The sequence below is a fragment of the Mytilus californianus genome, unplaced genomic scaffold (assembly GCF_021869535.1).
Source record: "Mytilus californianus isolate M0D057914Y unplaced genomic scaffold, xbMytCali1.0.p SCAF_7, whole genome shotgun sequence".
Taxonomy (NCBI): Eukaryota; Metazoa; Mollusca; class Bivalvia; order Mytilida; family Mytilidae; genus Mytilus; species Mytilus californianus.
Genome location: NW_026262723.1, coordinates 79996207 through 80140385, shown reverse-complemented (window position 1 = coordinate 80140385; position 144179 = coordinate 79996207). Strand labels below are relative to the sequence as shown.

At 33.9% G+C, this 144179-nt stretch overlaps 2 protein-coding genes across 2 annotated transcripts; both read right to left on the bottom strand.

Annotated features, from left to right (window-relative positions):
- Positions 1 to 50181: 50181 nt before the first annotated feature.
- LOC127708779 (diencephalon/mesencephalon homeobox protein 1-like) lies at positions 50182 to 55157 on the bottom strand. The gene is made up of 5 exons (XM_052213898.1): positions 55036 to 55157; positions 53291 to 53469; positions 52601 to 52814; positions 51086 to 51157; positions 50182 to 50610 (listed from the first exon to the last, which is right to left on the bottom strand). Exons 1-5 carry the CDS (start codon positions 55145 to 55147, stop codon positions 50309 to 50311), a joined length of 879 nt encoding a protein of 292 aa, XP_052069858.1. The 5' UTR covers positions 55148 to 55157; the 3' UTR covers positions 50182 to 50308.
- A 35566-nt stretch (positions 55158 to 90723) lies between these two features.
- On the bottom strand, positions 90724 to 138553 carry LOC127708774 (glutamyl aminopeptidase-like). Its single transcript, XM_052213892.1, has 19 exons — positions 137668 to 138553; positions 127706 to 127847; positions 127118 to 127255; positions 125399 to 125519; positions 124378 to 124532; positions 108606 to 108719; positions 107688 to 107822; positions 106486 to 106551; positions 105537 to 105602; positions 104799 to 104974; positions 103248 to 103324; positions 101545 to 101681; positions 100314 to 100517; positions 98112 to 98185; positions 97828 to 97932; positions 97000 to 97170; positions 96048 to 96188; positions 94013 to 94094; positions 90724 to 91084 (listed from the first exon to the last, which is right to left on the bottom strand). Exons 1-19 carry the CDS (start codon positions 138297 to 138299, stop codon positions 90929 to 90931), a joined length of 2892 nt encoding a protein of 963 aa, XP_052069852.1. The 5' UTR covers positions 138300 to 138553; the 3' UTR covers positions 90724 to 90928.
- Positions 138554 to 144179: the final 5626 nt, after the last annotated feature.

Below are 144179 nucleotides of genomic sequence, written 5' to 3'. Positions count from 1 at the left end.
ACAATCTTTGAGCCCATTGTACTCTTGTCAGGAATATGCTGCATTTTAGGTTTTCTACCTCCGAATACGAATGGATGCCATGGCATGTACTCATTATAATCTTGTTGAGTTGTAAAATACAAGTTCTAACGTATATCATATTTATTTACATATATACAAATGCAGATGTCTTAATAATCATTATATTCTATTCATGGAAATATTGTTTAATTTTCGGGACAGTTTATGTCACTCAGTATAGTAGGGGATAACTGCCGCTACATTTACTTTTCTTTAAAATGCTTCATCTTATCCAAAATTTATCTATATTAACCTGCTTGGCTATCCTGTAGTTAAATGTTCTGGTTATAATTAACTTCATTAAAATACGGCAAATTTGCACTAAGTTTGTTAAACTTACTAGTAAGCAGTAAGACTTGAGCTAACAAGTTATCCCCATTTCACTGAGCAGAGCATTATTTATACTTTTTCGCGATTCCTGAGTGCCAAAGAGAACCCTGTCAGGAAAATGTCGGACAAAATAGGAACCAGACAGGAACAACGGTACATAAAGAAATTAAATATAAAATAGATATTAAAATGTCTGTCCATTAATTATCAAGTAGAAGGAACAAAGACTTAACTGTTGTCTTTTTAAACTTTATAGATAGAAGCTTGAAACATTTATAATTAGACTTGTTTCCAAATTCTAGCAGACGACACAAGTTCTTATTTTACATTCCAGCGGTAAACTGGTTACAAATATAGTTCCTATTGACTATTCTTTTCCAGGTATAAACATTGAAGCTTTATAAAATTATTAAAATAATGACTTAATTTCTTACTCTTGAACACTACTGTATCTATGATGAGTTTATTTACATATTTAAAATATGCAATTGCACGAAAAAAATATTTCCTACTGCGGTCACATTATCAGTAAAATGGCTCTTCATAGAGGAACGAGAAACATGGTTTTGAGCAATAGAAATATCTAGAAATATTTCCTTACTTAAACGCTTTCATGATTCATAATGGGTTGAAACATAATTTCAAGTATATGAATATTTGTGCTAGACACCTAACGATCTATGAAAAGTATGTTATCAAGTAAAACGATTTTGGTAAACAAGTGGAAGGGGGCACTTGCCAAACAAAATAGAAAAAGTTAAAAGATACAAATGCAACAATATGAGCAGTTCAAGTTAATGGTCATAAAGCCAACAATATTTTTTGTTGCGGGTTTTCCAAATTAAAGTTTATATCCATATGTGGGTGTTTTCTTTCTTCAGTTGAAATGGTAAATTCCAGTTATTACATAATCCCCCCCCCCCCCTTAAAACCAGAAATATCCCAAAATTTAAGATATATTTAGTCAGTGTTTGGCACATTATATAGAGACTGAAAAATATATAAGGATTCCACAATAAATGAAATGTTCTATCTATTGTCATGATAATTAATGGTCAGTTGTTGATGCACAGGTGAAATGTAGCCTGTCTGTGGTTGTGTTTTGTAGATCCTTTTTTTGATATAGTTAGTAAACCATGACTTGCAGTTCGGGCTGGGCCTTATTTATTACGGTTCTCAAAAGTTCATAGTTGTAATAAAGGCATGTTCTTACTGGATTCCCTTTGATCTTCTGTTCCTTTGTTCCTAGAAGGGCCATGAAGTTGTATTCGTCCAATAAATCCACCCGGATCAACTGCGAAAATATTCAAGTGTAGTGGTACTCCAACTGGGAAGCAGCAAATTCCCAGGCCAACAGCTTGCGGTCAAGAGTAAGTGTTTCCCGATCCCTAAGTGGCAACTACAAATATGTTGCACGAGTTGGGATTTTTGATGGATGTAGATTTCCAGTTCTCTCTGGCAGTTGGTATAGCTGGCATAACACGCAAGGTTGGGATTTCCCTGGACTTCTGTTGACTAGGGATTTCCTCTGCGATTGTCAGATGTACAGTAGCTGTTGTAGGAGGTAGGCTGACAGGCAGTTTGGCGGTTTCTTTGTTGTGGACAGTTAGTGTTGAATATTTTCTGGTTGATGAAGGCTTATATTTCTATATCTCAAATCTACACTTTTTCGTAATATTGACAATATCTAATTTCACCTCTAAGAAACCTGTTTTATCTGTTACATTTTCAGAAATCATGGATCCTCAGAAAAATGCAACAACAATTTCCTACATCGCTAATATGTGCAAGAATAAAAGAATAAACATGATATTTAAGCAGTTGTTTAGTGATGAATCTGAAAACGTAGTTCGTGAGAAAAAATAGACACAAAAATTTCCTACGTGGCCATTATATGTAAGAATATATAAGTGTTCTGTAAACAAAAAGTTAAAACAGTGAATTTTAGCAAATACAGAAAATATCTTAATTATAACGACATCTGTTATCTTTTTAGGGAGCTACCATTTGATTTTTATGGGGGGCTAGGATGAAATTTGAAAAAAAGGCAGGACAGGAGTTTTGAGTAAAAAATAGGCAGGATGAGCAACTTGGCAAAAAAAAAAAAAAAAGGCAGGATGACAATTTATGTAAAAAAAGTCAGAATAAACTAATAAAAAAAAATGCAGGACCGAATAGAGTGAAAAATAAAAAGGCAGGACAGAGATTACACCTAAAAAAAAATGCAGGACAAAATTTTTCATCCTAGCCCCACATAAAAAACAAATGGTAGCTCCCTTAGCATTTAATGCTGAAGGAATGTTTGAATCGAGATCACAAAGAGATATAAGGCTGTTGTTACATCAAGAAGCCAAAATATCCCATTTAAAGCATGAACCTGATAAGTAGTACCCTTTCTAAAAAAAAATTATAGCCCGGCAGATAACGTCAATATTCAGAAAAATCGTTCAGTTTGTTATACAAGCATCAAAATATGCATGGGTACTCCCCTAAGGATACATACTAAACAAAAATTTGTAAATCATCTTTTTTCTTTAAAAATGGCCGCCAATTCTGATTTAAACAAAATCTTATAGATATAAAAGTAGTCTTTGTAGTTCCATTTTCATGGTGTTTATGTCAAATAGTACATTTGCTTTAAACATAAGCCAAATACTATATAATATTTAAACATTTTAGACAGTTTTTACGGATAGACACATTTACTCTTCATTTTTGTTGTAAATATGTGAATTTTCAGTCATATTCTAAATAACTTTTATATTTGTCACAAACTTACTGTTCACAATTCCTAAGGCAATAAAATTTGAAATTGTATAAAGTTCAAGATTTATATCTGTAAATTTTGTCAGGAAAACGTCATCAACATAACCAGCGTTTAGTTTAAGGTCGCAAGAGGATACAACAATAAGAGCAGTCTAATGAAATTATGAAGATATATATTATAAGGATTTCAAGTGTGACCCCATTAAAATCCAAATCTCAAACAGATTGGAACAAATGTTGCCTTTGTCAGACAGACAAAAAAGGTAAAAATCTTATATCACCACCAACTCCTAATTCATGCAGCAAAGAAAATGATGGCTACTACATGATCGCAACAAACTTTTGCAAAAGCACTCTTGGAAAGCACTCTTTCCAGCCATCAACCAACTTCCGATTATTTTAAATCCCATCAGATTAGATGAAGGTGATTGAAGACACATTGAGACGGAACAATGCCAAATATCACCAGAACTAGGTTATGGTTCTATAATACCAAGCTAGACAGGGCAAGGAAGAGGTCAGCTATAAGTAGGATCTCTCCAGACGATAGACTACAGGACGTTGAAATCTTATCAATAAAGGTCTATAAATATGTCAAACTGGACTATCACAGAAGAGCTTCTCTCGTAGAGAGAAGCGACAGGAATGCAACGCATTTTCCAACTTTTTTGAATCGGGACATTTTTGATCGGAATAAACGCTATCCGTCAATTAATAAACATAGTTTTACCTCAATTAACCACTAAACTTACTTTGCAGGTCACTAATTATTCATTTACAGCTTCTTTTTACGTCCTGACAGACCTGCAGATTGTCTATCAAACCATTTCCGGAAGCCCTATTGATGAATAAATCATGAATAAATTTGCATACCATCGGTTTCTTTCCTACATACGTCAATCAGGACAAGCACCTGTCAAAATGTGCGATAGATGAGAATTTTCGTTCGTCAAAGCTATGCAAGGGCATAAATTGCTTATTACAGGCATGTGTGGAACAGGGAAGACAAGTATTGTGAAGTATGAGTATATTTCATCACCTATGATCTTAAATTAGTTAAATGTGAGTGATAAAACATGATGCAAAAAATAATGAAAATTAGCGCAAGTTACTTTTTGGTCGTATGCCCGGTTTGCCTCGTAGCCAATGAGGAATAAAGATTGTAATTTGTTCTCAAGATGACATAGGCTCAAGTAGAAGAGTGAAAATATTATTTTTGAAGTATGATTCTATTTTATTCACGTATGAATTAGAATTATTAATAAAACTTGATGAAAAAAAATTGGCAAATGTTTCTTTCTGGTCGTATGCCCGGGACGGATGCCTGTTATGGCCTCATGGTCCTCTCATTTATAATAAAGATTGTGATTTGAATTAAGGCACTGACCATTCATCTTTTGAGGGAAAAGGTGGGTGAGTTTTTATCGGAAAAAAAGTTTGATTCTGAATTTCTTAGAAAAAATTTAATTTGTTTCAGAAGGGAAGTGAAAAAATAGCTTGTTTCCACTGACCATTAGAAGTCAAAAATATTTTACATTATGTTTCAGAAAAAAAAACATTCTTTTTTCTGCATGCTATAAAACAATAGTTTGCTTCTTAAAAAGTTAAAATTTGGTTCTGAGAAAAAAAACCATGCCCCCCTCAAAAGATGAATGGTTGGTGCCTTAACTTGATATAGTAATCACTTGCAATTCCATCCCCAAAATAATTCTAACACTGTTTTTCAAAATAACTGTCGGATAGAAATTTGTCTTTGATATTGTGTTGAGCACCGAGCTAGGCCAGCTTTCATTGACTTTATCTTTTATTACCCCTTTGCCTTGGTCAGCAGAGTATAGCATGTGGTTGTCCATCTCAAATTGTAAAGGCCCATTACTTGAACACTGTTAACCATACAGAGCTGATATTTCATTTTTGATAGCATCCTAAAAAATAATAAAGTTCATTCAAGAATTTGTCACCATGACCCAACTTTTCATGGGACTCCAGATCTAGGACCCTCATCAGTTATACACGACTACATTGAAAATTCAAGGCATCACAATACTAAAATCATGTACCAGGCTACTAAGTTGCATGGGAAAGTACAGACTGAAATATTGATGGGCTTACATGATCATACAGTCGCAGGCATTTGTTGGGTTCCTCCCTTTTTTTTAATTTTATTTTATGTCTATATTTGTAGTGGCTTTTAGTATTGACAGTAAAAAAAAGGGGTTGTATCAGAGTTGGTAAATTCACTCAAATCTGGGGCGACATGCAAAATAATGACAGATAAATGGTCTAAACATTGAAAATTGAGCAATTAATAATTTCATGACACAAAAAATTTAAAAGGGAGTCTCATAGGAAGTTGAAATCTCAATAAATGTCTGTAAATACCTAAACTACTATCACAGTAGAGTTTCTCTTGTAAATATAATATTCACAGACATTTATTGATACGATTTCAACGTCCAGTGCCCTACCCCTCATCCGCCTGTGCTTACATGTACAGTCTTATAAGTAGAGAAACTTAAATTTCAATCCTGGTATCTATGATGAGTTTATTTAAACAGGTCTTCCTTTATATATGCAATTTAAATGTGCTTGCAGTTTTGAGAGAAAACTGGACGGGCTTATCTTTTTGGTATACAGGGTACAAGAAAATTTGAAATGAGCTCAATCTTGCAGAAAATCTCAATAGTGATGATTTAACAGAGAAATAAAAAAAAAATGGGTAGAGAAATGTAGACAGAACATATTAGGAATGTAAAAATTGAAAAATGCTTCTAATGATGATAGCAACTGGCATAACTTGTCGCACTTAAATACAAAAAATTCTTATTGAATGAAATAAAATATGAGGTCCCCTGATTTGAAATATTAAATGTCAAATTTTCACCTTACACAATTGTATTTTCTAGTTTTTCAGCCTTTTCAATTCTATGGCTGTCAGAACTTTTTTTAAATAGTATACATAATACATTTTGTACACATTTGAAATTATGAATTCTCTAGTAATGTATAACAAGTTTTGTTGGATTTTAATGAAATGACCAAGGTGATTCATGATCTGTAGCTGCATTTATTGCGATTATCTATAGACTAAGGCTAAATACGAAAGTATGTGTGTTTAGGGTTTGCCTACCTTCCCCATATTTTTCTGAAAGTAATTTTTATAGCAATATTTGCATTGATAAAGGGGCATAACTCAAGAACGGTAAAAGTGACACCACCGAAATTCGAACTTGATATGTGTTTTGTGATAATATGCATTGTGTAAAAGTTTCATACTATCTTGTTGAGGCAAACTAAAGTTAGAAAATGGAAACCAATTTCGGAACGTTCGTACGCACAGACAGACAAGGGTAAAACTTAATGCCCCCTTCATCTAGTGGCTGGTGAATAACAATAAAATCCTACCTACAAGTGTATCTACCCTAAATTTTTATTACATTGAAACTCGAAACACACAGGTCTATTATTTGGTATAATTGAAGTTATGATCTTGCATGAAAATTTTATATTTTCTTCAAAATTGCATGTTTACCGTAAGTGTTACTAATAAAACTTCTTAAAACTGTAGATTGACTTTTCTACAAATGTCGCACCACAAAAGTATGTTTTTTTTTTTTATTCTTTGGATACAAGCTTCAGATGGATTATAAATAAATGTTAGGTTAAGGTAAGGAACTACATGTATAAGTTGTTATGAGTGTAAATTACATTTGTATTCTATCCTCAAAAGATGTACAAGGTAATTTGATGGCATTTTGTGACTGTTCGAGCTCCTTGTTCATGGCATGTCATAAACATTGATTGAAGAATTTAAATGGGGAAGTCAAAGAGACAATAACATACTGTTTCAATACTATACATTTGGGATTCATTTATCAATTTTTTTTTATAATCATAGGAAGAGACTTAATGAATATGTTATGCTGGTAGAACGCCTTATTTAACCCAAACTTTTGTTATTGCTTAAGAGAGTGGAGGGGGTCAATCAATTCTGTTTTTATTATTTTTTTCTATTCCTCATAAATTGTGCTCATTATTCTCTACTCTTAAGATTTAGCACCCCATTATTCTGCATATTTTTTTTAACAATTTCTCTTTTCATACTATTAAATTTGTAGACTGAAATTTTGCAGCCGATTTGTCTCCAAACCAACGGTGGTCTAAAGTACATGTATTACATGATAATAAATAGTTAGTGTATATACTTTATAGCTTCATATAGTGATTGAATCTGTAACCTGATCCAGAGCCTCGTTTATTTTAATCATTATTTTTTTGTGTTGTGTTTTTTTTTAATGTGCAATGATCTTTTTGTCTGAAACATTAATTTGCCTGCCATTATAAAATCTATATGTTTATCAATGTTCAACTTTTGTTTATACCAGTGGTATCTGATTTTATTTTAAGTGGCATGAAGCAGTCAATAGTTAATCAATCAATTGCTTAACTCACTCTTGTCATTATTTATATTTGTGTAATTAAAAAAAGTTGTACAATTATAAATCTATTTACCTGTTCATAGGATTGGCTTCTTGAAATCTGTACAAGTCATTTATATCTTTTTGATATGCCCCAGATATCCTTTGAACGTTTCAACAAATTTCGCACGGTCTTTCATTGTCACAGTATTCCTTTCAATGTCACAATAACAATCTTTTTGCTGACTTAAGCAAGCTATTTCATTTTGGACCTATATAGATGTCACAGAGTTACTGTGATGAAAAAACGGGACATTATGCTGAAATGTTTCAACCAATTTCTCGCAGTCCTTCATTGTACCAGAATTCCTTTCAATGTTGAAACAAAACTAAAAATTTAATAAGGTTATTGACTATTGTGACATTAAAGTCGAATTCCTCTCTTCATAGCAACATTGGACTTATTTCTCGTTGGGTTCAAAGGACATTGTGTTGTTTCTGTGAAAAATGAGGCTGTTTTTTTTCCAGAATTCGACTTATTGGAGACACTGCATTGCCCTTGGATTATAGCTGTATATGCAGGCCAATACTGTGCTAAACTGGGTTTGTGTTGGCACTATTCCTAATTCCTCTTTTTTCGCCAAACAAATTTTCCACTAAATCTGAATTCATATGTCCAGGATTAATGCTATTGCCATTCTTAAGCATAATTTTACAAAGATATATAAACCCCATTACTGAGGAATTAATGTCTTCTCTGGTTATTAAATTTTTGGAGTTGACCATCATGACAGATTTATTTACAGTCTCTTTCCACGAGTTAAAAATGTTAAAAATGTTCATTAGTTTTTCAAACTTTAAATTATCGATGGATGAAACTGTTTGAAATTGGGTACAGAATATTTCTACCAACTAGGAGATATGTTCCAGTAGCTCGACAGTTGATGCCAAAATTTCAGGCCTGGGTAAAGTTGCCTGATAAGATTTCATGAGATAAAGCATGTCATTGTTTAATATATGAACTGCCAATTGATTGCGCATTTTAGATGCAGGTGTCAGAATTATGTGTTCATCTGAAAGCTTATGATGTATTGCGAAGCAAATTTGAAAATTATATTTGAATGCTTCCATCCAGTGCTCCAATATTATTGGTTTATCATTTATAATGAGATATCTTCCAGCTTTTGTTTTGTGATCCTGCCTGCTAGATTCTGTATTATTTCTAATTTCTAACATGCAGTATATCCTGAATACCACACATTTTGTGACTTTTGAAAAAAACATGCAACACAAAATTATTTTCCCTAGGATTACTTTTGTTAAATAACATATTTGTGAAAGTGCGATTGGCTGAAGCTCCATTGACATAATCAATAGTAAAATCAAGCTCATCCATTAAATCAACACGTTTCGTGGATGTGCTGTTGCTGGATACGATCCAAAATATGGAATAGGCCATCTGAAGCCAGTTAGTCCATGAAAAACAAACTGGAGAGCATAAGTGGCAAGCTCCACAGTTTTTCCTTTACAAATTATATCAATTCTATTGTTAGTGGTGTCCATATCAACAAATCCAACAATATTCCACGAATCAACAGATTTTGTAATAATTAGGTCATCCTGAATAGACATTTCGTCCATTAGAATTCCTCCATGTCTTCCAAATTTAGAAATGTTTTGTTTTTCCATTTCTATCATGAAACCAGGAGTTTGTTTTACAGAATTTTTATAATACTGCAGTAACCGTTTTGATGGCAATTCGAGAAATCCAGATTTTGTAAGGTCATTATATGCTTGTGGAGACCTTATAAAAAGAGTAAGACACAAACTAATTATTTTAGGGTCCCACCTTCTCTGATGAATATCTATACCTTTCTTGCAGTTATTCAGCTCTTCATGTGCTCCCCCTTTTTTGTTTGCAGTAGAAATTCTAAATGAGGATAGCATTGGGCAGGTAACAGCTTTAAGGTATTGATGAAAACATGTATTACCATATTACTGCATTAATCTGCTTAGACATAATGAAGTCTTCTTTCTAGCACTGTTTTAAGTTTTCAGAACAGTGAAATTTGAATCTCGCATGTAAACCTTTTACACAGAAGAGTATAAAAAGAGTAAGACGCAAACTAATTATTTTAGGGTCCCACCTTCTCTGATGAATATCGATACCTTTCTTGCAGTTATACAGCTGGGATTTTAATAGAATTACAAAGTTTTCTGGGACATCCATTTTTAAAACTAAATTAAAAATTTCTTCGAGATCATTATGATCCTTTTCTGAAAGTTGGAATGAATTTTTCAATGTTTCATCAGGAAAAGTAATAGCTTGTTTTTCATTATTTTGAATGGTTACGGTTGTATTTTCAGGCAAAGGTTTCAAAGATTCTGGTTCAATACAATTTGTAAGCTGGTCTTTCCTGGACATTTTTTTTCTTTACGTTTAGTTGGGATTGATTTTCATCTTCATGAACCTGTTTCATGCTTTTAATTCTTGATTTGTGTTTTATAATATGAATCATCACATGTGTGACTTGTTATACTTTTGGCCGTCCAGTTTAACAAAATTTTACAGGATTTCGATTTCAATGTTTCATAACTATTTCCAGGGTCATTCAACTAACAACAAGTTTCCTTAAAAAATGCCTTTGAAGTGATTTCAGCCTGATTTTTTATCCCACTACAAAGTGTAAGGGAACATATAACATTAAGCATACCATCCACATGTTCCTGGTTTATCTGCAGTGGAAATCCAGTTTGTAAGTTGATATAATTCAGTGTCAGCCAAGTGTCATCTTTGCAAAAGGTAACATCACAAAAAAATTGTTGTTCACCATCAACAACAGTTGGTAAAGGACATCTTATTTGATATACATTTTCTTCCGCAAAAGCTGAACAGTGAGCTGGAATAACTGCAGGACTATTACTATGAGGCCTCACTTTGAGATGTTTGCATACAATTTTGTAATACCTATTATCAAATTTATAAGTAGAACTGACACCAAAAATTATTGGTATCAGCTTACCTATTATATCTTTACTTGGAGGTGCTTGTTTCTTCAAGGAATAGAATGCTAAGCAAGCTTCATATACATCCATCAATATTGTGTCACATTCATCCTCTTCATTTACACAATTTACTGCCAACCTGCAATATGAAAAAATCAATATGAGTGCTCATTTTAATATCTAGCAATATAACAGTGACCACCCCCCCCCCCCCCCAGCCCATACTGTTCTAAAGTTGGGTTTGTGTTGGCACCATTCCTTATTCCTCTTTGTTGGCCAAACAAATTTTCCACTAAATCTGAATTCATACATCCAGAATTAATGCTACTGCCATTCTTAAGCATAATTTCACAAAGAGATATAAATCCCATTACTGAGGAATTAATGCCTTCTCTGGTTTCTCTGGTTATTAAATTTTTGGAGTTGACCATCATAACAGATTTATTTACAGTCTCTTCCCACGAGTTAAAAGAAGTTAAGAATGTTCATTATTTTTTTTTTATAAACTTTGGATTATCGATGGATGAAACTGTTTGATTTTGGGTACAGAATATTTCTACCAACTAGGAGGTATGTTCCAGGAGCTCGACAGTTGATGCAAAAATTTCAGGCCTGGGTAAAGTTGCCTGATAAGATTTCACTAGATAAAGTATGTCTTTGTTTAATACATGAACTGCCAATTGATTGTGCGTTTTAGATGCAGGTGTCAGAATTGTGTGTTAATCTGAAAGCTTATGATGTATTGCGAAGCAAATTTAAATGCTTCCATCCAGTGCTCCAATATTATTGGTTTATCATTTATAATAAGATATCTTCCAGCTTTTGTTTTGTGTTCCTGCCTACTGGATCCTATATTATTTCTAATTTTTTTAATGACATGCACTATATCCTGATTAGCACACATTTTGTGACTTTTGAAAAAAACATCATGCAACACAAAATTATTTTCCCTAGGATTACTTTTGTTAAATAACATATTTGTTAAAGTGCGATTGGCTGAAGCTCCATTGACATAATCAATAATAAAGTCATGCTCATCCATCAAATCAACACATTTCCAAAATGTTGTGAAAAGTTGATGTTCTGTTGCTGGATACGATCCAAAATATGGAATAGGCCATCTGAAGCCAGTTAGTCTATGAAAAACAAACTGGAGAACATGAGTGGCAAGCTCCACAGTTTTTTTTCCTTTACAAACTATATCAATTCTATTGTTGGTGGTGTCCATATCAACAAATCCAACAATATTCCACGAATCACCAGATTTTGTAATAATTAGGTCATCCTGAATAGACATTTCGTCCATTAGAATTCCTCCATGTTTTCCGAATTCAGAAATGTTTTCTTTTTTCATTTCTTTCATGAAACCAGGAGTTTGTTTTACAGAATTTTTATAATACTGCAGTAACCGTTTTGATGGCAATTCAAGAAATCATGATTTTTTAAAGGTCATTATATGCTTGGGGAGACCTTATAAAAAGAGTCAGACACAAACTAATTATTTTAGGGTCCTACCTTCTCTGATGAATATCTATACCTTTCATGCAGTTATTCAGCTCTTCATGTGCCCCACCTTTTTTGTTTTTGTGTAGAAATTCTAAATGAGGATAGCATTGGGCAGGTAACAGCTTTAAGGTATTGATGAACACATGTATTACCATATTACTGCATTAATCTGCTTAGACATAATGAAGTCTTCTTTCTAGCACTGTTTTAAGTTTTCAGAACAGTGAAATTTGAATTTCCCGCATGTAAACTTTTTACACAGAAGAGTTATTTCCCTTGACCACCAGATAATTTAAATTAAAAAAGGACCGGATTTTTTTAAAAGTTTGACAATACTTTAGGATTAATTACTAGCAAGTACTTAATAAATTTGTATAATATATTTCGACTGTTTGTTTAATTTAATGCATTTATTCAGTGCGGACTGGCATCCATTGGGACTTTTGGGTATGGTCTGATAGAAAATCTGCAGGTCTGTCAGGACGTAAAAAGAAGCTGTAAAATTAAGGTAAATTAGTGACCTGCAAAGTTGGTTTAGTGGTTAATTGAAGTAAAACTATGTTTATTAATTCACGGATAGCGTTTATTCTGATCATGAAGGTCATGATTCAAAAAAGTTGGAAAATGCGTTGCCTTCCTGTCGCTTCTCTCTACGACAGAAGCTCTGCTGTGATAGTCGAGTTTGACATATTTATAGACCTTAATGATAAGATTTCAACGTCCTGTGGATAGACAAACCAAGGTTATAAGAACCAGTATTGAATGTCGAGTGTTTTTTTATACGATGAGGTGCCCCCAATCGCCTGCCCCCGCCCGGCAGCTGCCGATAAGGAGGTCAGTCAAAATATGAAGTATAGAGAAAGTGCACAAAGTAACATAATTATGAAAGACCCCCCCCCTTCTCTCCCAAAAAAAAAATCATTGGTGCCAAACTGTTTGGAATCGGTCAAGCAGTTCAAAAGTTATGACAACTTATATTTCCAAAAATTTGCCGTTTTTCTTGCAAAGGCAAAAATATCATATTTTGGGCTATTTTTGAGGCCAAATATTTCTTAAAGGTAAGGAACAGCTAACAATCTATCTGCATTATTGCAAAAAGACTCTGTTATAATTTGATGTAAGCCACTCAGGTCCTTAGTATCATCAATATTAAGAAAACTAAAATCTCTCAAAACTTTGTAAAAAAAACTTTGGACTTATTTTTTGTTTTGGTTATGTAAATGTAGGTGTCAAGGGCATTTTTGAAAAAAAAACATGTCTAAACATTCAATACTGGTTTATATCTTTAAAATGGAAAGCAGGCTGAGGTCTGATTTTTTGCAGTTATGTAAAGACCTAAACACTCAATAGAAATACATTAACAGATGTAATGCCAAAATACCCTTTTTTTTTTTTAGCCGACTCAAAATCATGCGGGCAGGCCCCCCTTTTTTAGGTACTTTTTTCGTCAAAAAATTACATTTATGGTCCGAAAAAGTTAAAAAAAAAATCCCTAATTTTTGCCGCTACTTGTTTTGTAATGGTATGAAGTTGTTTGACATGTGAAACATGCTCTTTAAGCTAAAAAAAATAATTTTGAATAAGAAAATCAGCATTTTGGGATCAATTTAGAGCAATTTTTAGTCCCAAAAAACCGCTGAAATTTTCTAAATAAATCTTAAATTTTTAATTTGACAGCAGTTTTTCACAGAGTTAGTCACTGTTACTGTGACTACATGTAAAATCACCCTTTTGTCATATATAAATAGAATTTAATACATTAGAAATTAAAAAAAATAGTTACAAATAAGAAATGTTTTTTTTCAAAAATTGGCACAGTTATGCAAAAAATTGAACCGAAAACTGAACAGACCGTTGGTTTTTCCGTTTGAATGGTTTTACACTAATTTTTTGGGGCCCTTTATAGCTTGCTGTTCGGTGTGAGCCAATGCTCCGTGTTGAAGGCCGTACCTTGACCTATAATGGTTTACTTTTATAAATTGTAACTTGGATGGAGAGTTGTCTCATTGGCACTCATACCACATCTTCCTATATCTACTTACACATGTGTGATATCATATTATAGTTAAAATCCTAGCTTTTAAATGAACAACATAATTTCATTCTATTTGGCTGATTGATGTTTAACCTAAATGAAATTTGGTTCGGCCTATACCTGCATGAAACAAAATCTGTAATTTTAAAAAACCCAAATTTTGAACGAGAAAATAAAATAAAAATCCATTTAAACTCTCAGGGTTGAGTCATTGCTTAGTCAGACACTGCTATTGTGATGTTTTCTTTTGAAAAGTGTATTTTTACACTAAAATATTCTCATTATTGTTAAAAATTAGTAAACATATTACGAAAAAAACTGTTTTTCCAATAAAAAATGGATATGTTGAGTATAAAAACCAAGGGCAATGCAGTCCTTAAGTCTAATATTTCATTGGTATTTGCTGTTTCTTTACCAGCATTTACCATATCTACAATAGAGAATATTTACATGAGACAAATTAAATTTTTTTTATTTGTTCAATAAACTTGGAGTACCTGCAGTTTCTTACAATTCACATATCTGGTTTACATGCAATCTGAAAAAAGGGACTACTTTATTTGAGATTGGCTGCTCACAAAGCGGTTTTCTGGATTAACCGTTATCAGGAACGCTTGATGATAAAATAAGCATGGCAAAAAAAAAAAAAAAATTCAAAAAGAAAAAGTTTGGTTCAAGACTTAACAATCTTTATCTGATTATTTAAAGATCATGTTTTATAGTTTCCATTTTTTTGTTTTTTCAATATAGTTCAATTTACATAATTTTTCTGCGTTCGTATAACTTTACTGCAACCCGTCTACAAATAAATGATAATTAGTACCTGAAAAATAAAAAAAAAGCCCCTGGATAAAGATCTACAAAAGAAGAAAAATGGGTTAAGAACCTAACAGAAAACAACTAAAATTAGTGCTGAGGTAAAAGAAAAGAAAACAACAATTAATTTTGCTGAACAAAAAAAAAAGAGTTTCCTACAATAAAATCCTCACATCTCCCTTCTGGTAATCCTCTAAAATAGGCTCCTCGAAAACATTGCAAAATTTTACATGCGGAAAATTTAAAAGATTGTCCTCATCGTCATCATCAACATCCTCATAAGTCGTATACAACACTGTATCTGCATCATGCCCTGTGACAGTCCCTGTGTACGAAAACTCCTCCCCATCAGTCTCTCGACAAAATACATGGTCCATCCGTGTACCTACAATAAAAGCTGGATCCAGGGGCTCAATCCTCAACTCGCCACTCTCCATGTCGTCTAGCAAGGGGAAGCTGTACGTCTCCGTCTCACCATCATAAACCAAAGTGTACATATACTTACTACGCCTTACCTTTAGCCCTGTAGCTATACCACAGTACCATTTGCTGGATCCATCAGAGTCATCTATCAAGCGCTGAATTCTCTTACCAATAAGATCTTCGGGATCGTCAGGTTCTGGTGTGTTTAAAACGGCCCTACTACTACGTGTAACACCTTGTATCTTCTGTATTTTCTTTGGAGCCTCTGTACGTCTCTGCTTTTTCTTCTTCTGCAAGTTTCTGAAACTTCTCTTCCTGTAGAGAAAAACTAGACATGGGGTAAGTCTGACCACTTACTTGTTGCACCGTGTGCCTTTCCTCTCTCTCATCTTCTGTTTGGTGCAGCACACATTTCAGATTGGCTGTCAGTTTCTCTGCACTAAGGTACTTACCGCCTGCCATCAGATTAAGGATCTTATCTGTGTTAGGAGTACCCAATACATACCGCATAGACAGATAAAAGAAGATGTGGTATGAGTGTCAATGAGACAACTCTCCATCCAAGTCACAATTTGTAATAGTAAACCATTATAGGTCAAAGTACGGCCTTTAACTTCTTACAGTCTGTAAGGCTTTAGCTTTCTGTACACTGTGTACGGAAATTACCTGTCTGTCAATCTCACCTGGTGTCTTCCACAAACCTCCTACTTTCCGTAGCTTCTTTGTAAGTTCCTCTTTCTTTGCCCATTCACGCTGTTCATTTGCCTCTTTCTACTCTCTCGTCATGGCGAGTGCTTCCTGGCGTTGCTGGCGAATGTCTGCTAACCTATCTACATACCTCTGGCGTTGTTCCCTGGAGTTTTCTCTGTCCTTGCGGAGAACCTTTAGTTAATCAAAACAAACCTACACTGTAAGTAGCAGGTTTTAAAACTAAAAAAAATGAAGTATTTTATTTAAATAAACTCGTATACATGTGTGTGCTAGTAATAACTTATTTTTGTGGAGATAGTGTTGCTCATTTTTACACTGTATTTAATTCATATGTTTTCTGTATTATACTGTATTTCAGATTCTGTTTTCTGTGCTTTGTCAAAATTTCTTGTATTATGCAGTTTAGAAGTTGCTTTAACTGTGATTAGAGAACCCTTGATTTTACTTCAATTAACTGCTTTAATTGGTGGTATAATAGCATTTACTTTTAGCATTGTATAAATTAATTTGTTTAAAAAAAACATTTTCTGGCAAAACAGTGCAGAAGAAATTCATTTGGTTGAGCTGTAGAATTTTGTAATATTAAATTTAAATCATACACATACCTGTTCACTATGTGCTTCATCCAAACTTCCTAACCAGTTCGCTGTATGGTTCTGTGTCCACATGGTGATCTACTCCATGGCGTTGGTGGTGACTCTCTGAATCACTCTTATTAGGCTGTCCAACTGGGAGAAGATCCTTTCTGGTCCAACATTCGTCCTAGGAACTGACGCCAACTCCTCCAGAAGCTCTGGTGACCAACTTGTGGCATAGATGTGAACTGTCAACTGTCTGCTACAAACAACCTTGAAAGATGAAAACAAAAGCTCTAAAATATGTTGTGTAAGGTTGTCTAACTGTGGGGAAGGACTTACCAATCTAACAAATACTTGATCCTTCAGGACTCTCCTTTCATCAGGGTTGACGCATCGGTGGACTATCTCTTGAAGTCGTCGTACAGCTGCTGGTACACTGGTGTCAACTCACTCACATGTCCATTCTCCTCCATGAATCTCTACATTGGCCCTGTAACCATTTTAGATACTATACCCAGTGCTTTGGATCCGGCTTTATTTGATAAAATACAGAGATCAGTGTTAACTGCTGTAAAGAGTATTATCTGTTTTATGGTCCTCTGCAAAAGAAAGAAGATCATTAAGCAGATAATAAACTCCTGCAGCATTATGGATAAAATATTAAATCTATTATCTTTGAAGGAAGCTAGCGGCACTTCCTTTGCCTGTCCCCGAGTCTAAAAAGTCCCGGAACTGTACTGGTTTACCTGCTTTTTCACATCTAAGTTCCAGCACTGCCTTACATACTGTTTGTACCAATCGCAATGTACTTGATTCACCTCACCTGGCATAATTTATCCTCCTGGTAAGGTATGGGCTCCAATCTCACCAGAGTGAACAACACTCTCCCACAAAGCAAGTCTTGTTCGCCTGCTCGGACAGACCTACTAAAAATGAATACCACAAAAGAAGTAATTAATAGTAACATACTGCTCTCTCTGTACTACAGTAAGGGTGCCACAGTTCTCCACGACGTGTGGTAAGGCTTTCTCTCTCCATTCTGACAATAAGGTAAGGTAACGAACTTCTTGTTGACACTGGCCTGGTCGCTTACCGTGTTCTTATCTTTACTGCTACCTGTCTTACCTGGTCGTTGTCATCACCTGTCATCTCAGTAATGATGCCCTGTAGTAACTTCTGATACGCCTCTGCAACTCCACATACCATATCACGCATCCCCATACACATGGTTTTACCTGATAGGTAACAACTTCTCGCTGGTTCAAAAAGGCTTCCATCTGCTCCTGACACTCCAAATACTGACCTTTTCAAAATGCTACCTCCTCTTTCAACTCATCAATTCGTCTGGAAAAACCAATATTATCAGGTCTCTGATTCTCAATACCTTTATAATACCTTACCTGTTCCTTAAGGTTCTCCTTTTCCCGCTGCAGTTCTGTGATGGTGTTAGACATCTCCTGAACTTTCTCCTCTGCCCCTCGACCTACCTACTGTTGCTGTTGTATTTCTTCTGCAATAAAAGTAATCAAAGTATATTCATCTATTTAAATAGATTATACTGCAATTGTTCTATTTGAGCATTCAAAATTTCATCTAGTGTAATAAACAGTCAATGAAAGTATATAACTTTGTAAATTTTATTGTTACATCACAAATATTACATAGTTTTGAAGTTGCCAGATCATGTTGCCATCTCCAGGTCAGAATTGTTTGTTTTTATACGCCCGTCAAATTTTTGACGGGACGTATTATGTTATACAAATGTCCGGCGTCCGTCCGTCTGTCTGTCTGTCTGTCCGGCGTAAACATGTCGCACCGTAACTTGAGAATGACTTATCCAAATTTCATGAAACTTAATATAGTTGTTTCTTATGATGGTCAAACGATCTGTATACTTTTTGGTGAAAATAAGATTAAAACTTTTTGAGTTACGGGACTTAGTAACTAAAACAGGTGTGTGTTTTTTTTCACATGTCGCGCTGTATCTCAAAAACAATTTATGATTATTGCTTAAAACTTTACACACTTCTTAGTTATATTAATCTTAAGATCTGTATACTTTTTGGTGATGATTCAAAATTTTATTTTAGAGATATTGAGTATTTTGTTAAAAAAGGGGGAGGGGTTTTTCACATGTCGCGCCGTATCTCAAAAACAGTTTATGATTATTGCTTAAAACTTTACACACTTCTTAGTTATATTAACCTTAAGATCTGTATACTTTTTGGTGATGATTCAAAATTTTATTTTTGAGTTATTGAGTATTTTGTTAAAAAAGGGGGAGGGGTTTTTCACATGTCGCGCCGTATCTCTAAAACGATTTATGATTATTGCTTAAAATTTTACACACTTAGTTATATTAATCTAAAGATCTGTATACTTTTTGGTTTTGATTCAAAATTTTATTTTAGAGATATTGAGTTTTTTGTAAAAAAAAAGGGGGGTTTTCGCATGTAACGCCGTATGTCAGAAATTATTTATGCTTATTGCATAAAAATTCACACACAAGACGACGGGCGTATCATGCGCTCATGGCGCAGCTGTTTATTTGTCTTTTATCATTCATTTTTACTTTTTATCATAGATTTCTTTTGGTTGTCAAACTTATTTAATCATGTGACAAAACATTTTGTGTCATTCTGAATAAGTCTTATTACATCAGCACAAAGTAAATACAATACCATTTTTACTGATGATTCCAAACATATAAGAAAAATATGTGTATTTTAATTATTGCAAATTCAGATGAGTTGACTAATTTGCCATAATAAAAGAACATTATTTATAGTAATGTTTTATGGTACATTTACATACCCGTCTTTGATCTTGCTTTTTCAGCCATTTCCTTGTAGTGGTCCTTCAGTCGCCTTGCTGGCTTCAGTTGTCAGCTCTTCTCATCAAGACGGGAATTTATCTCCACTGGTGCTGGATGGAAGTTGCTTCATCTCTGCTCGCTTACCTTTTTTTCTCTTCCTCCAACTGCTGGTTTCTGGTCACTAATATCTTATGTTCTTCCTGCATAGAGGAAAAAGCATTAGTCAAAGATTTAACCAATCCTCTTAACTGTAAAGGAATACTTACTTCCCCTACCTTCAGATTGAGGGACTTCAATCTGTAAACCAAGGCATCACTACTACCAGGCATGTCGAACACCTCTCTCTTCAGCATCTCTATCTGGCTAGTCTGCTTGGCTATCTTCAACTTTTTTCATCCTGTGCACTTCTCTCTTTAACCTAACATGCATGGTATTCTTCTCAGTGTCGGTCATCTTGGTTACCTCAAACAAAGGAAATATTATCTCATGAAATCTGTCTACTTTATTACTACTACTATACCTAGAGACATCTGTCCTGAAAAAAAGCTTCCTTGAGGCACCAACCATTGTTAATAAGTCAGCCTCTGGCAGTCCATTCCGTCTGCACTGTGGCAAGTACTCCAACCCAATCCTTGTTCCTGGCGTCTGAATAGAGGGGCATACATACCTGTGTACTTGAAGTTGGACCTAGTCTATCCAGTTGAGTTCTCAGGAAATGATAGATCGGAAAGCAGACCTACCAACCTACTCGCCCAGGGCTGTATCTTACCAACATCCGTCTGAACCATACTTGCCATACTTACTGTGGACTGAGTACCACTCACCACTCCATCCCCAGATGGTCCTACCTCAAACTCAGCCCCAAAACGTCTCCTTGCATTGTCAGCTATGCTTATCATGCCCTCTGAAATAAATATACAATAAGCATTAATGTAATAGCCATTGTGATTTTCCGAGACAACACAAATTAAGTACTGCTCTTTTATACTTCATGGTGTTGTCGGCTCTTGATTATTAAAAAGGTTGATATTAATCCTTATATTCATTTGATTTGAATAAATGTACTATTTATACACTATTTATTTTGTTCTATATATTTTGTATTTTAACTGAAACTGTACAAAACTTATACATTTACTTACCATGTATTAAAACAATCTTCAGAACTCAATAAAATCAAACTAAAATTAACAAATTTAAGCAAGCTCTAGTCAGTCTATTGTATAATTTACTTTATTCTGAAATAAATCATAGAAAACAATTCTGAAAATAAAATGCAAGTATGTTTCATATAAATATATACATACTACAGAAAGATAGATAAGGATTTACTGATTATTATCTTTTTAAACAGAAAGACAATAAAACAGACAGACAGTTAGACACTGAGGCAGATAGACAGACCGAGGACAAACAGCCGGACGAACGGACAGATGGACGCCCTAGCTGTCACAGACAAACAAACAGATGGATAGACAGACAGGGTGATTCCTATATACATCACAAAACTTTTTTTGTATAATAGACTAATAAATTCAATCAAATTTCCAATTATCTGAATTTTTAATACTCAAATTGTTAAATTTATAAGTAAACACAGCATTTGTAATCCTGTTCAAACATAAATGTATCAGTTAATAGGCATAAATTACATAATAGAGTAAAAGTGACATATTAAACTCAAAATTCAAGGAATAAAATCAAAAGTTTGAATATAAATATATATATAAGCTGTAAATATATACTAAAATTCTTAAATGATTGAAACAAAGTTAAAAACCCACAAAAAATAAGATAAATTAAACTGAAATGAATATTGGATAACAATAAATGCATATATTAAGTCAGAATTTTAACAGAAAAGAGTACATAAAATATTTGACAAGCCTTCAAATATTTTTAGTCGAAAATGTGTTACACATTTTAAACAGTGAGCATATTTAAAGAAGAAAACTATAGTTTATTATGACTGAGACACAAGTTTTGAAAATAATATATTTGGAACAATATTATCATATAATTCAAACAACATATTGTAGAAAAATGGAAAATATAAATGTAATGTGTGCAAATTCTCCTCAACTATCATATAAATTTTTGACAGTAAGCATCTTTGAAGATGAAAACTTTTGTTCATTATGCCTTATCCACAACTTCAGAAAAAAATATATATAATTGGTACAATATTATCCTGTGGTTTAAACAACATATTTCTGTCTTAAAATAAAAAAAATAATTTCGTAGCTGATGCCATGGCGGATAAGTAATTTCCGGTAAGCAAGAACGATAACCGTTCGCACATACATTTTTGTGAAAACCACGCCCAGGTCATACAAATATCCAATTGATTCCGCAAGCCGCTATTGTTTTCCATGTGAAACCATGGATACAGGTGGAAGGAGAGAGAGAGAGCTAATGTTTTTGAATTCGATTGTCAGTGGTGTTCAGGAAGGCGGAAACGATTTTTTTTTCGCATCTCTTTCAAAGATTTTTTATTTCTACATTGAAAATCGACCCCTAAGTATGGCTGATCGGATCTTAAAACTTGAAGATATTTCCAAAATTTTAAGCCATCAATGAAGAAATCGGATGAGTAATAGCTTGCGGAATGATATTCAAAAATTTTCTACATAAGAAAATGCCTGTACCAAGTCAGGAATATGACAGTTGTTGTCCATTCGTTTGATGTGCTTTTGATTTTGCCATTTGATTAGGGACTTTCCGTTTTGAATTTTCCTCGGAGTTCAGTATTTTTGTGATTTAACTTTCAGTTTTACCTTTGACACATAGTTTTTTCTGGCGGCCATTTTTTTCAAAATATCTCCACTTCAAACTTTTTTTTTATCGTACCAAATCACTCCAATACCCATAAAACTCATATATTTAGATAGATAAATGTCTTAACTTTTATTATATATCACTCTTTTGACCATACAATATATATATTTTTCACCTTTTTCTAAGCAGTTGAAGTTGGGTGAAATCAGATTTTTTTGGCCGTTGCAAGGAAATCATTAACGTTACGATAACCACACTGGCGACCTCTTGAGGAATACCAAACATCTGAATTGCGACAATACAGCTCGTTAAAAGGTTAAATGAATGTGCCCGAAACCTTAATGATGGAAAGAGTTTGACTGTATTTAGTGGAGGAGATGTTGTTTGTTGCACAAGAGCTGAAATATCACTATTCTTGTCTGACAGCTCTGTACAACAACCTATTCATAATTGAAAATCAGAATGACAGCGAATTGTCTGGAGAAAAGGAAGTATATCCACTTGTGTTTTCAGAGCTACATATTGGAGACAATCCTGCTATATTCCGTCTTGCAGATCTAGCCAGTCTCTACAAACAACGACTTGGAACAATTAAGAATAAAAACACCGTATGTCTACTCCACTACATTAAAGGAAAAATTGCTCGCAGAAATTCCTTTACTTGAAGCTCATAAGAAGGGAAGGGATATTCTTCTAGCTTTCTAAAAGGATATTGGTGCGGCCTTGTCACAAGCAACCAACTTTTCAGAAGCAATTTATCCATGCCAAAGCTGCCGAGATCTTGCGTGGACACATGATTGACAATAAGTCATGATTTACGGGAACATTTCATGAAAGAGTAATTCCCTCCACACTTCTTTAATTTGTGTGCATGATTGAGCATGGCACTGATATAAAGTCACAATTACGCTTTGGTGCATCCAAGACCGATCTAACAATGGCTCAACTATTTTCAATATAATTGCTATGCTAAGTACAGAGAAAGAGCAGCAACTCACATGCATTCAAAAGACTGAAACCCCATTTGCTTTGCTTTTGGGATGTCTGTTTCTGCCAAAACTAGAATAAGACTCCTTGTAGAAATGCTGCATGAACATGGCATTAGCATTCCATATGATTGGGTGCTTGGAGTGTCTGCACAACTGGGAGATGCAGCAGGTAGTAAATACATGGAGGAAGGAGTAGTTTGTCCCACATTCATGAGAAAAAGGTTGTCTACCACAGCTGATATGGACAACATAGCTTACATTCCTACTGCAACAACTTCTTTCCATAGAACAAGCATTTCGCTCTTCCAACATCCATCAGCTGACAATGCAGGTGAAAAGCGCGGGTCAATTCACATTAACGACAGCAAGGTAACGATAGTTCATGAACTTCCTGATTTTTTCACCAATATCTTCACTGCTTTCTACACGAAAAAGAATACAACTCCACACAAAGCCAATTTACTATTGGACTTGAACACAAATGAATGCAAAATTGATTTGACAGTTCAGCATGAATGGCTTGAGAAAGTTAGCCGAATAGAGGCATCTGATGAAGACGACAATATTACATGGTCGGCGCACCATGCCTCAAAGAGAAGAGGTCCAGTATTTGATGTGAGTATAACATCGCTGTTACCTCTCCTCCGTGACCAAGCCTATTCAGTGGCCACAATACAGCATGTCATGGATAGATTTAAGGCACGGTTGCATATCTGACTCCAGTTCAGACTACTGTTATTGCTGCTGATCAGCCAATCTACGCATTAGCAAAGCAAATACAGTGGCGTTGGCTCGAAAAGTATGGCGAAGACACATTTGTCATTACATGTATATTTAGGGGTCTGCATATTGAAATGGCAGTTCTTTTTTGCCAACAACAGTGTGAACTATGCACGATGGCTTCCCATTAAACTCGAGACATGATGTTACTTGATCATATACATCCTCAGCTGGCTGCAGAATTCTATAACGGAAAATTTGTTGTTCACAAATCTTATCGTGAATTTTCTGCGTTGGCTGTTGAGCAAGCGAAAGCTGTTATCAAAGGTGATGGTGGTGCCATTGGTGTAAAAGAAGACTCATCTGCACTACGACATTGGATGGTAGCCGGCCCTGAAGTCAGTCACTTGGAAGCCAAGAATGCCAATGAAAGTACCAGACGTCACGAACAGACAGAACACACACAAAAAACTTTCCTCTATAAAGTACAGAAAAGCTGTATACTGTAATGCAAAATATGGACAATCCATTTATGGAAGAGACCGATAAACATTTTACACTAGATACAAAAAGTGTTGCCCATTCTAGTGCCGGTTGCTTCTCATTTTGATAATGGTAAAACTTGCTTCAATGAATTCATGAAAGGGCTGGATACAGAGGTGTGTTCATTTTGTCAGCCAATCAAGAAGGACAAGGCAGATCATCAAAGAATCAGTCTTTTCCCGCTGCACTTGGTGGTGTGAATTGGTAAATTTTTTTCAGCATGAGAATCAGTCTTTTCCCGCTGCACTTGGTGGTGTGACCTGGTGGAATTTTTTTAGCATGAGAATCAGTCTTTTCCCGCTGCACTTGGTGATGTGACCTAGTGGAATTTGTTCAGCATGAGAATCAGTCTTTTCCCACAGCACTTGGTGATAATGGTAATCATCACAGCTGTCAGAAATCGCAGCTTGCGACAATACTGGAGACCCACTTTACTACCCCTGATACTGAGCCAGAAGCTGGTGTTATCATTTTTGACGGATCGGCTTTAATCAATGTATTGCCTCCAAGGATATCGAAGACGTTTGAGGAATATGAAGCACTAGAGGTAGTCCCAAAAGTACAAACATAAAAAAGAAGATGTAGTATGATTGCCAATGAGACAACTCTCCACAATAGACCGATTGACACAGAAATTAACAACTATAGGTCACCGTACGGCCTTCAACAATGAGCAAAGCCCGTACCGCATAGTCAACTATAAAAGGCCCCAAATTGACAAATGTAAAATAATTCAAACAAGAAAACTAACGGCCTAATTTATGTACAAAATAATGAACGAAAAACAAGTATGAAAAGCAGCAACAAACGACAACCACTAAATTACAGGTTCCTGACTTGGGACATGCACATACAGAATGTGGCGGGGTTAAACTAGTTAGATGGCGCCAAACCCTTCCCCTAACCTGTGACAGTGGTGCAACAACAAAAACACAAGAACGGCTATACAAACAACTAAACGAAAAACAAATATGACAAACAGCCTCAAACAACAACCTCCACTCAAATACAGGCTCCTGACTTGGGACATGCACCTATAGAATGTAGCGGGGTTATACTAGTTTGAAGGCGCCAACCCTCCCCCTAACCCGGGACAGTCGTGTAACAGTACAACATAAGAAACAATTATAAAAATCAGTTGAAAAGGCTTAACTCATCAGATGGATACAAAACGGGTACTTGTACATCCCAACATCAAAAAGACACTTAGCACAGATCTGAGAGTACTCGCAGTTACTGACAGCTAGTTCAAAGCCAATAACAACTAATAAAAAAAATCATCCATCTACGACTAAATTATCAATCAATACACATCCAACATCCAATGGATTTAGTGTAAAGACGCCATAAACAGTCAGAGAAAAACATGACATTGTGCAATGCCAAGATACAGGTATCGACAGATTGTAGAGCCATGAATGTGCATAAGTATATAACAATAATATTTAGTTTGATTTTAATTTACTGATAACAAAATCAATATTAACACCAATAAAAACAATATTCAAAGATCGAATTACAGTGTTGAATTGGTAACCTTTTCAAATAAGTTTATTTAAAGGATCGATAAGTTTACCGGGATCGTTTCTAAATTTCCGGGCTCGGAAAACAATATCTCCGTAAAAATGAGGATGTGCTATCCCATTTGAAATATGTTTTCTACAGGTACAACCAAACTTCAAAACCAAATCTTTATATCTATGGAAGACTTTGGGTAAAGGTTTTAAGTAATTTGTGGTAACTAAATCCATGACTTAATAATTTACCAGGAGTACATAAATTACGTTCATTAAAATCCAAAATGTCACAACAGAACGAGTTGTGATATACAAACACCGTAAGCTGGTGCCAAAGGAACATCACCATCCAAAAAAAGGCAAATTAACAATAGGGAACAAAAAAATCGTCCTTTTTTGTCGTAAATTTTAGTGAAGAGTTTCCCGTGTAAAACTGAAATAATTAAATCTAGGAAAAATCAGTTATTACCGTTTATATTTGGTTTCAGGGTTTATATAAGTCAGCTATTCCGTGTGATGCGTTTTCAGATTCATTACTCAACAACTTCCTGTTTACCGAACACTTACATATTTTTACACTAGTAAAATTATCCATTTGCACATATTTTTACACTAGTAAAATTATCCATTTGCGGCGGGGGTATCATCAGTGAGCAGAAGCTCGCAGTTTAAAGTAAGTTACTTTGGGTAAATTTCGGCAGTATATTAAGAAAATTCTTGATTATTTAACGAAAAAATATCATCAAGATAACGGTAAGTGTTGTTGAATTTATCAATTAAATGCAATTTAGACGGGTCTTTACTGAATTTGGTCATAAACTGTGATTCATAACAGTACAAGAACAAGTCTGCTATTAAAGGGGCGCAATTGGTGCCTATAGGAATACCTACAACCTGTCGAAAAACTTTATTGTCGAAACGTACATAAATATTATCAAGGAGAAAATTAACAGCTTCAATCATCACATCACACCTCCAGTAAGTATATCTAGCATATTTACTTTACTCATTAGAGAAGAAGGCTTTAAATGAGTTGCAGCAAATATATTTGCATTCAGACTTACCAAACGACAATTTGATTAAATAGGAAAACTTTTGTTTGATAAGATTGTGTGCAAGTGTTGTGTAGAGAGTTGAAAAGTCAAAACTGTCAACAGAATGAAAAGGACCATCAAAAGCACGTAATTTATCTACAACATCCAAAGAATTTTTTACACTCCTAAAATAGTTAATTCCACTATTTTCATATATTTTATTACAATAGTTAATGATAAGTTCTTTGATAGTAGTTAAGGAACTAGTTAAAAGCACTGAAAGATTAGTCGTAGAACACTTACTAGAGGCCGAGATGAAACGATATCTTATTGGTTTTTGTGTAGTTTAGGTACCCAATACATAGAAGGGACCTTCAAATGTTCAGAAGAGGCCTTAAGCTGTGATGTGGTTATGATGTGGTTATGATATTTTTGTTTACTTTGTTTCAAATATAGAAATTCTTGGCATGAGTAAAGTTTTATCCTGTCCAGTACTGTAGAAAAAAATTTCACATAACATTTCATTGCATATAAGAAAATAACCATCACTGGAAGTTAACCAATCAAATTTTCCCCCTTTTTTAACCTGTGTACAAGCTTTAGTAACCATGTAACCTCAAGTTTCCAAAATATTCTATAGAAACCCCAAATAAAAAAACAATGGTGCTTTGAAATACTCAAGATATATGTTTATGACCCAGAAATGTTTTACTGCAATGAAATGTAGGATCATTACCTACAACTGTCAAATTCAAGAGAATATTTTTTTTCGACCTATTTTCGTATGCAACCGGATGTGACGTACTATGATTTGGGTGTATTACACCTGTAGATGAATTTATAATTTCATTCTTAAGAACGTCCGTGTAGTATTTACGGCATACAACCCCCACATTGTTGGCTGCTTTGTCGGCCGGTACAAACACAGACCGCTTTGAAAGTTCTTGAAGTTTGTTTCTTATTCTAGAAATGGGCGTATTATGTACTCTTTTATTTATTTCTGAATTATTTTCAAAATGTGATATTCGAATATCAACAACATTCATGCATTTATTTAAACAAGATTCAAGAGATTTTTTATCAGATTTTTCCTTTTTCCACCAATTTTTATAACACGAGAAAGAGCGTCTTTTGTGACCTGACGAAACCGGTTTCAAAAGCTGTAGGTTTAAACACTTTAAAAAAGCAACAGAAAGATTTCGACAAGACATATAGAGGACTTTTGCATCGGAAATAAACACATTTATTCTAAAACCAGTTGTTGGCATGATACGGGTTCTTCTCATATATTTTATGATGGTATGATACTAAACCCCTTACGGGAGGGATTGTACTTGATTTTCATATGATGAAGACATAATCTTTCAATCAGTTTAATGGAGGTCTGGAGCTGGCATGTCAGTAACTGCTAGTAGTCCTTTGTTCATTTATGTATCATTGTCATTTTGTTTCTTTTGTTAACATCGGACCCAGAACTTCTTTTAAACTGAGTTTTACTGTGCGTATTGTTATAAATTGTTTTACTTGTAGCACTGTAAGTCCAGTTTAGATTTAATTTACTTGCAAATCAGCACCACTTTCTGACATTAAAGTTATAATATGAAAATTCGTAAACAATTTAATTTTTTTTCTTTCTCTAGATTAAATTGGTTCATTCATTTATTCTTTTTAATTTTTAATCTATGTTAGTTTTCGATATCATAAACTAGTCAAAACATTTACTAAATTTTATCATCGGTATAAGGACATCATTCGTAAATATAACTCAACATGCAGACATCTTATACGTTTGGGTATTTCACGTCCAATCTTTTATGGTAATATTCTTTACAAAGCACAAAAATGTCAGTATTCACCTCAAAAGCTAACAAAACCTTTAAACAGACTTATTAAGAAGGGATATAGTTACGATACTGTTGTCAGGTCATTAAAGATTGCATATTTTGGCTTTAATATTGATTCACTTATAGGGTCTTTGCATCGGAATTACACATATTTATTCTAAAACCAGTGGTTGGCATGACACGGGTTATGTTCTTCTCATATATTTTATGATGGTATATAACTAAACCCCTAACAGGAGGGATTGTGCCTGATATTCATATGATGAAGACATAATCTTTCAATCCGTTTAATTGAGGTCTGGAGCTGGCATGTCAGTAACTGCTAGTAGTCTGTTGTTATTTATGTATTATTGTCATTTTGTTTATTTTCTTTTGTTTCCTATTCTGACATCTGACTCGGACTTCTCTTAAACTGAGTTTTACTGTGCGTACTGTTGTACGTTTGTTTTTTCTACATTGGCTAGAGGTATAGGGGGAGGGTTGAGATCTCACAAAACATGTTTAACCCCGCCACATTTTTGCGCCTGTCCCAAGTCAGGAGCCTGTGGCCTTTGTTAGTCTTGTACGTTTTTTTTAATTTTAGTTCATTTATATGTTTTGGAGTTTAGTGTGACGTCCATTTTCACTGAACTAGTACACAATTTTATTTAGGGGCCAGCTGAGGACCACCTCCGGGGTGCGGGATTTTCTCGCTGCGTTGAAGACCCATTAGTGGCCTTCGGCTGTTGTCTGCTCTTTGGTCGGGTTGTTGTCTCTTTGACATATTCCCCATTTCCATTCTCAATTTTATTAAAGAGACAATATCTGACGAATCTTCTAACGTTTATTTTTCATATGCCTAGTTAAATTTGATTTATACACGAATCTGGCATTGCAAATAGCACATGCAAATGAGATTCCTTTGTGCATTGCCTTTATGTGTTTCTGCAAGCCCTGTGCATACTGGTAAACATTGCTACACTCTGAGCATTTAAGTCCGCATTGTACTTAAACTGTTTTTCTTGAAATAAGAGTTATTCATACATGTTTCAGGTTAGGGTGAAGGGTGGCGCCTGTTAAGTTTAAACCCGCTGCGTTTGTTTGCACCTGTCCTAAGTCAGGAGCCTGTTGTTCAGTGGTTGTCGTTTGTTGATGTGGATTCTCGTTTTTATATAGATTAGACCGTTGGTTTTCCTGTTTGAATTGTTTTACAGTAACTATTCATTTTGGGGTCCTTTATAGCTTGCTGTTCGGTGTGAGCCAAGGCTACGTGTTGAAGGCAGTAATTTGATCTATAATTGTTCACTTTTTACACATTGTGACTTGGATGGAGAGTTGTCTCATTGGCACTCATACCACATCTCCTTATTTCAATGTATTGATTTTTGAAAAATTCTCACGGAAAATGGCTTAAAATCGAAATATGTATTGTGTAACAATCGATAAAAAAATATATGTTTAGTGTTTTTATTACAAAAGTAAATGGTTATACAGTGTATACATATGCTGAACTTGGCATCGATGTTTGTCATCTAATATAGTCTAAATTCGAATTAGACCTGCATTTAGTTGTAATAAACAACTTATCAAAAAATTTGAAATTAATCAATTGAAGCTTACAATAGTTACCACTGGACATACATACGGATAAACAGCCGTACAGGGATAAAATTTAAAAACCCTCCGATGACGTATGACAGGGGCAAACATGTAAACTTTGCAATATAAAAAATCATGTCCATTGCCTGTTTATGATATTCTCGATGTAACGTATACCTACCTCATATTTAGATTGGGCGTATTTCATAGCTGTACGAAATTGGAGGCCTGGCCTAGATTTATACACTTCCCCACACGTTTCACATTGGGTAAGATCCTAAATATTGTATTACAAGATTGACGGAAATGCCATAACACTTTGGGATCAGTTGTAACAATGTACCGTTTCAGTATAAAAACTCACAAATCAAGGAGGCACTATGCAATCCCTTTTTAACGCGAGCTTCATATGAATAACAGTAAATATATATGAATATATAAAATGTTCATAATTATGATTTATAGTATAGCATATAACATAAATTATGTCAAAAAGTTCAAATCGATGTTAAAGGGGCGTATATTAAACTGTATGAATCCCGAATTACAAAAGTATGGGGCCTTCTTTAGCTTGCTTTATGGTATGAAAAGTCTGATTTTTTTAACCTTTCAACTCATCCTTGTATGGTGTGCTCTGTGTGACGATTCCATTTTTGTTCCTCCACAAGACCATCACATGGTATATAATCTTTCGAAACGCTTTGGGTGCATGACATATCTTGATCTCCATTTTATCTCTTTGTTTAATGCATCTTTAATATTTACCGGAATGTATGTACGAACCATCTACTGGTGAAATCAGTTTTATTATGATGTCTTCCCCTAGCCTAGGCACCTCTGTGTGACGATTCCTTTTTTTTGTTCTTCCACAGGACAATCCATGGTATTTTACCTATCGGTAAATGTTGACATGGATGACATACCAACTGTTATGTCGGACAACTGTAATAAACTCGGACAATATTGTACGTAGTTTCAGATAATTCATTCCATCTAACACATAGGATTGTTGAGTTCTTTCCTAGACCATAGACTTCTTGATAAATATATATGTATAAAGGTTCATCTTAATCTTTTAACAAAAATGATTATGTTTGCACAACAAAAGTAAAGACTGGACCTAGATAAATAAATATCCATGAAACTACATGTAAGAACCTACGAAAATAAATAGTGAAGACTTCTTATGTACCTATTAGTAAAATTGATACTTCCATCACCAGGGGATTGAATAACAGCAGATAAATGTTAACAAGGAAAATAGAACACGAATTGTTTCCCATGTACCTGTAAGTAAAAATAATACTGCCATCACCAGGGGATAACATAACAGCATGTAAATGTTAATATGGTTAATAGTACATGAGTTGTCTCCCATTTTAATCGAACCTACCTACAATAAATGTATTCACCTTGAAATAAAGACTTCTTATGTACCTGATAGTAAAAATAAAACTTCCATCACCAGGGGATTAAATAACAGCAGGTAAATGCTAATAAAGAAGAAAGAAGAATTGACTCACATTGGCATCGTACATTCCTACTGTAGCAGAATGAAGCATTAACTCCTATTTTCATATTTTTTAACAATTATTTCGTCATATGCTAAATCATTACTCGACTTTGGTATTGATAATTTGATTATTCATCTGATAAATAAGTTTTTATTACAACTTACTGTTGACTTGGATGACATCATCTGTTGTGTAGACTTATATCAGCTTCTCCAGATGCAACACCCAAACCCGACTCACATTCACATGAACCATCTACTGGTGGAATCAGTTTTATCATGTTGTCTTCCCCTGACTTGGCCACATCTGTGTGACGATTCCTTTTTTGTTCTTCCACAGGACAATCAAATGGTATTTTAACTTTTGAAACGCTCTGCGTGACATATCTTGATCTCCATTTCATCTCTTTCTTTAATATAAAAATAAGAAGATGTGGTATGATTGCTAAAGAGACCATATGACACAGAAATTAACAACTATAGGTCACCGTTCGGCCTTCAACAATGAGCAAAGTCCATACCGCATAGTCGGCTATAAAAGGCCCCGAAATGACAAATGTAAAACTAATCAAACGAGAAAACTAACGGCCAGATTTATGTAGAAATTAATGAACGAAAAACAAATATGATATACAGCAACAAACGACAACCACACAAATCCTTACTTGGGACAGGCATATACAGAATGTGGCGGGTTTAAACATGTTAGCAGGCGCCTAACCCTCCCCCTAACGTGTAGACGTGGCAGGGTACTAATACATCCCCACATCAAAAAGACACTAAGTACAGATCTGAGAGTTCTCACAGTTACTGACAGCTAGTTCAAAGTCAATAACGACTAATAAAAAAAAATCATGCATCTAAGACTAAAATATCAAGTACACATCAAACTTCCAATGAATTTAGTGTCAAGACGTCATAAAAAGTCAGAGAAAAACATGACCTTATGCAATACCAAGATACAGGTATCGACAGATTGTAGACATGCATGTGCATATATGTAAAACTATATAAAAATAATGTTTAGTTTGATTTTAATTTACTGATTACAAAATTAATATTAATACCAATAAAAACAATATTCAAGATCTAATTACAGTGTTGAATTGGTAACCCTTCATAATAAATTTATTTAAAGGATCGATAAGTTTACCCGGATCGTTTCTAAATTTCCGGGATCGGTAAACAACATCTTCGTAAAAATTAGGATGTGCTATCCCGTTTGAAATATGTTTTCTACAGGTACAACCAAACTTCAAAACAAAATCTTTATATCTATGGAAGAATTTAGTAAAGGTTTTAAGTAATTTGTGGTAACGAAATCCATGACTTAAAAGTTTACCAGTAATACGTAGATTACGTTAATTAAAATCCAAAATGTCACAGCAGACACGGGCATAGATAGTTGTGATATATAAACACCGTAAGATGGTGCCAAAGGAACATCAAAGGAAGGAAAATTAACAATAGGGAACGAAAAATCGTCCCTCTTGTCGTAAATTTTAGTGTAGAGTTTCCTGTGTAAAACTGAAATATCTAAATATAGGAAAGGACACTTATCATTTATATTTGATTTATTTAGAGAACGTTCCTTTTGGGTAAATTTCGGCAGTATATCTAGAAAATTATTGATTATTCAAGGAAAAATATCATCAAGATAACTTTAAGTGTTGTTGAATTTATCAATTAAATGCAATTTAGACGGGTCTTTACTGAGTTTGTTCATAAATTGTGATTCATACCAGTACAAGAACAAGTCTGCTATTAAAGGGGTGCAATTGGTGCCCATATGATTACCTACAACCTGTCGATAAACTTTACTGCTAAAACGTACATAAATATCATCAAGGAGGAAATTAACAGCTTCAATCATCTCATCACACCTCCAGTAAGTATATCTAGCATATTTACTTTTCTCATTAGAGAAGAAGGCTTTAAATGAGTTGCAGCAAATATATTTGCATTCAGACTTACCAAATGACCAGTTAATTAAATAGGAAAACTTTTTTTCCATAAGATTGTGTGGAAGTGTAGTGTAAAGAGTTGAAAAGTCAAAACTGTCAACAGAATCAAAAGCACGTAATTTAACTAAAACATCCAAAGAATTCTTTACACTCCAAAAATAGTTAATTCCACTATGTATACCCCACGCAACAGGAGGAGGGTCCGTCTGTCCGTCAGTCCTGTTCTTGTCATCGCAACTCCTCTGAAACCGCACAACAGAATTTCATGAAACTTTGTAGATAAAAGGATATACTACATTGTATGTAGATGTGCATATCGACAGGAAATTACGATTCAATTTTTTTCTAGGAGTTATGCCCCTTTAACTTAGACTTTTGGCCAAAATATACTACTGCAATAGTTTGTCATCGCAACTCCTCTGAAACCACACAACAGAATTTCATGAAACTTTGTAGATATTAAGGACATATTATGCAGATGTGCCTATCGACAGGAAATTACGATGGAATTTTTTTTCTAAAAGTTATGTCCCTTTGAACTTAGAATTTTGGCCTAATAATACTACTGCAACAGTTTGTCATCGCAACTTCTCTGAAACCACACAACAGAATTTCATGAAACTTTGTATATAGTAAGGACATACTATGTAGATGTGCATATCGACAGGAAATTACTATTGAATTTTTTTCTAGGAGTTATGCCCCTTTGAACTTAGAATTTTGGCCTAAATATACTACTGCAACAGTTTGTAATAGCAACTCCTCTGAAACCACACAACAGAATTTCATGAAACTTTGTAGTTAATGATCAGTTGACTTTTGTAGAGTTATGAGTCTTTGAACTTATGAATCTGGTGAGATTATGTTTGTCCAGTGACAATGGGGGGCGTGGGGTATGTGAGCGTGCTCACAAAGGTTCTTTAATTTCATATATTTTATTACAAAAGTTAATGATATGTTCTTTGATGGTAGTGAAGGAACTAGTTAAAAGCACTGAAAGATTAGTTGTAGAACACTTACTAGAGGCGGAGATTAAACGATAATTTACGGTTTATTGTGTAGTTTAGGTAACCAATACATAGTAGGGACCTTCAAATGTTCAGAAGAGGCCTTAAGCTGTGATGTGGTTATGATATGTTTGTTTACTATATGACTCTCTGTGGAGCATACGGACTTGAATGTAGAAGAATTTAATTTCTCATTCTTAAGAACGTCCGTGTAGTATTTACGGCATACCACCACCACATTGTTGGTTGCTTTGTCGGCCGGTACAAACACAAACCGCTTTGAAAGTACTTGAAGTTTGTTTCTTATTCTAGAAATAGGCGTATTATGTACTCTTTTATTTATTTCTGTATTTTTTTTCAAAATGTGATATTCGAATATCCACAACATTCATACATTGAATCAAATAAGAATCAAGAGATTTGTTTATTAGATTTTTCCCGTTTACACCAATTTTGACAATACGACGAAAGAGCGTCTTTTGTGACCTGACGACAATGTTTCCAACCTAATTTAGATGGAAGACGAAATTTTGGTCCTTTCTTCAAAAAGTTTTTAACCTCTTGGTCTTGAACGATATTGAGGTCCCCCGTAATAACATGACCATAGGGGTCATATCTAAAATTCGACGAATCACAATCTCAAGTTAGAGGAGTAGTATTTTCTATATTGAAGTCTGATGTAACTGACGTATAATTAAAAACTAAACTTCTGCTTGGTTTTTTGTATGCATACGAAATAATAGGTGGTTCTGTGTTATCAAAATAGGGAGGTATAAAGTTTTAAATGGTAGAGTCATTAAATATACTCGATAAGTTGATGAAATCGATACCTCTGTTAAAATATTTTATTTTCAGAAAATGCCGTTTATGATCTCCAGGTTCATGGATACGCAGGAACAGCCTATGGTGACAAAAAGCTGTATTTATACGCGAATATTAATACAATGGGCTGAAGAACGAGATTGTGTCACACTCCTTGAAAATATCATGTAATTTACTAATTGGTATTTGACCCAGTTTACATAATAATTGATGCCTACCATTGTTTTTAAATATAGATAGATCATCAAGTGTATAATTTATACGATGTTTAATTCGTTGATTTCGATTAATACGTTTGCCATGAGACCTATTATTACATTGTCTTTTATCAACAATATTCATGATATCAATAGAAGAAGTTTTAGATATGTTTCCTTGTCCCAGTATAGTGTCATTTAGACCCAGGGGATATGCTGTCTGCAGTCGGTTAATCCAAGACAGTTCGATAATTTTACGGGAATCTTCAAATTGTTTATGCGATTGCCCTTGTTGTTTCTGGATCGTTTCGAGTGGTTGAAATCTTATAAATTTAATATTGTGATTGTGTTTACCTAAATGTTGGTAAATTATACTTTTGAATTTCTTAGGTTTTCGGAAGCGGTATAGATATTCCCGTATTGGTCTAAAAAAATCCCGTCATGTTTGTCCTACATATTGTATACCACACTTTGGCTTTGTTTAAGTAAACAGATAAATGAGGCTTTGAGTTTTTCATGTAATGTCACAGGAAAAGGAAAGCGAAAAAGCACTCCCGTTCACTGTTGACCTAACAGCATTATTAGAAGATAATCTAGAGCAAGTTAGTCATTTTCTTGCATTGCACGGGAATATTTGTGGATATCCACGTGCATTTTTATTAAATGATCTGGCTGCAGCACCATTGCCACAGTTGTAAAAAGTGCTTAATTTAGAAGGGGAATTTCGATTGACGGCGGTTGAATTTATATTTGGAATGAGGTTTTTTGGAGCACGTGAATACCTTTGAAGTAGTGGTATATTTTCTTGCCATTTCGTAAAATCATGATTTATTAAGGGTAATGAGAAAATTAAATGAGGCCGAAAGTCATAACCTTGAATAAGGATTACAAAAACGGAATGTATAAACAATTTATAAAGCAGTCGAAGAATTCTTATAAAAACTATATAGAACAGGCCGACAGAATGACGTTAGTAAAACAAAACAGACACATAACAAACACTGGCCCGAGAAAAGAGTTATATCATGTTGTTCTCTGATTTTTACCGGAATGTCTGATGATTCTTCTTTATTTAAAATACCTTTGATGTGCTTATAGTTTACCCGTAAATGTAGACATTAATGACATTCCAATTGTTATATCTGACCACTGTAATCAACACTGACAATATTGTACGTAGTTTCAGATAATTCATTACATCTAACGCATAGGATTGTTGAGTTCTTTTCTAGATCATAGACCTCTTGATAAATATATATGTATAAAGGTTCATCTTAACCTTTAAACAAAAATGATTCAGTTTACACAACAAAATTAAAAGCTGGACCGAGGTAACTAAATATCCATGAAAATAAGAACCGACAAAAATAAATGACGAAGACTTCTGATGTACCTATAAGTAAAATTAATACTTCCATCACCAGGGGATTAAATAACAGCAGAAAAATGTTAATAGGAAAAATAGTACACGAGTTGTTTTCCATGTACCTGTTAGTAAAAATAATTTTGCCATCACCAAGGGATGGATTTAATAACAGCATGTAAATGTTAATATTGTTAAGAGTACATAAGTTGTCTCCCATTGTAAGCGAACCTACCTACAATAAATGTATTTTCCTTGAGAAAAAGACTTCTTATGTACCTGATAGTAAAAATAAAACTTCAATCACCAGGGGATTAAATTACAGCAGATAAATGATAATAAAGAAAAAAAGAAGAGTTGTCTCACATTGGAATCAAACAATCCTACTGTAGCAGAATGGAGCGTTAACTCCCATTTTCATATTTGTTAATAAATATTTTGTCTAATGCTGATCATCACTCGACCTTGGTATTTATAATTTGATTAGAAAAGACATTTATTCATTTTCAGACATGTTTTTCATATTTATCAAACATAAACATTTTTTTGGTATTCTACATTCATTTGTGAAGAATGAAAGTAAACTCCTTTGTCTTATTCATCTGATAAATAAGTTTTTTTTACAACTCACTGTTGGATGACATCATTTGTGGTGTAGACTTATATCAGCTTCTTCAGATGCATTATCCAAACCTTACTAACAGTCACACGAATCATCTACTAATGGAATCAGTTTTATCATGCTGTCTTCCCCTGACTCAGGCACCTCTGTGTGACGATTCCTTTTTTTGTTCTTCCACAGGTATTTTACCTTCTGAAACGCTTTGCGTGACATATCTTGATGTCCATCTCATCTGTTTCTTTAATGCCTCTTATATTTACCGGAATGTCCGAGGATTCTTCTTGATTTCAAATACATTTGATGTGCTTATAGTTTACCGGTAAATGTGGACATGAATGACATACCAATTGTTATGTCGGACCACTGTAATCAATACGGACAATATTGAATAACGACAGATAATGTAAATATGGTAAAAAGTACACGAGTTGTCTCTCATTGTAATCGAACCAACCTACAATAAATGTATTCTCCTTCAGATGTACCTGTAAGTAAAAATAATATTTCCATCACAAGGGGATTAAATAGCAGCAGGTAAATGTTTATAAGGAAAAATTAACACGATTTGTCTCCAATTGGAATCGCATAAACCTCCAGTAGCAGAATGGGGCGTTAGCTCCCCTTTTTAAACTCAAAATTTCATATTTGTTATTAATAAATATTTCGTCTAATGCTAAATCATTTCAAACTAGTCACATTTATTCGACTTTGGTATTTATAATTTGATTAGAAAAGACATTCGTTATATTCAGACTTATTTTGAAAAGTTGAAAAAATTTTATGACCAAAATTAAGAACCTTTGAAATCGAAACATATAATAGTTTTGCTTACCTTGTCTAGTTATCTGCGGACTGGCTACGTGTTCACAAAGGAAAGCCGAGTTTTTAACATTAAGATTAGTGCACCTACCATTTATTGCTCCATTTTGATTAAATTGGAAGTTGGTTTTACAAAATTGAAGTTGTATTTGGGTAATGAATTATATGTTTTGTTTACAGTGTTTTTGTTTCATTGACTTTATATCATAGCGTTATTACGTTTGACAAATAACGTTCTTCATACAGACCAGTTTCAAAAAATCTCAAATTGAAGTGATTTCTCATATACATCAGAACCCAGTTGTTTAATAGTGTCGTTAAATTTTACTGTTGTTAATTTATTACTCGTCCTGAATATGCATTAAATATTTGCAACTGAGCCTAAAGCAAACAGCAATCAATCGGTGTCTTCCTCCATCTTGGTATTGTAATAGCAGATAACAATCGGTCTATATCTTTAATGAAATGTGCAAATTTCGAGAGTAGTATGTAATTCATGTGTAAGACTTTTCATGTCACTATAGAAAATTATGGGTTTTATCATATTTATGGCTGTATTTTACAAAAAACAGAATGTTTTTGTTTGATTCATTTTTTTTTTTCAAATTTACCACATAAGGGGAGATAACTCAGATAAAGTAACTTTTGTAATAGAATGTGTTGTGAATTTACCTATTTTATTATGTAGCAAGAAAACGAGTCCGGTGACCCGATTATTTCTTTTTCTTATCTGAAAGCATATTATTAGAGCTATCTTCTCATATTTCATCTTATGCTGTAATATTCTTTTTATTACACAAAATTGTGTTTTCCATGCATAATCTATACAAAATCTGACAATTTTGCACAACCTGTAGCGTGAAAAAAAGCGCGGTGACCCATACTTTTTATTATATTTTTGAAAAAAAGCCTGATATAAACTACATTTTGACAAAGTATTAAAAAATTCTATGGATATCAATTAAGACCCCTATCTACCTTAAAGGATCATGGTGTTTCTTTCTTACCAGACGGGAAATGTTGTCTGTTCCATTTAATTATTTATACTCACAAGGGATAGAAGACACAAGTTCAAATACCACGTTTACCGATTCTATGAATTAGATTTACAAATACGATCTGCACATATGTCGGACTATAAGGGTGTCGCACTATTGGGTTGTACGACTTATGGGGTGTCGAACCAATAGGGTTCAGGAGTAGCGGGTCGTCCTCAATCTAATTACGAAATAAGCGCTCAGTGTAAAATATCGACAAATTTAATACCTACCCATGTCAAAATGAGCATAGAGCATGACATGAAGGAATTATTTTGATTCTAAAAGGACAAAAAACGATATTTTTATTGGTCAAAGCGTACAAAAATACCTTACAAATGTTTGGCTGTACCCGTTTCCTCCCCATGAAGTATGTACATTACATTTTCATATTTAATAAGTTTAAAAACTAATTGCAGGGTAAGTATATGTTGTTTGAATAACAATATACAATAAATTTTATGTAAGCTGCTAAAATATATATTTTTATTAGGATACAAATGAAAATAACAAGAATTTAAACAGTAAGTTTGTGCACATGTGTCAAATATATTTTGTGCTAATTAGAACACGGTTTACAAATCGAAATAAGGACGTCATATTAGAATCCGATTTTATTAAAACAATCTTGAAAGTAATAAAAATTAACAACTGAACGACAATTGTATAATTCAAAAATTTCACGCATTTACAACAGAGGCCGCGGATATTTATGGAACTAACACATCCAGCTGCGGTGGTTACCACTGCGCTATTTGAACTATACCTTTCATTGAGCCGATTTGGTGCCAAAGTTTTTAATTTTCTTATTTATAATCATTCCTGAGTGGTTTTTCTCCTCCCTTGACCAAGCAGTGTTGTGGTCAGTGATGGTAGTAGTCGGTCAGTCGTTTAAAGTCTGCCATAGTGTCGTCAGGGGATCCCAAACGTCAACTAACATGAAGGTCTGGTTTACATTTATACTGAGTCTTTACGATGGCCGTTAATATTTTTGTGAAATGGCTGTCTGTTAAGACTCACCAATCATACTGGTATACTGTTTACCAATAAACGTTTTAAATATATACTTAAACATGTGAAAGAGAAAAGTAAAATAACAAAAATACCGAACCCCAAGGAAAGTTCAAATCGGAAAGTCCCTTATCAAATGGCAAAATCAAAAGCACAAACACACCAAACGAATAGAAAACAACTGCTATATTCTTGAATTGGTACAGGCATTTTCTTATGTAGAAAATGCTTGATTAAACCTATTGCTTACTAAATGTGAAATTGCATTTAGTTCATGTATATTCAGAATGAGACCAATTTAACAAAAGTATAATAGTTTGGTCGGGATGAAGTGCGAGAAATTTCAGCTGCCACTAAATGTAAGGGTCTGTTGGAAAAAAGCTGAAATTTTGCTCAACAACAAGCCACCGAAGGACCTCTCGGGGAGTTGTTACAAGTGGTCTTTTACGTCCTTTATAGACTGGCACTCGCCCAAAACAAGACGTCGGTTTAAGACCCAAATCCGACCGGACATGGCTGCGTATTTATACATCCAGAACAGCCAAATGGTAATCGAGTTTTAGCAAAGTGTTTAGTGGCGGAAAGCTCAATAGTCTAGGCGACCATATTTCTATACCCCAGTCCATCATTGGGCAAAAAGTAAATTAACAAAAATACCGAGCTGCAAGGAAAATTCAAAATGGAAAGTCCCTTATCAAATGGCAAACTCAAAAGCTCAAACGAATGGAAAACTGTCATGTTTTTGACTTGGTACAGGCATTTCGTTATCGATGTGGAAAATATTTACATTTATACAGCCCCCGCCAAAAACTGGTGGCAAATAGAATTATGATCCAAGAAGATGTTCGTGCCAAAAACATAGAATTGACTGTTCTGTTAGTTGTGGCGAGTGTCTTGATATTAATTGTTCAAATTTGAGCATTGTTACACAAAGTGATTTGGAAGAAATTTAGATTCTATGTTGTTGTGGGAACAAGATATGACGTTGAACAACAAAATAAGAGATATATAAATAGGTTGAAGGACTATTCATGTCACTTTTTATAAGTACAATAGTATAATATCAATAACATAAGTGTAGTGGTAATGAGTTTTCTAATTTTAGTGATATGACTATAGTGTTAAACGGGTAAATATTCGTTGCTTATGTTTTAAAATCCAAGTTTTAAGCGGTTTTTATTTTAGATTGTCTCATAAACATGTATTTGATATCGTTTTTCTCTTCAACATCTGTTTTATAAATATAAATTTGATATAATAACTGACTATTTAACTTTTGGACTCAATTCTAATTTTCAAGATTTTTGGATGAAAATTTTATTTTGACCCATATTATGTGTTTTGTCATGGATATCTATTTAAATAACTTTTATTGACATACTAATGCAAAATACCTTTTATTGACATACTAATGCATTCAAAAGCACAAAAACATTTCAGAGGCAGGCAATGCAATTTACAGTACACATTGTAGTATTTATTTTATTGATAAATACATAATTAAAGCTTATTGTCAGAAAACCATAACATTTTCATTGATGTATTACGTATGTACAGACGGACACAGGTCAACCTTAGTGCCTCTTTCGTCGGCGACGGCGGCCTAAAAAGCAAGAACAATAAACAAAATTTACTTATATTACATAAAGAAAGAAATATAACGGAAAGTCAGAGAAATATATATTGTATTCTAATATTGTCTTTGTCTTTATTTCTTCAGCACGTTACCTTCAATTGTAAAAAAAAACCCAATTATCATGATTATATAGGACACATTTAAAAATAGTAAAACAATTAGCAAAGAATATAAATAAACTTGCATGAACAAGTTATAGATTGACAAACTAATTTTGAAAATAACATCAATTTTGATTAGACTTGCATTTTAATTTATATTGCAATACACAAATATTTAGTGTGAATTCACCTCATATGTTCATCAGCCTAGGGAATATTTTGAATATTCATCCTATTCGTTTTCAATAAAATTGATTAGCACATTGAAAAATCATATTTGAGATAAATTACAAGGAAAGATCATAATATTTTGTCCAGTTTTTTTAAATGAAAGGATAAACATGGTAGACACACTTCCGTAGCTGCTCTTTACACAATGAGGTGAGGAAATGGTCGTAATATTTTAGAGATAATAATATATGGTACGAAATATTATAATCATTGCTTATAAATTGATCCACATATGCTTTCTCAAAACTTGTTATACTAAAAAAATTTCCCATTATCTCCTCAAAACTTGAGATCACATAAAAATGTTGTTTATTGAGTTATAATTTAAAATTGTTCGTCCAATCAAAGCTCAGTTACATCCAAATTAATTCATTACCACATGATTGCGTTTTAAAAAAAATTATGAACCAAAAACATATGATCATTCTTAAATGTTGTGGACTGAATCTTTAAAAATATTCAAAGAGATAGATGAAAACAACACAGTATTGTTCACAAGTTATCAATGTTGCTTGGTCAGGAATAGAATAGTTTTCAATACTGAAATTAAATGAATACTTCGCAATACTGTAAATAACATTGATATTAAACAACAAAAATGAATTTTCTGCTTCCATATAGCCATTGTAATGTTTCGTAGAAACGTAAAGGACATTTGGCAATGTACAAATTATTAGCTTTATTACAATAGATATAAGAAGATGTGGTATGAGTGCCAATGAGACAACTCTCCATCCAAGTCAAAATTTATTAAAGTAAACCATTATAGGTCAAAGTACGGTCTTCAACACGGAGCCTTGGCTCACACCGAACAGCAAGCTATAAAAGGCACCAAAAATTACTAGTGTAAAACCATTCAAACGGGAATGTTTGAATTAACAGAAATTTATTTTCATTAGGATATAAGCCCTTGATACTTTTTGATCCCATGTCTTCAATTCCTCGTTTCGGGACATCATCTAAAATGTAATTCAAACATCATGATAGGATCACATGTAAGCAATATATTACATAAATGTGAAGATTTTTGCTGTTTATAGATTCTCTTTATTTATTATAATATTCAAGAATGAAGATAATAACCCAAAACTCGGAACTTCTTGAAAAATTGACATTTAATGTGCAATTACCCCACAATGGGTTGTCTGAAAATGTCCAGGCAGATATATCTTGACCTGTTTGTCATTTTAATATTCTTGTCTGTCAAGACAAGAATAAAAATCACAAACTTTATACTAGATTCCTAAGTATCATTCAGCCAAAAATTAGTTGAAATTGGTCTTTTTATTTTCAGGGGAGAATATTTTAATAAAAGTTTATGATTATTAAGGAAAAATTGTCTTTCAAGGACACTCCTTAAGGGGTCAATTGACTATTTTGGTCATGTTGAATTATTTGTAGATCTTACTTTGCTGAAAACTTTTGCTGTTTACAGTTTCTCTTTATTCATAAATGTAGTCATGTTCATAATAACCAAAAACTGAAATTTCATAAAAATTTGCAATGCAGTAAGAGTCACAACTCAATGGGTTGTTCGCTTGGTCTGAAAATTTCAGTACAGATATATCTTGACCTGTTGATCACTTCAACCCTGTCTATAACTGCTATTTATTGATATACAGACCAAAAAAAACTGCATTTTACCCATATATGATTTATGTTTAGCCATGTTTGTTGATTGTCGGGAATACAATTCACAACCTTTATAATATATACCCTAGAGAAAAGCTACCTTCAGTTTGGTTGACAGTGGTTCATAACTTAGAAACAACTTTAACAGATCAAACCTGAGTGAATTCTGTAAATATCCTAAATATTTCTAGGTACTTAATTCTCATGTGAAAACTTCCCATACCTATACAAGATAAGAAGGTCCTCTGGTATTGACAAATCTGTATCACAGGCTAGCAAACGAAGATGCTGTGAAACTGGTTTCTCACATTTCATAATGTGAATGCATCCTTCTCAGATGATCAATAATATTGGGGGCTCCCACAAATCGAACTATTGTTGCATGAATATTATATTAGTAGGACAACGTTATCTATTTTAGAATGTATACCATTATAATCATAAGTGACAATTTTGACACTCTCAACTAAATCTGCTTTTTGGTACTTCTTTTTTTGCAGATGTCTTATTGGGGAAAAAGGTAAAATATCAAAAATACCAAATTCCATGGAAAATTCAAAACGGAAAGTTCCTTATCAAATGGCAAAATCAAAAGATCAAACGAATCGAAAACAACTGTCATATTCCTTACTTGGTACAGGCATTTCCTTATGTAGAAAATGGTAGAGCAAACCTGGTTTTATAGCTAGCTTAACCTCTCACTTTTATGACAGTCATATAGCATTCCACTATATTGACAACAATGTGTGAACAAAACAAACAGACATAATAGGTAAAAATGTCAAAAATTGGGGTACAGCAGTCAACATTGTGTTATAATCTTAATCACTATAAAACAAATAACTATTTAAACAAATAAAAACAAAATGGAATATAGACACTCTATATACAAAGTACATAAGCAAAAATGAAAGACAAGAATACAAAAATGACCATATCACAATAACACAATGGCGGGATGTATAAATACCTAGCCACACCAAAAGTATATACCAAAAATGGACTAAACAGTAAAAGTTAATATATACAAAGACAAATAAACACTATAACACGTGATTTAGATGATACACAACGTCAGTTACTATAACCTATACTTTAAGACCATCATGTATTATTTGTGAAGTTGCTACGGAATATTTGTCAACAAGGTCTTGGTATCTTCCGATGATTTTTTTTTTGAAAAAGTACGAGACGTTCTTTGACATAACCCTGGTTCATCAACTTTCTGCTCAAACACTGGTGATGTTTTATAAAATCTGAGTAGCAGCTGCAAGCTCTTGAATACCGAATGAGTTGGGTAAATGTATATCCTAATGCAGGTGAAGCTAGTATATTGCTGCCAAGGTGGGGGAAATTTATAATTTCAAAATTAAAATCTCTCGTTTGTCATAGATTCTGGTACTGAAATGACCACTGAAGTCAAATTCGAGGTATAGTCTAAAATGAGGCAGAGGAAGCCGTGTCTGTGGTTTCTTTAATTTTAGTTCTGGAGGATATATTAATGGAACCCAATCAGAAAAGTTTGGATTGTTAATGGAAAGATACCTCTGATGAAAAAGCTTCTTAAAGGGTTTCCATGTAGTTGTGATGTCACTACGGGTCTTCCATGAAGAAAGTAAAAAAAAAACCAAACAAACAAACACTGAACCCTTTAAACATTCACTGTCATTTAATTATATTGAAAAGCAATTATATATTTATTCATTTAATAAAAAATGTGTTTTACCACAAACCGTTAAATTGTAACGGCAAATTGTTTTCCTGAAAAAAAACATTACTTTTATGAATTTCAAAGAAAATTAAGCTAATATCATTGAATGTGTTAAAAGAAATCCTTTGAAATTCATGTATTTTGCATCACTTGTCTTAACTTTAACCGTTCAAAATACAGTCTAGTAAAATCAAATCAACAGCAAAAGCTATTAAACATCAATAATTCAATACATAATCATCCCTTCTAGCAAATAAATATTAAAATTTCAAGTGTTATTTTTACAGATATAAGTCTCAGAAAACACATCTTGTAAGTATTTCTCGTAACTGATACAACTTTAAAATATTGACAGAATCCCTATTTTCATACACCAGACATTGTAATGAGTTTTCTTTAATTTGTAACATATACTTTTAATATTTAATGTATCATTATATAATGACGGAATCATTTTTTTTTTCAAGTTTAAAAGAGAGGTGAAAGATACCAGAGGGACATTCAAACTCATAAGTCGAAAATTTGTGCAACTTTATGAAATTTGAAAATTAAAATTTCAAAGATTTTCGGATTTCTCATTTGCTAAGAATAGAAATACCTGTTTCTAAAAACAGCACAAACAGATATAAATCAAAACACTTTCATAGAGATTGCCAAGTCATTGGAGCTTCCAACAAACAACATACTAAACCATATCTAAATAGTTGCTTCTGGACCATCTTTTTGAAATTTTCCATGGTTTTCTCTGAGATCAGCTCTTAAATGTACAAAAGAAAAGCAAGTAAAGGATAAACAATTATAATACAGTCATGTGTTTATGTATTTTATAAACACCAATACTGTAGTTCCCAATTTACACTAAATTTCAGAAACCTTCTGTAAAAGTTTCCGAGCATTTTCGGTAAATAAATAATGTAGTTTCTTATTTCCTAACCAGACTTTCTTTAGCTGTCGTAGATTCCTTTCCTCCGTTCCCGAAAAATGATCTTCGTACAAAACACAGCAGTTGTCCTGCAAGAAGCAGGACCTATATACCCTCCGGAGAACCTGATGTCGCCCAAGTTTTTACGGGGTTAAGTGTTTCTCTTTTGTGTTTAGTTTTTAGTGTGAAGTGTTTATTGTTTGTGCGTCTTTCTTGTCCCTTGGCTTGTCTTTGTGCGGTGATTTTCCTTCTTGAATAATGCTTCGATGGACTATTCTTCCTTCCTAACCTGTGTTTTCCTTTTATTATATTAAGCGTTTTTCATGATGTTTTCAAAATTACAAGTCTGACCTTGACCCTGGTATATATTAATGATTTATTAAAGGTTTATATCACCAAGGCCTAGATCGGGTTCGATAATCAGTATCTAAGAACTATTTTTGCAGAAATTTTAAATAGAAATTTTCTTGAAAACGTCAAGATAGCAATATCACGCTGAAAGTATTTTAGAGTTATTACCCTTAAGCAAATATATTTGTTTGTAGTTGTACTTTTGATATCGACTGAAACAGGGCGTATTCTAATACGACCGAAAGCGTTGCCTAGTTAAGAATTTATTACACCTACTTGATGAAAGAATGTATTCTTTTAAAAAAAAATCCATCTACTGATTGGTGTTGTAATTTTGAGTAGTATTTTACTATGAAATAATTTTTTATTTGCAACATTTCTACTTTTATATAAATAAATACTTTACATAAGGCAGCGAAAAAACGCGTTAAACGAAAATTTCAAGTGACAGTAATATTAATTTAAATGATCACGATTAAAATTAATAAGTTAGTTTAACTTTTTTTACTTGAATAATTATTATTTTCAATGTGCACGAACAGCCACACTTGTATTGCAAAAAATAAACAATTGCATTTAACTTGCAGTCTAAGTACGATATGAGTGTTTAATATACCTTAATCTTTTGACTTGTTTGCTTTTCAAATGTTTCAAAAAAGTCACATGCTTTCAAAATTGAGACACTCGTGAACCTCGCGCCATATTAAGTCCTTGGTAATCAGGGATTTTTAGATAATGGCTGACAATGCTTGAAGAAATTTGATTTAAAGAGGCTAACTTTGTTACGTAAATGGTATAATATCGATACTTTTCAGTCAAAAATTGAGAGTTACTGACATGTTTTTGTTTCCATAATTTAAATAATACTTACAGTTATGTTTATTATAGGACATATTACATTTTAGATATATCATTTAAAACTTTATTTGGCAAAACGATGAACGATTATAATCCATACCGAACAAATATACTTACATACTAGTAATGTAAAGGCTTAAATGGGAGCTTAATAAAATACATGTACCAGTTATTCTTACTTAGAAAAGCATAGTAACGGTCTTATATTATATCTATATTCTAACCAATTAAAAAGGGGTACTTTAATATATATACAATAGTAAATAAAGAAAAATATAAAACTTAAAAGTCAGTGGGCCGATAATTATATGTTAACGCAATCTAAAAAAAATCATATATCACTTTTTTTCTCTTTTAGTACAACATATACTCCGTACTCTAACGGATATGAATAAAAGAAGATGTGGGGCATACGTCATTGTTATAGCAACCCAATGACAACACTTAACCAAAAGATATCTAGATGGCAAGTTCCTAAAATACAACTGTTTAACTTACGATAACGACAAGTTGTGAAAATTGTTTGGAGTTTCCACCTGGAAACAAAAGGGAAAGACCAATGAAGCTTAGAAATTCTTTGACCTTTCATTTTCAGACACAACGTAAAGACGTTACATGTTACCATGTATAGAAAAGAAATATAAATGAATAAGTCTATTTCAGAATATATTTTAGGGGAAATGTACACTGATATCTAGAAAACGGCACAGGAAAAAACTCTCAAACACAAACTACCGGTATTTATTATTTGGGATTATGTTATCTTATAGTTAGACGATGAGTGTTATTTACCCTTTCAAATTTGCATTTTAAAAACGTTGATGTTTTGTTTTTGTCAATTTATTTTTAGCATTATATATTTTGATTCAGAGACCAAGTTTAAAGCGGGATATAAAAAGCGGAATGATGCGTGGACAAATTTAGCTGTTCTGTTCAGTCACTTAATGTGTTTAACTGTCCTAAATGTTTTATGCATTTTGTTGTTGGAATTTCTTTTGTCTCGGGCGTACCTGATAAAAGTATTGGGAAAACGAATGTTATTTGCACTCGAATTGCTATCATACGATATAATTGTAATATGAATTAGAATTAAGCAAACAACAACTTTCTTTTGCTACTGCTTATAATAAATAGTTAAGGAATTTTGAAACTTGAACATTTTAGATAAGATATTTACGTAAAAGAAAGGCGAAGGATACCAAATGGTCATTTAAACTCATAAATAAAAAAAAATAACAACGCCATGGCTAAAAAAGAAAAAGACAAACAACAGTACACAAAACAACATAGAAAACCAAAGACTGAGCAACACGAACCCCACTAAAAACTGGGGGTGATCTCAGGTGCTCCAGAAGGGTAGGCAGATCCTGCTCCACTCGTGTTGCTCATGTAAGTATAAACCCGGTGATATGTCTAATTCGGTAGGTCACATTCAGGGGAAAGGGGACGAAAATGTAGTTACGACAATTAGAACATATCCGTCGTCATCTGTGAAACAGATATTCCATAACGGTCAACCAATTCGTGATAGCGTTCGTACAATTTACGTAGGGATTATTTTAAAACTTATTATGCAAGGCTTATAATTTTGTACGCCAGGCTCGCGATTTGTCTACACTGATGCTTGAATCAGAAACATTGGAAGGCCAAATCAATTATGAAATTGAAGCATTGAGATCCAAAAATTCCGCCCCAAAACGTTTTTCCAAATACAGGTAGGGTAATCCATTCTTCGGGTAGAAAATCCTTGGTGTTTCGAATAATTCAAACAGTTTGTTAACAGTTAATTTAATAAAAAGGAACGAACCAGTACTTTTTGTAGTGTTGATTTAAGTGATGATTTCACAATTTAACTTCAAGTATAAATGTTAAAGATAAATAAGACAACATATTTTTAAAATGTATATGTTCTATTATGTTTAAAGACAAGAATAAGTTCATGCTGAATTTAATATTACAAGAAGAGTAAATTTGATCTACTATCTATATTTTAACTGGATAAAAAAATCCATTAGTCGAGACTCTGTATAAATGTGTGGACTTGTTAAATTCTGTCTGAAATTCTAAAGTCTCCAGCCATTTCTCTGGTATGTGTGTTTGCATGCGAGGTTCTAAAACTATCTGTCTGTGATAAAGGCATATATGACGACGTCGCTAAATGAGGTCCTAGATGATATGGATAATGTGGAGTCATCATTGGTGCTAGGGGAAACGCTGAACTGTATGTGACCGAGCGTTGTAGTTCTAGTTGTTTGTGATACAGTGTGTTATTAAGAAGATGATTGTTCCAGTTAAACACAGAAAAGGGAGGTAACTGAAGCTGACCATTATTTTCTTCCACTTTTTCTGTAAAAATAAAAATAAGTTCATAGTGTTGATATACTCAAGTGCACATATCCTAAGGGGGTTCGTTAATTTCATTAATTTTGTGCATATCATATCTGCAAATCAAAACATTTTTATGTATTTTTTTAGTTTTAACTATTAGAAAAGTGACTCATAGTGATTGTATAGTACAAAAAAAAGATGTATCTATTGAATTACATTATAATATTAACGTCCAAAATATGCACTTTTTAAGTTGCTAAAGAGCGTCAAGCGTAATTTATATCAATCAATTCGTATCGTTTAATAATTAGAGCAGGAAACTTCAAAAAGTCGTGGTGTTTTTTTTTTTTTATAATCAATTCGTTGTTTATTAACTTTACAAGTGATTAACCTGCAAGTGAACAAATATTCAACAAAGAAATTTTTCACAGAAAATGGGTTTCTTCAGTCGTACAGATATCACTTCGATGACAATTTTTTTATTGCTTATTACCTCTATCCCGTTCTAATTCCATATCACATTCTTTGCTTGTATCATCTTGTTTCAATGCTTCAAGATTAATACCTAAAATAAAAAAGAATTATGTCTTTTTCACATTGAGAAAATGTGTTCTTGTCGTCAGTTCATCTACGATGTTTACATTCTCAGATACATTTTTCATAAAAAACCAATGAAAGCAAATCAAGAATTCCAGTTACGGTTGTTCACTTTTTTTTCTGCGATTAATATTCCTACAAATTCATGGGCTTCGGGCTTTAAATATGTGAAAATATCCATGATAAGCACTGACTTTAAGCGGGGTAATTTTTCAAGTTTCAATACTGCGGCTTCATTTACCAATGGATTTCAGTCTGTTAGAAATTATGTCGATGTCATTAATCTGTTATCTTTATAACAATCTATTTTTTTTTCCTTGCCTAAATAAGTCTCTCAAAATAGCCATAGAAACATGCATTGTTTTAAATCAAAATATGACGTGAATATATATTATCAAGTCATGTAATTATTATAATTGAATAATTACATTGCATTTTTGGTTCACAAGAATCCGAACTTTTGATTGGCTGAATGCAATCGCGAGGCATTCCAATATCAATTGTATTTCTGAATAAAACTGCATCATTCATAACAGCACATGTTTCTCATTACATTTCACGACAATGTATAGAAATACAAACGAAAAATAAGCTTTAAGTCGTAATTTAAGCTTCTTTTTTTAATTTTATCGGGCTGTAAAAGCGTTGACCGAAGCTCTTTTAGTATGAAGCGCGGAAGCTTTTAATACTAGAATTGCGCGCACGATCAACGCTTTTACAACCCTACAAAATTACACCACGGTGTCGTTAAATGAAATTTGATATCCTGCATTTATCATGCTTTCAATACCATATAGTGAAATCGCTGAAAGACCCCCCTTCTAAATTATTGAAAACTGTCATTCTGCATTGACTATAATATATTGGTGTAAATTAGATACATCCATTCGGCCTAACGCCCTCAAGATGTATCTAATACATAAAGAAGCTTTTAATTCTTAAATGAGAGTATGAATAGTTGAAAGAGTATAAGTATAAGAAATAATAATTCTAAAACATTGAAAAGTGATGGAAACGTGTTGGAAAAAACGACCGAGATGAGATAATTTGTGACAGTAACGTAAACGTATCTTAGGATCCTATACGATACTCCTACACATATATTTGATAAAGTGAATGGATGCAGAACATGTTCTCATTCTTACCATTACTACGGAAAATTTCCGTTTTATTACTCTTTCAAGAATATTCAAGATATTCTAATTAAACATAGGAAGCTACACAACATCTATTTTGTTTTTGTTAAATTAAATTATGCTTATTTTGAATGCAAAATTCTAACACTAGTCAAATTACTAAACAACTCGCCAGAATGGACGTTTTTCCAACAGTTTACTGGTTACATGTTTTTACAAGGTTCTTTCCGGTGTTGATTGTTTGATTTATTTTCGTAATTAGGAAACATATTTACCTTCCCCTTTTTCCTCTGGTGTTTGAGATTCTGTTTTTGGTGAATCAGAACTAAGAAAATCTTCCTCTACAACATCAATAATTTGCTCATCTGTAGGTCTATCATCGTTCAAATTGTCATTTTTGGCTTTCTCTTTATCATTTTCACTAGGGTTGTCAGAACTACGACCTTTCTGTTTCTTCCTATATTTAGCTCTTCGATTTTTAAACCATACCTATGAGATATTAAGACTATTTACTATTTTATTGAAATCGGATTACCTGAATTATATTTCTTTGAAAAGTTACAATATGTTATAAACAACAAGTTCACAACAGTATTCAACTCCATTCAGTAATTGTAAAATTACTCGATTTTTATACAAATGGCCAAAAACTACCATGATCATGTAGAATACTATTTATACTTGTTTGATAGTAATTCGTCCTTAACAGAGGTTTTCTAACATTTTGATTAACAACCAGACGAAATTTAAATAGAAAAAGACATGTAGAAATGTTACACATACAATAACGGTAAACTCTGTACAGTAACTTTGTTTGTTTTAGCAAAATGAATATTTTAAAAGAGTTGTCAGATTAAAATATTTTTTATTCATGCACTTACCTGAATTCTAGTTTCCGGTAAATTTGTCATCATAGAACTTTCCTGAATTCTAGCTTCCGTTCAATTTGTCATCATAGAACTTACCTGAATTCTAGCTTCCGGTAAATTTGTCATCATAGCCAGTCTTTCTCTCATAACAACGTCTGGATAGTGTGTTTTAGAAAACGTCTTTTCCAAAGTTGCTAACTGATGGTTGGTAAAAGCTGTTCGGCTTCGTCTTTGTTTTCTATGCTGACCAAATCTAGCCTCAAATAATAGGTCAGCTGCAAAAATTAATTTTTATAATTCATAACAAATGTAATTGACACTTTTTTACGGGTGATCATATAATAGTCGCTGCACATATTAATTATTATGATGCATAATAAATGTAATTGCCACATTGCTATTCATGTGATATAGCATTCCTTAAGTTGACGAAAAAATACACGGGTGATGTAGTAGATTCTCTAACTCTAATCTTTATTGACTAGGATTGCCAGTTTTCCTGCCGAAGGTCGGTGGTTCTCTCCGGCTTCTTCCGCTATTAAAAACTTGCCGCCATCATATAGCCAATAGTGCTGAAAGGGCATTTATCACCAACAAATCAATCAATAAATCATAGATTTTCAAAAAGTAAGGGAGTATTAAAAAAGCAATCAAAATCACAAATGACAGGATATCGTGGTAAAAAAGATGATGAAAAGACAATAAGAATAAATTAAAACACTACACATTAACACTAAATATTGTACAACATTGAATCAAGAGATAATGAAAACTCGGCCTTAACGCATGTGCCCCATGATGATAAGAAGTTTCTGCTTGACTTGACATTTGTAACTTTATTTGAAGTTCAGAAATATTATTCAACTGTTTAATTTGTTTAAATATGACAGAATTAAAAAGTTCTTTAAGTAGATCATGGAAGTAATATTACTTCCATGAGTAGATGCACATTTGAATACAATGAATTTTAAATCGATAAAATGTGATTTTCATTTTAATGATATAAAATACTAGTAATCATAGGGTAAACTAATTCATTTTGGTGTTTTATCATTGAGAGTGGAAATATTTGTGTGAAAATATCGAAATATTGTTTTCTTGAAGGTAGCGTGTACTTCATGTGTAATGTGTTATCCTCATTTTTCATTTATCGGAAATAAATGATTTCCGAGTGTCCCTTAAATCACCCGATTTAGATTAATGTATAAACTTCAATTTCCAACCAGTAAAGGTACTATCATGACTAAAAACCAAAAACATATAAAAAAATATTTGAAACTAGGTTGGAAAAAAAATAACAATATACAAACAAAATGTTCTTAAATGAAAATAAGGGCATGCAATTCGTATTTATGGTATTGCTTTCTATTTTTCCATTAAGGAACCAGTGATTATAACAACAGTTATAGTACATCAGTGAACATATTAAAGTTAATAATGCAATATATCGAACCTAAATAAAACAGGGTTGGGAAAAAAAACTAATCAGCATAGCTCAACAAATTTCTACAATAGAAAATAGAGTTGGTCGAAGGCTTACACAATGGGTCCATGAAAACTGTAAACCAAGCTACATTACTTGACTTAGTTTTTTTTAACTCCTTTTAGCATTTAGTAATTTCATATACGAATTTGAAATTTGAAAATAAAAAAGATAATCCAATTTAAATTGTCCTCAATTTTTGCAGTCATTTTTAATATTTGTACTGCAGTACACTCCTAATCTTATGCTGTTAATGTGAAATCATAAATGTGTAATTTGAAAGATCTACTAACAAGCAATCATTTTAACATTATTTCAACATATATTTTGATATAAAAATAAAAACATTGTACTTTACCCGCTAATCTTTCTGCTATAGACATGGTAGGAAATGAGTGAGGATACTGTGGAGAAAGGTTTGGTATTGGAGCAGGGAAGAACGGGTGTGGTGGATAAGTTCCATGTGGCATCCTGATAAATGTAGAGGCATGCTGTGTCAAGTCTCCGAATCGTTGCATATTCTAAAATAATAGAAGAAGCACATGTTTATTTGTTTTATAATTTGTTTCAATATAACCAACATTCCTGATATTAGCCGCATTACGTATTGTACACTCCCTGGTCATATACACATGATTTATAACGTAAAATATCTAGATATATATGAAGAAAACACACTTCATTCTCGAACTCTCCTACTATTTAGAAGCCGGTGAAAATTAAGTGTATACATTTATAAGAGTGCTTTAAGCGCATCAAACGTAAATATATAATATAATTCCAACGATTATTTTTGACATTTAAATTTAAGCACGTAATGACAGCCCGCTTTTTCCCCCAGAAAGAGGAAATAATAAAGGAAGAAGCAAAATGGTAAAGTTTAGTGAAAGTATTTTAAAACACACAAAATCAATATACCTTCTAGAGGTGTTCAACATCAATAAAATACAAGCGCACGCATGATTTAATTGTTACATAATAATAATAATAATAATAGTACTTACAACTTTAGAACTTGCAAGGTGCGAGATTAATTTCTTCCAATAATTTTAAGCTATTTTAGTATTCATCCTCTGCCTATGCAGATATACTTAAAATATATTTTTTTAAATATAATAAATTATTAATTTGCACATCTAACAGTAAATAGGGCTTTGAACGGCAGCGTGTGAGGTTTAAAACAATTATATGTTGATATTTGACGAGAATACTTCTTAAATAAACAAAATTATGCGACCAAAAAGACATAATTGGTACTAATCAAATATTACTTTGTTTGTAGTAATCAAGCTTTAAGTGAAATAAGTGGCAAATAACAGGATTCTATCTTCTCAAGTTACTGTTTAATTCCCTAGATATGCTCATCCCGTGTTTTAGATCTAAAGATGGTGGCACTTAACCATATTTAAGAGTGTTTCCCAACTTAATCTGTTTAAAGAAGGTGTAAATATCTATATTGTGATAGGATTAATTTTCTGTTGTCTGTTTGCTCTGCTATTGTACCAAGTGAGGGTATAGGGTTCCTTAATAGTATTTACTCCGATCAAATAAAATAGTACTTTACCGATAATAGGCTTCTAGACCGATGTCAGGTGATTAATTATCAAATCTTTTGATGTAATTTAATAGTTAAAAACCACAAGTATGTGGTACCGAATTAAAACTAAAAACCAAAAAAGAAGACGTCATTTAAACACAAGATTTCAAATACTTCATAGAATGAAAATTAAACAGTAGTCCACATGTACATACACATACGAGCGAATAGAATATTTCTTATGCGCTTTTTTATAAATGAAAAAAAACCCAAATAAACGGAAAAACTTAAATGAGACATCAATCCAATAACAGTCGATTTGTGAAAAGTTTAAATTCTTTAAATAAGTTAGGGTTTATACATCAATAAGTTACCAACCAGAAACAAAACAAAAACACATCAAGAGTCAACATAAAATTATGTTCATTTTATGTCTTCGATTTAGTTTTTAATTCATAACCTAATTCGTCAAGGATTTAAAATTCGGTGTGGTTTTAAACAGGGCCTCCTAGTTCACTAAGGCCAATTGTTGTTAAAACATTTCATATTGTTTTTTTTATTGGATTCCGTAACTTGGTTTTTGGATTGCTGTCTCCTTTACGACAAACCATACCTTCTTACCTCATACAAAAGAGCACGTGGTATATAGTGCTGTAAGATATGGTTATAAAATTTACCATAATAAGGTATACGTAATAAACCTCCAATGAAGACAACTTTCAACGATTGAAAAATCACGGCAAAGGACAATGTCGAAATGCCAGTTAAATTATATAAAACATTTTTTAGAATTCCTAAAAAGCTGGTGTATCCAACACCTAGCGTAGAGCCTCGGGATCGGGGTATTACTTTTCTTAAAATACTCCACAACAGGAAAGTATATTTTTAGTTTCTAATCATATTTGCACCGGCTAAGTTCTCAATGTTATTCAATATGGAGTCTATATGCATACATTATATAAATAGATATAAGAAGATGTGGTCTGAGTGCCAATGAGACAACTCTCCATCCAAGTCACAATTTGTAAAAGTAAACCATTATAGGTCAAAGTACGGCCTTCAACACGGAGCCTTGGCTCACACCGAACAGCAAGCTATAAAGGGCCCCAAAAATAAAAAAAATGTTTCTAAAACCATTCAAACAGGAAAACCAACGGTCTTATCTATATAAAAAAAAACGATAAACTAGAAACACTTATGAACCACATCAACAAACGACAACCACTGAACATCAGGTTCCTAACTTAGGACAGGTGCAAACAAATGCAGCGGGTTTAAACGTTTTGATAGGCGCCAACCTTCACCATACATGAACCAATAGTGTAACATCTCAACATAGAAAGACACACTATAAAATATCAATTGAAATGGCTTAACTCAATCAAAAGACATATTAACAAAAACAAGTGAACATACACTGAACGAATAAATTGTGATCATAAAGTATATCAAACCAAGAACCGCTATAATGGTTGCACAGAAATTTCTTCATTAGATTACCACATTTTAAGATATACAGATGCAGATCAAGGATATTAACATAAAAAGGGGGGGTGATATTAACAAGGCAATGTTTGAAGTGATGGGACTTGTCTATGCATAAATTATATATGCAGGTCCACAAGGAGGTTAGAGCCCGCCCAAAATTTCTGCCTCTGATACATGTTTATTATCTTTTTCAAATCAGACACTTTAATGATTCAGCGAAGTAACCTAGGATAATTATGTTCAATTGTGTTTTAAGAAAAACAATTTTGTGTACCATAATTTTAAATTGTTAACTAATCCACCACGGTTACCATACAATGCATTCTTCTCTACTTACATATGAATTTGCATACAGTAATATCATACCAGGGCAAAAAAACTGTAACAGTTATAAACGAAATGAAAATATACAAATGAAAAATAATTCCATTTGAAGTTTGATATCAATCACTAAATATAAAGGGGTTCTTGTAAGAATGGTGTGTTTATTACCCCTGTAAATGAGTTTATCTAGCACAATGACATCTCTTAAATTTGTTTGCTTTGTTAATGCCATTTCTTTAAATGTTATGCTTAAAATATTCTATTTTATTCTAGTTTCTAATTAAAGTCCCGCAAGTTGAATCATTTTTCGGTATCGAACCAGCTTTAAGATTTTTACTTATTATCATTTGCTTTGATATATTCAACAGGATGATAAACTATTTATATCATTAACGATAGCGGATGAATATGGAGATATTATCAATTGCTTCCGGTTATTATCGCACGTCTGATCGAAACATCACCATATGACCGGCACATGTAATATCAGCGACAAAGTACATGCAAAATTACCCTCCCATTTTGTAATAAACTTTATGATATTGACATGAATAATGGCAGGGTATTGCCAATAGTTCATGATGTGCAAAACCTTTTAATATTTTGGATTAGAGGGTCATATAGGTATACGGTGTAGATGTCTACAGCTAAAAAATCAGACAATACAAACTAAGGATCTGCATATCCTGATATATATATACATTTTTCAAATTAGTTTCGTTTGATTAAAAACTGACTGCCATGCCTATTTGTCACTTTATTTATTGATCTAAAGATGTATTTGGGTTTTTTTCGGGGGTGGGGTAAGAAAGTTACAGGGTACTAGTAATGATGTTTGGGTGAAAAATAATACAAGACACAGGTACATGAACATTTTCTATTATTAAGAACTTATGTTGACCTTAATATGTCATTTGTTTAGATTATTGTTGGGTTGCTATCCCACATCTCCATTACTACATACATTGAATATTTTTATATATGTTTTAGATGCAAACACCCCAGTGATCTTTCAGTATATGTTAAATACTTTGGAATACGATTTCTTTTTTCAATTTTCAAATTCAATAGTACATGAATGTATAAAAACAGCATGTCGAATGAGTTTTAAAACAAGTGTATGGTGATAAAGCCTAAGAATTATATATACTAGATAAAAAAACTAAAGGACCACTTCCATTTCGAATAATGCTTTAAAATGTCCATCAATGGCCTGGGAGTAAAAATATTCAGCTAGATTCATGACTTATGGCTTGAGGTTTGCCAATATCATGCCAATAACATACGAGTATATTTTATTAATTTTAAATTCAAAGTTTTAAAGAAATCACCATTTTTCTCCAAAAATCTCAATTCTGGCATTTTTGTTTACAGAAGTTAACCATCCACACAAGGAACATGGAAAGATTATATAGCAAAGTTATATAAATAATGATTGTTTTGGTCATAAAGGGAATAAAATCAACTCAAACTCAAAAATAATAAAAATAAAACGTTTTATAATTTAGACGCGTTTCTTCTTCATATGACTCATCAGCGGCGCTCGGATCTAAACAGTTGGAATGCAATATTAAATGAAAAGCTGAGGTGCGGTATAAACCGAAATTAAGCGGCGCTCGAAAATTGTTTGAAAACCAAATCCAATACATGGTTGAGGAGCATTACAAACTGAAAATTACAAAAAGATGTTCCAAATATGGCCTTAGCAATCCATGCCAAAGGGTAGATAAAAACTTAGTTATCGAATGATTCGTCATTATAAACAGTAAACAGAAAATGAACATATCAATGATATTTCAAGAAACAAGTTTGAAATTGTTATTGCGATTAAGCGTGCCTCATCAATAACAAACATTTAATAAGAAAAGACTATGTGGTAAAAAAAAACAATCTTAACAAAGCACATTTTTATCATGGTCTCAATTCATATCAGTTGTCTATAATCAGACAAAAAGAAAAGATGTTTTCCTTGGCACTCCAGTGACTGCTATGGAGATACTCCAACACGAACTTTATAACTATAATTAAATCTGTTGACATTAACGTTTTTATAGCGTGTACATAACAGTTTCGACAAAAGCGTAACATCCGAAAGTTTTCAGTTAAAAGTTAACACTGTTAGCATTAGTTGAATATATATTGCAGAGAAGAGAAGATATATACATATTGCGATTTACGTGTCTTCGCCCATACAAACTTTCCTAATGAAAACCACTAAAGATACATATGTAGAGCAAACATATGGTATTGGTAAAAAAGTATTCATTCATTAATATAGACACAGTTTAAGTATCAAACGGTATCCATACTGAGTAGAAATACTTTCTTTTTTAAACAAATTTAAAACTTACCTATATATATAGTTAAAATATGAGGTGTAAAAAAATGTCGACCAACGGCAGCTTTTTTCCTTTTTTCTTGATATATCACATTTCAAAAGTAGACCAATATATGTTAAGTTCTTTTTATTTCATTGGTTCCTTTTAGCCTTCGCCTCAAAAAAAGAATGTTTGTGAAAATTGTTAAATAACTGTACATGTTTAACCATCAAATACAATTCAAAGTTATATGTTAGTAGATGAATTTGTAATTCGTCTTTTTTTTTACATTTGATTTTTTTTTCTGAAATTATTAATGTTAAGGTTTGTGGTGTTCAGACTCATAAAAGCAATTAAATTTAATTTAAAACAACACAAATGTTGTTTTTTTAAAATGACGTGGACAAAATATTTTTGAGAGTAATGTTGTTAATGTGAATTATTCTATCAATAAATAGATTGAAAAATTCTCAAATAAGTAATTCAAAGGTTGTATTACAAAATATTTATTTTCTCTTCAAATTATCCCTGCTGAATGAAATTCTGTTTCCTTTACCACGAAATTTGCAAAGGAAATGTTAAAATTCCCTTTAAGCAGAAAACCTTTTGAAACTTATTTGACAACTCTAAATCTTATTTGAAGCATATTTATGAAAAAAGTGTGATGTTAAATAAGGTGCCGTTAACATAACACAAAAGTGTACTTGAAACAGTCATTTACTCTTAAAAAGGTGTATAAAAAATGGACATGGAAGTAAAAATTGAATTTTGGATAAATGTATATTATTGTCTATACAATATTCATCCCATTATTAGAAAAGATAAATGGCGGCTTTGAACTGCTGGTCTTGAACATTTAAAAATACCAAGAGCGAGAGACCTTGTACATGCATGATAGGCTACCTCGCCTTAAAATACTGTACTTGTCTGAACCATGATATTTGCACCAACAAGCAAAAGAACTATTTCTAAATTAAAAGTACCACAGACCTAGTTTAAATTTAAGAACATTCTGGGATCGTAAATATGAAAAACATCGGATGTGGAATATCCAGTAATTCGGCTGCATTGTTTCAAATTAAAAGATAATTCATTTATATAACTAAATACTTTCAACTTTTTAAATTGTTTTAAACAGTTTTTTTCGGGGGAAAGGGTCCGAAATAAGAACAGATTATGGTCTTTGAATTATTTCGTAAAAAATATTAAAAACCATAAGTGGGTAAGAAATAAGTCTAATGGAAATTTTGAAGATATAATGTACTTTTTTAATGCATGAATTACTATCTATTGCATAAGTATCAAGTTTAAACGTTTTAATTCAAAGGGAATAATCAACAAAACAAATATGAAAATAATTTAATTACTAGTAGAAAAAATGTTTATAAGATTCATTACCTGTTTCCTAAGGTCTTGTAATCTCCCAGACTGATCAGACAGTGATTAGTAGAGTACTTTATAATGGAGACAGTATTTGGTTTAAAGAGGGAGGAATCAAATCGGATCAAAATCATAAGTAGCCACTGGTAGCGTGCGACGTCAACGAAATTGATCACATTGTAGCAACATTTTAATATTCAAAACTCGTTATGTTATGAGATATCGATAAAGAGACGAGTGGTGTATTTTGGAATTTCTACCAAAACCTAATTCGGTCCATAAGTGACAAGTAGTGGATTTATTGCTGTGACAAGTTTATACTTCACCCATTAACTACTTGAGTTGTAATATGAATATTAATATGGCTAAATATTTACCTAAATGATTGAAGATTACACAAACTAGCCAAACTTTCACCTTTTTCCGACCCGGCCGTAAACAGTTAACTGTCTCTGCTGTGTTATGCCTCAATTTCGTTTGTGATTCTACGCTTCATTCAGGAGTAAATTATTTAATGAATATATTTACGCACAAACATATAGCTATTCGCATCAAACAGTAAATAATGGGAGGAAAATAAAATAAAGACGGCTACATAACTGTTGCTTTTTAAAATATTTTGTTGACTGGCAGCTACTTATTCAAAACGTAAGCAGATAGCCTGAAAACAAATATGTTTGAGAACACTCTTAATCCAATATATCCATTTTATAGTGGAAATAATATTCATCTCTTTTTTTTTTTATAGTTTCATATAAATATACAAAAACAAATTCTGAAAGGAACACATACGACCAAAAATTAATGGAAATGACAAGTTTTGTAATAGTCCAGTCTACTGTCATTCCTCAATTTTAATAGTTTGTGCGTTAGAAACTAAAAAGGATCTTTCAATATACGCATCGTACTTCTAAAATATTTTTAATCAAAGCGCGAATCAAACAGTTTCGATACTAAAACTTTTCTGTAAAAATATTATATAAGCATTTTGTCTTCACTTTTTTCTGTTCTGTACCTAGACCCTTTCTAACAGCTCTACGGCTTGGCTGTGTAGGATGTATAATTACACAGTCACGTCATGAGGTCATGATTTACTGAATAGAGAATAATGGGCATCAGAATAAAGGTCAAACAAAATAAAGAAAAGAGAACAATGGGTTGCTAAATATAAAGAATAGAGAAAAATGGCCAAAACTATAAAGAATAGAGAAAAATGGCCGAAACTATAAAGAATAGAGAAAAATGGCCGAAACTATAAAGAATAGAGAAAAATGGCCAAAACTATAAAGAATAGAGAAAAATGGCCGAAACTATAAAGAATAGAGAAAAATGGCCGAAACTATAAAGAATAGAGAAAAATGGCCAAAACTATAAAGAGTAGAGAAAAATGGCCAAAACTATAAAGAGTACAGAAAAATGACCTAAAAATTTAAAGAATAAAGAAATGAACGACCCCCATCCAGACCCTCCGTCGTGATTGGACACGTTATACATGTACCTGAAGCACATGTTGAGAGAACCCACGTAATTTATTTTTGTAATCACTCGACCCAAATATAGACTTACTTAGATACATTTGGCTATTCTTTTTAGGTCCATTTATCTCCACGCTTATCAAGTACTAATATATACGTGGCTTCTAAGATATTAGGTTTAAGAACTTCTGATGAAGGTAAATAAAAAAAGCGCTTCTGACACACAAAATTTAAGTATAATTATCATTTAATTTCTGTTCATGCATAACAAAATATAAATTGAAACGAGAGCCGCTAGGGGACGACTATTTGATTTTTGGGAGTAAGGGGGTGGGTCTTTTCATTTTGAAAATGAACATTCCTGCCTGGTAAGAACTGAAAATAAATAATCTTGAACAAGACACAATGAAAATGAATATCATGCAACTGAAAATGCAGGAAATGTTTTGTGTACGAAAGTAAAATAAATTTGCCGGGGAAAAAAATAATCGTGCGGAGCAACAGATGAACATTGATATTCAATCCGCCAACCCCTTTTAATATCCAATGCTCGTTTACTTAATAAATAAATGAAAATGATGTTATAATCTAGACACTTCAGTTGAGATGTGACTATGAAAATGTTGAATGAAATTTCTGATATTGTTCCTATTTTATTTCAATGAGTAATGGAAAAAAAAAAAATCATTTTCTCTTCTGAAGAATATGACATTTTGAAAATTATTGTTGATGGCATAAGCGAGATGTATAATTACAGAAGCAATATTAGCAATTAAGTATGAACTGTTGATTTTACATGTTTACCTCTACCAAATATACGATTGAATAAAATATAGGTAATTAGCATTTCTTCTTACTGTAATAACGTGTATGCTAATTTGAGGGGAGGTTAATATATATATATGTTGTCTAACATACAACATCCCAGCAGCATACTTCGTTACTGACATGATATATAACAATCCTTTCTAAAATCGTCCGTTTATAAATTTTGAAATTATAAAGAAACCAAGGTTTCAACTCCCTCATGCTAAGTTGACCTCAGATGGATTTGTCTATTTTTTTTAGGTTCTTTTTGGTCATATAGCTCTTCAACTGTTCTTATACATCCTTGGCTTTCAAATATTCGGCTTTGAGCGTTCCTGATGAAGGTAAATCCAGAAAAGCGCGTCGAACGCTTGAAATTTATAACGTGTTGTTTTCATTTTATATAAAAAAGAAAGAAAAAAAGGACTAAGAATATAGTTTTTTAAATATTTTTTTGTTAATGTTACATATTTGTATTGTTTATTTGTGTTATTTTATATTTTAGTAGCAATCCGTTTCTTGGGATTTTATATTAATTAATATCTTATATCTTATATTGTTACGCCCCTATGGTTTGACAGGTTATATCAATATTATTGTGATTTTAACTTGTGTAAATTATATAGTTGTGTTCATATTATCACTGCGGTCTCCGTTCCACACCTGATACATGCAGATGTTCGTTGTTGAGTTCTGTTCCGTATTTTACAGAAGGAATTTCTTAACTAGACCTTTTATTATTTAATCACTATGTTTAAATACGAATTGACTTTATTTATGAGTGTTATTGTTCAGCTTTGTATTTGCGTACGTTTACTTTTAATGTGACGCGCCAAATGTAACATTAAGTGATCCTGTTGTTAATGAATAACTTGTGTATTACGTCACCAGTAAACATCTCTTTTGAATAAATTGCGGAACGCATATTCTAACTCAGTTGGAAAGTAAGTCCTTGGAAACGCCCGTTGTCGTCAAGCTCTATCTGCAACAATAGCAGGGGGATTAATTAGGTGGCGCTACAGTCGTCGGTGACGTCAAAAAGTCCGCCAAATCAATCGGCTAATAAATCGACGTTTAACCCTCTTGCTGCCATTTCTTTTTCAAGTTTGCATTTCGTACGCCAGAAAATATGACAGCTCAACGTCACAGACGTCGAATGTCCAACAATGACGTCATTCAACATATGACGTCACGCCAAAATGACCGTTACATTTGGCACCTATTGAATAACAATATAACACTGTATAAACTTCTTTTGTATTTTATTTGAAAAAGATACAGCAATGAGGAGAAGCTTGCATAAATTAAAACATGGACATATGTGTCCCTCCGGCACAGTCGGTATGGGCACATGTGTCTCCCCAGCAGCAAGAGAGTTAAAGTATTTTTTTCAACTTGTCATGCTTTTATTATAATTGATTTTTAATTTTTGTAGGTTTTGTGAGCAATATAGTTTCAATACGACATAGAAACATTGTCCAAAATAACTTTTATTTGCTATTTCTTTTTCCTGTCCGTTCTAAAAATTATCAGCTCTCTTTTTTGTTCGCCAAAAACATCGAATTTAAATAACTTGACGTTTGCGTATCCAAATACGGAAAAGAACGGTAAGAATCTTATATGAAACCGGGTAACCTATTTCAAATTTCTACACAATTATGAAGCCATCATTTTTTACTCTAATACAACAATTTTAGTGACCACCAGTCATGTCAATTTGTAGCTGTTTTTGGCTGCGTTTCTGGTTTAAAACAGTGAATGTTCAACTTCTTTTCATTGTGTTTCCAAAGTACTCTAAAATACTGATTTTAATAGAGATATGAATGAAATTGTGATTAAAAGTTGTTGTTTTCACAATTCCATACGATACCTCCATTTCAAAGTAAATAAAACCTTTCTTGATCCCCTACACAAATTGACGGTGACATTGTTTTCTTTTTTCAACATTCGTCATATAACGTTGACAAAAGAGGGACGAAAGATACCAGAGGGACATTCAAAGTCATAGATCGAAAACAAACTGACAACGCCATGGCCAAAAATAAAAAGACAAACAGACAAATAATAGTACAGATGACACAACATAGAAAACTAAAGACTAAGCAACACGAACCCCACCAAAAACTGGGGGTGATCTCAGGTGCTCTGGAAGGGTAGGCAGATCCTGCTCCACATGTGGCACCCGTCGTGTTGCTTATGTTATGACAAATCCGGTAAATAGTCTAATTCGGTAGGTCACATTCGTGAAAAGGAAATGGTATTGTAGTTACGACATAAAGAACATACTAGTATCCGATATCATCTGTGAAACGGTTATTCCATAACGGTCAACCAACTCGTGATGGCGCCCGTAAAATTTACGAAGGGATGATTTCAACTTCACCATTTGGAACTCTTGGTTTAATAGCTTCCTTGTGAGTAGCAATCCTCTATCAAGGAAATCATGATAGGAAATACAAGCCCGGGAATATCGTATCAATTGGGAGATATATACTCCGTATGCAGGCGCTGCTGGAATGTTGCTACATAGAAATGGAAAGTTCACAATTGTCGTAAAGTTTTGTTTTCAACCGACCCTCATTGTCAATTTCTAGATGTAAGTCAAGATATGAGGCAGACTTAACTGTATCTGTAGTATCCTTTATCTCTAGTTCGATGGGATAGATTCGTTCAACATAGTCACCAAATTTTGTATTATTTAGTGAGAGAACATCATCTATATAGCGGAACGTAAAGTTAAAGGATATTGGTAACTTCTTATCTTTTTTCCTAAGAAGTTCCTGTATGAAGTCAGCCTCATAATAATAAAGAAACAAGTCGGCAAGAAGAGGGGCACAATTGGTTCCCATTGGAATTCCGACAGTCTGTTGATAAACACGTCCTCCAAACGTAACAAATATGTTGTCAATAAAGAAATCAAGCATCTTGATAATGTCAGTTTCAGAGAATTTTTTGTTTGAATCAGAGTGATTCTTTACAAAGTAGGATTTATCCCTCCCCAAGACAAGATAGTTGTATCTACGTTCGCCATTCTTTTTAATGAAACAAAGTAATACCAACTCTTTCAATTTGTCTTTTAGTTTGGAATATGTTTGACAAATTATGTGTCAGGGTCATGTGCATAGTGAGAATTTACACATTGAAAAGGTAAATCAAAGATCATCTTTTGAAACTGTACGTCTTAGAATATTTCATTCATACTGGAAGCAAATCTGACAAATTAATGATGGACAAAAACACAAAAATAGCAATAGAAAATACCTTGTAATGAAAATTTCTGGAGGAAAAAACATGAAAGAGGAAATGAAGGTCAGTTTATTATATTTAAGTTAAAAGTTGAAAACCTTGCATTTTTGGTTATCTCTTTACTAAATAAGCCACAGTAATAAGTGAAAAAAATAGCTTTTAAAGTCAAACAAGAAAATTAATTCATAGTTATTTATTCAAATGGCAAACTAATCTTGTCAAATTTATCAATCCATTGATAATTAAGTAAAAGGCACAAGAATTGTCCCACCAACTTTCATCTGTGATATAGATATCCAATTATTAAGGTAAAATATACAATACTTTGTTTATGAATATGTATACCAGCTGATACTGCAATCTGAAGAGTAGAAGCCCCATTTTTTTTTAAAGTTTACTTTCATAATCTATAAAATACTCTGAGAAATTTGGCAAGGGCTACTAGCTGTGGTAGCTAATCTAATAATTGAATTTTACAATAATAATGATTTTAAAGTCAAAATTATGTCACTTTTAATTTTTATTAAGTATTACTTTTTATAGAATTTCTGTCAATATTTTTGGTAATCTTATCCTTATTCTTTATGATATTTTCTAGGCAGTACTGTACTGTTCAACTAAGAAACATAGGCTTGAGTTAAAAAGGCTTTTTTACTTTGGAGAAACTTAATTATGACTCTTGGTCCCACTTTATTAAAATATAAAATATAAATGATCAGTACTATTTTTTTTCAGAAAGATTATTCAAATTGAATACAGTATGTTTTATTGCATTAAACATTGTTAGAAGTATTTAAAAAAAAATCCATTAGGAGTGATCCCATATCCCATTATAAAAATTACAAAGTAAATTTCATCAGCCAGAGCTAATTTATATATCAGAGAGGTTTCTAGATCTAATTTTTACCAATTTTTTGTCTTTTAATTTTTACCTGTAATCCTTCTCTGAAAAGTAGGGAAGTATCTCTTCTTAATATTATAATAACATAGTTGTTAATCGACTTTCTTTTATTTTCTTCTTGATTTTTATAAAATAAACTCCTTTTTATTCATTTTGGTGGGTTTTTATTTTTGACTGGTGATATCAAGGGGAGATAACCACTTGCACAAATCGGCAAAAAAACAACCGCTTCGTATAGAACATAACTTGACGTTTGCGTATCCAAAACTGATTTGCCTAAATATTCATATCGAGTGTTTGTCTTAATGAGATGCTTTATTGAATTTAAATTCAGCCCATCATTTTTAGTTTCCTCGAGAATATTTAGATTTTTCGATCATGAGCCTTGACAATTTTCACACAAACTTCAAGTTTGAAGATAAAATAAAGAATAAAGGACTTTGAGTTGATGTGTAAGTTTTGACGAGTTAAAACAATGTAAATTCAAGATTATTTTGATCAATAAGTTTTTACCATGACAGTGGTATTTTAGTGAGTAAAAGTGAGGTTTGTCTCATCCGTAGTTTTACTGAATTTTCACGGTCACGTGAATCTATTGTTGCTGATAGACTTGGGGTCAAACCGTGACCTGCTTTCCAACTCAACTTGGAGATTCTCTGCAAGATCCTCCAGCGGTTAGCAGAATATCTCAAATTATGTTTGCTGCACCAAGTAAGAGTGCTTGGTTAGTATATTTAAATTAATAGACTTGATACTTAACCAAGTCCACTTATCAAAATGCTGACGTACTTTTTGCTCGGTTTTTTACCTCCATGCAGAATGTTCGCTGTTTTTAAATATTAGAAAACAAATAATATTGCACCAAGCAAAAGATTGTAAACGCTGTATAATGACGCAAAAACATATAAGTTTTGGACAGAAATTTGTAAATGTCTATTCCAAGACTTTATAAAAAATATTTTCATTCATTAATCGGAGGCTACCCTAAAACTCCGTCGTCTGCCGTAGTGCACCAAGCTGCGTAATCGGTGTATTTATTTTGACTAGCACCAAGCAGATTTGCTCGGTGCTGCACCAAGTGAAATTACTTGATGAAAAAGTATTTAAATTCAAGCGAAAACTAATACTATGTATTTATTATAGTTTTTTATTTAAACTTATTAAAATATGAGGTCAACTAACCTGCACCAAACAGGGTCCCAAATTATTCTCTTTGCACCAACTAGATTTTCCTGCACAGAGTGTTGGAAGAAATTACCATTAAGCCTATAGAGACAAATGCATCAATATTTATTATAATATATATATCTCTTTTCATGTGTTTGATGAACCACTGTATGTGTTGTACATGTATTGCATATTAGATAATTACTGAATCAGACAATATTACAATTTATGAACCTCCAAAATGATTTTTATTATAACTTCCCATACCGGAGGCCCACATAAGTAACAACACTTCTCCTGCCTCGAAAACCCCGGAACGTTACACTGGTGTCAGAAGTGGGATTCAAAACTATTAATTAAAAAAATTATCTGGTATAAGTTTGAAAAATAAAAATCATTTTAAAATGGATGATTCTTTGCAGTCCGATATACTTCAATTTAATCCAACTCATAGATCGTCAACTGCTAGTAATGAGACAGTGGTTAAAAAAAATGACTCGCTGGTGCCCCTTCCTCTGTTACAGATCTATTGGCTTTGGACCAGTTTAAAGATGCATTACACGACCCTAAAATGCGTCTTAGAGTACGAGAATCAAGGCATAAAAATATCAATGAAGCTGAAATTTTATCAATTACATTTGACACTTTTAACCTAGCGGATAGCATAAGGTGTAATAACTTAACTAATGAAGTCGCTGGAATGTCTGTTGATTCAAAGAATAAATGCTTTCGCTGTGGTGATAAAGGACATGTCAGAAAAGCTTGTCCTAATAAAGAATAACATTATTAATATTGGTTTCGTATTATTTGCTTACACTTTTGTGTTTTTAAATTTTTTTTTTAAATATTTAGTTGACATAATGCAGAAATGATATGCTGAAATGTAGAAACAAAAGCTTGTTGAATCGTTCAATTTAGTTGTTGATGTCTTCCTGTCGTTGATCTAATGCTGTCGAAGTTAAATTTGCAAGGACTAGTTGTGGTCCAAACCACCAAATAATAACACACTGAACGCAGATATGGTAAATGACCTGTAACTGCCCGATGCGGAAATAGTAGCGTAAGTCAATGAATTGTTTGTTAGTAATTTTTGTCGCTGATATATATTCATGTTATCATGAATTAGTAGAATGGTTGGCTGTTTATATTTTTTAAGTTATCCTGTGACGGAAAATGTCTGTGGACAACTTATATATTATAAGAGTATTATCAATACGTCCTGTGGTGAAGATATCTGTGGAGTACTGGTGAGTTTTCAGTATAGTCTTGTGACATGTATGTTGTCTGTGTAATACTGTTGCTTATTTGGATACCGAACTTGGGCCTGTGGCGATATGTCGTCCTTGATGGTCTCCATGCTTGTTAATGCTGATACTATTGTAATACCAGCTATATATGATTTATGTGTCAACCATTACAAGAGTTGTTTATCAACCGATTTTAACAAGGTTTGATGTGGCGAGTCAACCATTCATTGAATACCCCAAAGACAATTGTACAGCTATAATATTTCAATTAACTTTGATATCGATGAAGAACTTTTTATCTCACCACAAGATATAATTATTAGGTGTGATATATAACACCGAATTATTGTCAACATTTACAGAAGACGATCTACATGAAGAGGAAGGCAGTCTGAAGAGTGGAAATATCTGCATGATTGAACGATGGATTGTTAAATTCAATATTTCTATGATGTGTTTCTTACAAAACAATGTTGACTTCGTTTTAATCTTACACCAAGAGACTACTCTTACCAAATTTCTCACGAAGTGAGACATTATGTGTTGATTCTATATTCCTATATGAAATGACATCTGCATGACGTACATACTTTCATATTTGAGGACAAATCCTTTTTCTTTAAGGTAGGGGGTAGTGTTACGCCCCTGTGGTTTGACAGGTTATATCAATATCATTGTGGTTTTAACTTGTGTAAAATTTATAGTTGTGTTCATATTATCACTGCTGTCTCCGTTCCACACCTGATACATGCAGATGTTCGTTGTTGAGTTCTGTTCAGTATTTTACAGAAGGAATTTCTTAAGTAGACCTTTTATTATTCAGTCACTTTGTTTAATTACGAATCGACTTTATTTATGAGTGTAATTGTTCAGTTTTGTATTTTTGTACGTTTACTTTTAATGTGACGCGCCAAATGTAACGTTACGTGTTCCTGTTCTTGTTTATGAATAACTTGTGTATTACGTCACCAGTAAACATCGCTTTTGAATAAATTGCGGAACGCATGTTCTAATTAGGAGATTCTCTCTAAGATCCTCCAAGCGGTTAGCAGTATATCTCAAACTATGTTTGCTGCACCAAGTAGAGTGCTTGGTTAGTATATTTTTAAAATTAACTGACTTGATACTTAACCAAGTCTACATATCAAAATGCTGACGTACTGTTTGCTCGGCTTTTCACCTCCATGCATAATGTTCGCTGTTTTTAAATATTAGAAAACAAACTATATTGCACCAAGCAAAAGATTGTAAACGCTGTATAATGACGCAAAAACATTAGTTTTGGACAGAAATTTGTAAATGTCTATATTTTCATTCATTAATCGGAGGCTACCCTAAAACTCCGTCGTCTGCCGTAGTGCACCAAGCTGCGTAGTCGGTGTATTTATTTTGGCTAGCACCAAGCAGATTTGCTCGGTGCTGCACCAAGTGAAATTACTTGGTGATAAAGTATTTAAACTCAAGAGAAAGCTAATAATATTTATTTATTATAGTTTTTTTATTTAAACTTATTAAATTATAAGGTCATTTAACCTGCACCAAGCAGGGTCCCAAATTATTCTTTTTGCACCAACTAAATTTTCCTTCACAGAGTGCTGGTAGGAACTACTATTACGCTTTTAGTGACAAATGCACCTATAATTATTATAATATATATCTCTTTTCATGTGTTTGATGAACCACTGTATTTGTTGTACATGTATTGCATTTAGATAATTACTGAAGCAGAAAATATTACAATTTATGAACCTCCAAAATGATTTTTATTATAACTCCTTCACCGGAGTCCCACATAAGTAACACCGGGTCTCCTGACTCGAAAACTCCGGATCGTTACAATACATCTATGACGCCATAAACTTTAGTTAGGATGACGTCATACACATGTTGATTGGATGTATAAAATATGTCTATGTTGAACTTGACAAATTTGACTAAAATGGCTGTTTTACTCATACTTTTTTGAAGAATTAAATACGAGCAAAGACCATTTAATCGGATTTGACCGTATTTTTATGTCCCTTTTGCTGATTTTACTCCACAAGTTTTAGGTATATATAAAAAGAAGATGTAGTATTATTGCCAATGAGACAACTATCCACAAGAGATCAAATGACACAGAAATTAACAACTATAGGTCACCGTACGGCCTTCAACAATGAGCAAAGCCCATACCGCATAGTCAGCTATAAAAGGCACCGAAATGACACATGTAAAACAATTCAAACGAGAAAACTAACGGTCTAATTTATGTACAAAATAATGAACGAAAAATAAATATGTTACACAGCAATAAACTAAAACCACTGAATTACAGGCTCCTGACTTGGGACAGGCACATACAGAATGTGGCGGGGTTAAACTAGTTTGAAGTCGCCAACCCTCCCCCTAACCTGGGACAGTGGTGTAACAGTACAATATAAAAACAAACTATATAAACCAGTTCAAAAAGGCTTAACTCATCAGATGGATACAAATAGAAATACATTTAACAAAAACACAAGAGTGGACGTGGACGGGTACTTATACATCCCCACAACAAAAAGACACTAAGTACAGATCTGAGAGTACTCGCAGTTACTGACAGCTAGTTAAAAGCCAATAACAACTAATAAAAAAAAATCATGCATCTAAGACTAAAATATCAATCAGTACACATCCAAAATCCAATGAATATAGTGTAAAGACGTCATAAACAGTCAGAGAAAAACATGACATTGTGCAATGTTAGGTTACAGGTATCGACAGATTGTAGAGCCATGAATGTGCATATGTATATAAAAATAATATTTAGTTTGATTTTAATTTACTGATAACAAAATCAATATCAATACCAATAAAAACAATATTCAAAGATCTATTTACAGTGTTGAATTGGTAACCTTTTAGAATAAGTTTATTTAAAGGATCGATAAGTTTACCCGGATCGTTTCTAAATTTCCGGGCTCGGTAAACAACATCTCCGTAAAAATGAGGATGTGCTATCCCGTTTGAAATAAGTTTTCTACAGGTACAACTAAACTGTAAAACCAAATCTTTATATCTATGAAAGAATTTAGTAAAGGTTTTAAGTAATTTGTAGTAACGAAATCAATTCACTAAATCGACTTAATAATTAACCAGTAATACATTTTTGTAGATAGATTACGTTCATTTAAATCCAAAACGCCATAAAAGACACGGGCATAACGAACGAGTTGTGATATATAAACACCGTAAGATGGTGACAAAAGGAACATCACCGTCCCAAAATGGAAAATTAACAATAGGGAACGAAAAATCGTCCCTTTTGTCGTAAATTTTAGTGTAGAGTTTCCCGTGTAAAACTGAAATATCTAATCTAAATTTAGGTATGTCTACATCATTGGCTTCAAGTTGTTGGGTTTGAGCGTTCCAGATGAAAGTATGAAGCTAAGCTTTAAATTGTTGGTTTTGAGCGTTCCAGATGAAAGTATGAAGCTAAGGGACTACCATTTGATTTTCTGATGGGGGAGGTGGGATTTTGAAAATGAATATTCTGGCCTGGTAAGAGCGGAAAATAAATCACATTGCAACACAAAATGCAGGAAACAGTTGAGTTCAAAAGCAAAAAATTACATTATGTAGCAAATTACCTTTTTGTGTACTATCTGTGGTCAGATCTAAGATTGTAATTTATAAAGCGTGGTTAAACAAGCAAGAATCAATAAATAATATGTTACGTTTTGCCATTTATGCAAATTATAGGGAAACTATATATATAAAAAAAAAAATCCCGTTTCACATAACTAAAACTTCTTTTAAATTGGTTTTTACGTAACACGCATTTGTATTCAATTCAAAGAATTAAACTGCAATTATTCCACTCACTGTAAGGGGTTTATACGAAGAGTGATACCTTGAATTTGATATCATTATTTAGGATTCTCTGATATTTTAAAATCTTTTACACAAACTTTCTGACAACTTGACAAGTTTTCGAATTTACACAATAACAAAAACAAACAAGTTGTAAAGTCTAAATGTCGGAAGACCGTTGGGTTTCGTGCACAGTCACAATCCATTCGATTAAACGTTTGAAGGTTTTGTAAAAATATCTGGATTATAACTGATTTAGCTGATTATATTACGAATAAACACCTCATTCAAACTAAACAGAGATAGGCCTTTAGTCTATAAAACGTTGATTTACCAATCTTAATTATAAAATATTACATACCAGCTCGTTTTCATGAATATAACACTGATGTTGTTCAAAATTGTCCTAAATTTATGTACGCATCAACAATAATTTACGAATTAAATTTCTTTCAAGCAAACACGATAGTCAAAAAATAAATAAACAAATACAATGAATAAAAAATATTAAAAAAAAAGGATTTTAACATGATAATCCAAACTATTTATCCAAAAGAAATTACAAACCTTGTATCTGATATCTAAATATATCAATTAAATACTTATATTGCTCCTTTATAATCTATTAAACGCCAACCCGCCCATATATTGAATAACGGACCCGAATAGAAGGCTGGTAATCATATTGCACTCTAACGTCATAAGACCTGGAGAAAATTTCGGTAATATTTAGATTAAGCAATCTACTAACTATGTAATTTTTAAATATAAACTCCCTCAACCAAACTTCACCTTGCATGAATTTCCTATTCTGATTAGGTCCTTTTCAGTCATATGACTCCTAAGGTTGCAGCGTATTTACACATTCCTGGCTTTCAAACGTTCCTGATAAATGTTAAATCCCTAAAAGCGCTTTGGACGTTCGAAATTTATAAAGTGTTAATTCGAACTTTTTTTTATCTGAGTGTCACTGATGGGTCTTTTGTAACGCGCGTCTGGCATATTAAATTATAAGTCTGGTACCTTTTGATAGCTATTATTTGTGTGTGTCTCTGTCCTGTATGTTCTCCAATTTATTTGTATTGTAGTCCTGTCATGTAATCTTGTCATTTTAATGTTATATTTAACATTGTCATAAAAGCGGGAGGTTGGGCTAGCCACAAAACCAGGTTCAACCCACCATTTTTTCTTAATATGTCCTGTACCAAGTCAGGAAAATTGCCATTGTTATATTATAGTTCGTTTCTGTGTGTGTTGCATTTTAGTGTTGAGTTTCTGTTGTGTCGTTTTTCTCCTCTTATATTTGATGTGTTTCCCTCAGTTTTAGTTTGTAACCTGGATTTGTTTTTTTCTCAATCGATTTATGAATTTCGAATAGCGGTATACTACTGTTGCCTTTATTTACTTCATTTGATGTCCCTTCAATGCGTAGGCATTGTTCTGTTCAATAGTCACCCCATATGCATAATACATAAACGAGAACGGCGGAATTGTAGAGTGAAAGTGCAGCGACATTATGGGCTCCACTTACTATTGTTGTCTTGAAAATAACCCGGTTTAATTTCCTAAGTAGTGTTTTGTAGACCTTTTTTTATCTTCTATTGCAATAAATATCCCTTACGTGAATGAATTGAAACGATAATGAACTACAGGGTCACCAAACGCGAACTTACGCTGGGTAGTAAACGGATTGGTAATAGGAACTAATTAATTGGGACAAACAATGAGAAATATGTCTTAACTTTTACAACCGAAAATTAGTATACTAACAATAAAATTATCGAAAGTTATACCAATATATTTATGCATTACAATGTCTATAAACGCATCCACTCAGCATGGAAACGGAGTTTTCAATACTGACGTTTGAGTTTAATAAGAAGCTTACTATAATAAGCTTTTACGTATTATGGAATTACTGTACCACAAAAGGCGACGGATATGTTCCAATTGTCGTTACTACCATCCCGTCATCATGTCCCCGAATGTGACCTACCAAATTAGACTTACCACCGGGTTCGTACTTACATGAGCAACACGACGTATGTCAAATGTGGAGCAGGATCTGCTTACCCTTCCGGTGCACATGAGATCACCCCGGCATTTGGTGGGTTTTGTGTTGCTCATTCTTTAGTTTTCTTTGTTGTTTTGTGAACTGTTGTTTGTGTTTTGGTCTTTTCGTTTTTTGCCATGGCGTCGTCAGTTTTTTTCCGACTTATGCGCTTGAATGTCCCTTTGGTATCTTTCGTTTCTCTTTTACACGTGGTAGATTCATTTTGATACCGGTGTTGAACAGGATGTCACCAAAAATCTGTTATCTAATTACATATTCATCGAATGTTTGATATAATGTGTCCAATGGATGCAGAAAGCATTTGGCTCAATAGCGCGTTGGTAATATCCACTAACTAAATAACTTATTAATAAGCTAAAAAAAGTACAACAATAATACAGAACTCCAAGGTAAATTCAAAAGGGATTGTTCATAAAACTGACAAGTATTATCAACCAACGATATGAGTGGAAAACAACTGTCATATTCCTGAATTTGGTACAGGAATTTTCCGAAGAAAATGGTGGGTTAAACCTGGTTTCATAGCTAGCAAAATCTCCAACTTGTATGACAGTTGTTTATAGCTCTGTTATATTGACGAAATTGTGTGAGCAACCTGCGGCTCTTTTCAAAAAAAATCTTAAGAGTAAAAATACTCATAAGTCATACACATTTCAGTATAACTTACGAACAATTTTGGTCGTAAGATTTTTTGTGAAAAGAGTCTGAGATCATCAAAAGATTCATCGATTCGTGTAAAAGAATACGAACTCGAAACGTTTTTTCGTTAATAATCCGAATGATTATTGACAAATAATTTCATTTAAACATTCGTTTTTATTTCTTCTCAGAAAGGGATGTAAAAGTGTAAAATACTCTTCACCTCCATCTCAACTATTAAAATGACCGATGATTTGACTTGCGGATTCTAATCCTTAGTTCTGATCCGATCATCAATTTGCCTTAGTGGCCTTTGTATGACATAAATCAGATTATTATGTTATGGTATATGCCATTATGGAGATCCTGAACCAATTAGCGACGGAACAACCCAGAAAAGTGTTGGACAGAAGGACAGGATAATTAATTGTAGCGTAGGATATCAATATGTTTCCCAGTTTGGTAATCTGATTAAATCGTCATTTAACAACAAAATAAACAACCCAATTGGTTATTAAGCCGAGGTAAATGGGATTTGTTTCTTACAAATCAATTCAGATGTACTTCAATGTTATTGGTATCAACACAAGTGATTACGCTGTCTAATTGTATACATACAAACATACACAGTTCATGTGATAAAACAATACCAAGATCGAACATGTTAATATCATACTTATATAAGTAATGAAATTAAAATTTTAACAGAATATACCAATATGCATAAAAGGCGATGTGGGATATATGCCATTGAGAGAGCAACGCAACGACAAAAATCAAGAAGGTCTTACCCGAGAATGTAGATATTGACATTGATCAGAAACTTTCTAAAATATGCCATAAACACTAAATTCTCTAAAATATGATATAGATCTACAACTGTCGATGTTTAATTTGGGACAGGTATATGAACAAGTTGCAGAGTTGAACTAGAATTAGCTTTCATGTAGATATATATCGCAGTATTATTTTGCATTATATATTCATATGCTATATGTTTTTCGGTTGTATTCGATAAGTTTGAAGAAAGTTCTAAAATGTGACACCGTTGTCAAAACAGCAGGTTAGATGTTTATTGCAAACTTTAAATGTCATTACATAGTATTTTCGAATTGGTCTAAATAAAAAATCCATAAAGTGTTGATTTAAAAAATTCCTGCCAATTTATTTTTGTTGTTGATAAAATGAATACCAAACTTGTGCTTGCTATAGTGTTTTAATATTATATTGAAGCATCACGTGATTAGATGGTGAACCAGATTTGTCTTTCTTAGATCTCATGTAAGACAATATCATTCAATTGTTGCTTGAATATAATATACTAGTCTGACTTAGATTGAAGCATCACACAAATAGGTCATTTAAGACCTCAAGAAAATTGCAACCAATTGTCACTCGTGTGTATTTTTCTTGTCTGATTTAGATTAAAGCATGACATGAACAAGTGGTATCGCGAAACAAGTTTCCAGATCGATAACCAATCAAAATATCTGCACAATTTACATTTCGGGAGTTCAAGTGTGCATATTGATTCTGATTCAGCTATATCGACAAATTGATCTACAGGTCAAATTTTAAAACTTTCAGTTTTTGAATCGGATGTCAAGCCGCAATGTTAGCAATGGCGGATTGTGTTGGCACAAGTTGCGCAACAGCAGACACAGAGATCTACAGATTTAGCCGTAATTCACGACTTCTTATTGATCTGTGAATTCTGGAAGTCCATTTAGTCCTCAGGAAAGCGTATATATAAGTAAGTTTGGCTGACATTGTCTAATTATGACAAAAAGTCAGTCTGAGTGCACGTCATTCTCTCAGTAATTTCAACTTTTAACTGAGGGAAAATCTCAAAATATTAAAATATTCAGACACTCATACGTAAAAAAGATTTACAACAATATTCATGATTTATCAGTTCTATCAAGTCTACACACCTTCAACACTAATGGATCCTTAAATTGTTCGGGTAAAATAGGTTCTAAGTACTTACTAAATAGGACATTAGATGGGATAATTATTGTAGGTGATATGTTTCTATGCTATTTCTCGATCTCTTCATAGGTGAAGGTGTCCTAGGCTCATCTGCTCATCCAACATTTCAGTGATCTCCTGAAGGTGGCCTCAGATTCAAGGTTCTCTCTTGTGGCATTTGCTGCTTTTATTTAGGGTTGAGTCCTATACCTTGCAGGAAATGTCCTGTCGACTGACTCTACTGATGACTGTATCCTAACTTGATGTCTTTGGGGGGTCCCAAGGATAAGATTATAAGTGTTGGTGCCTCGAGGTCTCATGGTTTCTGAGCCGATACCTGTCATCAGCACTACAAGTCCATGGACAGTACCTGCACTGTATCTTGGGTCCATGATTATGTCTTCTATGTTTGTTTAGTTGTGATACATTTGGATATCTTTTTCCACAATCCTCAAACTGGCTTTGCAACACAGTCAAATGTTTGCAACTTCATGTGTCGAAACATGCCGCTCTAGTGCGAATAGCTAGCTCATTCAGCTTTATTTAGTGTTTTGCTTCCATAGGCTATAGTATAATTTTGAAAATATATAAATCTGGTCTGGCCATCATGAAATTGACTCAGTACTACCACAAAAGAAACATCACTAGCATCAGAATCCAATATGAAGTATCTTTTATCTAAAGGAATAGCCATAATATCTAGACAAATAAATGATAGCTTTGTTCTTTATACTGTTCAAATTAATTAATTGGGTTTCTTCGTTGACTACATATATGTCAGTGGTAACACCATTACTGAGAAATCTGTAATAAATCTACGTTAATAGTTGGCCTTCCAAAGTATTTTTGGACTTTTATTTACATATCAAGAAGTTTGCCATCATTCATTTTTGTTGCTGCTTAGAACAAAAACCGAATACAATCATCTCGTCCAAATAAATCATACAAATTTGCCACTTTATTAATCTTTGACAGATTGATGGACCATCACACAAGGCCATAGGAATAGTTTTGTACTTGTATAAACCATATTTTGTCACAAAGACTTTTCTTGTACGTCATCTTTCTTTATAGGGATTTGATATAATCCACTGGTCAAAAATACTAAGCAGAATTGACCCATTGAGAGTATCGTTACATGCCGCAGCTGTTTGACCACCAGAACAAGAGGACTAACACAAGGACTTAATGATCTATGTATTTTACTTTGATCTAACATATAATCTATTAAAGTCTTTACTTCATATGAAAATATCATTGGCACCATCCGTCGTAGCTGACGTACTGTTTATCATTACCGGTATCTATATTGATATAATCAACTGGACGAAGCCAAAATCAGTTTCCTTCTTCGGGAATGTACATAAAAATGATTTATAAAGAATTGCAATATCAGCACATTCATATTCTGAACAACCCTTGCCAGCTTCTGTGTACATACTCAGTAAATGGTCTTGTTCTATACCAAGTACTTTGCCCCCGTACAAATTGTGTCTGTTATTTTGAAAACCGCTATAAATAGAGAAAATCTTACAGGGGCATAAATGTTCAAAATGTTGGGCTCTACATGTCCATTTATGTCAAAACTGTCAGAGGACTTCTGCAAGGAGTTATTGTTCTTAAATGATGAATTTTACCTTTCTTTCCCTTTTTTGCCTATTATCTTGAGTACGTCAAAAATGGTTGAAATTGTCAGGCGACTACTATTAAAGAGTGTTTGCCCTTTATTGACGATTTTTACCAATTTGCGTTTATGCTTAATATCACAAAAACTACAATAGATAGAAAGAAACTTTAATTAGCAAAAATGACCAGCAATACATACAAATAAGTCTTATGGCCGTAGTCGTCGTTCGACTCGTTATTGGAGTTATTAATCTTTGAAAAGGATTTTTAACAATTTTTAGTGTAGTTGCCTAATATCTTGAAATCTATAAAAGATATATAGATAATTTGAATTGCAAAAGTACTCAGCAAGACAAGATCGACAAATAAGTCAACATTATTGAAATCGTTAGTCGACTCGTTATTGGAGCTCTTGCTCGTTAATGACAATTTGTACCAATTTTTCGCGTGTTTGCCTTTTATTTCGAAATCTGTAAATAAAAGATAAAAACAAAAATGATCACCAATACAAGACCTATAACAAGTCATAGTTTGCCGAAATAGTAAGTATACTCTTTAAAGGAGTGATTGTCCTTAAATGGCGGATTGTTTTACCCTCTTTTGTGTTTTGGGCAACCACTAAAAAAGACTGAGAGAAATTGTAAACAGAAAAATTTATCAGCAATACAGATCAATAAAAAAAAATTGAATTCATGAATTCTATTCTAGTCTATAATGTTGGAGACTGTCCATTCTTGAAGATGCACATAGACCTGAGTAAGAGACACAATCTAGTTTTTGTTTGTAAATGCAACACATTTATTATCAATAGTGCTTTCAATGAAAGTAGAGTCTGTTAAAAGGTTGATTTTATTCTTAAACATTTGTATAATTTGACTTGTAGAATTTAAAGAATTGTGTGCTGTTCACACAGATTTCTCTGATGCAGGCTGTAATCTGATCTGGACATGCAGATGTAAAATCCCCCGGTAACAAACTTATTTTTCTTGTTGTTTATCTACCAAAGGTCGATGGTTCTCTCCGGGCACTCCAATAAAAACTGACCGCCACGAAATAGCCAATAGTGTTGAAAGAGGCGTTAAACACCAATCAATCAATCAATCAGTCAATTATAATTGTGTGTATTATTTAGATATACAAATCATTATATCAGAAATTCCATTTCAGATTGGTTACTATGGAAACGCAATGACCTCTGTTGATGAAATGCCGCACTTTAGAAACCATTTAACTAGGTTAAACTTCAATTTTACCTTATTCTTATGATTTTTATTGTTAAATTAGATTTTGTCTCAAAAGTGTAAGTACACTTTTTAATGCAAATTGTAACGTTGCGTCGTTGGATTTGATTGGCAACACTAAGCGTACATCAACAATCTGCATTCTGTTACTAAGGGTTACCTTGCTCGATATCCCTATTTCTCTCAAGATAGAATAAATCGTTTTGAAGATCAGAAAATAATCACAACTATCACAATGATTCAATATATTGGAGATGATTTCTGCATAGACCCTTTAAAAAAACTTGGCTTTTTGTTTATTGTTTAAGTCACATAGGGGAGCCCTGGACTTGAAAAACCTGTCGCAAATAAAAACGCATCCAAATGTTAAGCCACTGATTTGTTTGTATAAATTTTTGTCATGTAAGGATTAGTTTATTCAAAATGGGTCTAGCCTTTAAAATAATGTTACTTGTAATTGTGTCATCTAAATATTTTTTTTTAATTAGGTCTTTCCACTATTTTGTGGAAAGACCTATTGTATTTGTTCTGATTATTTTTTTTTCTTCTTCAGCCAAATTTCAAAACTTGTTTTGTGGTTTCGCAATATGTCGCTTAGATTTTTTGCATATGATATCGAACAGTTATTGCGCTTTTGAGACTGACCCTGTTTAGTCAGAGACTTTGTATTGTAAGAGTTATCTCCCCAAACACTGTTTTCTTTGTGGTGAGATCTCCTCTGTATCCGTAAAGAAAGCGACACATTTATTTTACTAACTTGCTCGTTATATCCTCAGGATGATTTGTCAAATTTTATCCGAATCAATTCGTAGACTCCATATGACAGTTATTTCCCTTTTGAATTTGACATAAGTGATATGTCAATGTATCACATGAATGGTAAGTAATACAGACCTAAGGTACATGTATTTGAGGTCCTGGGTTCATAAAAATAAATTTGAGGTCAAAGTCAAAGGACAAGGTCATGTTCTAAATTTTGACTTTTCATTGTTCCGATATCTCCTCCGTAACCGTAAAAAAAAAAGCGACAAACTTATTGTACCGAATTACTCGTTATATCCTAAAGATGATTTGTCAAATTTAACCGAATCAATTCGTAGACTCTATATGACAGTTATTTCCCCTTTTGAATTTGACATAAGTGATATGTCAATGTATGAATGGCAAGTAATACAGACCTAAGATACGTGTATTTGAGGTCCTGGATTCATAAAAATAAATTTGAGGTCAAGGTCAAAGGTCATGTTCTAATTTTTGACTTTTCATTGTTCCGAGATCTCCTCCGTAACCGTAAATGAAAGCGACAAATTTATTTTACCAAATTGCTCGTTACATCTTCAGGATTAGGATGACCATTTGGACCGAAGCTATCGGGAGACTCCATATGAGTTATTTCCCCTTATGCACTTGATATAAGTGATATGCATATGTAACTGGTAAACCATAAGTGATAGAGACCTAGGGTCTTTTGATTTGAGGTCCTTGGTCAAAAAAAAAAAAAAAAAATTAGGTCAAGGTCAAAGGCCAATGTCATATTCTAAATTTTATACTTATTAATTTTGGCTTATTTTCACTTTTTTTCAAAAACCATATAAGATATCGACAACATATTTTTACTAAATTGTTTGTTGCGACATGTCGTAACACATACATTTTGGTTGAAAAGATAAGCTGACATTAAATGGGAGTTTTCTCCCCTATTATAATTAAAATTACGCGTATGATGATTTAACTCATCAACCATATATAATAAAGACCTAGTGTCTTTTGATTTGAGGTCCTTGGTTTATGACCTTGAAATTGAGGTCAAGGTCATAGGTAAATTTGACGTTCTTAATTTTGACCTTTGCTTTAAATTCATATTTATACATCATAAAGCCATAGGACTTTATCATTAGGTTACAAGCTATATGACTTTGAAAAGCAAACATAAGTGACTTTGTGTAAACCGGAAGTGGCTATTTTTTGTACTTGTTTCATGTTAAAGTATATAGAACAACATATTTTTGAAAGCAGTTTCAAATAAACTATCAATTTTTATACTTTCAATTTTAACTTAGTAGTGTGTCTGTGAAATTAGAAAGTTCAGAGACATCAACAAAAACATAAACAACAAACCTTCTCGATACTTCTTAGGTAGACATTTCATTACTTAATCAGATATAATAACAACATCAGTAATGGTCATGTCCTCAACAATAGCAGATTTTGCCTCCTCCTGATTTCTTGATTTTATTATGTGAGCCTTCCATTTTATCACTGCTGCAATATTGTCAAGTATCGAAGGTACGTAGTAGGTACTGTTCCGAGTTCGTACCATAGTTATTTCTCAGGATACAGTAAGGGCTAAATAACTAATAACGTTTTGAAATCTAATTAATAAGTGGTTTGCTCACCCTAAAATTGACGATAGACACCAAGAGCTTAATGGCTTCTGTTACTCAAATAAAGTAGCCAATGTTATAGAGGTTACCATTGGATGCAAAGAAAGATACTTTATTTCTTTGCTTTATGATCTGATGAACTGCATTTCTTAAAATCAGTGTTCTTTAAAATTGCTCTCTATTTATGACCAAAGCCAATGGTCTTTAAAATAGGCCAATGTTTTATGCTCCTGCCAAGGTTGACTCTGACGGCACTGCTTCTTCGGGGCTATATCTTTATGTAATTGTTTTTACGAGAACTGTTCTTTATCAGGAACGATGCCTCCTAATTCTTCAGAATAATAGTATTGTTATACCGTGCAAACGTATGTTACGCAAATTAAATTTCTATTTTTACTGCCACTTTTCGCCGGTTGTTTTGGTCGCTATTTTTGGCATAAAGATTACTTATTTCGTGATGGAAATCAATAAAAATCAACAATGGTGCAATTACCCATAGTCTATTTAACTTGTGTATGTATGTTTAGCAGCTATTATTCATTCACGATAGGTGCATTTCCCATTTTTGTTTCTTCTGTCCACGTTTATTCCTTTACTTGGTGCCATTTTCCTCGTGCTTAATCTAGTGGACGTTGCTATATATAAACAAAGTTGGTACATAATCCAGGCTGCCTATGCCATAACCAAGCAGTGGGGCATACAAACCTTGTAAGTTAAAGAGCACAAAACGACACAGAGGCAATTAATAAACCGAATTGAGATGGTACGGAACTTGTAAACCATTAAGCTATATATTTCACCCAAATTTCGGGTAACCGCATTTCTCGACTCTGCAAGTGCAGGGGTCTATCTCCAGATGTGGAGAAATTTTGGGAAAAGCACCAACTATTATAGATGGTGTGATATTTTAACCAAAGTTAAGAAATTGTTTAGGTAGTAATTTTAAACATAATTTATAGAAAAAAGGATTTCATATTGAGTTGCAATTTCCTTGGATGATTTTGTAGAAATAATTCTAAATACTTGGGAAGTTTCACAAAATCTCTAAATCACCAAATCAGGAAATGCACCAAATGATAGTTATCTTTATTGTTATTGTTTATAAAATGTGATATACATTTTGCTGGAATAATATATTTCTGTTGATATTTATGCCTGACATGTAAAGATTAAATGTTATCTATTTGAGAATTATGGGTTTTAGCCTGAGCCCACATTATTAATTGTATCGAGCACAAACCATGTTCGTTACACTGGTGACAGAAGTGTGATTTAAATTCTAAACGTATAAATTAGCAAAAATAAATACCTTAACATTCTAAAAGTGGACAATTGTCATGAAATAGAATTTAATTAAAAATCTAGATCCTCAATAGTAGAAAATGAAACTTTAAACATAAGTTCCAGTGAAATGATATCACTAAGTAGACAACAGTCAATTGAATCATTACATACCGTTTATGAATATGAAGTAAAAAGTTTACAACATGAAAAAAAAAGAAATAATACATGCTTGTAGTAAACATATTACGAGATGAAATACAACAAACTATGTCAAATATTAGTTTTAAAATACCAGAAACATAAATTCATGAGAACGGTATGGGTTTTTCTCATTGTTGAAGGCCGTACGGTTGCCTTTAATTGCTAACATCCATTGTATTTGAACTTTGGTCGATAGATGTCTCATTGGCAATCATACCTCATCTCCTTATTTTTATATAAATTAGATCAATGATTTAAAAAGTAGCTTCGGCAGACAAATGCCTTATGCCTTTGGGAGAGTGAGTTAATTAGAAAGCAGTGAATGTAAAGCATTTCCTGAAATAAGACAAAAGATAGTTAATAACAATTCACAACACCCAACTGGATGTGGTGATAACCAATATAATCACTAAAATCCTACGGTAGAAATAAATGGTGACAATGAAGACATGACAAGACATTTGTCAAGATCAACAAACTTACCCATACTACCGATCCACTAATCATAGTCATAACTCAGTGAATAATTCACAATTTGACCCACAAATACAATACAGAAATAAACATTTTCATCCAAATCATTCTGGTGCACATTTTCGTGACTCAAAATTCAATTTGAAGCCACATTTCTATGATGGCACAGAAGATATTGAAGAATACTTGAATCAATTTGAGATTTTTAATGAAATAAATAATTGGTGTTAACTGACCAAGTCTTTGTAAATTGCTAGCAGTTTGAAAGGTTGTTATAATCCTTCCAAGAATCGTTGATAGAGAGATTATTTGATTTTATCGTATTTATCTTATATGAAATGTATGTTTTTTTTTTAAATTTTGGTTCATTTATATGTTTCGTGTTTAGTTTAGTGTGACGTCCAGTTTCGCTGAACTATTACACATTTTTGTTTAGGGGCCAGCTGAAGCCCGCCTTCGGGTACGGGATTTTCTCGCTTTGTTGGAAGACCCATTGGTAGCCTTGGGCTGTGTTCTGCTCTTTGGTCGGGTTGTTGTCTTTTTGACACATTCCCCGTTTCCATTCTCAATTTTAAATGTCTGTTATTAGAAAAATTAAGGATATACTGATGTAGATATAAAATAAATTTATAACAATTTCCAGTTTTTGGTTCGACCTTTGGGAAGTCTTAAAATGTATTACTTATGATATTTTAAAGACTTGTAAGTAAAAGAAATTTTGAAAATTTAAAGTTACAGATTAGACATTTCTGTAAGAAATTATCAAGTTTGAAACCTAAAGTAAATTAAAATTTATCTAGTTTAACAACTCCACCAAATTAATGTAATTGGTAAAAAGAAAAGAAGAAAAAGAGTCAAGTAGAATTAACTGGTTTACAACTTGAAATCAAGTAAATAATTAGCTTTCCAAACAAGAAATCTTTGTAGTATTTAAGTAAAGGAAATACTAAGAGAATATTTATTTGCCTGTAGGACATTTTATCACCCATGCAGGATGTTATTGTTATTGCCGAGACACTGTTATTATTATTACAGTTATTTAATATTATGTGAGAAGTTGAGGTTTTGTTTATTGTTGGTTGAAGTTGCTGTTTTTGCATATTTTGAATGAACAATTATGAACATTTTGGAATCATCAACAGTGATAGATATAACTTACTATTAGTATATCGGATTTATGGTGAACATTTTGGATGAACAATGTTGGACATTACTTACTTTTAATAAATCGGATGCATGATGAACATTTTGGATTTACAATGATAGACATAACTTATGTTGAACATATCGGATGTGCATGTATGGTGACATTTTAAATTCAGATTCAATATTTTATTAAAGTCTCACAACTTGTAATACATATAATATAATCATCATAATATATACATTGTATAAAACAGTAATTTTATAAGTTAAAATACAAGTGCCATTATATTAAGAATTATGAGAGACAATATAGAAATTCCAATAAATTATAACTATATATTTATCATGTCTATAAAACATTTCCGTTCTATAAAAACATATAACTATATTTATCATGTCTATAAAATATTTCAGGTCTGTAAAAACAACACAACTATAAATCTAACATATAAAAACTATTTCTTCTATTTAAAATATTAAAGCAGGTCTTGGCAACCATATCATAACAATCTGTACTTTTAATCAAAGTACTGAAGTACTGAACATCGGATGACCACAAGTTCTTGAGGATGGTCAAAAGCACTTGTCTCAGAAAAAAACAACATATCTCTTTACCTAAAACTGAGGTTAATGTACAGAGATATATTTTTTTCTGAGACAAGTTCGTGCGTGGATGATGAATAAATGACAGGAAATTCAACTTCACCGTAATAACTTGTAGTGATACAAATCAGTATACACTGAGTTGTTGTTTATATTATATTAAAATAACAGTTACATATATATATGATTTGAATCCATTTGTATATCATTCTATTCTACTATTCTAAAAATAGTGCAATGCAAGTGCATGGTGGACACTTTTCTGTAAAAATTCGATTTTTCAAAGATTGGATACGAGTAGGCATTCATATTTTCCCGCAAAAACAATTACAGAGTTACCGGTCCTTGACGGTATTTTCACAAAACGTTCTTTGAGATATTCTTCCGCATGCTTTAACACAATTTTTCGGTACGTGTGCATTGATATTATCAATGATTTTTTACTTATATATATATATCTAACTACAAAACATTTTCATATTTTAATTTATGTTGTAAACAAAAATATTTTTATCGGTATTCATTGAAGAGATGTATTTATATCAAACGATAAGGAATGTTATTTTGCACTCGTTTATGTGCGCGTATTTATCATGTTTATAGATCGGTTACAAACCCAAAACTAATTTACATAATGGAAATCTAGGCGATAGCAATACATCGTTAATGACCTCAAGGTCATCGCGATGTAAAAAGATATATAATGAATTTAGATGGACATTACTTATATCGGATGTATGGTGAACATTTTGGATGAACAATATTGGACATTACTTACTTTTGGTATACACTGGATGTGCTATGAACAATGATGGACACAGTCTACTTTTTAAAGGTGTTGCATATGTTTTGAATTTCGTGAATGAACATTGTTTTTTAATATTGAAATAGTAATTGTGATATTTTATATTGTAAAAAATTTTTTTTTTTAATAAAACAGTACAGGTATACATACAGGGGTCCCTGTACTGTTTTTCACTCTGGGGCATTTATTTATGATATATGTATTGATATTTATGACTGATTAAATAGTCAATGTTGAAACTTATGATTATTAAACGTGTTGTTTTCCTTTTTTTTTTTACTGTTTTTGTTATATTTCATCTTATTAAGAATTAGAAACCAGTGTCTAGACTTCTCAGTTAAGCTACCAAGTTATTTGCAAGTAACCATTGCAGTTTCACAATTACCAGTGAAAGTTATTTATAGGCCTGCTACCAAGGTTAATCTTGTATCTCGTGTTAGTAATCAAATATACACACACACAAATATAAGCTTCGTAATGCTCGACCAGGGGCGTTACAATATAATGGAATTTTATGCGACTGTCATACAAGTGAGATGTTCAGCTAGCTATAAAACCAGGTTTAATCCACCATTTTCTATATAAGGAAATGCCTGTACCAAGTCAGGAATATGACAGTTGTTTTCCATTCGTTTGATGTATTTTATACGGAAGCAATACAGTTTTATTAAAGAAAATTATGAGTAGCTATAAATTAGTACAGTTATTTCCAAAATCAGTGATATGGCGCCCAGATGATACAAAGACTGTACCCGAGTTATCAGAGGGTTCGAATTTAAATACAAGGCCTACAAACTGCGACATGTCGTGACACACATGTCCTATAAGAATATTGTAGATTTTACGTTCACTGTGACGTCATGCCACCTGCATTATGCTATAGTTCAACTCTGACTTGATAGTCAAAAATAATGGCGATGACGTTATCTGATACCAGAGTGTGTCGTCCAGGAAAAGCAATTAACGGAAAAAAAAGGGCTCCAAATTTAAGCCATTTTGTTTGCAAGAAAGGAATGGGTATACCAGCCAACAGCTTAACTCCATTGATTAATCTGAAATTAGCAGATCTACAATCTGCCTTCATTAGTACATCTTAACCAATCGAGGCTACATCTTGAAAAACAACTAATTCAACATTTATATCGAATTCATCCTATTAAATGTAAAATTGACATTCACTAACTCATGTAGAGGTTTGCAATGAGCGATGGTTCGTATTTTGGAATTTTTCAAAATGTTTTATTTTGAGACCTTGTAATTTTTTTATTCAGTTTGATTTGATATTTTTTTACACGAGTAATGGGACTTTGACCATTTTTTTAAAGACTTTTGTAACACAATAACACTTTGTAAACGCACTTCTTTTTCGTTGTAAAAGGGTTGCCATTTTGTGTAGTTGAGAAAAAATTAACCGTCTTTTTGTTTTGACCATTTAATTTGGGGTATGGGACTTTGACCATTTTTAAACTATCATTCCAACTTCGGACTTTACTGGGCCTTTTTAATTTTTTTGATTCGAGCATCACTCGTGAGTCGTTTGAAGACTAAATGAGCGTCTAGTGGTGAAACATTTAATCCTGGAACCAATGACAGCTTCTGATCGTTAATCCTCAGAGACCATTTTATCTTTGATGATTTTTTACAGAAAGCTCTCATACTTGTTTGTACTGTTTGTCATCATGTGTAGGTGACCATATTGTTCCGTTCAATTTGACTTGTTGGTTTGCTAGAAGATTTCATGTTGTGTAGTGATTGTATTCCAAGTACACAACCGTAGGCGACATTTCGTTACGATGAAGCAATCTTGTATAATTTACGTTTTTCTTAATATTCTTGCTTTTTTCTCGTGTGAATCATGAACTAAAACTTGATCTAATGAGAATTATTTTGATAATGCATTTAATGTAATTAAGAGTTGGCAAAATAAAAATTAAAACTTATTTATAAATATCATAAAATAAACATTTACACCAAAATAAAATAAAAACAATTCTGTACAAATTATATATGAAACTGTTTATAATATTACAAACGAGATATTTAATCAAAATATATACGAGGTGTATATATGCTGCTTCATACACAGTTTTTGAGTTCTTGACAAAGCCATTTACTAATTATATCTTGATAATTGCTCATCCATGCTATATTTCCTCTTATACTTTCCAAGGCTTGTTCTCGTGCTCTTTCTCCCGCTCCAGCGTCCGGATATAGTTTGAAAAATGACTCGACCTAAAATACAGATTGACATGAAATTGACTGATACAGTTGCATTTCTTTTATATTAAAACCATCAGAAGTTGTAGATTTATAGAAAAATAAAATCCAAACATGTTGACCGACAATTGAGCGAGCCAAGTAAATATATCTTCAGATAGTGACGAGAATAAACGGTTAAGTTATATTCAAAGCATTGTAATAAATGCATATATATATTGGAGGGAAAAGTTTGATTAAGAGATAAGTGAGTACAAGTAAATAAATTTGGAAAGGTCGGGTGTTGCCTTATTTTTTTTATACAGTTTGTTGATATGAACGATTCGGGTTATCCCTTTCTATGTATATACAACATTTAACTACAAATAATGGTGGTCTCTGTTTACTGTATTAGTTTTTTCCTACAATAACAATTTATATATTCTTTACTAATAATATTGAATTAAACAGCAAAACAACTGGTAATCCTACATATTCTTTAACATCATTTACAAATATGAAATTTTACAAAATCACAAATCTGTCCTTCTTTCTTTTGGTATTAACATCAAAGAAAACGAAGAAAATCTACCGTCATTATACTGGATACCAACACTTCACAAAACTCCTTATAAAGAACGATACATAGCCTGATCATCAAGATGTTCAACTAAACATCTTTCTAAAGTGCTGATTACTATTCTTTCTACAGTAAAAGATGGCTTTCAAAAATATTGTGATGAGATATATCCCACCAGTGGTGTCAATCAGATGTGGATTCTTAAAAATTCTAAAGATCTACTGCTAAATCTTAGATCACAATCTCTGCAATTTTGCAGCAACATTAAAACTTTTGATTTTTCTACGCTTTACACTACTATTCCCTATGCTCAAGTAAGAGATGGACTTCACCATCTCATTAAACAGAGCTTTTTCTATAAAAATGGGAATCGTGGACATAAATTTCTTGTTTTGGGTTATAATAATTCTTATTTTGTGAAGAACCACACTGATTCTACCACAAAATATACTGAAGATGATATCAAAATACTGGACTTTTTGATCGACAATATATTTGTTGAGTTTGGAGGATTGATATTTCAACACAGTCGGTATTCCAATGGGTACTAATTGTACACCCCTACTGGCCGATTTGTTTCTGTACTCGTATGAAGCAGAATTCATTCAAAACCTTCTAAAAGACAAAAAGAAATGGCACCTTGCGAAATTCTTTAATTTTACTTTCAGATATATTGATGATGTCCTATCACTAAATAACCCGTATTTCATCCTGTACTTGCATCTCATATATCCCAGTGAACTTGCAATTAAGGATACTACCGATACTAGGAGGACTGCTTCATACCTTGATCTTTTACTCAATATTGACACAGATGGACGACTTCACACTAAAATCTATGACAAACTGGACGATTTCAACTTCCCAATTATCAATTTCCCATTTCTCAGCAGTAACATACCCTCTGCCCCATCGTATAGTGTTTACATATCTCAGTTGATACGTTATGCTCGTGCATGTTCACACTATACGGACTTCATATACAGGAGTGTCCTCCTTACGCAGAAACTGCTCCAACAGAGTTATGAGGAGGAAAGATTAAAAATGACACTCCGTAAATTTTATGGACACCATCACGAATTGGTTGATCTTTACGATGTGTCTGTGTCTAAACTAACTAACGACATTTTTACCATGTCTTAGATTGTGGTTTACCATCTACATCGTCTGGTCTTCTATGTACCGAACGTGACCCATTCCCGAATATGACTGTTTTGGTGCGTGTAAATTCGCATTGCTATTAGACGTGTTTCGGTATTTTTACATCCAACATTCATGTATTTAGTTATGATGTTCCATTTGTAATTCTGGTTGGATGTTGTTTTATGTCTTATCGTTTGTGGTTTTAATTCTATTTTTCTTTTTCTTTATGTATGTAAAAGTTAAGATATTAATCACCTAGTTCATTTATATGATTTTTAGGTTAAAAGCAACTATATGCACAGGATTCATTTGTTTTTTTTTCACAGTTTGATTTAGAAGAGAAACCATGGTTATAAAATACAAATAATTACACCATTACTTACACAATTCTATATTAATATTCTTGTAATGGTTAGAAAATACATCAAATAACACCATTACAAACTTAATTCCAATTTCATATTGTATTATTTAAAATTTACCTGTGACGTCACTTTTTGTGGCGTTGATACATTCGTGTGACGCACAGTTCATTATTCTATTGTGCTGTATTTGTGTTCTGTCGTAAATTAATTTTAGGTGTTCGTTGTTATTCTGTGGTTTACATGTTGAAATGGACTATTATATTATTTATTTATGTATTTCTCTGTTCTGAATGTTCTTGCATTTATTTGTACTTTATTCCTGTCACGTAATGTTGTCATTTTAGCGGATTTTTTAACAATGCTATATAAGCGGGAGGATTGGCTAGCCATAAAACCAGGTTCAACCCACCATTTTTCTTAAAATGTCCTGTACCAAGTCAGGAATATGGCAATAGTTATCACATAGTTCGTTTTTATGTATGTTGGCGTTTGTTTTATAGCAGTTCAGTGTTTCTGTTGTTCCGTTTTGTTTCCTCTTATAGTTGATGTGTCTCCCTCAGTTTTGGTTTGTGACCCGGATTTGTTTCAGTTAAATCGATTTATGACTATTGAACAGCGGTATACTACTATTGCCTTTATTGCGCTTTTGAAATCAGTTAGAAATTTTCACACTGATGAAAACGAAAAAAAATATGTTCAAAGCATATCCTCACATCCAAACTGTGGTAACGGTTAAAATGCGAGAATCTCGAAGCGAATTTTTCGCTGGTTCTTTCTAATGTTTGAACATCTGTAAACTACTGTTGCCTTAATTAATCAATTCTGTTGTTTTGAAAACAAATGTAACATTAACATTAACGTAAAACGTATGTTTACCTCTTTCAGATGAAACTCTGTATTAAAATATATAATAATCGATGGAATCAACCTTCCTAGGGATCTTGAAAACACTGTAAATCTGAAATATTCAAAAGAAATTCAATATGATAACAGTTCATTATGAAAGATTACTTTTTAAAGTTATGGACTTCATCTTTATGAAAAAGAGATGACCAGACGGAGTTTTGAATAAGTGATTACAAAAATAATCATGACTTTTTGTTTAGAAATGTGTTTTCGGTGATAAATTGTCATAAAAACTCTATTACTCTTTTAAACAAACTTGATCTAATATTTTATAACTTCCAAATTAATGAACAGCTCGATTTGTTTTGTTTTGTTAGCTTACATAATGCATTAAACAAAAATAAACACGTTTAATGTATCTGTCTAAGTAGAAACCTACTGATTAATAAAGGAGTACAATTAAGAATCAAATTACGTTTACTAATCATTTATCAAACTATACAGCAAAGTCTAAATATTCAATCTTGAATAAATCCTTGCAAATTTTGTTTGTTTGTTTGAATGAAGCATTATTCATGTGGATGTCATGCCTAGGGCTTAAACATGCATATCCCTTCTTCGCCTAGTTTCGTTGCTATGAAATGAATTTCCGTTATATTTTGGTCTTAAATTATAACAAATGATATGACATGAAACTTGATGACTTGTTGCCTATCCACAGACACTTCGAGTAAAGAGACAAACTAATCGTAGGTCATATTTCATTCAATTACAGCATATATTTCAATATTTTCTTCATCGTATCCTTATTAATCAACATATTTATTTGATATAAAATATTGTGTCGGTTTTTTTTAATGTTGTACATCATATCCCGGTAATACAAATGCGAGAAAGAAACTTAATCGCATATATTTCTGTGTTTTAAACAGGCGGAAACCCAGTTGAAATTAAACAAAAGAAATAGAACTCTTTATTAGAGAAGGTAAAAAAGGCCAAGTTGGTAAATTTGAATTGTTTACATCTGTTTCTATTGACTTTAGAAGTTTAATGAGTGTGCATAATTTAAGATTTTATGCTTCTTAAATATGTGTTTTTACTTAAATTTTGTATGGAGATCCAAAATATTTGTAAACTTTTAAATCATAGACAAATGTTAACAAAACAGTCGATTGTGGTAGGTGTAAATACATGTGGATCTTTTTTGTGCATAAGCATAAATTCCACCGAAAACAAATTCCAAAGAAAGATAATAGATTGATCTTTTTAGAGCATTGATTTGCATCTCTGCCCCCGGTGACAGTTTTTTGGGAAACAATCCTCAAAATGGTCAATAATTTGATCGAAAAGAGAAAGTCGAGTACATATTTTAATGTTTGAGTTGACTATTCTGTCTTGAAAACGTATAAAAGAAAAATATTTAATACATCATCTCGCTTTAGATTCTATTATTTTTATATATTTAGGCTATATGTTGATATAATAAAATTAAAAATTTACAGTATTTAAAAATATGGGTCAAGTGAAAATTTAATACCTTACTAATGAGTCATAACAACAGAGAAGGTGTGTTTCAATAACAAATTTTTACTAAAAAGTACTTGACGACAGACTTTACAAGTGGATCTTAAAAATGCATAACTTCAAAAAAACTTATTTTTTTCTGTGTGTTATCTTGGGTAATAAGTCTTCAACCTCTGCAATTTTTTAGTCTGCCCTTCCAAATTTTTTAAATATTTTTGAACTTTCGAAAATTTCCTCTGACAATCGATCAGACAATAGTTTTAAGTTGACCAAATGCATAAAAGTACATTAAATGATGCTCAATAGCTATTATATACATTTGTCTTTGAAAATACAACTCGCTTATAAGGATCGTAATGATGCTATGTGGATAAATTGATCGGTTATCAAGAGCTAAATTGACAGCGCGTCATCACTACAATGGCTTCCATTTTTACGGTTATAAAAATTAGGTGTCTTTATGAGAAGAGAATCCTGACTGTAAAACCATATCTAAAAAATAAAACCATTTTTCTGTAAATGAAATCGTCAGCCAAATTACCTTTGTACCATATATTCCCAGTTTGATCTCACCCAGTCCCAAGCTAAACTTCTTCCGATTGGATTACGTGAAATATAGGTTATAACATTGAAGAAATCTTGCGCTTTCACTTTCGATTCATCTTTAGCATATTCCAGATACCTAAATAAATAATAAAATAACCGATTATATATGATATATTTGTACACAACTTCCTATCGTGTTTCATGGAGACTGTTTTAGTGTTATGGAAAATAATCTTTCAAATTTGATACAAGATGAACATATTTGTAAGTCATAGTTGTTGCTTTCATCTGTTGCTGATTAGTAACTTGTAAATTGATAATAATAAAAAACTGTAAATTTGAATACTTGATTTTTAATATGAATGCTATGTGAATCTTAGTTAATAAACTGAAGTATGTAGTAGTCTAATTGCACCTAAGCACCTGAGATCAACCAATGTTTTCGTTGGGGTTCATGTAGCTTAAACTTTATTTTTCTGTGTAGTGCTTTGTAAATTGTTGTTTGGGTATTTTTCCGTGATCCCCATTGTATTGTCTGTTTTTCTACGTCCTGAACATGCATAAAATATTTGTCACTGGACGTTAAAACAACCAACAATCAATCACTTTTTACTGATATTCATTCTATCTTGAAATAAAGAACAAAGTGATATCAAAAATTAAAATTGACTTACCTATGGAAGTATGTTAAATGTGTCAAAAGATCCGCTTATCCGTTCATCGGATTGAGACTCGTTTTACAAACATATCTGTTTAAACATGAACTTAAAATTTCTGAACTGATATCTGTATGCATCATATTTTTAATGTTTTTCTAAGCAGATGCATTTTTTTGGATGAATAGCCTTCATGTTTTATTCTTTAATAAATATTTTCCAAACCAAAAAACAATTTTATTATAACACCAGAATTCATGTGTGTAAAAATCCAGAAGTGTAAATGCGTACCTTCTTAGTAACCATACAGAGCGGGTACGGGACAACCCATACAGCAATTTAATCTGCTCTTGTGGAACAGTTTCTCTTGTGTATTTATCCCACATAAAGTTCCAATCGTCTTCTGAATCACTACCTTGTATCCCATAATTGTACACCAGAGAACGTAGATTTGGAGGAATACTGAAAATACAATAGTAATTTAGTTTCAATTAATGTAAAATGATATAAAAAGACATCTGTCGTATAACAGTACCTTTACCACTACAAGGGAAATGCTTTTATGTTTATTGACGATGATGGGCATCATTTGAATTGTAAGTTTTTTTATAAAAAATATAGGTTTATGTTATTGAGAAAAAATGAGGAGTTAAAATTCCCGCAAGCCAAGGTGACAAAAGCCGGTGTGTTTGTTCTGTATAAATTTTATTTTTTTATTTTGATACTCTTGATTGTTTTATGAATGAAACTTTAAGTATCAAACACACCTGATGGAAGGTATTCCAGAACTCTTCTCGTGCACGCTAAATTTGGTATCATAGGTGTATCTTTCGTTTGAAGTATAAAAAAATTCAAGTGCGTCGACATTCGTTTTAGTTCAGACATTTATAATAGTATGAATATTAATTTTTTTGAATTGTTGATTTTTTAATTCTTATTAAGAAAAGAAGCCCTTTTACGTGCATGTACGAAGTATTTTTATAGCTATAACTAAAGTCAATGTTGCAGGATATAGTATATTGGTAAATAATAAATTGATATACATATGTAATTTTATAACTAATTAATCAATATTTTGTAAATACATTTAAATTCATGTAATATCATATATATGCCTACATTGCTCCATTTTCTATCCAGTTTCTAAACTTTTCAGTTGCATTCCTTAAGCAGTGCTGGTCACCCAATCTGCATGCCAATGCAATTATATTAGATCTCATTAATCTGAAATAAACATTGAATACTGGATTTGAAGTTTGTATTTCTTTATTGCTGCAGAATTTGTAATATTTTATCATTTTTTAAATATTTTTTTCTTCGTATGTTGGTTTTGAATTAATTGCATCTCAATAAAGAAAAATTAGGCAATAAGAAAAGTAGGAATAGTTTTGTTTTGACTTTACTTTTGTAAATGGTTTCCATCGTCCTTCCATCCAATGGCGTCCATGACTGGTCTGACTTTTCCCAAAATATATATCTGAAATTGAGTAATTTTTAAAACTCAGGATTGTGTGTTTTATTTCTGTTCTTTGGCTGATATAATAGGCAAAATGAGTGTAAAACAATGACATATGCGTTAGATAAAGTAGGCGTATTTAAAGGAGGAAATAAAAATTAATAGATTAAATTAGATTACAATAGGAAACATCGTCCTTCATCTCTCATAAATATATTCAACAGAAAACAAAATGTTGAACACCACCACGATCATCCCCTAAAATGTACCCAGATGTACTTTGCAAAAAATCATCATGTGAAAACCCCTAAATCCTTCCCCTCTACCATCTCCTCCCCAAATTAATATAACAACATACATGTACCTGAGATTAAAAAGGCGGAAAGCGAAGGGGGCATTTAGATTACCCGTAAAAGAAAGGAGAAAAATATCAATTGGATAATCAAACTCATAAGTCGAAAAGAACTGATAATGTCATGGCAAAAAAAACGACCAAAAGGCAAACAACAGTATACAAAACTCAACATAGAAAACTTAAGGCCGGGATAGTGGTTACGACTATTGGAATAAATCCGTCGTCATCTTTGAAACATATTCCATAACGGTCAACCAACTCGTGGTGGCGTCCGTAAATTTTTCGAAGGGATGATTTCAACTTCATCAGTTGGAACTCTTGGTTTAAAGCTTCCTTGTTGTCGCCTACACTTATCATGGAAATCATGATAGGAAATGCAAGCTCTGGAATATCGTATCAATTCGATATACTGCAACAACTTTCTATTAGATAGTTTACTACAGCTGCAAAAGAGGGCAGCAAGAATAATTTTAGACAAACATAATTACAACAAACCGTCTAGCGAATTATTTCACGAATGTGTCATTGTACCGATTACAAAGAGAATATATTATCATAAATCATTACTAATGTATAAGGCAAAAAATGGAATAGCTCCAGAATATTAGTCGAGTCATGTATCAGCTTCTGCAAACCAAAAATACAATACGAGATTTTTATCATCTGATAATTTTATAATTTCAAAATCAAATACAGAGTTATATAACTTAAAGTCTAGTTTCTCGTACATAGGACCAAAAGTTTGGAATGCTCTTCCTAATACAATTGAAATATCCAACACAGTATTGAAATTTAAACATAACTACAAATCTATGTACTTTTAATATTATCATGATATTTTTTCTTTATTGCCATAGAATAATTGTTTATCGAATTTAAATTGTGTTGCATATTTATTTATTATCATTATTGAATTCGTATTGTTTAATTTTAATGTAATTATTATTATAATAAGAGAGCCTTATTTAAAATTGGTGTAATCCACATGAGTTACTCTCTCTAAATAAATATATTATCATTATTATTACTTCATATTGAGGCGCTGCTGAAATGTTGCTACAAAGAAATGGAAAGTTCACAGTTGGGAAACTCAAATCATCTCTTTTGTCATAAAGTTTTGTTCTCAAACGATCCTCATTGTCAATTTCTAGATGTAAAGTTCGATGGGATAGATGCGTTCCAATTAGTCACCAAATTTTGAATTATTTAGTTAGAGGACATCATCTATATAGCAGAACGTGAAGTTACAAGATAATGCTAGCCTCTTTTCATTTTTCCAAAAAAGCTCATGTATGAAATATGCCTCATATGAATATAAAAGGAACAAGTCGGAAGTTCCGTGTTACAAAAATATGTTTAAAATTACAGTAGTACCATGGGTAATAAGCCTAGCTGCGATCTTTATGGACCAGTAGCAGAGTAAACGGATTTTTTTAGGTAGGTAAATTGAAAAATATTGAAAACTATAAAGTCTGCTGACATGTACGTCAAAACTTACTATTTCCGCTCGTTAACAATAAAATATTAAACAAAATCAAGAAGTCTACATTTTAAGATTGCTTTAATAATCGAAATTCGCAATCCACAAGAACTTACATGAGATGTGTTAAAAGTCCCCCATCCGGGAAAAATGATTCCTCTATTTCATATTTTTTTATTGTCGAACTTCATACAACTTTGACGAGGATCTGATGAAAAACGAAGGATCTATTCCAGTGAGAATTTTCATTTTTTTTCTAATTATCGAAATCATCAGTGGTTTGAAACGATATGCAAGAATTATATATAGCATACCCTCATATTAGAATAGTCACCGCCTAATTCAAACATATGTGTGATATAACTCATGACTGAGTATGCACTTTCCCAAGGTAGATGCCCCATTTCTTTATGCAAGAACCGCGTTAAACCTAATGCCAAGTCATAACTGAGGTATCCTCCGCGTGCTAAATTGAAGGCATCGTTGATTAATCCGGATTTTTCCACATCCCTCATAATCTAAACAAAAATACAAAACATTTTATAAGTCAAACAAACAAATTTAAAACACAAATGGAAATAAAAAGAACGGTCTTAAACGGATATATCCGTTCGGTCATTACACGAAAGAATGATTAATGTCTTATTCATGGAAATGACAGCGTACTTGTAAGCTGGATTTCTAAATGGTCTATAAATAGTTGACAAGTAAAGTTTTATTTCTAATTGTGTTGTCTAAATGCATAAACAATATAAAACATGTACCTTTATTCGTATGAGTTTGGAAACAGAATTCTCTAGATGTATTTTCTTTAAAACATTTGGCGTGTGCTTTAACCTTATAAACTAAAAAAAAATATCTGCCAGGTAGTTCAAGGGACAATTAAAAAAGTAAATATATTATCACAAACAATTAAAGCACACGCCAAATGTTTTAAAGAAAATACATCTAGAGAATTCTGTTTCCAAACTCATATGAATAAAGGTACATGTTTTATATTGTTTATGAATTTAGACAAAACAATTAGAAATAGAACTTTACTTGTCAACTATTTATAGACCATTTAGTTGTGATAATATATTTACTTTTTTAATTGTTCCTTGAACTACCTGGCAGATATTTTTTTTTTAGTTTATAAGGTGCCAGACTACAAGTCTTATAATTTTAAAATAGTTTTATTTTCGCATTGACTGTACAGATATGCACAGGACTTGGAAATATCTGTTATACTCGTAGGAGGTTCAGCGTCGTAAATATGTTCCATCATCCTTTTCCGTTTAGTCATTGCTGTTCGGCTTTCATTTTTATAATAGTAGTTTGCGACAGCTCTGAATGTTTATTCTCTCTGTATTCTGTGTAGGAAACAACTTGTTATGTATCTAAAAAGATATTTTTTCTATTGTGTTGATAACGACCTGTTAGTCCATATCTTTTTAATACTGGTAACAATGTAAATCTAAAGATAAAATAGAAATTAGGTTAACCTAGCGGTATGTGCTCAGAAAAGAGGGGGAGAAACTAAATTACAAAATGGCAAATAATTACACTAGGATTCACTTCGAGTTGATTTGCTATAGATTTCCATATGTTGTCAGGATACAATACTCTGTAAAATCCAGTTTGGTTAACATTGAATTTGATCCAACCGTTTGTCAAATTCGTTGGAACATCGAATATTTTCTCTGAAGCAAAAGAAAGAAGTTTTTTTTTAATATAAATTTTCGAATTAACATATTTTAGTAAACCCCAAGGTTTACTGAGGTAAAGAAATTTGGTTATATGGGGATCTCAGTTACACTCATGCTTAAGGCTATTCCATCAGATGTGCAAAATTCTGCCCATGTTCAAGTTTTATTAAGTAATGTTGCAGTCTCAAATCTCCCGCGCATCATCCCATACTATTGGTGATATCGGAGTTGAATTTTCGGTTTTGAATGCTCTTCCACTTCGTTTTTGATTTGGCCTTCTAACTGTTTTGATTCGAGCGCCACTGATGAGACTGATGCAGACGATACGCGCGTCTTGCATACCAAATTATATTCCTGGTAACTTTGATAGGTTGTTACCTATACTGTTGATAGGTTTTTTTCCCATTTTTTAATTTGTGTGACTTTCAAGACTTAAAAAAAGCACAATCAAGATATAAATCCAGATAGTTTCAAATTGAGACACGCATCAACCTAGGTCACGACAAACCTTTTTCACCATTCATATTAAAGAAACCTTCAAATACGACAAAAATTTATTTTTTGATAAAAAAAAATTGTTCTATTGTATTTTCATTTTTCCGTAAACAGATGTTGTTTTACTTAGGTCAATTGATCTTCCATGATTAACGTCCAGTGGCAAATATTTTATGCCTGTTAAAGACGGATGAAATTAACAATAAATTCGATAGTTACGTTCTGCAATGGATCGACCGTAGACAGATTAGTATTCTCTCAACATGTGGTATTCGATTTTACGTCCTAAAACTGACCAAACGTGGCAACTTTATTTTGTATACATCCTGCATAGTCAAACGGGCACCCCAATAAAATTGGGTTTAATGCCAGACGGGAGAAATCATGAAGACTATATTCCTCTCTATTCCCAGGACAACCCTTGGTGTCCAGTTTGGTTTGAAAGTATAAAACGATGTTCGATCAGTCAACTTGAAATCGATATAAAAAAAAATATAGGCATAGAACTCCACTGTCATTTTTTTCTGTCTATCTATTTCTTTCGGAAAAGTTTATGAGCATGCATCAAGTTTACGCAGTCATTCCTTTTTTCCTTCCTAGAATATGTTTATTACGGTATATGATTGTCTCGGTGTTTGCATATGGCATGAGCAACAAAACTAGGCTGCCACCCATAGGTACAGGAACTGTTTACCGTTCCGGTGAATTTGAATTCGCCTACGATATTAGTTGGGGTTTTTTTTGTCAGTTTTCATTTGTCTGTACAATACTGTAGTAGTCTTGTATTTGTTTTTTTACCTTTTTCAATTAATTGGTAGTGGCTACGTCGTTTCGTGTTATATAAATGCATCATGTTAATTAATTATACCTTGGAATAATATTGGTTTTATTCCATCATAACCAATTATTTATTATCATGTCCCATATTTTTCTGCTAAAATAACTCTGATTAAAAAAAGGTGTAGGGTTATATGTCAGTATACTTAGCAATACTTATATGTATGCAATACTGGTCACTGGCCTTTTATTTGGATATTATAACATAAACAACAGTTTTACTCTTACCGTCGACTCTGTTCATCCACACATTACCGCTATGTCCATCACTGGTCACATAATCTAAGAAAACATGCCACCTATATCTGTTAGAAAGAAATGGAGATATTTTCAAAATATAAACAGCTATTGGTCAAATAGGGAATCAATATTTGACATATCGTAACTTATGTAAAATTATAATAAAATTATTATTAATATAATATTTACCAAATTTTACCGACAAAAAGACGTAATGCTCAGCATTGTTTATTTATAAACCGAACTACAGTAACTGTTTAAATACATGTCGTACACAATCCGTGAGACACCGAGGGAAAAGGAAAGTTGTGCACATACTATTCAATATCGAACATTATCATTATATTTACTGCTTTGTTAAATAATCATGGATTTGTTTTTAACGTTCAGTGGGAAATTTTACATGCGTGTTATGATGAAAATATGTTCATGTGATATGTATATAAACCCTTATTTTTTACTGAAACAATTTTACAGTCTTTAGTATGACACAGCTGGGGATACAACTCACGAACTCCCACACTCGATGCGAGCAAGCTACGATTAGACCGCCGAAGAAAAGTAACAGCATACCGAGATAAAATATGTTAAATCTGAAGTAAAATTGAAAATTACTAGTTAAACATCTTTCAATTATTATATAACAACACACATAGGTTGAAATTAGTATAAAATATCTAGCTGAAATCAAGCATCTCTGTAAGTGACATGCAACTACTACACAATGATATTTACCACAATCACGAGTTAGAGCAACTTTTTTACTATGCAAGGTTACATTTTCCATAGTCAAAGTTAAACCTAACATGTTTATCCATTCTTACATTTGTAAGACCTATGATTTTGGTGTTCACCAATATTTTATTTTTGTCTTGTTTGACCAAAATGTCAAATTATATTTTTGTTTTTAACGTTCAGTGGGAAATTTTACATGCGTGTTATGATGAAAATATGTTCAGGTGATATGTATATAAACCTTTATTTTTACTGAAACAATTTTACAGTCGAAAATTTCCCACTGAGCATTAAAAACAAAAATACCGAACTTCAAGGCAAATTCAAAACGGAAAGCCCCTTAACAAATGGCAAAATCAAAAGCTCAAAACACATCAAACGAATGGAAAACAGCTGTTATATTCCTGACTTTGTACATATATTTCATTATGTAGAAAATGGTGGATTATAACTGGTAATAAAACTAGCTAAATAAAACAAAGGTTTGGCGTAAAGCATACGCGATGGAGGTTATTTCAAAATCATGTTGCGCAGTAATCGATGTCACGTGCACAAGTTTATTATAAATCATTGAACTGAACTGAAACTTATAAGGTTTCACTACATCAGACAGAGTTTTACCCGATCTTATTTTTGGTTGAAATAACCACTTGTGATTTTCAACTTTGGTTAACAAAATCTTGCGGTTTTTTTGCCTGTCCCCTCCCGAAACAAGCACACACTTTTGATAATCTGTTCATATGGTTTATTCGTCATGCATCTACCGTTCAAATAAATAAATAAATAATCTTCAAATATGATAACCTGTAGTCTGATTCATTTTCATCATAGCTGGTATTTATATCTGCAAGAAATCTCTTCTGTACAGCCTTTACAGTAGTTTTACTTCCTGTGCTAGTTACTGTTATATTTATGTAAGGAAACCCCATCTGTCTAGTCCACGTGTCCATCATATCTTTAACCGTAAGCGAAGGTTCAACCTGTTATAACAAGTTCAGTCATAAGACAAAATGGAAATATATATGTTATATGTTCTGAATACACGACTTAAAACATTTCTACAACTTCTAATATTTAATAAAAACAAGAATGTGTCCATAGTACACGGATGTCCCACTCGCACTATCATTTTCTATGTTCAGTGGACCGTGAAATTGGGGTCAAAACTCTAATTTGGCATTAAGATTAGAAAGGTCATATCATAGGGAACATGTGTACTAAGTTTCAAGTTGATTTGACTTCAACTTCATCAAAATCTACCTTGATCAAAAACTTTAACCTGAAGCGGGACAGACGGACGGAAGGACGAACGAACGAACGGACGCACACAACGAAAAACATAATGCCCCTCTGCTATCGTAGGTGGGGCATAATAGTTCCTTTACGTCTTTACCAATATGCAATGCTGAAGTGAGGAGTGTATACCAACAAGATTTTTATTCTAGTGATAAAAAAAGAAATGCAAAAAAAAATCTTAAATAAGATAGATTGCAATACAAAATTTTCTAAGGTTTCTTTTAAATGAATAATCTCTAAACTTACGTTACCGAGCTTTGCCCATAAGTCATCTGTTTTAGCGTTTGACCACTCAAATCCTTTTAAATATTTCTAAAAAGAAAGTAAAAACATAATATATTGAACATCAAGTGATGCATAAAACAGAGTCAAAGCGTAAATTGTTTAAATTTTAAGAATGAAAACTTTAACTGTGAAAAATCAACACATTTCTGTATTCAATTTACGCCAATGACCTTGGAAGAAAAAAAACCAGATATACACTTTAAAGCTTTTGATTCATGGTTATACTGTCCAAATCAACTCGGTTGACGGACAAATGGTTCAGTTTTAGTAAAATTTAATTTAGTAAATTTATGAACTATAAATTACAATTAATATAATTCCAAAACAGAAGCATTATTTCACTAGTATGCATGATACCAACGGAAACGTACAATCCACCAACACTCAACCAGAAGCAAAGTTTAACGTAAAAAAATATATTGTGACAAACAGTCACGATAATCAAACTGTGTTAGTATAGATATGAGGAAAATGTGATACATTATGGTTTAATGAAATCTTTGCTTAGAATTGTCTAGTAATTTCAGATAGAAAACCAAGTATCGACTGTATATCATTTGAACTAGACAGGAAGTACTTTTAAGTTTTTTTTTTTAAATAGACTAATTGAAACCTAGGTAACTTTCTACGCCAGTTATAGTATGCTAGTAAAATTTGAATGACTAACAAGAGTACTCGTTCGCTATGCAACTGTTTGACCATTAAAACTGTACTTAATATACACTAACTATAATTACTTGATGTTCAACATTGACATAGTCCGATTTTGTGGTTTCGATGCCATCATACTTCTTTCGTTAATATTAATAATTGTACTAATATCGTATAGACGAATATTTTGGCTCAACAAACGGGCTTTTTCAGTGTCAATGTCTTTATCAAAATGTAAGCATTTATGTAATATACAAACCCCGACGCCTTCAAAGAATCTTTCTCGTCCCATGACAGATTCCAACATGCGAATTACAGATGCTCCCTGATAAAAGATAATTTTTTTAAATAACTTTTAGTTTGAGCAAAAAAGGTAAATAGAAAACAGGTAAATTTAGAAATTTTAATTGCAAGACTTGGTATTTATGTCTAGCATCCATATATTTGTTTTCGTTTATACTTGCACGGCTTTTAAATAGCTCTCAAATACCACGGTTGATTTCGTACCATGGGTATTTGTTCACCATGGAATTACGTAATGTTTTATGGTAATTTAAAAATCAAATCGCTGTAGACCAGTATAATGGTGTGCGAATAAACAGATGCATATATGTCTTTTAGTTTATTTCATATCAGATATAAATCAACTTTTTCCTGGTAGTAAAAATGGTCATGTGTCATTCTTCTATCTACATTTTTGCTGTAGAAATCCATTAGGTTTCATTACCCGCTAATGATTTTACATATGCACCCTTGTCTGACCATATACAAATTCTTCGTTTCTTTACGGATCTGCAATAATTAACTGTACTTTGTTCCATGTGTTCGATAGCCAATCGAAAGTGTTCATACTATTTCTAATTTACAAACTTGTGTAAATGTAACTTATGAAGAGGACAATATCATGATAAATGGGCAATATTTCTGTCAATACACTGTTCCTTGGGCAGTCTATACAGGTGTATCATGATGTTAATCATACACATTAGGGATCTAGAATAGATGAAACTAAGCACAGTTAATTAGCTGTTAACGTCTGCGAGTCTAATGAATGCTTAGTCAACAATACTGGATAAATTTGATTTGGGTTTAAACTTGTCATATTAACCTCTACTATAGAATACTATCGTATGCCACAAACATTTTTAACATCACTAATTATTTCTCATAGGATATTAAAAAAAATCAATCATACTTGATGGCATCAACACTGATTTATATATTAAATTTAAAAAAAAATGTTTCTTTTGCATTAAATTATGCTATTATTTAGAACAAATTCATTGACTAAAATTTGTAATGTACGCTTAATGATCAGGTTGCTGCAAACAATGTTAACAGAACAATTTGTGCTTCAAACGCTTGTATTATTCACCACTCCAAGAATCAAACGAAAAAATGAATCTAAATGCCTAAGATTAATATGTTTATAAGCAAAAAATAGTTAGCAGTAACAATTACCTTGCTGTACGATATACTATCAAAAACTTCGTTTATCTGGTTAGGATTTTGTACGTTTACAATAATTGGATGTGAGGATACTTTAGAATCTGTTATCATTACTGGCAAGGCATCCTCTGTTGAAAATTGCTCCATCTAAATATAATTCAAATAATTCAAAGGAAATGGGTTTTTTTATTGATAAATCAATTAAGTGAAGAAAAGAAATAAAGCAGAGTACATACAAACACATTAAATGCTTAAAGGGATGTTGGATGTGTACTGATTGATAATTTAGCCTTAGACACATGATTTTTTATTATTAGTTGTTATTAGTTTTGAACTAGCTGTCAGTAACTACAAGTACTCTCAGATCTGTACGTAGTGTCTTTTTGTTGTGGGGATGTATAAGTACCCGTCCACGTCGACTCTGTATTTTAGTTAGATGTATTTCTATTTGTATCCATCTGATGAGTTGAGCCTTTTTGAACTGATTTATATAGTTTGTCCTTAGGTTGTACTGTTACAACACTGTCCCAGGTTAGGAGGACGGTTGGCGCCTTCAAACTAGTATAACTCCGCCACATTCTGTATGTGCCTGTCCCAAGTCAGGAGCCTTGTAATGTATTATGGTCAATTCAAAAGGATGCAACTTCAAAAATTTAGGTGGTCTTTTTGCAACTTTTATCTTATTCTATGGTATAGCATGGTAAATGCATGATACGTTATTGTATTGTATTACGTTTAATGACATTTTGATATAAAATTTATAAATTTGTTATCGTCAACTGTTTATTTCCTGTTGTTAATATAATAGGGATACGACGGACGTTAGTCATTGGCTTCCATGACTCCAGTAGTAGTTCTCTGGACAGATAAATTCGTAAGTCATCTAAAACTACTTTTGTATGATTTTATGGGACGTTATTGTAGTCTTACCATATCCCACGCTGGTCTGAATGAATCCACGCCTATATACTCTATAAAGCTGGCAAAGCCTTCGTTTAACCAGAGGTCGTCCCACCAGTCCATCGTCACAATATTTCCAAACCACTGTAATGTCCAGACATATACTTAATTACTAGTACAAAATAACATTAACAGTATCAATTTTAGTGCACCAAATGCGCAAATTCAACAATTAATTCTCGCTCTTTAGTGATGCTCGAGGCCAAAATACTTCATCCGAAATCTAATATAAACGTTGAAGAGCTAATCAAATTTTAAAAAAAGACCAATAGTAAATCCAAAACCCGTACAAGGAATCAGAGCTATAATGCACGAGGGAGATACATTCCTTAATTTATAATGATTTCAAAATTTTATAGCAACAAATTCAAATCAAACAATGTCCATGTTTTCATGTCAGTACCGAAGTACATGTATGTAATTGCAAAGATATACCAAATTGAAATGCTAGACTATGATGAGTGGATTACAGTTGTATCATTATCAAAGTTTTTAATAACATTAACGTTACCATTTTGTTTTTGGTACCTGATGCGCATTTCTACAATAGATGTTTCCTCAGTGATGCCCGAGGCCAAAATATTTGAAAATCCAAAACTTATTTAAAAGAAGAAAGAGCTTATAAATCAAGGAGGACAAAAAGTATAAGTAGTGTCAAAAGGCCGATTCTGCGGCACTTGCCATTTTAAGCACAAATTCAGCATAGGAACCCCAACCCCAAACATAAAATGCAAACGCAATACGTTTCAATTAGCCTAAGGGTAAAAACAAGAATGTCTTTCAGTTTAGCACAAAACCCAAACACCTTAGAAGGATGTAATCCTAGGGTAAATACAAATATGTCTTTCGTACAAAAGATGGAGGAACTCAGAAGTCCACAAATCGTAGACAACGATTTTATGAACGATAATGTTTTCGAGGAAAAGGCAAAGGATCAGAGCCTGGAAACCCTGAAATGGAAGGAACTCTCAACCGGTGTGATCTATAAAATCCTGGAAGTGGTGGAAGTAGATGGTAAGTTTGGAAAGAGTAAGATCCTCACCTTGAAAAACAATGAAGGAGAAACGAATAGGGTGTGGGCCTGCAGTGGACTGAACAGAGAGACAGGACCCATGGTAGGAGCCTTCGTGAGAAGTACAGGCTTTAAAGTCAGCAAAAAGACCAAGCAGGAGTACTTCTCTTACGACCTTGTGAGAAATTAAGTCCAAAAAAAAAAATAATGGGCCGGGTGGGGTACAAAAAATTTTTCCGATCCGACATTTCTGCCGGATTGGAAAAGTTTTTTTTTATGCTTGAAACGGAGCATATCATGAAGTGAAGCGGAATGGAACACATCGTGAAACGATGTGTGTAGTGAAGCGTAACGGAACGATGTGTGACGTTTTTTACGGCGCATGCGCATTTGATACGCACAATTTTAGTAATGCCCTTATTGTATAGCCCGTACGTCAATAGTCCTTTTTACGCGGGCTTTAAGACGTTATCGTTTTGCAGTGTTGCTAACTGCCTTTGTGACGTTGTTTTGTTTGGATTATACAGAAATGAACGGAGAAGACTGGAAGGTATTTTGTACAATCATGGATGATTTCAGAAACTACTTATGCAACGCTTATCCTAGCGATCAGGAATTGAACGAGTACTGGACAAAACTCGAGCGCTTTGCTGAGCAATCAGCGAAAATATCGAAATGTGAAAAAGAGAGGAAAAAAATTGCACAGAAACGAACGAAGCAGGAAGAAAGGGAAATGTTCAAACGAAAATTGATGGAAAGTTACCAAGAACAAGAAGATGATGATTTAACAGAATTACCGCCTGATTTGCGAAATGAAAAGGACTGTATCACTAGAATTAAAAATCTACAGAAGAAAATCGATCACACAAGACGAAATGTACTGTTCTATACGTTCGGACAAGGAGAAACTATTTTTGTTTTGAAACAAAAATTGAAGCTACATAAGGATGAGTTGTGTCCCTACTTCGCAAAGCACGAACTTGTGTATTCTGCTAGTTATATTTATAAACTGGTCAAATTTTACCAGATTGCTGATCTATACATCAGAAAATATTGAAATGTAACTTACCAGTAAGAGACATTTTCAAACATCTCGACATGTTACATGAAATATGTATTGAACTTGAATGGTGACTTTTGATTAAATCAATACATGAATATCTCGGTCCTTTTAAGGACCACCCACATTATTAAAAAAGAGTCTAAATCTTGTATCACAGGTTTTTTTTTTTACAGCGTGAAAATAGTATTACGGTGTGAGACTTTTTATGGCGGGAAAGTAGTATTACGGCGTGAGACTTTTACGGCGGGAAAAGAGTATAACGGCGTGAGACTTTTTATGGCGGCAAAAGAGTATTACGGCGTGAGACTTTTTATAGCGGGAAAAGAGTATTACGGCGTGAGACTTTTACGGCGGGAAAAGAGTATAACGGCGTGAGACTTTTTATAGCGGGAAAAGAGTATAACGGCGTGAGACTTTTACGGCGGGAAAATAGTATTACAGCGTGAGACTTTTTATAGCGGGAAAAGAGTATAACGGCGTGAGACTTTTACGGCGGGAAAATAGTATTACAGCGTGAGACTTTTTATAGCGGGAAAGTAGTATTACGGCGTGAGACGTTTTATAGCGTGAAAGTAGTATTACGGCGTGAGACTTTTACCCATTGGAAAGCCTTATTTGGGGATTAGGAAGCACACTTCGAAAGCTCCTCACTGAAACTGGATAGGGGTTGTCGCAGCTGATCTTTCTCATTGTAGTAGTTCTTGAGGCAGGTAACGATCTTCCCAAACTCAGCATTATCGATCTGTTCATCGTCAGCCAAAGAAGTACTAATATATTGTTCAACCAAAAATTTTGTGGACTGTGCCAATTGCAAGGTGTCGCGATGTTTTTTCTTCTTTTTCATGATACGCCTTGAGATTAGTGTGAGTACCATCACGCCAGTGGCACTCAAGCACGCAAGGGATCCTAGGGGAAGGGAGGCTATAATACCTATACCGGTCAAAGCTGAACCCATGGTGCAGCTGGTTAACACCAAACTGCCCACAGAACAAACACCCAGTGCTACAGATACAACTTTGTCCAGACGTTTGTAGATCTTCAAGGTATGTTGATACTTATGTATATCCGCGTTGAGTTGATCTTCCATACATTCGACTCTGGTCTGTCGGTATCCAGAATCTAAATCATCCATTTATTTATAGGAGCATACCGAGGAGGGGAATATTTTTGAAGGGGCTGTTAGCACCTAAGATTAGACCAGCTCCGTCGTGGAATTGCTGACCACGCTTCAAGTAGAGTCCATCACCATAGGTGATCCGGGCGTTTGAAGGTTTGAGGTAGAGACCGTTGCCACTAGGTTTCACGGTGCAAACGCATCCACCACGTTTCAGGTACAATCCAGACCCTAAGGCCTTGTTGACGGCTACACCACCAAGACCACTCAAGGCTCCAACACCCAAGGCGGGTAGACTGGTTTTTGCTAACATGGGGAGTGCCCTCATTGCCAGCCCCGCCAACATGGGTAGGAAGCCACCCACCTTCTGCATGTTTTCCTTTAATTGGGTCGCACTCAACTCTAGGACCATACCACCAGTACCCTTTTGTAGGAGCTTGGCGATCTTTTGAACCTGGCGGGTGGTGAGCAACATCTTGTGTTCACCTTGCAGGTTTGCGTGGGACAAACGAATGGAGACCGGACAACCTTTTTTGGCAGCCCGTTGTAGTTTATCAGCTTGACCTTTTGTCAAACTCAAACCATGTTCGTGATAAGTCATTTATTTATACCTCACGAAGATGAAAGCGGATGGTGAGATGTTCACCCCTGAAATCGATGGGCCTACCATCTTGATCGGTGAGATACGTTTGCATGCGATTGATGGTTCGCAAGGTCACCGGCAAGTATACTAGATTCTTTGGGGTTTGAATGATCTTCATACCAGGACCGTCTGCGGGAAAAAAGCTGTAGATGGTAGACTGCTGTGTACCATTTACATAATTTCCATGGATGATATCACTATTCACCAGAATGCTGTTGATGCTGATGATATTTACAATGTGTTCCCCTTCCGTATAGCCGTTTGTGATCATATCGAACGTGTAAATCTGCCGCTCGAATCCCAAGACGGTGTTGATGCTATTGACAACGTTGAAGTCTACTTGATAGTGTCTGGCGAGGGTCAGCGTTGCTCTTAGGGTTGCCCGGTTGGCATCGATGATGATCTTCGTTTTGTGTTTGTTGAGCCGCAGCCGCCGCTGGATCTCATTGTTGATGTCTTCGATGTCATAGGAACCTGTGCTTAGTGCGATGGGAAACCAGTTGGCACCATCGTCGGGGGAGTAGCGGAAGGAATTGTTACCTGTATGAATGTTGGGGATGGAGTTATAGGTTTCCAGGTTTACTAATGCCATTTCGTAGGTCTTAGATTCCTTGAGTTGTAGTGGGGGGTTGAACCGGGTAAGGATTTGGTTATCGTTTCCAGAGACGATGAAGGAAAACCCATGCTTTGGGTCGGTGTTATTAGCAATTTGCTGCAACAATGTGTTATCCATTTATTTATGGTAGACCATTGTCACATATTTTTGCTTCCACTCTTCGATACCGTCATACTGCTCCTTGAGTTGTTTACTAGCCTTCACTACGATCGCATAGACTTCGGCGGGGTGACTGGCAAAGAGGAGTTGTAGGTGAATTTTATCCATTTACTTTTAGTACACAACGTTCATCTTTTGACCATCGGATTCAAACTGTAGTATTCTGTCGGAAATGACAAGTGCAAACGCCTCGGTGTTGGCTGGAACATTACGGGCGAATTCGGCTCTGATCTGAATATCCACCGTGGATTCTTTGAGACGCTCAGACTGATGACTCACATCAATCACAAACAAGGGGTACAAGTCGATGAAATCGGAGGGATTAATCCCACCATTACTGAGGAGACTGTCCATGTTATGGAATTTCTTTCTGAAGTCGGAGGCCTCTTTGAACACTCTGGCGATCCTATTTTCGTTGAAAGCTGCATTATAGTCGACTGCTGGATAACGTTCAGCGTTGAGGGTGACATGGATATTTCGCAATCGACAGTGATCGAACACGGCAGCATTATGGGTTTGGTCACCACTTTTGTCGGTTTGGAAGGCAACAATGATATATCTAGGCTTTTCGCGACCACTCTTGGCAGCTAGGCGCCAGTTAAACTGTGAGGCTTGGGGAACGGCTATGGAATCACACTGTCTCATGCGAAATCCACAGTGGATCTTGGATTTACTTTGGATGGTTTTGTACAGTTGCATCTTATTTTCGTCTGAGGGGGTGATGTGAGGGACGAACCACGATAGTTTATTCAGGACGATCTTTGCCGGATCGTTGACGGCAGCTGCTCTCAAAATGGCATTAGCATTTGAATCGCGAACGAGTGAGAGTTCGTGTCTGAACCCGTACACTATTTTGTTGTAATCATCTGCGAATCCAAAAATATGTTTTAGGGGGATGGCAAACGAAAACGATCCTTTGTTGGTGGGCTTGGTGATAATGTATCCATGGCGGGCTGCAAATCCAGTGTTCTCAGCCTCAGCATCGATGGAAGAATCCTTATACCACAGTTGGTTGAGACCCTGCGATTTGGAGAAGTCGTCGGGGTAGGTTAACATTCCCAGCATAGTGGTGGCAATGCCGGGGTCGTTAATATGTTCGATCTGCTGACCGGAAAGCCTGTAACTGATGCTCTTGAAGAGATACATGATACCATTATGGGTGAGCGACACAAGATCGCCATCGGCATATGCTGTGTCATCATTCTTGAGAAGTCGACCTTCTACCACGAGATAACTTTCGGCGGGGTGTAGGAACAAATCCTGGGTTTCGATGTTGATTCGGATTTCAGCACCGGGATTGTTCAGCTGGGCACCGGCTTGTGGTTCGTATTCTCGAACCTGATATTCCTGGAGACTTTCGTCGAAGGTCAACCCTTCGGTGATTGTAAGAATGTTAGACATAATGTATTTATTTATAGCGTTGGACGAAGTCGTGGATGGTTTTGATACCAGAGCCGGAGATTAGATTGTTTAACCGAACTTGCTCTGGCTTTTTGCGTTGAACACTAGGCTGTTGAGGGGTTTTACTGCGTTTTCTGGGGCGGGTCACTTTATCAACCACATGGTCGACGGCTTTGGAAGCCCCTTTTTCAACACCTTTCAAGGCCGCATTGGTGGCAGCACTCACGGCCTTACTTCCTAGGGTTTGGGCGGCAGAGGAAGTAAACATGCGTCCAGCCAAACTGGCGATTGTGTCAAACAGTCCTTTACCACCGTAGGCGTACTTTCGAGCGTAACCTTTCTTGATTTGCAACATTTATTTATAGGATGCTACGATGCAGTGCCTTATATTCCTCGATGCTGATATGTCTACCCCTTTTCATAGCATCGATAATCGACACAATTTCGTTGCGCACACCATTGTTTCCTGCTCGGTATGCTGCAGCACACAGTTCCAAGCGATCGAGAAGCTGCTTGAAGTTGGAAGGAAGAAACACGGTTTGCAGCCCACTGCCAAACTTATCCTTCTTGTAGATGTGGGATACGATTTCCTTCCACTTGTAACTCTTATTCGCCTTCGGGGTTCTCGAGAGGGTGGAATTGCCTTGATACATGGCACCGGAACTTTTCAGGATCTCTGCATAGTCGTAAAGGTCGTCGGGCTCAAACGATTCTGGTTTCTTATTCACCATGAGTTCCCAGAGGCCAAGGGTTCCTTTGTACCTCACACCATCCACGAAAATATCATCATCGTCAAAAGTAACTGGTGAGCTTCCGATGAAGATACCATCGTTTTCAGATCGGAATCCAAAGGTGTGGTCGGCGGAAGGAGTCATATTGAGCTGCAAATACTGCTGTGCTCGAGGTCCGAGGACGGTGTCTGTAGGTGGTGCGATGGGTAGTGGATCAGCAAACTCGGGCGGTGGAGGAGGGAGGGCTGGCACTGCTGCAGGTAAATCTTCGATTGTTTTGGTGATTTTTGAAGCTGCTTCCCGCTGAGCCTCAACCACAGGCTTGAACACCCTGGAAAGGTCTCGGCTGTCCAATCTTGTCGAGACGATGTTGCATGTTGCTGGCTTGAATGCTCCGCTTAGTTTCATGCAACTCCTTTGCGAGCGCCTCACGCTGCTTAGGGTCGGTAATCTTGATAAACGTCATTTATTTATAGGAGCGAACGCTGTTGAACGCCCTTAAGCGTTGGTGTGAACGCCCCTAAGCGTTGGTGTGAACGCCCCTAAGCGTTGGTGTGAACGCCCTTAAGCGTTGGTGTGAACGCCCTTAAGCGTTGGTGTGAACGCCCCTAAGCGTTGGTGTGAACGCCCTTAAGCGTTGGTTCGAACGTCCCGAAGCGTTGGTTCGAACGTCCATACGCGATAAATTGCACATGAAGGTATTACACAGCTGATACGGATCCCTTTTCTTCGGAAGATTCAAGTGTCTTAGGCAGAGGTCTTTACGCGGTTGGCATGGGTTTGTGCACTGGTGGCCTCGAATCGTCTTGGCAGGGCATTGGGGTTGTGGGGGACGCTGCACCTTACCATACAGACGGCCAGAGTTCCATGCGTCGAAATCACCTCTACTGCTATCGATCGGGCGGATGATCGTGCGACCGCATTTCCAACACATACTTGTCATATCGACCGAGTCCCACTCGTGCTTGCATTCAGGAGGTGGTCGTGAGGGCTTGGGAGCATTCTCAAACTCCCGATCCAAGTCCCGTTGATTCTCCAGGTAAAATTCCTGCAAGTGATCCATTTTTTTTTTTTATTTTATACCTCATAGAACTCTTCTAATTTGCATCGGTATTTCCCTGCTGACTTGGGGCTTGTGAGATCGATGGTTACAAATCCATAGGGTTGGGACCAGCAATGCTTACACAGAGCGTCGAACTGTTCCTTGGTGAGATCGTTGCAGTGATCGCGTCGGATGTGGTCGAGATTCTTTGCATCTTGCTGGAAGAGGCAGATAAAGTTTGCATTTTCTCGGATCGATTGTCGGGGTAGTTTGAAGTAGTTCTGACATAGGTAGAAACAATCGACGTTGTTGTGGCGACCGCGCACGTAGTAGTCTTCACACGTGTTCTGTTTGCTCAGCATCAAATCGTCGAACACCATGAGGTTCTTGCGACTGGGGTCGAGTTCTCGGGGGTCTGGTACATCGCTCCCTTGCTCGAAGAAAAAAGTGTCGATACCACTCGGGTGTCGTGGTGGTGGTAAGGCGTCGACCACATCGATCAACGAGTAGGGTGAATTGCTCTTACACTGTAGGAGGTCTCGAATATCTTCCTTAGGGAAGCCTTTTCCCAGCGCTTGCTGCAACAGCTGGTAGATGGGCTGGTGAAGCGATTTTCCGAAGACGTACAATCGATCGTAGTCGAGCCATCTATCGCGCAGGAGTAGGTTGTTCAATAGCGTTGTTTTACCACAGTCCGACTTCCCAATGATCAACCCTCTGATCGACCGCTGCGGTAGGAGGTAGTGATTGCTCCTCTTGGGAGCGTTGGCACTGTAGGAAATGTCTTCGACGTTCATTTATTTAAATAAAATAACGATGATCTTCTGCGTGAAATGTCGTAGGAAGACGGACACAGTTAACCCTGGCGAAACAATTACCAGCAACGGGCGACGGAGGAAGGTTGGCAACTGCAAGGTGTGCGGTGCCAAGAAGTCTCAGTTTGTTGCTACAACCGGTGCAGGGTTTATGAACAAACTAATCAACCGATTACCCATGGAAATGCATCTCCCCGGACACAACTTCACCGGGCCAGGGACTAAACTTAGCAAGCGACTACTCCCCGATTGCACCCCGAAGGCTTGGTCAAAACCCATTAATCGAGTGGACCAGGCTGCATATCACCACGATCTTTGTTATGCCCAGCATAAGGATACCGCTTCACGCAACTCCATCTGTGACAAAGCTATGCTAGCCTCGCTTAACACCATTCCCAACCCTACCACACGCGAACGCATGGACCGCAGCATCGTCGGACCCATCATAGGTACCAAAGCTCGATTCGGTCTGGGTGTTAAAAAAAAAAGTTCGCTGGACCGATGATTTAGCTGAGGAGTTGCACAAACCAGTTCGACGTAAGTTTCAAAAACGCCGTGTGGTAGTGGGTGGTGTGGATGAGACCTGGGCGGCTGACCTTGTTGATATGAGTGCCTTTTCTAGGGACAACAAGGGAAATAAGTTCATCCTGAGCATCATCGATGTCTTCTCCAAATATGGCTGGTTGATACCACTCAAAAACAAGAAGGGGGTGACGGTGCGGGATGCCTTTCAAGCGGTGTTCAAGGAGCGTATGCCCAAGAAGCTTTGGACAGACAAAGGCACTGAGTTTTACAACAAGGATGTAAAGCAGCTGCTTCAAAAGCATGATATTGAGCTCTACTCCACCGAGAACGAAGAGAAGTCGAGTGTGGTTGAACGCTGGAATCGCTCCATGAAAGAGAAAATGTTCAAATATTTCTCGGCCAACTCTACACGCACCTACATCAATGTTTTGGATAATCTTGTTCGCCAGTACAATACCACCAAGCACCGATCCATCAAAATGACCCCTGTCGCCGCAAGTCACAAGGAGCATGAAAACAAGGTGTATTGGAACCTTTATGGCAGCATACTTCCCATGAAACCACCACGATTTCGTGCTGGTGACAAAGTCCGAATCACCAAGAAGAAAGGTACATTCGAGAAGGGATACACACCCCGCTGGACCGAGGAAGTATTCACCATTTCCCTAGTGTTGAACACTCAGCCGCCCACCTATCACCTCAAGGATTTCAGCGGCGAGGAAATTCAGGGATCCTTCTATGAGCCCGAACTTCAAAAAACTGATCAAAACATCTACCGCATAGAGAAGATCCTCCGCAGGCGAACCAAGAACGGGATTAATGAGGTGTTTGTGAAGTGGAAGGGTTATCCTAAGAATTTTAACTCGTGGGTCCCACAATCAGATCTACAATAATCCTCAACAACCTTTCCGGTCTCAACCTTGAGACTGGAAAGATTTGGAAAACTAAGCATGCTTCAATTCGACAAAAACCCTCAATGCATCCAAATCCGACTGTAGACGATCGTAAAGGGCTTTGGTGACGGGTTCATTGTCAGTTCGTGGGAGTGGGAGATTCAGCACGTGAAACTTTTGCATATCAAGCTCAGCATTTATCTTACCCCCGTTAGTTAAGGCACATTTTGACTTATCGACTTTACTATCTTTTAGAGTCATCACCTTTTTTGTGAGTTCTCCGATTGATGAGTCATACTCCTTTTGCATTCGCTTGATGGTCCTCTGCATCTGTTTACACTCAGAATCTAATTTATCAATATCTTTCATACCATCTTTCAACTCTTGGGTTACCCACCGTTTTGTCACAGCATCCGAGCTGTCCTTGGGATGTCCTAGGCTAGTAATGCGATTGTCGTTCATATTCAAATCCTGCAGCATTCGCCAAAGGGATGCGCGCTTTCTTGCATGAGATCCAAACTTATCCATTTATTTATAGAGTGAGAAGACCGCGTCCTCTAGCGACTTCCCCGCCGACAGCATATTCAACACGTACAGACAAAAGTGACCACACACCACCGAGCCTCGCTGCTGCAATTCATCCGTGCTATATCGAATTTCAGGCTGTAAGTAGTTCACCATCTCGTCAGGTGGTGGCAATCCATAGGAGTCAAAGTAATACTTTACCGGCCCACGTTTATACCAGCAGGTCCAATGCGTTCCAGGACCTTCCCAGCTATCGTGATTCAAGATTCCACATTCGATGCGGCGCGGGCTGGGTGGTAGGGTATCTCGCATGAATACCCCTCTGAAACATGGGATTCCTAGGTCCTTGGTGGCTTTCACAAGGTCTACATTCGAAAGAGGTTTATTGGGAAGGGTTATGTTGTGCACACGTATGCTGCTCATTTATTTAATCCTAGCTTGCTGAGGTGTTGTAAAATCCTGTAATAATTTTTGGTAAATTCCATCATCGCTAAGATCTTTTCAGCTTCTTGTTCTTTAATCTCTTCAGCCTTTCTCTTCTCCAAACGGTCTCTGAGTTTATCTTGTTTTTCATAGAGTTCCATCTTCTGGCGATATTCATTAATACATTCTTGACCCGAACCAGCATACCTGGTGAATTTTGTATAATTGTTGCGTTTACTTTTACCCATTACTTTATTTATATGAATCAAAAGTGGCCTTTAGATATCCTTTTCGATTTTGTAATGTCCTTGGGCAAGAGTACTGATTCCATCCTCCAGAATATGTCGCTTGTCATCCTTGGCCGAGAGTGCTATTTTGTTGATTTCCTCGGTGTAGATCTGGTGAAGGCGGCTGCGGATGATGTTCATCGGCTTACATATTTCCAGCTGAGTGTCTAGGCATTGTTTGTACTCATCAAAGGTGATGTTTTGTTTGATGACAGACTTTGTTACTCCTTTTGCTCTCTTGGTGGTAGTGTGGTCGTTCATCTTGTAGGAGTATAACTTTGCCCGGAGACCTACAAACTCTGTCATCACTTTACCACCACACTCGTCCTTAAACATTCCAACTACCTTTTTGTTTACACCGGTGGGAATGCCTGAAGGATGTTCGGTAGGGTAGCTGGAGGTATCGAATTTTTCTTGGACGTGTGGTGTAATGTCCTTGTAAAAGTCCTCGGTCTTAATCTCATAGGCCAAGCTGTCAGTGTCGGTAAAGAGCAGCTGGGCGTTGTCACAGTACATCTTCCTGATGAAACCGTAGTGAAAGTCATACATCAGGGTCTTTGAGATGTCCAGAATGCAGGCTCCCAAATACACAGGCTTATCAAACTTAAGCTTGGTCTTTTTCATGTGGACGGCTGCTAAGTTGTTGGTAAAGACGACCCGACGATCGAAGTTGGGTTTGGCCACAAGCTTAAGTGCCTGCTTTTCACTATTGACCAGTTTGACGTCCACCCTCTTGCGGATGTTCTCCATGGTCTTTCCGAAAACTGAGACATTCATAAGTTTGAAAAAGTCTTTCTCAGAATCGGTCTTAGCTTTGGTGCGGAGAGCGGTGTTAAGATCGATGTAGTGTTTGAGCCATGGGGATTGTCTAAACCTGATAATCCGACGTGTTTTGGTGAGTTTCATGCCCATCGTCAGGTACATTTTGAGATTTCCGTAGTGGAGAGTATACTTTTCGCGCTTACCTAGGTGAGGCACTAGCTTTCGCACCTTATTTATCTCCACATTCTCTGGAGCTAGTGGATAGTCATTGTGAGCATCATGAAGCTTTTCGGGGTACTCCAAATCACACTCTACCATGGCACCATATTCATGGTCATCGGGGTACTCTAGGATCTCCTCAATCTCCTCTGGCTCTACCCACTCAAAGTCTCCCGTGGGCAGAGATTGTACCATCGCCCATCCGTAGAGGTTGTTGGCGTCAAGATAGGTCAAATACTTAGTTGGCTGGGAGCTATCAAAATTCTTCATGTAGGGATTGTTAGCCTTGCCATGTCGATGAGAGATCATGGCGACACCTCCTCTGGTTGCATTCTCAAACATCATCAGCATATCAGGGTCCGAGAGGAGTTCTAGTCTCACTCCTGTACATTTTAGCATTGCATCGTAGGATAGTCCTGGAGATGTGAAATAGTGTGCAGGGTCGAGTTTATAGTTAGCCATACATATATTCCTGAAGTCCTCAAAAATATCCTCCAATATGGCTACATCACTTTCCAGGTATAGATTGTGGTAGTCCCGCAAAGTCTTACACCTAAATTCCTTAAACACCTGCTGAGCATGTGCATAGTCCTCGTCGCTGATGTGTGTGCCATAGAGTTTGCTGAAGAATTCCTCCTTGGGTGGTAGTTGTGTTTCCTCTAGCTTGGCAGGTCCATCCATGTAATCATAGGGATATACTCCCTTCCTGATCATCAGTTCATATCGATCGCCAAAGCACTTCTTTATTGCCCCGAATTGTTCCTTTGTAAGATTCCCTGCCAAGGTTTCCAGGGAGTTCGGTAGAAACCTGTATGAATCTATGAATCTCATCTCCAATGCTCCATCTACTTCTTTCGAGAAGCTGATGTATTTCTCATCGGTGTTAGGGATGCAGTTTATCTTACCTTCTCCAACTCCTAATTCGCTCACAAAAAGATAGGCGTCGTATCCACTCAAGTTGTGGAAAACAATGGGTACATGTCTTGGAAGTTGGAAGTCCAAGTTGCACTGGTTGTGTGCTGCGCCGCGATACTTACCTGTGAGGTGATCGTGGTCGCGAACCTTGTCACCAGCTAATTCACCACCGCAAATGTGACAGTTTGTGGTTGCTTCAAAAATCTCCTTATCAGCGTCGGTCATCTCTATAGGTTTGTTTTCCTTGTAAAGCTTAGCAATCTCCCTAACTTCCTGCTCCATGCACTGTACAAACTTTTTAGCTGCATCCTCTCCACAGTAGATGACTGAGTCTTTGTAATCACCGTGAGCATATTTCACCCTATAGCAAAAACCTGATAGTCGATGTTGTTGATATGCCTTTGTGTAGGCCTGTGATGGATCTGGCTGGCAAGTGTCGACCTTCTCCGTAAAACACTCGAAATCCGCATAAATGACGAATGGAACCCTCATCAACTTTTTGTGGTTATGGAAGGCTATGTGGGTTCCTTCCTCTGGCATCTCGATCCTTACTGCATCCTTCTGACTGCAATACTCCATATGCTCATCCAGGATATCCTGTCTTGAGAAGTGAGACAAACACCTGCGGCAAAAGAACAGTTCATGACCATGCTCTGAGATTTGACAGCTCAAAAGTCGAGATAGGCTCTTAATCCAGCAATAGTGCTGCTTGCTCTTATTGGTCAGGAACAGAAGATCCACATGTCTCGAACCTGTATTCTTAGATATTCTGAGGGGATATATTTGGAGGTCCTCTTCTTCATCTTCACCCTTCTTTACACCGTCAAAGCCAAAGACGTTAATGTTTAGGTCGGTGTTCTGCCTCTCGAATTTGTCAATGGCCTTTAGCGAGACTGGAAACTCAATGCCATCAAAATTGAACTCATCAGCCCACTTTTTGTACTGACCCACCCGTTTGGTACAGTTTTTGTCAACTTCCTCATGATGTAGGGCTGAAATAATGGCCCAACGTAAGCATTCCTGATCAGTATTCTGCACATTGATGATAGCTTTCTTTTGAGCGAGCGGTTTTGGCAATGCTATGTAGGAACTGCCTTTGAGAGGTTTAAACTTGTTTAAGTGGATTTCTAGCTTTTCAATATGACCAAATGTCCACCCACTACCTTCACGCATGTATTTAGCCATATTTTCTTTGACCTTCTCGACCATAAATGCTATTTCCAACTCAAGGTCTGTGGATTCGGTGATGGTGGTAAGGGTTGATCTAAAGTGGGGAATGACGTAGATATTTTCTCCGGTCGCTGGGTTTGTTTTTACCATCTCCACCTGTAGTACTAATTGCACTTTTAGGGCCTTCATTTTGGTGAGTGCATCTGAAATTGTGCTGGCGATAGTGCTTTGACTTACATTAAAAAACGTTAGCATATCATGCTGTTTCAAGGGTTCAATGGTGATTGTGCCAAATACACCTTTCAATGCATCGCGTCGGTTAACAATTTTGATTTCCTCTTCAACGGAGGCATTTTCAATGTTCTTTTTCACCAGTTCGGTCAGGTCAGCTCTCCCTAGTCGGGAATAGTTGGTAATTCCCCGTCTTTTGGCAATGGTCTTCAGTTCCTTTTTGGTAAAAACCTCTTCGCGAGTAAATTTGTGGGCAGTATTGGTCTCAATTAACTTAACCAATTCCCCCTTGGGTTTCCTACTATATCCCTTAAGACCCTCCTTCTTTGCGATTTTTCGAAGTTCTTTCATGGTGGTTTTCACCACAATATTCCCTACAACTTGGGTATCCTCCTGCTGGTGTGGTTCTTTACTGTGTCTCCAGCAAAGCCCATCTTTCCCTGGTTTACTCTTACAAAACTGCCCCTTCTTTCTTTTTAGTGGAGCACCACAACTGATCCATATTCATATCAACACTATTGGATGCCATCCCTTCATGTATATCAATTTGGGGAATGCTTCCTTCTAAGGTATTTGGGGCTGGGGTATCTCTGACATTTTGTGTAAAAGACATATTTGTATTTACCCTAGGATTACATCCTTCTAAGGTGTTTGGGTTTTGTGTAAAAGACATATTTGTATTTACCCTAGGATTACATCCTTCTAAGGTGTTTGGGTTTTGTGCTAAACTGAAAGACATTCTTGTTTTTACCCTTAGGCTAATTGAAACGTATTGCGTTTGCATTTTATGTTTGGGGTTGGGGTTCCTATGCTGAATTTGTGCTTAAAATGGCAAGTGCCGCAGAATCGGCCTTTTGACACTACTAGTATAGCGATTTGTTAGATGCACAGCTAGTATATGTTACAAACCACAATGGAAATTTACCGTTGTATGTTAGATTTAGAGATCATTTTATAAAAGAGTAACTAATATATCCACACATTATAGAGATTTAAATTTTATGCAGTTACATAGAAAGAGCTGGTTGCAATTTTTTTGACATTTACAGGTCGTACTCTGGTTTCCTTTTACTTGTTGAAAATAATTTAATGTGTAATATTTGTTGAAATAATTCTAAAGTGTTATTTGTTATCATAGTTTCATGATGTTGGGTTTCTGTCTAATTCGCGTATAATAAACTTTTCTTTAAACAAACCTGATGAGATATCTCATGGGCAATAACGACAGCTACTCTCTGTAAGTTAGCGGAGGAGGCTTCATTCGGGTCGTACAACATATTAACCTCTCTGTATGTTATGAGTCCCCAATGTTCCATGGCCCCAGATACAAAGTTTGGTATGCCAATCATATCTACAGATTAAATGTATTTCCAATTAACAAAGTTAAAACTTTACAAACAATCTTCCTGTTTTAATAAAAACAGCAATTAAACCTTCATGCGTGAACATAGTATCTAGTTTAAGACTTCAATGTTAAACAAACGCAAAGTACATTTATTGGTTGATTCATGTTTTAACAACATTTTATTCAAAGTAAATTTAGTTGCATTTTATAACACTCGGTATAACAGGCTAAGCCAATGCAAGCATTCTCCTCGCAAGATAAAACATGATATATTTAAACAATACAACACATAAACAAAGGTAATGAAAAACGGAATATATTCAAAAGTATTTCACAGTTAGCTGGAAGTATGCTTCAAATTTATTTTTAACTTTTAGTTCTATCAATAAGCTAAAATGTAAAATGTAACTAATGATAATCGAGCATATACATGTATGTATACATTTGTTTGTATATGAGATTCGCCATGCACAAATTGATTAAAACCAAGGAATATCTGTTGATAGTTTAATTATTTTCAGCTTAAAACACATAAACTTTAAAACTACCGCAAGTCTGCATGTGTTGTATTAACTAACTTTTCTAAACGTCAAATTTAATTTTTACAAAATTATTGAGCTTGAAGATTATCATCATAAATTAATTATTCATATTCGTACATCGGAGGTTCATTATTAAAAGGTTAAGAAATTTTATCTAACTGTACACTTCAAAAAAAAAATATCAATTTTCCATTGATTTGTAATAAATAAACTTCTAGTTAGTTAATTCGACCTGAATATGCATAAAATGTTTGCCACTGGACTTTAAGCAAGCATAATCAACCCATTATCAAATTTGTTAAAATAAAAATATAAAATGTAGTTACTTACCTTGTTTTGGTAAAGGATAAGGAACTCCGAACAGATCTTCGTATAATTCCATGGTATGTACAGCAATATCTAACGCAAACTTGGTTTGATTTACTCTATCAGGAGTAGCATATGTCCGTACCTAAAGTAAAATAGAATTATCCCGCTTTGATAGTAAATTGAAGTAGTTAGACGAATTTTTAAAATTTAATCTGACAAAGCAATATTAACTTTTGCAATCCCTATACTGGTATGCAGGAATGATGAATATTTATATTTGTCCCTTCTATTAAATTGAACCTATGGTTTATTGCCATGGTCAACTTTCTTGAAGCTACAGGTGTTTATTCATTTAGAGTTAAGAACAAAAACAATGTAACGATGTTTTTATTTTCCATGGTTGTTTCAGATGAAATGTCTATTTACTTCAGCAGAATTTTAAACATTTCACAGCTTCATTTAGAGAAAGGGAAATATGACCCGAACGATAATGCTATGGAGTTTGCACATGTACGTTAAATGACCTTGCAATTCCCTAATTTTAAAGTGGCAGTCAAAACACTGCATTTTCATTCCGATCTTTCAACTTCGCAGAACATTCCCATCATATTTCTTTATCTGTTCTTGTCCAGAGTGTGCATGAAATATTTGCCACATGACGTTAAGCAAAAATCTATCAATCGTTTTAGTTTACTTCAACAACTTCCCTAATGTGAAATTGAAATAACCTCAAGCCGAACGTAAAGTAAGAGCATAATATCTCTCATTTGATACGATATTGAGGAACTTGCGTTTTCAATCATGATTTTCTTGATAGAGAGTTGCTGCTTACAATAAATCTCCTTAAAGTCATATTAGACGAGTTTCTTGTAACTATAATGCTATCGAAATTATTGAACCAATGCATGCACATATATATATGTCACAGAATTAGAGTACGGGAACACAATAATTCAAAAGCAGTACATTTATTACGAATTTAATAATTACGAACTTTCTTTTGCAAGAAAGTTCACTCACGTACACTTGTTTGGTAGTAAAACTTTGCCTTTAAAGTAAATAAAACATATTCAACTTTTTTTTTTAATTTTAAGTTTCAAATGACTTTAAACAAGGTTTCTTATTGTTATCGTTGAAATCGCATTTCAACACTTTTGACCGTTACAGAGAATCTGTGTTACATATTGCCATGGATATATTCCAATTGTTGCAGTTATAATCCCGTTTTCGTTTCCTCGTTGATGACCATCAGCGACTGCGACTGATTACTTAGACCACATCTGAATGTAATCTACATAAAATGGACCAACTCTACTCAAATTTATTATAAGGTAAGAATTAGATATGGTCAGTTATGTTCAGAATCTGACGTAGTTGGTTAAGACTGTCGATTACAATTTTTTGTACTATAAAACCCCAATAAGTACGGTTCAGTCTTCGTCTACAGATCAGATTATTTGGAAAACGTAGGATGTGTCGTGCAACTGGTAGTACTGTTTAGTTTAGTCATATAGATCAAGTAAAGTTAAGACTACAAGTCTTCAGTAGTTTATGTATGCTGACTTACCTCTGTCAAAATGTTTAATGGGGCTGAATGATAAAATATGCGTTTTTTCTTATCTGCAGCCGGCATTTACAAACTCAAAATTTTTAGGTTTTTATTAAATCCACTTGATTTGTGCTATAACTTTCATTTCATGTACTATTTCTCTAAGTGCTGGAGGAAGTAATTGAAATTACCTTAACGCCATGTTTAGTTGTGCTCTCCAGATGATCAAAGTCGCACACAATAAAGCACACTAAGTATGTACTCATTTTCACAGAGACTTCAAAATCTGTTTTCATCAACGAGTTGTCTTCGGACCATGGAACAGTAGTCTACAAAACAAATAATGGTATAACACAATGTAGAATAGAGCATGGAAAAGAGGAATGTGTCCAAGAGACAGCAACTTGACAAAAGAGCAGAAAACCACAGAAAAAATATTAAAATTCTAAATGGAATAAACATTAAACGACTTTTAAGACTATAAACTTTAAAGAACGTCTTTTGTTGTTTTGTTGACACTTATTCTTATGGATATGGAAATATAATTATACTGTTCAATTTCTTTTTTAAAAGCAACCAAGCATGCATATTTTGTCAGTGAATTGTTCTAAAAAATAACACAATAGATCCTTTCTGTATCTTAGCTTGAATAGAAATTTAGTAATTAGGAATGAATGGCAATTTTGGTAAAAGTCAACTTATTTCCTTAAAGAACAAGCGAAACCATCACTATGACTTTCAGAAACACATAAAGTATACATGTTACATGAATGACTCACCTCCTCTGGCATGTTTGATAAAGCTATGTAGTTATTTCTGTGAACCAGATGGACTGTAAAATTGGCTTTTATGTTAGGTTCATCAAAGCATGGGAATGCTCTGCGTGCACTGACTGGTTCAAACTTAGATGATACCATATGTCTACAAAATGGAATATTAATAAACTGAAACATGATGTTCAAATATTTTTTGATAATTCGTTGGTTACTGAATGATTAATATTGTAAACATGTCCGGTTTAAAGGGAGAAGGGAAAACAGGTCCAACAATTAACAAATAATGTTTTGCACGCAACGAATGCTCAGAAGGTGGGTCAAGTTAAAAGGTAACTTCTATTGTCAGTTTGTAAACATCTTTCTCGCAAAATTCAATATTATGTTACTAAGGCTACATTCTCTTGATTTCTGTTATCGCTGTATGGTGTTGAGAACAAAATCATACTTTTTGTAGACTTTGACTTAATGTTTTGATAGTTTCCAATCTAGTGATTTGATTCATACTAGTTGTTAGTAAATGCTAGTACTTTCCTATTATTTCGTATTCTGTCGGTTGGGTGATCAGATGAGTAACGTACAAAACAAATGTTTTAAATGACTTTATTTTTGTTGCAAACAATATATCATTATTGGAGACTAGGAGGGTTGAGCGATCGCAATGTAGTTGAACTTCGCAACATTCTTCCTATGCTTGCTTCCAGTCTGTAAATTGCTTGGATAAAAATGAAGTTACTAAATGTATTTAAAGTTTGGTATACACGGACTATTTTTAACACGCACACCAGTGGCATCTTTCCGGTTCGTTTTAATCAACTGTTACACATTAAGACAGCTATTCTCCTTCACTTCCGTCTTGCGTTGGTGGATTTTTGAAACCACATAGTCCCGCTGGAAAAGCTTTATTTTCAACACTGTCATATCCGTTTCTTTTTTCGGAGACGTGTGCAACAGTAATTTCATGTCCATGACACAAGTGTAACAAGCAGCTATCTTCAAAATACTAGGTTCACCTAATGAAAATGTTTATAAAATTAGGAGATGTGGTATGATTGCCAATGAGACAACTATCCATCAAAGTTCAAATGAAGTGGATGTATGCAATTATAGGCAACTGTACGGCCTTCAACAATGAGAAAAACCCATACCGTATGGTCGGCTATAAAAGGCCTCGACATAAAAAATATGAAACAATTCAATTGAAAAAACTAACGGCCTATTTATAACAAAACAATTTACGAAAAACAAATATGACAGACATGAACCAACGACAACCACTGAACTACAGGCTCCTGACTTGGGACAGGCACATAAAGAATGTGGCGGGGTAAAACATGTTTGTGAGCGCTCCACTCTCCCTCTAACCTGGGACAGTGGTGAAACAGTACAACATAAGAACAAACTATATAAATCAGTTGAAAAAGGCTTAACTCATCAGATGGATATAAATAGAATCTAACAAAAACACAGAGTGGACGGGTACTTATACATTCCAAAAACAAAAAGACACTAACTACAGTTCTGAGAGTACTAGCAGTTACTGACAGCTTATTCAAAGCAAATAACAACTAATGAAAAAAATCATGTATCTAAGACTAAAATATCAATCAGTACACATCCAACAACCAATGGATTTAGTGTAAAGACGTCATTAACAGTCAGGGAAAAACATGACCTTGTGCCATGCCAAACTATAGGTATCGACAGATTGTAGTACCGTGAAAGTACATTATGTGTAATATTTAGTTTGGTTTTAATTTACGGATAACAAAATCAATATTTATACCAATAAAAACAATATTCAAAGATTTAATTACAGTGTTGAAAAGGTAACCTTTTAGAATAAGTTTATTTAAAAGATTGTTAAGTTTTCCCGGATCGTATCTAAATTTCTGGGCTCGGTTTACAACATCACCGTAAAATTAAGGATGTGCTATTCCGTTTGAAATAAGTTTCTACAGGTACAGCCAAACTTGCAGACCAAATCTTTGTATCTATGAAAGAATTTAGTAAAGGTTTTAAGTAATTTGTGGTAACGAAATCCCTGACTTAATAATTTATTAGTAATACATAGATTACGCTCATTAAAATCCAAAACGTCAACAGACACGAGCATAGCGAACGAGTTGGGATATATAAACACTGTAAGACGGTGCCAAAGGAACATACCATCCAAAAAGGGAAATTTACAATAGGGAAAGAAAAAATCATCCCTTTTGTCGTAAATTTTGTGAAGAGTTTCTGGTGTAATACTGAAATATCTAAATCTAGGAAAGGACAGTCATTGTTGTTGATATTAGATTTATTTAAAGTAAGTTCCTTTGGGTAAATTTGAGCAGTATATTTAGAGAATTCTTGATTTAACGAAAAAATATCATCAAGGTAACGGTAAGTGTCCTTGCATTTATCAATTAAATGGAATTTAGACGGTTTTTTACATAGTTTGGCCATAAACTTTGATTCATAACAGTATTGGAACAAGTCTGCTATTAAAGGGGCACAATTGGTGCCCATAGGAATACCTACAAGCTGTCAATAAACCTTATTGCCGAAACGAACATAAATGTTGTCAAAGAGAAAATTTAGTGCTTTAATCATCTCATCACACCTCCAGTAAGTATATCTAGCATATTTACCTTCCTCATTAGAGATAAATTTGCAACCAGATTTATCAAACGACCATTTAATTAGATATAGTATGTAGTATAAAGAGTGGAAAGGTCAACACTGTCAACCGAATCAAAAGGACCATCAAATGCACGTAATTATCTAAAACATCCAAAGAATTTTTACACTCCAAAAATGGTTAATTCCACTGTTTTCATATGTTTTATTACGAAGATTAACGATAAGTTCTTTGATAGAAGTTAAGGAACTCGTTAAAAGCACCGAAAGATTAGTAGTAGAACACTTACTAGAGTCCGAGATAAAACGATATTTTAAGGGTGTTTTGTGTAGTTTAGGTTTAGCATGTTATTCCTATTAGTGTTTGATATTATCGGTCTGTTAACTGTTTCTGTTACTATTTGGTTAAGTAATGTATTGAGGGTTTAAACATTTACTGTAATGATTTAATTTCTTTCTTGTATCTCAGTATCTTTTCTCAAAATAAGCTATAAATTTTATTTTTAAATCTCTCGCATAGCGGAGCCTTACATGGCGTTAATTTCACTTCTATGGACAGAACAATAATATTTGGTAAGGAATAGCCTGCAGAAAAAATCAAAAAGTCCTAAATCAAAGCAAGTACACACATTCGCGAAGCACGATTTACAAAAAAGGAAAATGAAAATGGGAATATAAAGCGGGATTTGTAAACACAGACACGAGTTTGACAAGAAAATACTGAACCTATGAATATTTCATGAAAAAAATTCTAAGCGACGAAATTATAAAATTTGTGTACTTAACAAGATAACTAAATTTGAGAATTCACTAGAATTTCACTCTTCTATAGGTTTTTTGGTTTTGATTTCAGTTTAGCTACTGTTGATTTGTTATGCCCCCGCCGCAGCGGAGAGGCATTAAGTGTTACCCTTGTCCGTCTGTACCTCCCCAAATTGGTTTCCGTTCTCGAACTTTAGTTTTCCCCAACCAAATTTTATGAAACTGACACACAATGCTTATTAACACAAAACACAGATCAAGTTTAAATTTGAGTGGCGTCACTTTTACTGTTCTAGAGTTACTTTTACTGCTCCTTTACAAATGGAAAAATTGCTGAATTTTTCTTCGATTCCGTTCTCTAACTTAAGTTTGCCTCAACCAAATGTTATGAAATTTATACACAATGCTTATTTCTGCAAAACTCAGATCAAGTTCGAATTTGGGTGGCGTCACTTATACTGTTCTTGAGTTATGCCCCTTAAAAACTTTATATTCAAGCGGGGGTATTAATTGAGTCTTATGGACACAATTCTCCATTTATTTTCTTTTGAAGCACAGAACGCAACAATGTCACAATGTTCATCTTAAATGCACTGTAATGAAAACGTTTAAACCACTTTTGATTGTGCTAAATAATATAAGTCAAGTTTTAATAGAAAAATTTGAATAACAAATGTATTCAGGTGTCATTTCTCAATAAAAAGACTGATAGTACGATGAATATACAATATACCATGATCTTTAAGAACCATTCAACTGTTTATTGAAATTCAATTAATGCGGACTGGAGAGTTATTGAATGCAATAAATTTACAAAAATGTAATTCCGATAACAGTAGTATATCATGTTTACGACAATATCCACCATACGCACCCAGCACAAAAACTATTTATATCAAAGATGCCTAATACTATGTACACAGGTCAAGGCAGACGAACGATTTATGTCTTACGCTTGGTAACATAATCATGCTTGTTGCACGTCTTAACTGCAGAGCAATCTAAGTCGAGAGAAGTTGCTAAACCAGGCGAAATGTTTCACCCTCTGCCTGTAGTACTATTGTTTGTAAAATTATGTTAATATTTCTGATAAATCCATACGATGATATACATGTAGTCTGGTTCCTTGTATTGTTTATGTCACGTCATTAACAAGTCACAATGGACACACTAAGGCTTGACTACACATGGTATGAGTATCAACCTCACATCAATATCATGACAAAAACATTTCTTATAGCTAAATGTCTTTTCAAGTACTAATGTTGTTCATAACTCAACACGAGAAATGTGGGCGACTTCTGCAGTTGTGCTTTCATGACATTTAATGGCTAAAAACAAAATTCAAAAGGAATACAAGGAGCATCAAAAGCACTCTTGTATACTATATGCTCCTTTCGGAAACCAGTAACGCCATCATATTTTAACTTATATTTTAATTACAGTTCTCTTCTTAAGCAAGGTTACTTGTCTTTAATTCCCAATGCCATCAATTTTTGTAGTATACGGATTATTTATCTAAGAAAAAAGTATTCCGAAGGGTTTAAATTTTTAATTTATTAGAGGAACAATGTGACCACATGTGAACTTTTATATCTGTCAAGATAGCGAAATTAAAAACCGTAATTATCAGTAGATTTATGTACTTATTTTAAAAATCGGCCTCATTCTGTATGCGCCTTTCTCAAGTCGGGAGCCTGTAATTCAGTGTTGTCGTAGGTCGCTGTCTATCATATTTGTTTTTTCATTGGTTTATTGTTTTGTACATAAATCAGGCAGGATTTTTCTATCGTTAATCGTTAAATTGTTTTAAATTTGTCATGTCGGGCCTTCTATAACTTATATACGGTTTTGGTTTTGCTCATTGTGGAAGGCCGGACGGTGACCTGATGACCTAAAATTACTTACATTTACATCATTTGGTCTCTGGTTTATAGTCTCATTAGGATATGTATACATACAATTTTCAGATTTAAACGTTTACTTTACAAATTCTACAGTTTTAGCAAAAAGGGAATTAACTCTTTGGATGAACAATTTCCACCATAACAAAGTTTATAAAACTAGAAGATTAACAATTTGCCCATGCATTTGGTTCAGTGTGATCACATTTTGATGACAATTTGTAAGTTTTGATTTTGACCCCTATGGAGCTAGTTGCAAGTTTTTAAATTGAAAAAGTTGATGCGAGACTAAACTGATAAAAGTAAATTGTAACATGTTTCCTAATGTTTGAGAAAGACATTGGAAGAGACGTTTTAGTCTTGTTATTCAAAAAGGGACCGAATGGGGCTTGAAATATGATGTGTTGCGTTCATTTAGGTACTCAGTATCATTCAAACAGGACACACATACACTATAATTAATAATTGCATGTATCAAGTATCGGAATGTTTGTTACATGTGATATATGTAAATGCATGTCATGTAAAGTGCATGTACAAATTTAGTTTAACATGAAAACTTGCAAACTTGTAGGTTAATATATCTAAATAAGTATCATATGGTGTATAACTGAATGCATGTCCATTCGCTTCCTAAACATGTTCATGATTTCAACTGCGTAGTAAAATATCGGTTTATTGTCCAAATAGTTGAAATTTGAGTTTTAAGTAATGCGAAGTAACGAAATTGAAAAGTGATTATGTTAAAACACATTTGATTCAAAAGTCAAGGACATTATCATAGTTGTTATCATTAAAAACTTATTTTTAACTTTATTGGTTAAGAAATAAAAATAAACAGAGATTTAAAGTATCTAGTTCATATAGTGCAGGGTGTCAAATCGTCAAATTATGAAGTATAAAACTTAGGAAATGTGGTCTGATTGCCAATGAGACAACTATCCATTATCATCATGGTTGCAGCTAAACAACATGAATTATGTGGCAATTTTCATTTTAAAAATAAGAAGATGTGGTATGATTGCCAAGGAGACAGTTATCTACTAGAGACCAAAATGACGAAGATAAAAGAGACTATAGGTCACCATATATGGCATTTAACAATGAACGAAATACATACCGTATAGTAAGCAATAAAAGGCCCCGACAAGACAAAATGTGAATCCATTCAAACGAACAAACTAACGGCCTGATTTATTACAAAACATTTAATGAAAAACAAGCATGATCGGTGTGAACCAACGACAACCACAATCTTCAACAGCTCTAGATCTTCATAGTATGCGTTAACTGTTTGATTTTCAAATATTTTGGCCTCAATCTCACTGAAGAGACATTACAAGTCGAAATGCGCATCTAGTGCAGTAGTAGTTATGCGGAGAGTTAAACGTTATACACACTAACTTAATAATGTAAGCCGGACACATGAAATACGAAGTAAAGCATTAAAAACCAAACTTCCGAAAGGTTGTGCCAAATACAGCTAATGCAATTTATTCCTGGGGGTAGAAACACCTTAGTGTTTCGAACAATGTGAAATTTTATAAACAGTAAATGAACATATATATCAATGATATATCACTATATATACTTGTTCATTATATAGATAAAAGAACGGAGTTCCAATGTCCCCCGCGTTGCACATGTTTTATATATCCAAAGGCAATAACTTAAAAACTTCTTTTTGTTCTTTAAAACTATTTTATGTATCTTAGCGAAAAGAAGGCTTAAGAGCAAACAATGTAATTTCTAATATAATTAACAAATATTTCCAAGAGCATAACTCTAAAAAAAAAATTGAACTGAACTGATTTTCGAACTTGTCAAAGACATTGATGATATAAACCTTTTATATACACTTGGTAGAAATCTGGTAAAAAATTGTACACATGAGAGCGGTTATAATGCAATTTGCGATATAGTTAATATTTCCTAAGGGCATAACTCTTTTGAAAACAGTTGCTCCGCAATGATTTTCGAACTTGTCCGAGACAAAGCTAATGCGTCGCGCGGGGGACAATAAAAACAAATAAAAAATCAAATATTGGAAAATCTCACATTTTTTATACACACCTGCACAGCTAATTAACAAGTGAACCTGCACCATAAAGCATTTACAATTTGAAACATGTAAGTGGCAAGGGAAAAGAGTTTAGAAAAATAAGGAATCTACTAAAACACATTTCGTAATTTTTCAACTCAATATATTGATTTTTTAACATTTTAAATACGAGGCTTACCATTGAATTTTGAAAATACTCAAGAGAATGACATCGTCAGTTCCTTGCAGATATGGTTCTGATCCGTGTGTACAATGTACTTTATGTTTCCAAGGAACTTTTCTTCTTTTAAAATAGTTTATCGCCACTTTTGTCGTAATCGTCCGAGACAATCCTATTATAAACCTTTGAAATAAATTTCATAAAAATCTTGCAAAAATTTAGCTTAAGAGCGCGTACAAGACCGGATGGACCGGTGCCTGGTATCTCTATGTGCCCCACACCGTTTTGCTGCGGGACCAACACGCCGCTAACCGTAACAAATATGATGTTGGTGGGGTCAATAGAAAAGTAATTTTATCTTCATTTGACATTTTTATGAAACAAAGTCTTGAAATATAGAATGAGTAGTTATTGTGAAAAGGTGTTAAACTATTGTACGAAGATGGGTACAAACGCTATGTACTTAGGACATTGTCAGTACCAACTGGATTCAAAACTAATTACGCCAACACGACACGAGAAAAACAACATAAAAGAAAGTATAGTGACGTTACGACAAATTCACTTTCCTGGTCTCGATTTGTTTCATGGATGTATATCATTTCTTTCATTTACTTACAAATGTATGAGCAATTTTGCTCATTATTTTGTTTTCTATACAAAAATGAGATGTGGTATGACTGTCAATACGATAACTCTCCACCAGAGACCAAATGACTCAAAAGTTTAAAACAACTATTATAGATTACGGTACGACCTTAAACAATAAGCAAAACTCATACCACAGAGTAAGCTTTAAAAGGCCCCGAAATGACAAATGTAAAAAATTCAAACGAGAAAACTAACGGCTTGAGTTATGTACAAAACAATAAATGAAAACAAATTTTCTAGTTGTAACAGTGGACTGGTCTTCGTTTTTTTTTTTTTTTTGCTACACCGTTGTCGTTTTTCTTCGACTTATGAGTTTTGAATGTCCCCTTTGTATCTTCTGAGCATTTTTGTGTGTTTACTTTCCCTGTTAAGGCGTGGTCATAAACAAAAAATTATAACAACTGGACATTTAACCAGCAAACTTTCTTGAAACTGTATAGACTCCCATTATAAACATTTTTATGAGAATATGGATATTGCAATGCTTATTGTCATTTATATAAAGACATTTTGTTTTTTATAAGACAGTGTAAAAATGCCATAGTATATAATCAGAGGCACCCATGTACTAATTGATGACTTCTTTACAGAATATTATTCAGATGTTTGTTACTTAAACTTACACATAACCATGCAAACGCAATTACTATACTTGAATATAATGGGTTAAACGTTAATAATTAACTATAGGGTAAATGAGGTGTTACAGAGAGAAAGATTTCGAGAGTTTAACTCTGTTTTTATACAATTGTATCTATATTGAATAATTAGGAGAGTAATTCTGGTAAACAATAACACATATTACAAATTGACAATATTAGACATCTCAATGATACAAATAAAAAAATATGTACTATGGCACAACTAATAAATACATGTAAAAATGTACATGTATTAACATTCCTTCTCCACTTTTAGAAGGGATATGTACAATACAGATAGAGAAGCACTTGTATTGTATGATCACATTCGAAAGAACTATCCATTTATTCTACAATTATAACACACATATGATTGGCCATAATACGTAAGTGTTATAGGTTAAGGTTTGTGCCACTTATTGAACATATTGAAAATCTGAAGAATCGTATCAGCCATAGTTCAGATAACTTTCATTTAAATTTGATAATCGACTGACATATGTTTGAACTGTACTGGATTGAAAACAAAGATTTAGGGCCAATTTCCCCGTAATTTGTTTCTCCAAAAGGGTCAAAATCTTTAAGTTGTCAAATCCTGATGGAAGTTGAAGATTGAACTTTACGAGTCTTTATCATATACATGTACTTAAAATATATTTCAACTTTTACATAATTCCATAAAAAATCAACAACTTTATTTGGCGCTGAATATTTCTGTTAAAGGCATTTTGATACAAAATTGAAAATTTTACATGTTTGTATAAACATTTGCACCAAAAGACATCCCTAACCAAAAATAAGTCTGTATCTGAAAAGCAAAATATATAATGATAGCTTTACTTCAAACCAAATCTTGGCTTTTGGTTAACTATGTCCTACTTACACTTTTTTGGGATATATATTCAAAAAAATGTCCATCAAAAATTACGGTTTGGTCTATCTTCAGGTGTGTATAATTTGACACCATGTTTAAATGTATCCATGATATTGTCAAAGAACACACATTGAGCTATAATACTGTGATTTTAAGTAAAGATTGAAAGACTTTTTGAAAATGGTACTGGTGTGAAATAAATTGACGGGAAATAGGCGATGACACTTTTAACATTGTTTTATGAATCAGTTTCTTTTATAATCTGTATAAAAAATCTAGAGTAGCGTACCTTGTTAGGTTTGTTATAGAATTGACGTAACTGCTTTTGTAGAATCCAACAATAGCACGTGTCAAAGATCCATCAAATTGAAGATCAAGAAAAACTATTCGTCCTGCTTGAAGTGGAGATTCGGTTTCAATTATCCAAAACTGATTCTCTTCATAACTACGGAGTGGTTTTATTTTGATCTCATTATTATTTGAATCTCTTAATACTGTTCTTGTCATATTTAAATATAAATAGTGTATAAGAATGTATGACGTTGTTCTGTGTACCATTATTTCTATTGTTTCGTTTCCATAGAACGAACTTTGGTTATCATAAAAATCCGGATACAGTGTGATATCATAATGGATTGGAAGCACGTCCCTTGAAAGTCGAAGATTTTTCCAAGGTTCCGTCAAAGATAGTGTCGTTATTGGTGTGGAAACAACTGTTGTTAAAGCAGATCCAGTACTTGTTGATATTTTATCTCCTTGATTTCCGCCAGAATCTCCAATAACATTTTTGTTCTCATCACATTTAGGCATAAAATGCCATACAAGTACTCCTACCGCTATTGGAATAGCTATAAACAAAAATCCAACAAAATACACAATCCTTTTGTTCACAGCATATTTTTTATATTGTTTTGCCTCCATTTTTCACACAAAATTAATAAAATATACTTTTAAAGTTGTGAAATCACATTAATTAAGACAACAACATTCACATTATTCGTGAAGATGAAATTTTGACAGAACCCGGATATTAATAAATAATATTACTAACGAAGCATGTCTAGATTATGAAAACGGTCATTAACAATCATACTGACGATCTACAGATATATACAATGATAAGTACACTGGATAACTATGTTGTAGTGATATTCAGGTAGAAATGCCTTGGATATAATCAGGTAATTCAGTCTGACGTCACTTTATATTCACAGTACTGACAAGCGTTATATTTGAAATACTTACTTTTACAAACATATAACTTTGCATATTTGAAAGAATATTTGAACTGGTAACATTCAAATCCCAAAGGAAGTAATGGTTAACATTTACAGAATAATTTTTTAAATGAAAAGTTACAAGGTACAAATGTACGATATAGACGAGACGAAGTCCAAAATCTATAAAAAAAAATGCTGCATTAAATGTACTGCGTTGTGGTCAACGAATAACATAAATTCGAAACATTTTGAGCGCTTCAGTAAACTCATAATCAGAAGATACAAAAAAGAATAGTCACGTTGCAATTAAAGTTGAGATGTAAGAAGATATTTTCTTTGTAAGAACTAATAATTTATATATTGCTCTTCTTCATCCCGAAAGACTCTTCAAGGTTTTTAGTAATGATGAGACAGAATAAAACATTCGCATAAACTATTTCTTTTTAATAATAGTAAAAAATCAATGTCACACTACAATATTTTTAGTAATATATAAGTTCAACCTTGAAAAATTATGACACGAATCGAGATATATCGATAGCGAATAGAAACACGAATAAACATTAATTGCATGTCTAACAAGGGGGTTCTGTACGTGGTGGTTTTAGCTTCAAATACCGTAATATTTTTAATGACTCCGCATTTCCCGCCTTTCATACCGATCACCTTACTTTGCTGAACATACTGAGTTTTTTGTTTATTTGTTGACGGTCTGAATATGCATAAAATATTTTCCACTTGCAAACAATACCGATTCATGGTTTTTTTAAATGTTTGTAAATCACTAGAAATTAATAAACTGTTTATAAAAGATTGAGGAGGAGACATCGTTAACGATAATTTGTCAAATAAGTTTAGATCACCTTACAGGATAGCTGTCAACTTTGTCGTCCGTTCGTCACAATTGAAACAACAAACCACGCTTGATCTCTATTGTGACTTATTCAAAAGTTATATTGGGCATTTCCTAAGCCTACATGTAACTTCAATTGCACCATAATCACAGTAATGCTGGGAAACGGCCAAAAGATTTATCTTTCAGGGCTATCAATGTAGAAATGTTAGGATGTTCTAAGTATGAATAAATTCACGAAAATGACAACTTCCTTCTCAGTTGTCGAAAACTTCAAGATAAATAGAGCATTCTGCTTCCTCAGCATAGATATTGTACTTAAATCTATTTTTTCGTATCTTAATTTTTCCGTTGATAAATTTAGAAATTATTAAGAAACTAAGGTTCGAATTCCAGAGGAATTGTTGACTTTAAATAGCTTTGGATATTCTCTATAGACCCCCTTTTGGTCATATTATAGCTCCTCAGTATATTTTACATCCCTGGGTTTCACATTTTTGGCTTTAAAGAGTTCCTGATAAAGGTCAATCAAGAAAAGCGCTTGGAACGAATCATATTTATAAAGCGTAATTTCAGTTTAAAAAACGAAACGCAATGTACTCGATTTTTTTCTGACTAAAGAATTACTGGTAAAAAAATAAAACAAAAAGTATTCCATTACCCATTACAAATGCATTATATATAAAATTATATGTAAATAATTACCTACCGAATTAGACTATTTACCGGATTTGTAATAACATAAGCAACACGACGGGTGCCACGTGTGGAGCAGGATCTGCTTACCCTTCCGGAGCACGAGAGATAACCCACCAGTTTTTGGTGGGGTTCGTGTTGCTTAGTCTTTAGTTTTCTATGTTGTGTCATCTGTACAATTATTTGTCTGTTTGTCTTTTTATTTTTGGCCATGGCGTTGTCAGTTTGTTTTCGATCTATGAGTTTGACTGTCCCTCTGTCGGTCAACACTTTTACACCCCAATAAATTTACAAAAAGAAGCATTCAATTCTTAAATAATTGATTGTTGGTTGCTTGACGTCAAGTGGCAAATATTTCTTGCATGCTCAGGACGAGAACAAATTAACAATAAATACAATAGGTAGGTCCTGTAATAATAATGGGAAAAAGGTCGGGGAAATTTAGACTGCCACTGAAAAATGAGGATATATTGGATAGGGACAGAAATGATATGTAAATAAAGTACTAGTTAAGTTGCTTACTTGGACACCTCTTTGGGAAATTAATTGCGTAGGGTATAATACACTAACTATTCACATACGAATTTTGTTACAGTTGACCTCTGTATTACTTAGTTACAGTTATTTGACAGGGATATTGTCACGAACATTATCGTTTTCTTTTCTCTTTTCACCCTTCCTAGTTGGCATAGAGCTGCATGACGTTAAGTAATGTGATTGTGTAAAGAATGGCTATAAATCTCAAATAAGTTTAATAAGGTAGATCTGAACTTCTTCAGACTTAAATTACAATTCGGGCTAAGTAAGGGTAACTCCAGTCCATTGTTTTCTTTACTGAAAGTGGTAAAAAAAAGGTATTACATTTGCAAAATCGAAAAGTTGCAAATAACATGAATAGTAGGTGACATGTATATTTTTACCTGTTTTCATTGCATGCACCAGCCATTTCAGGGCTTTATTTGCTTCAAATAACATACACTTTATGACTGTTTTGTTTCTCAGCAATATAACGGAGTGAAATGCATATATTGTTGAAGAAACTACTACAAAGGACTTACCTCTAAAAAAATAGAGGCTAACAAAACATGGGGACATTTAAAACCCTAAAGTCGAACAGAGACTGTCAACGCCACGACAATAAACGAATACAACGAAATTTAGAGACAAACAAGTCAACAAAACGATTCATAGAAACTAAAAACTGAGCAACACGAATCCCACCAAACTCCAATGGTATTCTTTAAAGATTTTAACAGGTAAAATAAAATAAAATAAGCCCGAATGATAAATTATGTCATTCGGTGTAATATATCGCTGCACTTCGCGGTAACGATTGTCACGTACGGATGTTTAAAAGAAAAAAATGACATCATTTACAACTTCCAAAGTTTGTATTTACATTTTGATTTGTAATACTTTATTGTTGTTCATCAAATCATTGAACAAAAAAAAATGTACAGACATGTTATATGATTTGTCTATATCATAAGTAAAAACGATGAACATGCAGTTAAGTTGTAACCTGATTAGAACATGTACTTAATGTATATTATCTTATCGAAATTATCATTATTACATTGAATTAAAATCAATATCAAAAGCAAAATTTGTATCTTATGTGTGCTTTGATGACCTGGCCTCTTTCATTATCTGTACTAAATTCAATCACATCTTACGCACTACTAAAGACAAACCTTTAAGAGGAGATTGGACACAATACAATCTTTGTTTATATTGATAAGAATAAAAGTAAGTCGTGTGTCCAGTTCTCAAATGTCATAATAATGTAAATAGATAAAAATAGGCTGATATATAATGGTCTGTTTGTATTCATTAATGATTGTAGGTCTATTTCTAGTATCAACTTAAAGTATGCAAATTGGCTTATCAAAAAGAAATGTTATGGATTAATTTAAACATAAATTATTCGATTTAAGCAACAGAACTTTTCGGTATTCTGCAACTTCATATAACAGTCCCATTCACATTTTAGTCAAAAATATTGGATCATAAATAAAGCTAATAGATCAATATGGAATAGACAGCATTTAGCAAATCTAAAATTTTGAATGAAAACACAAACTAAAAAGCAAAGATTCAGTTAAAACATTCTGTAATCCAAAACTGACAAGTATTCAGACACAAAAAGTCAAGCAACAAGCCAATGATAGGGATAAAGTACTAAATGCGTTCTTCATGTAATGATACATGTAGTCATAAATGAAGGTACATTTAGAATAAATATAAATATTCAAAATAATGTAGATGTTTATATCTTCAGTAGTTTATATCAGATGAAAAGACAAATAGCCCTTAAACATACACAGAAAACTAAAAGATTTAAATGATAGAACCCAAATAAAATAGGATTAAAATAGATAAATTATCACATTTAACGGATTGAAAAACAAGAGAAAAACCCCGGTTAAAACAAATAAACCGAACTATATTAAAACTATGATGACGTGAGAAATGCACACCAGTTCATAACTAATTTGTTCCGTTTACGGAGCTAGTGACCGACCATAATTCCAGACACAGTCTTGGTCACTTGTATTTGTGGAGAAAAAGATCAGATTAGAAGAAATTGTACCGAACGCCAATCAGAAGACGCTCGCAGTAAGATCAGTACATCTAAATAACGGTAATATGGAAGAGGGACGAAAGATACCAGAGGGACAGTCAAACTCATTGATCGAAAACAAACTGACAACGCCATGGCCAAAAATAAAAAGACAAATAGACAAATAATAGTACAGATGACACAACATAGAAAACTAAAGACCAAGCAACACGAACCCCACCAAAAACTTGGGGTGATCTCAAGTTGCTCCGGAAGGGTAAGCAGATCCTGCTCCACATGTGGCATTGTAAATTGAAATTATTTTAACAGTTGCTGTCATTCTGTATCTGAAAGAGTAGTATGTTTGACTGGCCATAGCTATTGTTTTGTGAGATTTCTGGTTTAAAAAATGGTGCATACTGAAATGTAATACATAATGGAAAATAACATCTGTAATTAAGGAACCCATTTTGCCAAAAGAAAGAAAATGGAAAAAGTTTCTAACTGCTCAAATCATAGTTTTAAGTGTCATTTCATAAAGGAATGATTATAAAAAGCTAATAAAAATTAGGAAATTCTGAAATCAGTTGGCTGGAATTAAGAAGATCATAAATCAAGACACATAGGTGTTAAAAAAACTAAACAACTTACAGATTGGTGCCTAAAATATTCATAGGAAGGTAAAGATTAGAGGGATGATAACATTCTATTCGATGTAATATATGTAACATATATAAACGGGAGGCACCTCTTCCAATTATTATTATCTCATATGCAGTGGTGGCTCCAGGTGGAAAATCTTTTAAAAGGAGTATAAATTAAAAGTATAACAAAAGTACTGAACTCCAAGGCAGATTAAAAAAAGTCAATAAAACTGACAAAATCAAACGCTATCAATAAACGGAACAAGTGAAAAACAACTGCCATATTCCTGATTTGGTACAGGCATTTGGACCCTCCAGACCCCATTCTATGTCTGTTCACAGATGCGAGCTTGATGGGTTGGGGAGAGGCAGAACAGCTTTATGTCATTGGTCAGGTACTCAGTAGAAGGAAAACATCAATTTCCTATAGATGAGAGCTGTGTTACTTACACTTCTTCATTTTCGGGTTGTGACTCAAGGTCAGTCACTGCGGGTTGCCACTGGCGGATGCCCTATCCAGTTCATGTGTTCCAGTGAACACCGAATTGTTTTTGGAGATCACTCTACGGTGGGATCGTCCTCTTATACGTCGTGATTCCCAGAACGACTTCTGTGTTGTGCCAAGTCAAATCGTCTTCCTCTCAGGAACGACCTTCTACCTAAATTCAAGGAATGAGAGAATCTTCAGGGTCTAGAAAATCGTCATCTGCACGCTTGATTACTGTAAAGAATTCCCCTAGAAAAGGAGGCTTTTCTGAATGACCAGGCGGATCTCGGGATAAGCCAGGCAGTCTACCGGAGCCATTTATGACTCCAAAGAGAAGC

Excerpts from the sequence above, each read along its gene's own strand:
- LOC127708774 (XM_052213892.1), bottom strand. The coding sequence starts at position 138,299 with ATGGAGGCAAAACAATATAAAAAATATGCTGTGAACAAAAGGATTGTG. Across the intron at positions 105,603-106,485 it reads GATTCTTTGAAGGCGTCGGG|AAATATTTAAAAGGATTTGA; the intron begins GTTTGTATATTA and ends CTTTCTTTTTAG. Across the intron at positions 100,518-101,544 it reads AACTCGAAGTGAATCCTAGT|ATTATGAGGGATGTGGAAAA; the intron begins GTAATTATTTGC and ends ATTTTTGTTTAG.
- LOC127708779 (XM_052213898.1), bottom strand. The coding sequence starts at position 55,147 with ATGCCACATGGAACTTATCCACCACACCCGTTCTTCCCTGCTCCAATA. Across the intron at positions 52,815-53,290 it reads TACCGGAAGCTAGAATTCAG|GTATGGTTTAAAAATCGAAG; the intron begins GTAAGTTCTATG and ends AATATCTCATAG. Across the intron at positions 50,611-51,085 it reads GGAATTAGAACGGGATAGAG|AAAAAGTGGAAGAAAATAAT; the intron begins GTAATAAGCAAT and ends TTATTTTTACAG.